Source organism: Procambarus clarkii, chromosome 87, assembly GCF_040958095.1.
Source record: "Procambarus clarkii isolate CNS0578487 chromosome 87, FALCON_Pclarkii_2.0, whole genome shotgun sequence".
Taxonomy (NCBI): Eukaryota; Metazoa; Arthropoda; class Malacostraca; order Decapoda; family Cambaridae; genus Procambarus; species Procambarus clarkii.
Window position 1 is genome coordinate 9,695,974 of NC_091236.1, and position 144,179 is coordinate 9,840,152.

At 39.9% G+C, this 144,179-nt stretch overlaps 7 protein-coding genes and 2 long non-coding RNA genes across 25 annotated transcripts; 4 read left to right on the forward strand and 5 right to left on the reverse strand.

The window, feature by feature from the left end:
- Positions 1 to 6,214: 6,214 nt before the first annotated feature.
- LOC123747039 (TATA-binding protein-associated factor 2N) lies at positions 6,215 to 17,971 on the reverse strand. 8 transcript variants are annotated; one of them, XM_045729001.2, is made up of 7 exons: positions 17,834 to 17,971; positions 13,923 to 14,063; positions 9,648 to 9,698; positions 9,291 to 9,554; positions 8,746 to 8,820; positions 8,126 to 8,232; positions 6,215 to 7,247 (listed from the first exon to the last, which is right to left on the reverse strand). In XM_045729001.2, the coding sequence occupies exons 2-7, from the start codon at positions 14,054 to 14,056 to the stop codon at positions 7,126 to 7,128; spliced, it is 753 nt and encodes a 250-aa protein (XP_045584957.1). In that variant the 5' UTR covers positions 14,057 to 14,063; positions 17,834 to 17,971; the 3' UTR covers positions 6,215 to 7,125. The 8 variants fall into 8 exon arrangements, with proteins under 8 accessions (XP_045584957.1, XP_069173500.1, XP_069173499.1 ...); XM_069317399.1 differs by having other exon boundaries at positions 17,772 to 17,840; XM_069317398.1 differs by lacking the exon at positions 17,834 to 17,971 and adding an exon at positions 17,625 to 17,680.
- A 732-nt stretch (positions 17,972 to 18,703) lies between these two features.
- LOC123747036 (protein MMS22-like) lies at positions 18,704 to 56,726 on the forward strand. 7 transcript variants are annotated; one of them, XM_069317397.1, is made up of 22 exons: positions 18,704 to 18,813; positions 29,756 to 29,953; positions 30,983 to 31,214; positions 33,995 to 34,262; positions 35,819 to 36,085; positions 36,519 to 36,632; positions 36,925 to 37,188; positions 37,329 to 37,579; positions 39,186 to 39,289; positions 40,912 to 41,072; positions 41,946 to 42,148; positions 42,582 to 42,676; positions 43,562 to 43,684; positions 46,490 to 46,709; positions 46,902 to 47,175; positions 48,300 to 48,470; positions 50,221 to 50,343; positions 51,543 to 51,683; positions 52,951 to 53,073; positions 53,491 to 53,678; positions 55,321 to 55,512; positions 56,551 to 56,726. In XM_069317397.1, exons 2-22 carry the CDS (start codon positions 29,803 to 29,805, stop codon positions 56,612 to 56,614), a joined length of 3,729 nt encoding a protein of 1,242 aa, XP_069173498.1. In that variant the 5' UTR covers positions 18,704 to 18,813; positions 29,756 to 29,802; the 3' UTR covers positions 56,615 to 56,726. The 7 variants fall into 7 exon arrangements, with proteins under 7 accessions (XP_069173498.1, XP_069173497.1, XP_069173496.1 ...); XM_069317396.1 differs by lacking the exon at positions 18,704 to 18,813 and adding an exon at positions 27,345 to 27,365; XM_069317395.1 differs by lacking the exon at positions 18,704 to 18,813 and adding an exon at positions 28,124 to 28,146.
- Positions 21,915 to 27,556, reverse strand: LOC123747038 (tetratricopeptide repeat protein 27). The gene is made up of 2 exons (XM_045729000.2): positions 27,396 to 27,556; positions 21,915 to 24,564 (listed from the first exon to the last, which is right to left on the reverse strand). Exons 1-2 carry the CDS (start codon positions 27,472 to 27,474, stop codon positions 22,118 to 22,120), a joined length of 2,526 nt encoding a protein of 841 aa, XP_045584956.1. The 5' UTR covers positions 27,475 to 27,556; the 3' UTR covers positions 21,915 to 22,117.
- Positions 56,727 to 59,026: 2,300 nt separating the features above from the next.
- Positions 59,027 to 62,597, reverse strand: LOC123747037 (uncharacterized). 2 transcript variants are annotated; one of them, XM_045728998.2, is made up of 2 exons: positions 62,327 to 62,597; positions 59,027 to 61,004 (listed from the first exon to the last, which is right to left on the reverse strand). In XM_045728998.2, exon 2 carries the CDS (start codon positions 60,998 to 61,000, stop codon positions 59,600 to 59,602), a length of 1,401 nt encoding a protein of 466 aa, XP_045584954.1. In that variant the 5' UTR covers positions 61,001 to 61,004; positions 62,327 to 62,597; the 3' UTR covers positions 59,027 to 59,599. The 2 variants fall into 2 exon arrangements, with proteins under 2 accessions (XP_045584954.1, XP_045584953.1); XM_045728997.2 differs by having other exon boundaries at positions 61,221 to 62,488.
- A 245-nt stretch (positions 62,598 to 62,842) lies between these two features.
- On the forward strand, positions 62,843 to 74,186 carry LOC123747035 (protein XRP2). The gene is made up of 7 exons (XM_045728994.2): positions 62,843 to 62,973; positions 64,881 to 65,090; positions 65,425 to 65,597; positions 67,953 to 68,109; positions 70,372 to 70,528; positions 72,594 to 72,749; positions 73,924 to 74,186. The coding sequence occupies exons 1-7, from the start codon at positions 62,897 to 62,899 to the stop codon at positions 74,044 to 74,046; spliced, it is 1,053 nt and encodes a 350-aa protein (XP_045584950.1). The 5' UTR covers positions 62,843 to 62,896; the 3' UTR covers positions 74,047 to 74,186.
- Positions 74,187 to 77,864: 3,678 nt separating this feature from the next.
- Positions 77,865 to 96,611, forward strand: LOC123746973 (phospholipid hydroperoxide glutathione peroxidase). The gene is made up of 6 exons (XM_069317403.1): positions 77,865 to 77,983; positions 79,524 to 79,588; positions 90,315 to 90,388; positions 91,131 to 91,275; positions 93,472 to 93,702; positions 96,144 to 96,611. Exons 2-6 carry the CDS (start codon positions 79,586 to 79,588, stop codon positions 96,177 to 96,179), a joined length of 489 nt encoding a protein of 162 aa, XP_069173504.1. The 5' UTR covers positions 77,865 to 77,983; positions 79,524 to 79,585; the 3' UTR covers positions 96,180 to 96,611.
- A 9,456-nt stretch (positions 96,612 to 106,067) lies between these two features.
- On the forward strand, positions 106,068 to 109,446 carry LOC138358936 (uncharacterized). 2 transcript variants are annotated; one of them, XR_011225653.1, is made up of 5 exons: positions 106,068 to 106,184; positions 106,626 to 106,665; positions 107,265 to 107,484; positions 108,779 to 108,853; positions 109,408 to 109,446. It is a non-coding gene; the product is annotated as an uncharacterized lncRNA (long non-coding RNA). The 2 variants fall into 2 exon arrangements; XR_011225654.1 differs by having other exon boundaries at positions 108,779 to 108,849.
- LOC138358934 (uncharacterized) lies at positions 109,383 to 122,847 on the reverse strand. The gene is made up of 4 exons (XR_011225652.1): positions 122,522 to 122,847; positions 118,414 to 118,577; positions 117,069 to 117,165; positions 109,383 to 109,475 (listed from the first exon to the last, which is right to left on the reverse strand). It is a non-coding gene; the product is annotated as an uncharacterized lncRNA (long non-coding RNA).
- A 5,027-nt stretch (positions 122,848 to 127,874) lies between these two features.
- LOC123747034 (NADH-cytochrome b5 reductase 2) lies at positions 127,875 to 141,879 on the reverse strand. 2 transcript variants are annotated; one of them, XM_045728993.2, is made up of 7 exons: positions 141,584 to 141,672; positions 137,588 to 137,657; positions 135,647 to 135,848; positions 134,596 to 134,714; positions 132,925 to 133,129; positions 131,736 to 131,930; positions 127,875 to 131,009 (listed from the first exon to the last, which is right to left on the reverse strand). In XM_045728993.2, the coding sequence occupies exons 2-7, from the start codon at positions 137,600 to 137,602 to the stop codon at positions 130,837 to 130,839; spliced, it is 909 nt and encodes a 302-aa protein (XP_045584949.1). In that variant the 5' UTR covers positions 137,603 to 137,657; positions 141,584 to 141,672; the 3' UTR covers positions 127,875 to 130,836. The 2 variants fall into 2 exon arrangements, with proteins under 2 accessions (XP_045584949.1, XP_045584948.1); XM_045728992.2 differs by lacking the exon at positions 137,588 to 137,657 and having other exon boundaries at positions 141,584 to 141,879.
- Positions 141,880 to 144,179: the final 2,300 nt, after the last annotated feature.

The following is a 144,179-nucleotide window of genomic DNA, read 5'->3' on the forward strand; positions in this document are numbered from 1 at the left end:
TGTTTAATTTTAGTATTTATTGTTCCTCATGTGCTTACTGTATTGTCTAGCTGTGTAGTATGCTGACATCTGACAACTTTAGTTACTAATCCTGGTTAATCCTGTTGTGTTTTCATATAAACATTTATTTCCTTATTAGGATAATTGTAATTAATTCTTGGGATTATTAGAACATTTGCTTTTGTATTATTTAAATAATGTTGTGAAATTTATAGTACAGTATGAATGTAGCAGCCAAGTGTATTATTACATAGCCTATATTTACATCCTTCCAATTTACATCTTTTCGATTAATATCCAATGATATTTTAAAACTACTTTTCAATAAAAACATGCAAATTCTAATATTTGCTTGTCTTTTCCTAACTGGACCATAAAGGATGCCATAGTGTCCTCCCCGAGTAATTATGTATTCATTGTGAATTTACTTGCCTGTGTTAAACACATTAATTCTAAACTAACAGCTGTAAAATTTGACCACCCCCCCCCCCCCAGGATGTAGAGCATTCATTAAGTGACGGTGGTGCCTCAGCTCTAAAGAAAGCCAAGAAAAACGTGAGCTTAGTGGTGAAGATGTAAGTGTTAAATCAGTTAAGATGCTTTAGAAATCTACATATAGTCCCTCTGCTCTCAGCCCGGCACCTGCAGCTGTGGGAACACTTATAAGAGCAAGAACTGAGTCCCCCATTAAAACCTGCAAAAGTTATGAAAGGTGAAGATTCGACTATGGGAAATTTAGAAATTATACAGATTGTATAGCTGTTTCTTGATTACCTAAAAAGTGCTGCCAGTTTTTTGAGAATTTAACCCTTTAGTTGCAATAGGCAACAGCCGAAAACATGCCCTAAAACACTAAAAGTGACCCTAGGCCACTGGGGGTAGAAAAACCTTCAAATTACACTATATAATATTTGACCCTATGAAGTAGTAACAAAAATTGGCAATTATGCTTCTTCAAGTGTTCACATTTAAACTAATTTTTTTGTTAACAAAATTAAGGCATTATCAGCATATAATTTTGAAAGCTATACCATGTTGTGTACAAAACATTAATATATGATCTGGATGAGTTGTGAAAATGTTGTAAGCAATTCTCCATTACCAAGGCAAAATCTGCAAACATTTTGAAGAAAATGGCAAGGTGTGTGCTTTCCCTAAATTCATACATACACTTTGCAAATTTTCAGAAGATAGAGTTTGTACATAGTCTTTGTATTCTTTTTACATGTATATAGAACAATCATGTGGGCATATTATTATAACTATTTTGTTTACTTATGGCAAATAATTGTTTGAGACATAACTGAAAAATGTTTACAGTTTTTGTATATTCAGAAATGCCATTCACAATCTATGATGCATGCACCATTTGTTAGCATCTATACACCAAGAGCATTAACTGCTTAACGACAAAATTTCTCATTATTACCCAAGAAATATTTTGGAAAGCTAGAGTATTAACATTTATATGTCATCGAGCAAGGTCCCGAGAGAGCTAGATTGTTATATGTAAAGGCACACAGCAAGACCCCGAGTGCACCAGTTAAATGACTACAGTACTGTACTTTCAATTGACTAATTTATCATGGAACAGGTGTGTATAAAGTAACAATTATTAAAACAAAAAAAAAAAAACAAAAAAAAAAAAAAACACTGCTAGTACAGCACTGTTATAGAATTGTCAAAAGATATTACTCAGGATGCAATACAAGAGTAGATGTAAACCAAGAAATTAGATAAACAGCACTTAAGACAGTGGAAAAGCAAGACTGCCAATCCTGAAAACCAAAACCTTCTACAGGTGTGTAACTTAGCAGGCCAATGTAGTTTTGACAGTAAGGCATAGGTCTCTTCCATATAGCAGCAATGAGGTAATTGTGCATTACCAGTACCTAACCTAGCAAGAAATGTTTCCCAATTACTGTTTCAGTGGCAGGCCATGGGCATAGGTCACATTTGATACTACATTATTTTGTACTTATAACAGCTAACCATCTACATATCTCTGCAGAAAGCATTATGAACAACAAGGTAGGAATCCAGGACTCTCCACATGAGTACAGCAGATACAATACGAGGAGACGGTGTGAATGCACAAAGCCATCCACAAGTAGGCAAAAAGTACAGTAAAAGGCTGCGAAGGAAAGTGAGCAGGACATTTAATAATTTAAGTGGTGAAGGCGAGGCACAAGCATTAATGGCAGGGTTTATTTTAGAATTTACACAAAATATCGAATGGCAATACTGATCCCTGAGAGCTTGTAACGATGGAACAAAGATTTCTACAAATATAATTTAAATTAGGGAAAAATAAAAGGCACTCAAGTTGAGGCACAAGCCTATATGATACAAAGCATACAAATGACCATGGGTCAAGGACAAAGTCAACATGTAAGTAAGGCACCCACGGCCCAGTTTAGACATTACAGGGAGAAGTGCAAATGGCAGTGTTTACTCTTCAAGCTTGTGGAACTATACCTTGCCAACTTGATCTCTAGAGACGTGCATTTATTTCTATACAGATAATGAAGATTTATACAAGTTATGATAATAAATACAGTAGATGGTGTTGTATAATTCACTCGTATTAGGAAATAAAAAGGGCGACTGTGAAGGTATTTTAAATACTCTCCCTTAACCTACTCACACCCAGAACCATCAACTACCAGGAACTCATGAACCCTTAAGCTGCTAAGGGGTCCTGAGGATTTACACCCGTGTGCAAGAAAAAAAAATTCTAAAAAATTATTTCGTCTTCTACAAATGTTAATTTGTGTTCCCTGAGCACGGGAAAAATAAAAAATAAATCGTAGGCGACATATTTTGGGCACAATAGGCCGAAGAAGTCTGGCAAAATGTGGGCGTTGACAGCAGCAGCCGTCAGAGGCAGTCAACGTCATCCCGAGCTGACAGGCAGGAGTTGCCACAAACACATTATTACCTAATTATTTCAATCTCATTTTTTCATTTTTTTTTGCAGTAATATTATTCAATAATGTGTAGTGTGATATTTACATAATAAAAGAGGCGAATCATCGCTATACTCAAAAGTATGGTGTGCATATTAGTGATTCAATTATTATGTTCATAAAACAATAAACAAATAGTTTTGCTGTTATTACACTATATACACAGGTTGTATGTAAGTATCCATCTGCATGTTTTGTTCACCATAACGAACTACTAAGTTGGTACTGTGAGTCAAAAAGCAACGAAGAGTGGCCGCCACACACCAGTCAGCCACTCGTTGCCACACTCTCAACAACACCTCACTAGCTCACATTTTCCTCCCACCATACTGTTTTTGCTTTTATGCACTATATACAGACGTTATATAGAGAACCACTGAGCTGGTATGGTGAATGCAGGCAATAACAGGTGACCACAGTCTCCCTCCCTCCCCTCAGCATTACTCCTCCCACACAGCGCTAATTATCACAAAAATTCCTGCTATTATCACAATCTTGGTCATTGTTATCACAGACAGGAGTCATCTGTAATACTGTCATCGCTAAATAATAGCAGTTACATATTTATTTTGACATTTTTAGGCAATGCTGTGGTCACAAATTGAACAGCAATGCTGTTAGCTCATACTGCGTACGCCAGCCTTGGTTGCTCCCATAGTACTGTGGCTCTCACACCGGAAAATATTGCCCACGATTTATTTACACATGGCGTCTGTTTACAAGAGCCCTGAGGAAGCTGATGTGAACCCCATGTAGCCGTGGGCCATTTGAATCTTGCCTGGCACCCTATGACGTATATATACATCATGCGCACAGTGGGACATGTTACTCATGGCGTATATACAGTATACGCCATGCACAATTTAAGGGTTAACCTACTGTCCACTCCCTGACCTATCTCATTCTCTCAAATACTTTAAATACAATAGCAAGAGAGGAATTGATTAGAAGTCCAGTAGTATTTAACATTAATTTGATCACTTTATACAAACATTATATATTTTATAAAAATATTAAAGGTACTTACCTGTGATTAACCTTTAAATAAAGCAACACAAAAATTAAATTTCATTCATAAATAAAATTGAAAATTAAAATGGGTGCAATATAATTAACAAATCTTTTCATTCAGAAATTTTATGATATAGCAAAATGCCTGAAATGAAAAAGGTTAGTGAACATTATGACAAAGCACACACAACATGCACATATGGTTGTTTAACACTGATCCCAGTATTTAATTCTAATCTGCAACTCAATATATTAGCACAAATTTCAGTACCTGTTGTACTAAATAAACAAATGTCTTATAATGAAATTATTACTTTAGAGTGCTGTCTGTCGTCTATCCTACACGTCAGTATCTGGCATTGTGTTCCGTAAGAGACACGGGAGTTTTAGTAATGATGGTAGTGCTCCAACATACTTGACGGGAGATTCATAATCATATGACATGTAGTTATACATCATGAATCAATGACCGAAGCCAATGGGTGTTGTGCATCCTACACAGCTTTGACAGTGGAGTCATTCTTCACTGTTCATAAATACTGCTGAGAAGTTCTTTTTATGTTTTTTTTGCAACAATCATCAAGGGTTTTGTTATTCTCAATACTTTGTATTATTTATTCCAGCCATGTATAATGTATTTATTAAAACCTGTATTGAAGTAAATCTGCATTCAGATTTATTGTCGAGATATGAAATTGAAAACTTTATTCCAGCTGTACTAAGTAGATTGGTCACGGCACATGAAAATGACATTTAGATGAAGCAGAACGTCCACAGACTTGTCATGCATAAAGCTACAACTAGATACTACAACTTCCTGGCAGAACTGAATCCCTTCCTTTTATTACTTGAAAAATATATTAGTATTCTACATATTAAGTTCATTCATAACCACTTTGTAATATACTGTACTTCACTTTATCGCACTTCTGAAGTTGCCATATAAACAAGATTAACTTCATGATTCTTATTTGTAATTTTGTACTTATCCTGGCTAGCACAAAGTACCCTTATATGTGCCAACCTTTGTAAAGTAATTGTGATCAATGGCTTCTGTAGCAAGTGATTTCTCTGGTATGAACGCTAATTGTTATAGCAGTGAATAGTTTCAACTCATTACTTGTTAAGTTTCACACCTTTAATATGTTCAGTAATCAGGATGCCCACTTATTATAATTACCTCAGAGTAAAAGTATGATCAAAATCAACTGCAGAACTTAGGGATGATTTATTAGTAGCTCAAGTACTCTTTGATCACTCATTTTGTATTTAACATTTAGTTACTTCATTTGTAAGTTGCTGTGAAGTCCATGCCAAGAAGTATGGGTGAAAATATGCAATGTATCCATTAATGACTCGAGAAAATCAACTAATGTAACAATTCCATTAATACAGTTTAGCATGCTCTGGTTAAGACGCACCTACATGGGGGAAAATTAAAATTAAATATTTAAATAGAATTTTATATATGAACAAACATTCTTCTAATTCAAACATCAAAGACTACAAAAAGTGCAGGGAATTCGACTTATTGTATGTACTATATACGTAAAGCAATAATAAAGCTTTTTTTGTGGCCTTACATATGCAGGCAAGACTGCCAGCAAGATGGAATATATTAAAACTGTCGAGCAGTGTCACTGACATTTAAATAATTTGTCTTGTCATCTGCTTTGTCACCTGCACCAGTATTCTGCCTGTAGGAACAAAATCCGTATGTGTTACTTATTAAACTTAAGGTTTAGAGACAGACGAGAATCTACTTGACTAGAGCTTGATTGTGGTAATCTCCACATATTCCATCCATCCATTTGGCTCCTTAAAAATTTTCCTCCCAATGTACAGTCCTGTAAGGAATAAAATTTGCCCACTTGCAACTGAATGTTAATAGCTTACACTAGTTACAGAAGTTAAAAAACAGACGAGTGCACGAACATTGCTAAATTGTGCATATTGTAGCGTTAAGATTTGTATAGTCAATAGACTCCTTACGCAAAATGCACATCTCTGAACCCTTACCTCAAAATAGTGCACCTAAACCCTTCCATCTTTGGTGATCACGTTATTTTTTAACATATTCTTTTAATCCATTTTTAAACACAATGTAATGTTCATAACTCTTGGTACTACACTACATCATACGTTACCTGCACCTAAAATGGAGTGTTAATTAGGTATGATCCTTTATTTCCTCATTCTTAGACTGGGAGGTTGGATGGATGGATTCAGAAAACTTATATGACTTGTAGGTTTTATTGTACTTGAAGAACTGCAAGCCTATTTGCTAGCAGCATTTGCTTAATACAAAGGACAGACATTACATTATGACCATGGCCTTATCTTTGTCAAACTTTTTCTTTGCTTTTGTGTATCTTATTTTTTATTTATTTTTTACGAAAGACAAAAGGAGCTCACTTGAATTAAATTCAACTACTGATATATACTTCCAGTATAAAAAATAAATGTACCCTCTTGACAAAATACAGCATAATTGAAATTAATTATCTTTAGGGATAAAAAACTGGCCTATGGTCATTTTTATACAATTAGGTTTATACTAACCTAATGCGAATACATTAGTAGCTTATTACCCTAATACCCCAGTTGGTCAATGAACAATTACAAACACAAGATAATTCAAAAATTCATATCAGTCTCCACAGGACATACAGGACTTTTTTTTTTTCTTAAGATATTTAAGAAGCCATTCACCATTCACTACATTCTGCTGAAATATTGTCTTGTCACTGAATATCTAATGACTGCTTCATTTCTATGGATTTTTCACTCCATTTAATAAACCCAGAAAAAATGTCTGTAAATATGGTACTTTCTCTGTATATCATGTTGGGCCTTTGTTAAGTTTCATCTTGTTATAAACATTGGTTACCTGTTCTGCTTTCAGTTTCTCATCTTTTTTTGGGCATCCTTTATTTTCCTTCTCATTTTTCACTTCTATTCTTAACTATTTCTATGACTCCACTGTCGTATTTAGTATTTTGACTTTGTTGTTACACAGCACCAATCAAGTCCCACTTCGAGACAGCATATGATAGAACTCGCTCCCCACTAACGTCCAAACCTTGCTGTACGTACTTAGTTCCTTCCACGTGCAACCTGGCAGTGTTTGGTTTGTGTAAAGGGCTTAGTACGTACCATTGTTGTAGTTTTGGGACGTGCTGTACCCACCCCTGCTGTCGTAACTATCGTAGTTGCTACTGGCCCCATAACTTTGGCCGCCCCCGTAGGTACTGTCATAGCCCGAATCTGGAAAGACAACACAGATGGCCAGCATTACAATTATGGCACTTATATCACCACTAAACTTGTTTATATATACTAAAGGTTTCCTGTCCCAAGAATTAATCCCCAGGTTCTTTAAACCCCTTACTGCGCCGGCCAACAAAAGTCGTTCTAGAGTTGTTTTTTAATTAGGCTACATTTTAATATTTTTTAATGTTTTCATCACTCTTTGTGTTTTGAAATGAAAATAGCTGAGTTTGAAAACAATTTGACACTAACTTTACCTAAACATCTATAAAAACATCAAAAATATGTTCTTAATAACTGCACTATGAAGTTTTTGCCAAAAACAGGTGTGCAGTGCAGGGGTTAATATTTAACAAAGGCTACTCATAATTTTTATTTTGTCCCAATAGTGAATTTTGTAATAACAAGGACTTACTGTATACTAACATGAGAAATATTGGAACATGAACACAAACACTAAAATTTGGTATCAATGCCAAATTATACAAAAAGTTAGTTCTAAATCTAGTCCAATTCTATTATAAACTTGTTACACATGACAAAACCAATGTATAACAAATTAAAAACTCCAAGGCATAATTCAATCAAGTTTAGTGCCTACCTACCAGGCAAATAAAAGCCACTCTCAGACAGCAGTCTATATTATCACCATAAACACTTAGCAACGAAAAACCTTATTAGTGTCCTAGCTTCACCCAACAACTAATTATACCATAACTTGCTGCACACCCAATACTGATTAAGCTTTCAGTTTACTTGGAAGGAACACTATTTATAGGGAAAACCACAAATGAACTATTTCTTGTGAATACTCCGGCTGCATTATGCTCTCACACTACCACAAAGCAAGAATTTGCAAATCAGTCATCACTCACTTGACTTGTAGTTATCATATCCACTGCTGCTGTAGTTTGGAGTACTGTTATAGCTGCTGCCACCATAGTTGTCATAGTTAGAAGAACTGTATCCGCCGCCATAGCCACTGAAAGAAATAAACAAGGATTTTGATCACTAACCTACCCTACATTGTTAGGAACATATCACCAATCTAAAACACAATGATTCACAAAGCCAGTGTTAAATTTACAACATTTAGTCTACACAGCCTTATGCCACAAAATACCGAAACATGCACCACCACCCATTCCAACTAACATCTACTATGGAACTGACACTTTCTAACTTTCTAACAATACTCTTCAATCATTAGTTTTTTGTCCTTGTATTATTTTCAGTGACCTTTAGGTGCTATAGGAGACAGGACAAGTTTTGGGGTGCATTCAAGTATTAAAGAGTATGAATAATTAATAGTCAATAACCAAGACAAGCTGCAAGAAGAGGATGCACATGGAATGCAGTCCCTCTCTGAAAATGATCTTCAGGCTTCCCAAGCCATTTTTTTTTTTTTTTTATCATTTGCAAACGAAAAAAAAATTACATACTTTGAATAAGAGTGACCAAAATGGTAGGTAGTAATTTAGTTGCTTTGGCCTACCTGTTACTGAAGCCACTCTCCCCATCCATCCTGGGCCGCTTCATGGGAGGGCCGCCATATGAACCACGCGACGCCCTACAAAGAGACCGCAACTAAGTAACCTACAGGTTCCTTGATTATACCCCCAAAACTCGTGTACCGATTCCTCTACCCATTTGTCATTTTATTTTATTTATTTACTTTTTTTCTACAATATTTAACAAATCAGGACCTCAAAGAACACTCACAGGTCACTGTTACAATAATCACCATTATGGTTCACAAGTGCATGCAATTCAACATGCAGTTCCCCTTAATACGCATGCCATCCAAAAACACTCAACATGTTTTTAATAATGATATGGCCAGAAACTGTCAGTTACCAAGAAATGAGTAATACAGAAGAAAAAAAACTAATGAAACTAATATTTTACAACAAGGGTAAAGCTCAGCATATACAGCTAATTAGACATTAACATAACTTCAGCATAAAATAACACCACTTTCCCTTTGAAAGCCTATAACAAGCCTACATTTAACATTTGATGGCCAAGTTAGGTACTCACCCTCTCTTCTGATATCCCCCTTCGTATCCGCCGCCGCCACCACCACCACGACCTCTTGGTGCTCCTCGGTAGCTACCACTGTTGTAGCCGCCACCACCCCTGTAGCCACCATCCCCATATCCACCACCACCATAACTACCACGAGGAGCACCTGTTCCACGAGCACGGAAGCCACCACCTCGAGTCTGTCCATAAGTATTGCCTCGGAAACCACCTCTGAAATTGCCTCGAAAGCTGCCCCGGTACCCACTGTCTGGTGCACCACTGCAAGGGGAAAAAAAAAAGCAAAATAAGTAATGAAATTATTATTGTTTACTATAACAGAATTGTATTATACCAGTGATTAGTATTACTCACCGGCTTCCACGAAACCCTCCTCTGCCACGAAACCCACCACGCATTGGGCCTCTAAAAAAAAAAATAAAAAAAAAAAATTACCAAGGACATCATGGCCATGAAGTATTGTATCGATAGCTATTTTGTGATAATTATATAGTGTCTGAGCAAGTAGCGTCACACTTGACAAAACCAAACTACCAGTGAGCACGTGCTGATCAACAGGTTCAACTGCTTCTTTACAGTCAGCCCCCATAATTCTTAATGAATGAATTTTTACAGAACTTCATGCACATTATCAAAATAATGACAAAAATTGTTCCAGAGCTCATTATGTCCACTTTTTTTTTAATTTTTTCTCAATAAAATTTAAATATTTTCAACCACTTCCAGCAACAAATCTAATATGTAATGTGCAAATACTTTGCGTTTCATGATGCAAGCTTATAATGCAAAAATGTTACAAATAAGCTAATCTTAATCAACTTGCATGCAGATAAACCCACCCAGGCGCACTTTGAATTATGATGTTAAAACATTATCATGTCACGTCCAGATTTTGTTAGGCAAATTCGAGCCAAGCAAGGACCTACTGACTGAACTGTAGACAAACGCAATTTTAAAACAAAATATTTGTCATACAGTGCGATGTCTCAATAGTAATGACAGGTTCTGGATACTGTACAAACTTCTAATTCCATGCAGAAACAAAACCATAAGTGGCTGTCACACCATTAAAACCAGCAAGTTACAATTAACTTGTAAACTACATGTTTTGACCACAGTTGATCAAGGGAGGAACTCCAGTCCTTATTCAAGACATCTAGAATTTAAATGCCAATATAAATGGTCTTAAAATTGCCTAAACATGTACATTGAGTAAACTGTATTTATTTATTTATTTGTACTTATCATATACAGTAATATGTACATGTATGTATACGCGTCTCCTTATCTATCAGTGACTACAGGGAAGCGAGATCTAGCTAGCTCCTTATGCGCCACCTCCGACCCTTTTTATTCCAGACTTGCTAATTAATCTCTCATCAGTAACGTTTTCATCATATTTTTTCTTAAAAGTTGTGGATAGAATTTGCTTCAACAAAATCTCCAATGCATATGACTTGCTGACCACCCACACACGGAATGAGAACTTCCTCAAAAAGATACCAGCACATGTAACTAAATACCTCCCAGAACTGAAAAGCAAGAACTAAAGAGAGGTAAAAGGTGTAATATTAACTCATCCTCTCGAATAGTACATTGCATTTGATGTATAAATCCCCTAAGGCCAAAAATTGATGTACTAAAAATCAGTGGCTCGCAAAATTGACCTGATGTCCCATTTTCTTTTCGTGGTTCTCGGTTAGGTTCGGGCAACTCAGAAAATTAATTTAGTGACGGTGGGAATGCTCAAAGGAACAGGCTAATTAAATATACATAAGATAAAAGCTCAAATGTGCTTTGACATTCAAAATATACTCTTCTGACATACAAAATAGTAACAGGAATCAACAAAACAAAAGAATGTGAAAACTCCAACATCAAGAACAAAAGGACAAGATTTTGTATTGTGTAATATTGTAGATCTCTTGAAATCAGTGACATTAAAAAATTAAGTGATAATATACCAAATGTGACAACTCCCACCACACAACTTGGCTGGAGCAGACTGCCTCCAGACCACTACTCTGTTGATGCCTTTATCTTCCCAGACTTCCTCACCCCATCACAGTAAAAGTATGTCACATATAATCCATCCTCTCCCCCATCCATTATCCGGGAATGCATTTTAACAATAATAAAGGAAAAAAATATTTACTTTTTTTCTTGAGCACCAAGAGGTTGTCAGCTATTAACAGGTGCACAGCCCAGGGGTTAATCACTGTATTGCACAGGATGCTCTGAGGGTTGTGCTATTTTTTAACTGGGCTATATTTTAATGTTTTTATCACTGTTTTGAAATGAAAATGGTTGAGTTTGGAAACATTTTGACATTAACTTTACCTGAACATTCATAAAAACAGCAAAAATATGTCCTCGACAATGGCATTATGTATTTTTTGCTGAAACCAGGTGCACGGTGGTTAACACTTTCGTTCGTCGGATTGTTATTGTGTTTCCCCTCGCGTCCAAAACGTGTGCACGTTCCGGCTATTTTCCCCGGGCTTCTTCACCTCCAGTTGAAAATCATCATGTAACTCAGAACACAAGTCAGATTATTCCTTCTGGTGGTGCTGCTGCTAAGAGAAACACTCATATTGTGGATAAATCAGAATGTCTGAACAGGAACTTGAGCCATTCCCTAATTCGCATAGAGAAACATCTGAGACGTCTACAAGTCTGGTAAAAGGAATGACACCAGGTATAAGTGCAAATCGTGTGGTGTGGCACTATGTGCGGCACCGTGCAACAGCACATACCATCACAAGAGGACATACTGGGTTGATAAGCAGTAATGCTTACTCCTAATCCACTCCACCTATAAAACATGGGTTGAGAAACTTCAGGAAACCTTTTTCTGGAGCAGGTGGAGTGGTTCAACCTAATGCTCAACTCATGCTCTATAATCATCATTGGGTGATAAGTACACACTTTTTTTTTCTTTTTCTTTTTTATGATATTGTTGTTTATATTTTATCTTTTGGTACTGGTAATGTTGTTGTTCTTCCATTTGCCCCTATATGCATATATCCCTTAGTGCATTCTAATGCGAACAATTTGATACCAGAATGAACGACATAACACGAAAATTGATGTTATCAAATTGAAAAGAGTATAAACATTTGTGTTTAGGGGTTACGGATTGTGGGTGTGCCAATGGGTGGACGCACACGGGTAACGCTAAGCCGACTTTCGGCTTTGCTGCAGGGAGGGGGGGGCGGGCATTTTGGCCTTTATGTGCTTATACCCCTGTAGGGAATTCTATTGCAAACAAATTGATACCAAAATGAACAACGTACAATGAAAATTGAGGTAAGAAAACTGAATAGAGTACACGTTTCAGTGTGGCAACTTCCTTACGTGAAACACGGCCCACCTTGGGGTAGGCTGGGGCCCACACGCCGAGAGAGAACGCGAAAGTGTTGAGCAACATCCGGGGTTAGGTTCAGGGGCCATTTTAGCACCATGTCTGGTTGATGCCTGGTTGATGGGGTTCTGGGAGTTCTTCTACTCCCCCAAGCCCGGCCCGAGGCCAGGCTCGACTTCTGAGAATCTGGTCCACCAGGCTGTTGCTTGGAGGGGCCCGCAGGCCCACATACCCACCACAGCCCGGCTGATCCGGAACTTCTCTTAGAAAACCGTCCAGTTTCCTCTTGAAGATGTCCACAGTTGTTCTGGCAATATTTCTTATAGTCGCTGGGAGGACATTGAACAGCCGCGGACCTCTGATGTCATTGATATCAATCCCAACCTGGCCATGTTGGGCACATACCCAACGGTAATTATATTTGCAAATTGGGTGAGGATGGCCCCAAGCATCTGGCCTCTAACTTCAGACACACACACAGTTTTTTTCATTTTACTGTACTTATATACAGTATATACTAGATGGGATACTAAGTAGTGCCCTAGTCAACCTGGTATCCAGGTCACTGCTAGACATCCTCCCGTCTGTTCACCACTCTGCCCTGTCTCCTCTCGTCTCCACCCTTCTCCCGTCACCACAGACTCCCCCCCTTCTCCCGTCACCACAGACTCCCCCCCTTCTCCCGTCACCACAGACTCCCCCCCTTCTCCCGTCACCACAGACTCCCCCCCTTCTCCCGTCACCACAGACTCCCCCCCTTCTCCCGTCACCACAGACTCCCCCCCTTCTCCCGTCACCACAGACTCCCCCCTTCTCCCGTCACCACAGACTCCCCCCTTCTCCCGTCACCACAGACTCCCCCCTTCTCCCGTCACCACAGACTCCCCCCTTCTCCCGTCACCACAGACTCCCCCCTTCTCCCGTCACCACAGACTCCCCCCTTCTCCCGTCACCACAGACTCCCCCCTTCTCCCGTCACCACAGACTCCCCCCTTCTCCCGTCACCACAGACTCCCCCCTTCTCCCGTCTCCACAGGCCACCCCCTCCCGTCTCCACAGGCCACCCCCTCCCGTCTCCACAGGCCAACACCTCCCATATGGGAAGTATTAGAACTCCAACAACCTCATCCAGGTACAATCCAGATTTAATTGGTTAATAATAAACTTTACGGAATGGTATGTAGATTCTGACAATTATAGCTTAAAACATTAGTTAGTGATGAATGTTCACTGAAGAACCATAACATTTAGAATATCTAACATACCCTGAATATCCTGGGGCACCTCTTGCACGGAATCCCCCACCTCGTGCCCCTCTAAAGCCACCGCGGCCACGGAAGCCGTTGTGGGGAGTCGAATTTTGTCCTCCGGTTGGGCCATCTGGTGCACTGTCCTCCATGTTTCTTCTGGAAATGTAATTAATTACATTAAATTAGAAATAAATAAAATATAGAATGGTTATAGACCATTTCTAGGAAGACTTGAGCATTTTCAAACCAAATTTCAAAGTGCCCGGGTGAATTTCAATGTGAATTATAGATGACCTGTGGGGGTAATAACAGCCAAGTTGATAAGCAAAACTTCTACAGCTTAAGAGAAATAGAAAAATCTGTCTAAATAGCCCAAATGGCTAACAAAACTGGCTAAGGTGATGACAAACAACAAACCATAGAACTGCAATGACCGAAATAGACAAGAAAAACTGTCAACAGATAAAGCCACAGCAATCATTGCAAGACACAAAATACCTGGAACCATAACAGGTGAAAGAATCACAATATGGTGCATGCGCATTGTCCCAACTTCCACCCTAGAGAATAGAGCAAATGAACAAATCCTCAGTCGATTAAGGCAGTGCCTGGGATCCTCTCGGACGTAGGTTCGAACCCTCGTCACGGCCCTTGCGCATTTGTTCATTTGATGCATCACGCTATTGTAATTTGTGTGTAATAAAGCAAATGCCTCACACCTTTCCAAAAGTCATATCTAAACAAGTAAGGCAAGCCCCTACATGAACATGACAAAAACTGGTGAATGCAGCATGCACTAAAAAAATTAAACCATAAGCAAAATCAGAGAACACTATGTATATATCAGAGGCCCACAGGTGTTTAACCTCCTTGCACTAAGTACAAGAAATATGGCTGGAACTAGAGTACAGTAGATGATTTCAAGAGGCAATTGGACAAATTCCAGCAAGTACCAGATTAGCTTAGTTGGAGTGGATATGTGGGCCTATGGTAAATACCGAGACTGATATCTTGTCAGCCCTACCCAGGGCATGGCAGTTACGAGTGGTGAGGGCTGGGAAATACTATAGTACAGAGGTTCTCAAACAGGGAAGGGAGGGGGAAATGGGTGGAAGATTGCTACCAAGGGAAGGGAAGGGAATTTTAGGGTTACAAAACGGGGGTTGGTGGGGAAGAAAGGAAATTTGGGATCAGACTCAAATTGTTGAAATTTTGATCTTTCTACAAACTAAGTCAACAGATTGTACATAATCTACAGGACTTTACATTTTATTACCTATTAATAAATTTATTAATTTAGATTAGATTAAAAATTAAGCTAAATATTTAACATTTTATCTAGAAAAATATTACATTTAGTTACTATATATTTGACTTTCTTGCTTTTTGTTCACACATTTTTGAAGCTTGTGTCAAAAAAAGGGGGGAGGGGCAATGGTTTGTATATTGAATACATATTCACATCCATTATCATCCATGGAGGAAAAAGGCCTCAGAGTGTTTATTTTTAACAAAGCTTTGTCAAATGATTATATGAAACCAATTAAGTTCAAGCAACATTTGCAGAACGTCCAGCATCAACACATGGATAAAAGCTTCTTTGGAACATGATGAATTCAGTAGGCATTCTAAGAAATGAACCACACAGTTAATGAAGTTTCTTATATCAAAGCACTGGAGATAGCAAAGAAGAAAATGCAACATACAACTGAGGAACTTTTGATGAAACCTTGCACTCTCAAAAAGGGCAAAATTGTATTGGGAAATGTACTGGAGTAAGATTTGCAGCAGTTTCACTATCAAACAGTACTGATCAAAGGAGAATCAACAACATGGCCATTGATATCAAGGATCAAGTTGTACAAATCAAGTCTGCAGCATTTATCTTATTTTTAATTAAATTTAAAGATTCAACTGATGTGGCATCATATTCCCAGTTGCTAGTGTCGGCAAAATATATTAACTCAGGTACACTTAAAGAGGAATTTCTCTTTTGTTTAGTTCAAACAACTACCAAAGCTTCATTTTGGAAAGCAATTCATCTTATAATCAGAAAATCTTTTTGTGGGATAATATGCACGAGTGCTGTAGAGATGGAGCAATGATGGGGCAAAATTCAGATTTCAAATTACAGTAGTGGGAAAAGTTATTTAAAAAAAAATATGAAAGGCATTTATTGTATGATCCATCATCACTCGGGGCTCAAAAACATTTCCAGTCCACCAGGGAAGATTTTATATGTAATCCATGTATTTCCATGTATCCAAGAATTGAAGAAAACTATGATTTTCAATTATATATACATAATACAGTACTGTATTTGGAATGAAACTTTTGATGGAAGGGAAGGGCATTATCAGGAAAAAAAGGTCAGGATAAGGATTTGATTTGGGATCGGACGGGGGGGGGGGGATGGTGCCCAACCACTTGGACGGTCAGGGATATTGAACGCCGACCTGCATGAAGCGAGACCATAGCTCTACCGTCCAGTTCAAGTGGTTGGCCCGTGTGGGTGAAGGGTGACGAATAGGTTATAGGGACAGGATCACGAATATTCAGGAGGCTTGGGTGGAAAAAAACAAAAAGGCCACAGTGCACACGAACAGGCCATTGGGCCAAGCATGGTCAAGTGAAGCAAGGGCCAGGTGATGCAAGGGCCAGGTGATGCAAGGGCCAGGTGATGCAAGGGCCAGGTGATGCAAGGGCCAGGTGATGCAAGGGCCAGGTGATGCAAGGGCCAGGTGATGCAAGGGCCAGGTGATGCAAGGGCCAGGTGAAGCATGGGCTAGGTGAAACAAGAACCAGGTGAAGCAAGGACTAGCAGGGGAGGCCAGGAGCAGACAAGGACTAGCAGGGGGAGGCCAGGAGCGGACAAGGACTAGCAGGGGGAGGCCAGGAGCGGACAAGGACTAGCAGGGGGAGGCCAGGAGCGGACAAGGACTAGCAGGGGAGGCCAGGAGCGGACAAGGACTAGCAGGGGAGGCCAGGAGCGGACAAGGACTAGCAGGGGAGGCCAGGAGCAGACAAGGACTAGCAGGGGAGGCCAGGAGCGGACAAGGACTAGCAGGGGAGGCCAGGAGCGGACAAGGACTAGCAGGGGGAGGCCAGGAGCGGACAAGGACTAGCAGGGGGAGGCCAGGAGCGGACAAGGACTAGCAGGGGGAGGCCAGGAGCGGACAAGGACTAGCAGGGGGAGGCCAGGAGCGGACAAGGACTAGCAGGGGAGGCCAGGAGCGGACAAGGACTAGCAGGGGAGGCCAGGAGCGGACAAGGACTAGCAGGGGAGGCCAGGAGCGGACAAGGACTAGCAGGGGAGGCCAGGAGCGGACAAGGACTAGCAGGGGAGGCCAGGAGCGGACAAGGACTAGCAGGGGAGGCCAGGAGCGGACAAGGACTAGCAGGGGAGGCCAGGAGCGGACAAGGACTAGCAGGGGGAGGCCAGGAGCGGACAAGGACTAGCAGGGGAGGCCAGGAGCGGACAAGGACTAGCAGGGGAGGCCAGGAGCGGGAACAAAGCGCGGGTGAAGGTTGTCGGAGGACGGGTTGAGGGAGAGGGGGGGGGGGGGGGGCAGGACGCCGATCGATCACCAAGTTGGTGTCAAAAGGAATCCGTGGAGCACCCATAGCTGCCCTACACCCACACACCACCCCACACACTCTCCACCACACACTCGCTACCACAACACCACACATTATCAACCCCCACGGTGGTCCCACCAATGTTTTTTGTAACCCTCGTGGATGACCCATTGGCCGCCTCGCAGCTCACGCGGGAAATGTAATAGGTCGCTCATTTACCCTCGTAGTCCTTAACGCCACACAACCAATTCACTTGCACAAGGACGGATACGACTCACTACCCACTGTGGCACACGTCGAAGAGGGCAGGCGAGGCTGTACCATTAATAAAAACGGCCTCAACTCACCAGAGATGGAATGCGTGAGCTCCTCTTGTCTTTCAAAATGGAGTCGGAGTGAGCGGTACGGGGCCGGCGGCCGCCCCGCACGGCGCCGCCATCACTCACTCCCTCACGCTACCGCTCACTCACCTTACTAATTTCCCCTCTCACCTCTCACTCTCTCACTCCTCACTCTCACACGCGCCTCTTAGTTACTAACACAAGTATAATACATCCCCCAGTATGTTTATTTATCCTTTACTTGGTCTGTATCTTTTAATTATGTAACATATATATAGCTTATTGAACGAATATGTTTGACACAACTGACGCCCTTTCGTGAAAATTCGCGTACCTGTCGGCGTACGCGGAAAAAGGGGAAAATAAAAATATATATTATATAGTTTATATATATATACATTGATGTGTATATATACATATATATACACTTATAATGTGTGTATGTAAATCACGAAGACATTACACGTGATGAACATTGTGACTGTGAAGGACAGGAATTAGGACAGGAATTACTTTGGTATTTAATAATTCTGAAGATGTATTATTAAATACGAAAGTACTTAAGGAAATTCCTGTCGCAATCATTCCTTCGTAGTCTGACATTGTCATATATATATATTATTTTTTTATTTATATATACAAGAACTCTTACATTCTTGTACAGCCACTAGTACGACCCCCTGAAAAATCGTTTAACAACCAGATTTTTACTGTTAAGTTAAACAGAGGCTACAGTTAAGAATTTGTCCCCAGTCAATCCTTCCCGGCCAGGATACGAACCCAGGACAAAGTGCTCGCCAAACGCCAAGAGTGTCTCTTAACCACTACACCACGGAAACTGCATTTTATCTCATTTACCTCATTTTATCTGAATTTACCTGAGGGCCCCTAACCCTCTCGTGGCCTCGACGAGGACAGGAAGCCGGTGACTTGTCAAGGGTCCCTCTCTATTTGCCCTGATGATTTTTTTTTGGCATTTACAACGGGTAGGCAGTTTCATGGGTTTATAAGCCTATGGGTGAAAAACCATGTTTTCATTCCTGCATTGTGGCTTGCTGAGTTTTTAACTGTTGCTTCTTGTTTGTGTTACATCTGACCTTTATAACAAGTTGTCTAAATCAATATCATGCAAATTGTTCAGTAATTTAAAAGTTTCGGCAAGATCAGCCTTGTCATGTCTGGTTTGCAGTGTTGCTAGCCCCTTTAGCCTGCAACCTCTTCCTGGTATGAAAGTTGACTTAATTCCTGAAAGATTTTTGTTGCCCGGTGTTGAATGTTCTCCGAGGCCGATACATCTTTCTGAGGATGAGGTCACCATGCTTGGACACAATAATCTAAGTGGGGACGCACCAGAAATTTATACAGCTGAATAAATACTTCTTTTCTTTAAAATCAAAGTATTGACTACAGGTATTCCTAGGATTTGGCTATTTTTTTTTTTTTTTTACTGCTGCTCCCACTTGTTGTGCAACATACTATACAAAGAATTTGTACAGTATGTTGTACAAATATACAACATACTTGTATATGTTGTATATACATGTTGTATATTTGTATATATTAGAAAACACACCAATATGATACATATATAATTGAGAAAATCAATCAGAAAAGTGCAGGAATTCAAACCAGCAACATGGATGCTCCTAGCCGCAAGTCTTCTTGTGGGATAAATAAATGGTGGAATATGACCCTAAGGTCTATTTCATCATCAATCTGCTGCAAGATAATGTTGCTGACTAAGTCATGACATGTATTATTATGCCCACATGAAAGGTTCGTCTTGCATTTTTCATGATTAAAAAGCATCTGCTAGCCTTCTGACCATTCGTGGAGCTCATGTAGACTTTCTTGTAATGCCTGAATATCACTTTCACTTCGTACTTTACCACAAATCTTAAGTGTCATTTGTAAATTTTATTTTGTGGTTTGTAATATTCTCATCTATGTTACTGATATATGACACTAACCATTAATGACATCTGCAATTTGTTCAATAACCATTAATGACATCTGCAATTTGTTCACTAACCATTAATGACATCTGCAATTACACTAATGCATGTTCCTCAATATTTCTACAAATCACTTGCAGGCCAAATGATGATCAACCTGCCAAGTGAACATCAAACCATGTCCAACACAAGGGAAGATGGACACAGACAACTAGGAGAGTACAGATCGAGAATAAAGTATCGTACTAACTCTACCAGCAATTCAGTGAAGACGCTCTGGATATAACATGGATCTTCCCCAACACCACCGATATTCATCAGCATATGACGTAACACTTGACGAGTCTAGTTCCAACTCTCACAAAATTATACAAGCCTCACTACAGAACAGATAGCCAAAACCCAGCCTTATTCGAGCTGCCCACTCTCACCCCCTCATCCAACCTCTGATACTGCCCTCTTTCAAGCTCTTCTGCTCTCTACCACCAAACGTGAGGTTTGTAATTAGATTACCTTGTAGTACCAGAATTGAGAGGCCTCAGCTCTGAAGACAGGTTGAGAGAACTCAGCCTCACAACTTTAAGAGAAGAGAAGATCTTGAGAAGAAGAGATAAAATGGATAAAGGAAGCCAATATATATTAAAAGAAAGGTGGGACAAGGAGGCATAGTTGGAAGCTGGACATTCAAATGGGTCAGAGAGATGTTAGGAAGTTCTCATTTCCAGTATGGGTGGTAGGAAAGTACAGTATAATGCATCTAAGAAAGACACCCTAGAGGAATTGGATGTTATAAAAGTAGTAGGACCTGACCAAATATTATTGTGGCTACTGAAGGACTGCAGGGACTGTTATCCATTAACTAAAGCTTTCAACATAACAGTAAAATCTGAAGAGCTTCCAGAAATCTGGAAAAAGGTAAATGTAGTTTCAACAATCAAGTAAGGAGACAGACATGAAACATTAAATTATAAACAAGTATCATTAACCTGCATCCCATGCAAATTACTGGAAAAAATAATCAGGAAAAGAATTGAAGAACATTTGGAGAGAGTAGTTTTTGTAACTGAGAGACATGGATTCAGATGGAAAATTATGCTCAACAAACTTTATTGAATTAGGGTCCCTAAAATAAGACAATAGAATTAAGGTGCGAGAAAACTATTGATACAGTTCTTCACAAGACTAATGCCAGCATAAATAACAGAATTGACATTACTTGCCATGACAGTACCTGACAAATAGGAAACCAAGGGTCATAGTCGATGAGTTTGTCAGGCTCATGACTGTTGTTCCAATTCATGTAAATGATCTGCCAGTGTGTTTGCAGATGAAGGAATGTTAACAAGGAAAGTGAGAACCAAGACTGTAGAGTGCAGCAAGAAGGCCTTAACAAAATGGAAATGTGTGCTGCTAGAAGAACAGAGGCATTAGGTGAAAAGAAATATTCCCCTAGCCCTTCTCTCTAACCCAAGTGTGCCATAGCAAATGAAGATGGGAAAGGGAGATAAGAGACTTGTAGGTAACTACAACACATTACAAGAGGGCAACTACAAGCATAGACCAAAAATATCTGGGAGTGGAAATAATTTCAACATTAACACCAGTTGTTCACAAACAGAATAACATCAGCAGCATATGTGTAGTTGGCAAACATTGTAACAGCATTTAAGAATCTAAAATAAGGCGGCATTAAAGTCCATATGCAATGCCAATTTAAGAGTAATCCATTCCATCAAAGTTCAACTCTACAGTATTGATAGCCTATCCAGCTGTGTACTGATCAAGCTTTGCAACTATGTTCTGTATTGGTGTTCCTTTGCAATTACTCATAACATCAAATTTTAGTGCCCAGATATGTTTTGGTCAGAAATTTCTTGAATTTTCCATTCTTGATCACTTTTTTTCAGTAGATCCAAATAGATATACAGTACAGTATTGTGACTTATGTAAATATAAAATACGGCACTGTACAACAATTGTGAAATTATCACTTTTTGTTTATTTAAATACAGGTGCCACAATTATTATACTGCATTATTGTACTGTATTATATAAATACTGTACAGTAAATTTACACTATTCTCTATTACAGTAGTATTGCATTTTGAAAAGGAAAACAGACCAAATACATATTTATATTAAATTGTCTTTAATAATGTAAATATCCACAGCAGTGTACAGACTTGGCAAGAGTACAGTACAGCAGTCAAAATCTCTTATCACATTGTTTAGCCCTAATATAAAACAATCACTACTTGAAGTGATTAAGAACAGCTAATATAAAATATTTGGTTCAACAGCAAAATTCTTCACTGTCTACCCAAAGCTGTAGTAATCATGTCTGTAATTTAATTTCTTCCAGCTTTTGCATCAGTATATCTAATGTCTCTTCTACTTTCTTGAGCGGTTCTTGCACTTCTTCCAACACTTGACCTGTGGCTACAATTACTTGACCTCTTCGAGTTCCCAACACTGCTCCACGTACAGACATTTTTACAGAGTTAAGATCAGCCACAGCTACTTTGGCACTCACACCATCTGTGGCTGCTAGAGCTGCATCTATTAAGCATGCAGACCGATGCAACACAGCTACTGCTGTAATTGTGTCTTTCTCCCAGCCTGCTTTTTGTGTAGTTGCTGCCACAGCCTTCTTGAACTGTTGCATAGCTAAGTGACGAGTTTCAGGGCTTGGTTCTGTATTTGCCCGAGTAAGAATGCCATACAGGTACCACAGTTCTGGGTTTGTTGGTACCTCACTAGTCAATCGGCCAAGCAGCTCTGAGCATCTTTTATATAGTCCCCGTACCTCACGTCCTTCAGGATCCACCTGACCCTCTACTATAGCTTTTACTATGCGTCCAATGATCTGTGTGTCGACATGACGTTCCTTCATTGTTAAAATGCGATTGTAAGCATTCAATGCATGTGACATATAGCCCAAAGATGTACTTACAAGCATGAAGTTATCCCACAGTCGCCAAGAGTCGACTTTACACCTCAACGCTTCTTGGAGAGCTTTCCATGCTCGTGGTTTTTGATCCAATTTCAGATATGCTTGACTCATGTTGTTCCAAACTTCAAAACTATCTGGCTCTAACACACTACATCTTCTATATGCCTGAGCACATTTTTCCCAGTCTTCAACCTGCAAGGCACAATAAGCTAGTCTCTGCCACACAGGGAATTGCAACTTGTTGATTTCAATGCTTTTTTCATAATGCAAAATAGCATTGTTGTAGTCCTTCCTTACATAGTAATAATTTCCCAAGCTTCGCTGAGCTCTTCCACTTTTGTGGTTGGACAATTCCCAAGCTTTCTTGTAATTTTCAATATCATCGGTAGCATCACCTAACAGGCACCACAATTTTGGGGTTTCTCCTTTCTTCAACTGATTTCTTACCACTTCAGCAGATCGCTGACGCATTTGCAGCTCATTATAGCATGTAATAGCATCCTCCCAAAGCTGAAGACGCTCAAAAACTTCAAGAGCTGTCTTGATACATCCTAATCTCATCAGCATCTTGGCTAATTCTTGTTGTAATTCCCAATGAGGGATTACTAATGAAGTAGAAAAGAGCTTCAGTCTCTCATATCTAGATGGTTCGGATCGATTTACAGCTGCTAATAGCTCCTCCACTTGATGCAGTGAACGTTCCATTGCTCTTGTCTCAGTAGCCTCCACACGAGATCTTAACAGTAAAGCAGACATTTGGAAACACCAGTTCTTCGGATATTGAAGGAGTGCCACAACGTATGCCTTTGTCTCCTGATCGAGCTGCAGATCAGCTGCTGATGACCGTCTCTTGTGAGTGACTGTGGACAAAATTAATGCTTGTTCAATTGGTCTTAAATCAGGGATAACATCATCATCTTGCTCCTGAAACTTAATTTTATGAAGTCTAATATCATCATTGAGAAGAACATCTTTGGGAAGGTCAGTAGGAAGAAGATTATTGCCTGGGAGCTCATTGTTCATTAATGGTTGTCCTTTATATTCTACTTTAGTGACCAACTGTGGCCGGTCCTCTTGTTGCCACTTTGTTCTTTTCCCAAGGGCCCCTGATAAGTCAATTTCAATCTCCAGGGCCTGTGCAGCTTTTTTAAAATGATCACCAGCTCGTCCAACATCATAAAAATATAAGTGGAGATGCCCAGCTTCTAGATGATAAAGAGCTGTCAAGTCTCTTGACACACTGATATTTACCAACTGTTGATTGTTTTCAACTTGGTTGAGAGCCTGTAAGAGTATCTCATACAGCTGAGGAGATCGCTCTTCAGCTACTCTCTGATGCAGGAGAGCACAGCGGAAACACCACCAATCTATTGTCAAGCATGTTGGCAAGAATGGCCGGAGATCAACAAGAATAAGATTGGCCAACAATAGGTACTCAGGCCCATACAACAAGTTGTAAACTCCTTCAGAGTCTCCTACTAGTGATTCTAATGCTTCCTCTTTGATTTTCTCCTCATTTTGGCCCTCAATTGTCAAACCTGGCAGTAAGGTACTGGGTAATGGACCAATAATTGGTCCAGTGAAGTTGTTTTGAGTAAACAGCATAAGTGACGACAAGCCAATGCACAGTACGACATGTTGCTTATCAGATCCTCCCTTATATAGGTAAGAAGATAAAACTTCTTTGTAGTGATCTTTGATGGAGACTCCTGCTGTCCTCTGTTTCTTGATATCACTTCCAAGTGCAAGTTGACACTCTGGCTCTTGTAAAGCAGCTACGTAACTCCCGACAGCAACAAGTTTTGCAACACTTTCCCAAATTCCGGCATCTGAAATCAAAGAAAAATACATCAATAGATATAATTACTTACAAAAATATGGTAATTGTGCCAAGATCTTTAATATGAATCCAAGCTCCACAAATGCCACAAGTTGTTAATACTCTATGCAGATGGCAAAAAATCTTAAGATTAAAAATTTTAGATTAAAATATTAAGTTTAAGATGGACACTCACACGCCTGGGGTCTATGGTTCTTGTCTCCTTGAGCCCAATTGAATGGAATTAAGATTAAATTAAACAAACACAAACCTTAACCAACACGCTCTTCATACTACACGTGCACTGTATTGTACTTTAATACATTTACTTGCGTATTAATTTTATCTTCAATTGTCTACAGCCTGTTCTTTCACTTGTAACAGGCATTCTATTATTTTAAATACTGTACATATGCAAGAAGAGACTGTAAAGTTGAGATGAAAACACTATTTGCAGAGACACCTCAATCTAACCTCCTACCACTGTTAGTTGAAAAACCTGTTTAACACCAATTATTGCATTTATTACAGTATGTTGATATGTTTGTTTTCTGACTGGCACAAGAGACAGTGAATATACACAGTACAGTAGACCCCCCACACACCATGAGATTTATGATCTGGTTATGTTTATGCAGCATGAGTTGCACTGTGTTCATACTTTGGGGAGGAAAATAGCATCTCTGGAGATGGCTTGCCAGAGTTAGGGTAGGATTCTGTTAGACTAAAAGGCCAGCAGATACATCGAGAGAGCATAAAATAGTGATTGAAAGACGGAAAATATCTTGCAAGCTAAACAACGAAATCTGTAGGCAAAAACAAATAATTTGAAAAAACATTAATTTTTTTTCACAGGGCAAATCTAGATATAACTTCAAGTGAAAAGTTGGAGAATGACATTCACCAGATAGGAAACTTGGACAGATCATAAGGAGGAAGCATGAAAGAGCATGAAGAAATAAATCAGATATTCAAATAAATTTTTGCCTAAGTGGCCAGAGAAAAGAAATCAACTGAAAAACTTGTTGGGGAGGCCAGAAATTACAATGATTAGATGAACATAAGAGATGAAATCAGAAAGAATTGGTTTCAAATATAAAATTGGCACATAACAGTCAACAGAAGCAAATCCATAGCTATAAAGAAAATTAAATACAGTATGGACAAAAAGACCCAAAAAATAATAATAAAACTTCAATGAAATAATATAGCAAGTATAGTAAAAAAAAAAAGGACCTTTATTTACACAGCAATAAACTGCTATCTCTATTCTATAATTACCTGAATTTACCTGAGGGTTATATCTCTAGTGCTCTTGACAGGAACAGGAAGCCAGCAGTTTGGCAAAGATTAAGATGGAGCAGAGAGCAAAGCTTGCTCTCAACCAAGTTTGGACAAATTCTTCTATCTATTGAATCTTCACAGGAAAGACCCTAGATATGAGGTATTAAGTCTCGTTATCTTTCTATGTATTTTTCTCAAAAGTCTGGATGAAGTTTATACAATAATTTGTTGTAAAGTGGACTATTTCAAATGGTGAATGAATTTATGCAGGAGGCATATGTACTGTACTGGATTTGATCTCTACTACTGAGTTGACAAAGAATTCAGTTCAAGCAATCATTGTCAAGTCACATTCAACAAAATTTAATAATAATCTAAGTAGTCAAAAAAGGTTGATTTTAAAAATTGATTTTTTTTTGTCAAAACATTTTAGAGAATTTTCATACCTAGACGGGATGACGGCAAGCTCAATAAGCCAATGTAGGACAGACAACAGATGCTTTTCTCACCCACAAGGTAGTAAAATCATGAAATTGCACACCCTGCAAATTCATAAATACTGTACCACGACAGTGCTTCAGTTTCAAATATAATTATGTTTGTTACATAACATGTTTGTTATGCACAAAACAAACAGTGCTTCAGTTTCTCCACGACAGTGCTTCAGTTTCAAATATATTTATGTTTGTTACATGTTACATTATGTTTGTAAATCAACTATGTATGTACTTTTCCTGAATAAAAATTTATTTATTTATTATTTATAACTGGAAAAAATGATCAGGTTCATAATATAGGAGCGGAGATAATCTTTGACAAGCCTGCAGGGTCCCGTCTCTGTTGATATGGCTGGAGATGGCGGCCCTTGAATAAATTCACAGTTAGGTTAGGTAAGGTCTAGTGAAATGTGAGCAGTTAACATGCTACAGTACCTCCATATTTTCTCCCTCAACCAAAAACAACATTTTCTTCATCTAATTACAGCAGCACAAATGTGTTTGGCCCAAGAATTATCCCCATAGTGGCCATATAATTAACCACATAGTAAGAGTGTAAGGAGTAGCCCACAAGGTGTAACAAGTTAAACCATCTTTTACATAGAAGCGAAATGAATTAACCCGTTATGTACCTATATAGGTTAAGTTAGCTTGGGGACAAGTTAGAAAAGGAGCTTTATGTACTTATGGTTTTATTAAGTATGCACCTCTATGTAACAAATAATCAACTACTCTCATGTTCTGTATATCTTTTAAACAGAAATTACAGTATTATATTATTATACTTATAAAAGCTGTGATTTCTCAAGAGACGGGCTGGCCTTTTATCTGAAGAACCTAAAAGAAAACTTTACACAGAAACATTCATTTAAATGAATTTACATAAATGAAAAATATTAACGTAAAATGTATCTTCAAGTTATGAGCATTAGTAATCATTGCTCCTGCCGCGGTCAATTGCACAGTCGCCACTAATACTGCACCGTAACTAATGTTGTGGAGGCAAGTAGAGCCTTCCCTCACGTGCAGTGTAAGTCACCCACACCTCCCACTTACACACCTTCAGGTGGGGAGTTGAGGCCAGCAGTGACATAGTCGGAGTACAGGTATTTCCTCTCCAGTGAGTGAAGTGTGTCCATGCCAGTGTGTGCACGCTGCCGTGTGTGTGTAGGTAGGGGCCGCCACCCTGGGGTGGGTCGTGGGGGTTCTCACCAGCCCTACTCCTCCACCCCCGTACAACCACTCCCATTCCTCCCTACTATTACAATACCTATGCTACTATTCTTTATTGGATTTTTTATAAACTAATAACAAGGGAGACAATAAAGCCACTCGAATTTGATAATCTTGTCATTGAGGAAATTCGTGTTGTTGGTTGAGGGGCGACGATCATCGAGGGATCGGATGCGCCCTGGAAAAAAGCTCACCTAGTTGTGATTGCGAGGGGTGATGGGTTGAGCTTCGGCTCTTTGGTCCCGTCTCTCATTGTAAATCAACTGGTGTACAGATTCGTGAGCCTACTGGGCTTTATCAAATCTACATTTAAAACTGTGTATGGAGTTAGCCTCCACCACATCACTGCCTAATGCATTCCATTTGTTAACAACTCGGACACTGAAAAAATCCCTAATTAAATTTGTAAGCAAATGTAAAATAAAATATATACTGACAAACATATTTGATCAAAGAATGAGGCATGAAAGTTTATACATTTTTAGATATATTCATTGAATTGATATTAGGATTAGCAGTCCCCGTGGTGTAGTGGTTAAGACGTTAAGGCCTGGCGTTTCACGAGTGCTGTAGCCTGGGTTCGTATCCTGGCCGGGGAGGATTTACTGGATGTCAATCCTTAACTGTAGCCTCTGTTCCCCAACAGTAAAATGGGTAATTTGTTGTTAAACGATTTGGCGGGTCGTATTCCGGGAAACATAGGATTAAGGACTTGCCCAAATCGCTATGCGTATTAGTGACTGTATAAGAATGTAAGAACTTTCGTATATATATATAAAATAATAATAATATAAATTAATAACAAAGATTTATAGAGAGGCGGCCTCTGTCCTTCCTTTTTATCCACCACATGTTCCTCTTCCTTTTCTGCCCAGTACCTGGTCATTACCTACATAATACATCTCAAGTAGAGGCTTTTAAGTTATTAGCTGTTATTCAGAAATAAATGCTTGCATTAAAGGAGCGGTGGTGTTGGAGAGTGAGGAGCTGTGTGGTGGATGAGAACAAGCGGCTCCTCAGCTGTTGACCAACAACACAAATTTAGGCGCGAGACGGCGAGTCCTTGCTAGAACAACTTGCCAAATATTACTTATACCTGTACTTCCTTCACTCTCAAGGTAGTAGAGGAATTAGATGAAGAAAGTAGTAAAAAAGTGAGATTAAGTGGTAAATGCAGATTCTGTAAACGTATTCATGTAAAGATAGAACCCAAAGTGTTCGGGTTTAGAGGCGGGATCTAAGAGCCGAATCGTTAGGCGATACTTGGAGAGTGTTTGACCTTTGGAAGCAGTCACTCCTAATGCCTCTCACAGTGTTTAGGTAAAATTAAGATTAGTAGTGCAATTTGAGAAGTAAGGTAAGTAGGGTGATGGGATCGAAGTAGTAATGTCGGGTTCATTTTCGACTCACAAACCGGAATTCTGGGTTCAAATCTGGAGCGGGCCAGTAATGGTTGGGCGCGTTTCCTATCACTTAATGCAGTGAATAGGAAACCAGGATTTATTCAGCTTGTGGGGTTGTATGCTGGGGAAGAGTCAGTAGTATGACCTTGTAGTAGGGGGCACCTCAATATAATCCTTACGTATGTATATTCATTGGCTGCCTGTCCCCTGACAATGAATTATTATAATTAGTATCTAACTGCTTCTAAATTTGTTATAAATTTTTCCATAGGCAAGTATTGTAGCCTACTTGGAATCTGTCATTGCTGAACATGTTGTTATCTTACTCATTGGAATACATTATTGATGCATACTTGTAGTTTATCTATCTCCCCAATAAATTTTCATACACGTTTTGCGCAATGTTGTTTTCGCTTTGCCTTTTATCACCGAACTTTGTATTATATGTAAATTTGATAAATATAATTTTCTCATCAGTGATTGATGTATATTAAAAAAAAGGGTTGACCCCAAGATGAACCTTGCAGTATTCTACTCCATGTTTTTATATCAGATGGCTTGCAATTGTTTGCTGATCTTCATGTCTGAAGTGTCTTAAGTTTGCTGCACTTGTGCCTGTATGAGAGGTGGGTGGCTAACCCAGGTAGTTGTAATGACTAACTATTAATATTTGTTTTTAATATACTGTACTGTAGTTAGTATCAATATGACAGCATACTGTCATGGATGTAACTGTAAATAACAAAAAAATTGAGTTTGTGTTAAAAGTTTCATTACTTTCCAGATATGGCACCTTTTACAGTTTGTCCAGTTTTCCTTATTTGAGGAACAATGTCTGAAGAAACAGTGTCAATGACTCCTCCTCTGACCCCTCCTCTGGAGAGGAAGGGGGAAGGGGAACTCTTATTGGATAGTGACAGCCTTGACTACATGGATTTCTTCATGAATGAGCTTGAGCCATCTCCAGTTAAAGAAGAAAAGGGTAATTATTGAAGTATAGTATCTGTACAGTCTGTACAGTGTAGAACTTATATATGCAACTCTGTTTAATCCTTTACCTATGGCACTTCTATTTTGGCCCAGTTCTTTCCTTAAATTAAAACAGGACACATTTTTTTTTTAATTCTCTATCTTTTGTATATTAATAATAAGAAAAAGACCTACTCTTTTCCAATGGTATCATTAAAAACATAAAATACTTGTTTTAAGTCTTCATTTTTAATATAAAATATGGTGTAGATAATCCAGTACCAGTGTTAGCTATCTCAGAACTCGATAACATAATGGGGAAGTTAGCAGGCATAAGAATATCATTTAAGATTTTAATAAAAAACACATTAATGTCCATACACACTGCCTACATGAGACCATTAATTAAGTATGCAGCACCAGCAATGGAATCCCTACCTCATAAAACACAAAAAGAAACTTGAGAAAGTTCAGAAGTTTGCAGTTAGATTAGTACCAGAATTGAGAGGGCTCAGCTATGAGGATAGGTTGAGGGAACTCACCTGCACAACTTTAGACAAGAGAATGTATAGAGGGTATATGATCATTACATACAAGATCCCTAGGGATATAGACAATGTGGACAAAGAAAGTCTATTTAAATTAAAAGGAGGTAGGACAAGAGGACATTGGTGGAAGCTAGAGATGTAAAGACATTCTCATGGTATAGGTGGTTGGCAAGTAGAATACTGTACATTGAAGGAAGATGTTGTTGAAGCCGATTTCATCCACAGTTTTAACAAAATATATAAGGAAAACTTAATTCCTACTTGTCTTTTTCAGATATTATTCGTGCTGTAAAAAGTTTTAAAATGTTTTAGTATACAGCAGAGAGAAATAATTTATTATATTTAATTAGAAATAATCTATTCCGAGTAACTGAGCCAGTGCTTGAAATTAAGTCATGTAACATTACGTGAATTAACTCTAACCTGATACTGTATTTTTATTATGTGAATTTGACATCATAAAATAATATGGAACTAACCATTATGTGTTCTAGCATCTTTAACAGTTTCAAATGATGGCCCGATGTTATTCTCCTGCTTGGGTGAAGTTCGCTGGACAGATAATTTCAGTGAAATGTCCTGCATTGGTCGACAAGCATTGACGTCACTCCTGCAGTATAGAAACCCTTGTCCTACTGCTCTACTCCCTCCACCAGTTATATATAACCTACCCTGCACAGCAGATAACCTTCACTTCAATCTTGGTCATTTTTTTAGGGCTTTTAGGTATGTAAGACAGCTACTGTACAGTAATGTATTATCTGTGCTAACCCCCTCTAGCTCCCTGGAGCTTAGGCCACTGGTATGTTCTCTAGGCATGTAAGGCCTAGAGAACAGGAATGAGGTTTCTTGAAGAAAAAAGCAAGGAGAGCATGCAGGGTCAAAGATTGATCCACAACTAAGTAGAGCTGCCCAGGAAGTCACAGGCAAAGTAAAGCAAATCACTGCTCCTAGGAAAAGAATGAACTTAAGAAACAAGGCAAATGATAGTTGGCAAAAAGTAATTAACCCTTGCTCTGACTCCCATGGCTGCCACCAGGTGGCAACCCAGGTCACCCAGGGGTACCAGTCTGCTACCATCCTCATGTAGAAGTTAAATAATCACTTAACATGAATTGGCCTCATTTACGCCATGGGCATATGGCACCAACACACACACACACACGTCAGTGTCGGGCACAAAACACACACACTAGCATGTATAAAACTACTAAATTTTACTATACTACTAAATGTATAAAAACACTAAATTTTGATCCCTTTCAACTGGCATTGCATTAGCAAACAAAGTCCCAAGCACTACCCAGAAACTGGGCTGCTCAAAAGGAGCCAACCAATAGAGGAGGAACCTCAACCCTTCAGAGAGGTTAGGTCTTATGGGAAATGAAAAATGCAAGCTGGCACCAGGGAAGATTGCCCTGAAACTAAAACCGGAGTGAATTAGCAGGCCATGCATGAGGTTGATATAAACTGAATAATAAAGTGTTTAAATTCAAAGCATTGCCCACTTGCAGGCTTAATGTCCCAAAACTCCAGAACACATGCCTTTAGAAGCAATATTGTATGTTCCCAGAAGATATGTGTGAAAAGGGTGATATTATGCTTGCAAGTGAGGGTGGTTGTTGACATGGACCCTGGGTGACCCAGGCCTATCAGTTAAAATATTGCCTTGTATTCTCAAGTTGATTTTTATCTTCATATTGGCGATTTATTTTGCTTTGCTTGTGACTTTCTAGGAAGCAGTTCTCAGTTTTGGGTAAATCTTTGATCCCCACATGCTCCCTTCACCTCTTTGAGGAAAGCCGAATCTGGTCCTGGTTTCCGAGTAGGATGCATAAGATTGCAGAAGCCAGATATGAATTGAGGGCTCTGTAATATCAGTGCCGTTCTTTTCTATCATAGTAACCTCTGGTCCCTTGCTGGTAGTTTGAGTTACTCCACTGTCTTCCCTATTATTCCTGACAAGACAAAGATCCTTGCTGCACTGTGGGACAAAGACAACAATATTCCGGTGGATGATGTGAGTCTACAGCTAGGAGTATCCAAAGGACCAGCTCAGAAAGGAGTGTTTCACTTTGTTCAACACCCTTTATTTTTTTCTTAACAGCAAAAAGTATGGCAATAGATCTTAAAGAATCGTAGTGGTCCATTGGTTAGGATGATTTGAAAATTATGTTATGGAGTAGGTATGTATTGATCATATGTGAAATGCAAAGGGAATAAATGAATGAATGACAAAAGAGGTTGAAAGTACAGTATTTCAAGGTTTTAAGGAGGAAATGTTTGATGTGATAGGTTTGTGTGAGAGGAAGCTAAGAACAAGTAAAAGTAAAGTTTGGAATATATTATGATATGTAAGAGCATGAGTAAGAGAGAGAATGAGAGTAGTAAAGAATGAGTATGCTTGATAATGAATAAAGATTTTTATGTGGCAATGAATGGTTTTTCATGATGTGTTTTAAGGACAGGATCGTGACAGTCATGTAAGGGTGACATTCTGTGCCGTCTTAATAGGGATCTTTTCAAACAGCTTTGTCAGGTTTTCCTTGTAACATGGCCTACTTTAATAGCTCTTGCATAGGTTGAGTAAGTTGAGTCAACCTCAGGTGTATCCAAGAGCATACTAGTATTTGATTTAGAGAGATTAATCATTTGCAAGGTATTCTTCATTACCATGTCTTTCTTGCAAATTAAAGTTCTGAGTTTCTAGCATTTAATAACAATTTTGCAGGACATTACCTTTCTATAATTACCTGCCTGGGCTGTTAATGGTTGGCATTGGGCAGATTAACGGGATGCTGAGCTCCTTCCCTGGTGGCTGATATGCTGGTGCCCTTGTACTTGCAGCATCACTTGGGCACTGCTCTGCAGCATGTGAATTTTCCTGCATCATTTAGTTTCTTGGTTCCATTTCGTATTCTTAAGGGAGCATCCAAATATAATAGCTTAGGTTTCGAGTGACTTCAAAAGCACTCCTGAGCAGATCAATTAGTTGCTTCTGATCCTTCCCTTCTAGCTCCATGCTCCCTGTACACAGATATAGTTAATAGCATCAAGTAGTGTGTAAGGGTGGCTTTGGGGTCAGGGAACCAAGAGGTATGCATGGTGCTTTCACCTGGTGCTGGTTTATGTGGGGATCCAGGCAGGGTTCAGAAGGGTGTTTTTATAAATTGATGTGTCAGTCATTCTGAACTTGATCAGATTGTTCGCCAGAGCATGTCTAACATCTATTATAACTGTAGTAGATATTTGAAGAGTCACTGCGGTGATGGCGGCAATACAGTATGTCGTCCAGTCTGACTGCACTTGATCCTGTCTAAGGACAGAGTAGGATCTAATGTCATGGACCAGTTGAATCATCTAGTGAGAAAGATGTTTTTCATATTTACTCAAAGCATTTTATGTTTTCACTCTTATACATTAATGTATAAAGTTATTATCATTTCTATTTCTTGAATAGTAATTACAATACTTGTGTAATTTCTAAACATTATTACTTGTTTCAGGCAAGGTGTAATAGAACTGGAGAAAGGAGCCCAGTCAGCTTTATGCATAAGTCAGAGTTGCCATGATGTACAGTATCCAAAGATCCGACAGGATAATGTGGCCTTCTTAAACTGTCTCGTGTCATATGTACATAGCCTAACATGCGAGGGAAATGAAGAGTTTCTGAAATCTGTAGTTGCAGAAGTAATGGAAACTTTACTTTACTTGGGTCCATTACATGAATTACAAGAGCATGTGACATCTGCTGGTTCACCACAGGGAAATAAGGTTCGTTTACCTATATTTTAATATTAGATATATATTTTTAAATACTGTACTGTATAGTGATATGTGACGTGACTCAGTAGTGCGGCTATACTGAGCAGATGGAATGTGACACGCACTTCTCATTAAGTAAAATAAATGTCACATTATTCTTGGCAGTGTGAAAATTACACAGGAGTGAAGGAATACTCAGTCGAAAAATTATGACAATTTACTCTTATATCAGAATGAACAAATAACATATGAAAAATACCAAAAGCTCCTGATTGGACATACTTGGCTAACACACAAAAGCAATAATAATAACACAAATACATATACACATTTACATTAACACAAAACTAAAGGTGACACTGAAAGTATTTACATTTATTACAACCTGCACATGAAGCCACTGTAGGCAAGCGTCTTGTGGAGGCCATAATGTTGATTTCCTGAGCACCTGAGAGACACTGCTAAGGTGACCAAGGTCATGGGTATTTATACCCCTGATGGTGACGTCACATCCTTTGGTACCGAGGCTTGTAATGAGTAGCCGGCGGCATAACTAGTGGTTATTTAGACGTAACAAGGAACTGGTAAGATGGAAAAGGCAGTTTTCTCTGCTATGCTGGGGGAATTATGTGACAGATATCTTACTTGGATGGAACTTGGTTTCATGGAAGTACTGTACTGAACAGATGCAATACAAGACTTATGATTCAGTTGTACCTAGACTGTTTGGTTAAATGACTAAAATACAGGAAAGCAAGATTTGCTATGACAGTAAATACAAAGAATTCAACAGCTTTATTTCTATATAAAAAGTGTACTTTTCTGTGATTTCGGAACATGTACAAACGACCACAGGCTTTCCAGACACAACTTACCTGGAAAACGATCCTAGAGCAACCAGTGTGATTTTATTTTGAGATAAGGTTGTGAGAGTGAGCAGCAGGGAGGCATCACCAGGAGAAAGAGGCATCATAGTTTGCATGGTGATCACTTCAGGTCATAAATGATGGGTTCATTTGGCCAGGACAGGCCCAAGACCCTGATTCATTTTAGTTTGTAATGTGGCCTTTGAGTGTTTATTCCTGTAGTGTCTCTGGATATAGTGTTAAGGGAGGACCAAAAATATTATTCTGAAAATGGTTGAGACCATATTGCCTTAAATATTTATTAGATCAGGTTACCATTATATTTCATAGCAACCCGTAAATTAATTTGAAAATATTTTATGGCTTGTTTAATTCTGAGTGAAGTGGTTTGCTTAGAACTAAATGTTTTCCCAGATTTCCTTAAATACAAGTTTTAACGAGTTGTTAACAAATGTTAGTGTAAGGAAGTGGGGAATAAGTGTGAACACTGTATGAGGAGTGGCAGAAGTTTGCAAAGAGGGAGAGAAAGTTTTGACATTTTTAAATAATTTTTTATTTGATTTCCCAGTATCAGGGACTAGAACCATGTATGTAAATACAGTATTAATTATTGTGTATAAACTTTATTCTTGTCGTTGTAGATGGTATGCTTTAATTTTTGTTAGTTGTAGATAAGTTATGCTTTAATTTATATTGCAGTGCCCTTCTGCTGCTTACCACTTGCTCCACCTTCATCTAGATGTACGGTGGTGGAGTCTTGCTCTGCTGCACCTCGTCGAGTCAACCCTAGGAACTCTTCCACACTGGGACTCCCACTCCACAGACTCCCCCTTCCTTTTGGTATCTGAGCCTCAAGGGATCCAAGGAGGAGGTGCTTCAGAAGTTAATGAGCAGTCGCCCCTGGAACAGTGTATATCGTTGGTAGTGTGGGACCTTGTCACCATCATGTTTCGGGAAGGGTGCAAGGTTGGTGTGATAGATATAGCTACAAGGCCATAGATTTGATTTTATTGTAATGAATTGGCATTCATGATTAATATAGGATAATTTCTTGCCATGAACTACTATCTAGGCTCACCTCCAGATGCATGATAATGGTCAATTTACGTAGCAGCTTTTATCATAGAAAACAAGTTGCACTGCTCAGGGAACTACTTTTGACACTCGCTCAAAGCTTTATTTTTATACCTTCGTAGATTTTTCTTAAAATATTTATATACTGTACTTTTTTTTATAAAGGAAACACGTGAAAGAAACTTAGCTTTGTATTGGTTGATAATATTTTATACCCTGCTTCTCATATTTAACTGAGGAGTCAAAGAAGATTGATCAGTAGATTGTGAATTAAATTCATTGATTCATTAAATTTGTTCCTCATGAATGAGTGATGTACTTTCAGAAGAGTGTGAGCGAGCTGCATCAAGTGGCAGGGTTCTCGTGTACGTGTTCACATGAACTCGGACTCATGATGCTCCACCTCCTGGACTGTAGGCACACGCAGCTGGGCAGACAGGTAATGCACTGTATCTAAGGTTGGTGTATTTATTTTATTCTAGTGCATTACTGTTTAGAAATCCTCAAAATGAGAAGATAATTATTTGCATAAAAACCTAGTTCAATGTTATTGGAATCCTTTGTTTCAGAAGCCAAACTTATTCATATGCTTCGTGTATAAAAAATGAGAAATATTTTTATTCTAGTGATCCTAGGAATAAATGAGTGGCTGTAGATCTAAAGATTTATGCGGTGAAAGAGAATACTGTATTTCATATTTAGCACTGACTCATTACTTTTGTTAATTTCAGAGTTTCTGGGAGAAAATAAAGTATAAACTGCTTGGCCTACTTAAAATCTACAGTGATTCTTTCTCTCAAGATGCACGATCATCCTCCAGTAACTCATCACCTTCAGCTTCCTCAATGTTATCCTTAGATCAAAGCTACCAAGTCATTCAGTATCCTGCCACCATCGTTAAGAGGGTGCAGCTTCCTCATATATGGTGGATCTTCTGTAACTTTTCTAAACTTTATGGATTTGATGTGACCGGGAAGAAAATAATGACAAAATCAGTAAGTTGACATCATATTTTCCCTTTTTGATATAGTTTCTTATATATTAAACTACTCAAGTACTGTACTTAAAATTCCTAATACAGCATTCCTGTTAATTGGAAAATTCTATTTATAGGTATCACTATTTTCCTTTACAGATCGAAATCAAAAGTGAAACCAAATTATTACGAACTCTTGTAAAGATTTCCCTAAGTGAGCCCAGAAGTGGATACCAACCAACAGAAGCAGAGCTGCGATTTTTTGTGCGATGTTGTTTGAGCCTAAGACAGCTGTGGGGTGGGGAAAGGAGTAGCGAGTGGGCTGTAGCTTTGTGGGATTACTTCTCCAAACATCTTGATTCTTCATTTCTCCTTCCTGGTGCAGGCTTGGATGGTCTTGCATGTGTCAGGTTAGTTAGTATTCTTTGTTAACAAACTCCAAAGTAATAGGTTAAATTTTTACCACAGGCACTGAGAGTAGGGAAGAATGCACGTTAAAGGAGATTAAAACGAATGAAGGCACATGTACAAGGATAGGTAAAGATAAGCAAAACCTTGGTTTTGCTTATCTTTACCAAAACTGATTACAATTCAGTTTTGAACTGAATTGTGTATACATCATTTTTTATAATAAAGTATGTGATTAAACGTTAGAAGTACTCTAGATTCATATCTAATTCTTGTGAATCTTTAACTTATAGACAATATATTTAAGTAAATAGACTCCAAAACAAACTACTATGTAATATGTGTGAGTTATTACTTTCTCCTGATTACAATTGTAAGCAATGTCACTGCGCTGCATATCTCAAATGGTTCACTCAAGCTGTCGAGATCCAGTAACTACCAAGAGCAATTATACAAAATCTGGGTACATTAGCTGGATAGGACCTTCTAGTGGAGGAGGTCCTAGATCAAGTAGTCCATTTTAGAAAGGTGTTCAGTGCATTGAATCATTTTTGTTATGAAAGTCCTTAATTACAATTTACTACAAGGCGTTTCTAGGGTTCGCATTACATTTTATTTCATTTGCATGATAATGGCTTGTATGGTGCTGGACACAAGGAAGCAAGTGGCAATCTCTTAGAAGTTTGGTTCCCAGAAACACATAAGAGTAACAACTAAGATAGTTTATTCATAAACTTACTTGCTAATACATAGGGGGGTTAGTTACATTAGATTGGTGTCACACAAAGCTTATATCACATCAGAGAGACATGAAACATCTAACTGATCAATCTTGATTCAATTCCTAACTTAACACTGTCAAGACAACCCATCGTTAAATTTGGCTTCTTGAATCACTGGCTAGTTGAAGGCATAGCTTTGTGGCGATAAGAGGAAGTGTGTACCTACTAGGATTGGTCATTAGGTGGTTCAGAGTTTGTCATTAGCAAGTGCTCATATGACATCACAGGGACTGTAGCTTGGGTTAAGAGTTTGAGTTTATTATTTCTTGGCTGGATGGAAGCTGTCTTCAGTGACTCCCTAACACCTTTATATGATCTCACTGGGAGGTGAGTAATATGAGGTCAATATGGTGCTGGTGCGTCTCTTCCTGCCTAACTGAAAGCAATCTTTTTTATAATATGAATGAGATCACAAGCTTGAAGTTCATCCTTTCTACCTTTCTAATTTCTGGTTTGGAAATAGCATTGTTGCTTTATGGAACAAATTACCATTTAACATGATAGATGTGGGATTACTACATCGTTAAAAGCGTAGGTTAGACATATTGTATATGCAAGAAACACCACAAAAAATTAAATGAGCTGAATACTTTTTCCCCTTTTGGCAGTGTCATCAGAGTTTGAGTGAATATAAATAGGAGCTGCCTCATATGGGTCAATAGGCCTTCTGCAGTTTTCTTTATCTTATGTTATTTCATGTTCTTTTCCATTTCTAAACTATTGTCCTCGGTTATATAATGTAAGAGCTATATCTATTATAATTTCTGTATTTTGATAGGGGAGTGTACAGAATCTCAAAGTAATTGAATGTGGAACCATTTTACAGTAAAACTGCCAGTGGTTGGCTGGAACAAGTCAAATCTCGATCATGTGATTTAGCAGTAATAGGGAAGTCCGAAACCTCATGGCAAATATTTCTTAGGATTGTAGGTAAGTGACATCTGGATACTAGTAATCTGTCATGATATTTTTACTGAAACATTCTTGAACGTTTTTAAAACTTTATTTCTCTATTCTTTTTATACAAGGTTTGCACTAACCATTTCAATGGAATAGTTCAGGCTCTGAGTAAAATACTGTATAAAGCTCTTATGCTGCAACACTTTCCACTCCATAATCTCCCTCAAAGTATTCTTCAGTATTAAGCACATATTAGGGGAGGAGACCTCCCACTTTGCACAAAACGAAAAGTAGTCAAAATACTAGCTGAATACCTGCAATCAACCAGAAAGCTAGGCTATTTCTAAATCAACTTGGGGCTGAAATTTCATATTCAATCAATCATAGAAAATACACATTCACAACAGTAGTAGTGATTAACAAAAGGCATCAATGCAGTATCCATCTCTTATTGCCAAGTTTTCTGATTAGGCCTAACACCAAGAAACCCTTGCAACGACTTGAAAAGACCCACAGCTTAGAACGTCAGATGCACTTGGGAGTGTCAATGGAATCTGCTTACAAATAATATATTATGAAAATTATACCTTTTTTCATGTGGGCATTTGCTCCCTGATTAATCAATACCACATTAAAATGCTCTCTAGGTTGAGAATTGGTTGTATGGCTGTGACCCAGAGCTACATGCTTTCACGTTCTCCAGCTCCATAGTGTTAAACATGTCACTCACTCTTCCACTCACATCCTTTTCTCTTCATGGAGCATCCCATGGAACACTGCTGAAGGGTTGCATATGTAAGGATGGTGTGCAGCTTTCAGGATACTGTACATCTATTGAAGTTCTAAATGATGAAGTAAACTTAGCTCAATTATTTACTTTTCTAAAGAACACCAATATTATACCATCTATAAAATCACTACCAATTTCCATTTGTACCCTACTAAAGTACAGTACTAGTACTTAGCACTGAATGGTCTGATTGTTCCAGCTCTAGGCCCAGAACATCAGTCTAACCAGCAACTTATTATTCAACCCAACCTTAAGTCCTACATAACCATCAACAAGGACATGCTTCCCCACAGTACTGCTAAGGCAGTCATTGGGAGAAGAACTTTCACACAAACACCATGCAACATAAAACACAAAAGTGGCCCTCAGAAAAAGCTTTTACTCTTACTCAATGTCTGCTTTTTACTATTTTGTGGTAAATTCTGTTCTTTTTCTCAGATATGACAAATCAAGAATACACAGTTCATATTCCACACACGGCAGTTTAATATTACAGTACTTTATTTAAATATATATACAAGAAGGTACATCAGGTTTATGAGAGCACATAGCATTGATGTTTTTACATTCTTGTAACGCCACTAACACGCATAGCGTTTCAGGCAACATAAGCACTTTGTGAATATTGTGCTAATTGTTGGACTTAATGGTCCAGAGACTGTGAAAAGGGTACCTGGAAGTGAACGTAGACGGGCACTGGGAAGAATAATGTGTTGCAGAGATGGGATTTTTGTTTAACAATAATAGATATTTTATGTTTACATATTTTAAAGTTATGTAGATTAGAAATTACCTAATAGGTTATGTATCATTTAGACACAAATGTTTTGAGATACTGTATGTTATTGTTTTAACATTTTAGTTGGAGTGGTAGAAACCAGTTCAGCAGAATGGCGGCAGATGAGGGGTCGCATCTACTCTAAGTTCCATGGGCGCAGAATGACAGAGCTCTCACCGATGGGGCTCTATAACTCCACAACTCTTTTCCTGACCCTTGCCAATACAACGGATCTTGTTGATGTGGTAATTACATCATGCCTTACCCTGCTTTCAGTTTTGTTACTTATATTTATTTAAAAAATAAGGCAACAGTATTAAATACTTTATGTGAATTTTTGGTTAAAAGATAAATACAGTAATGTTGAATGGATATGTTTTGTAAATATCCATAGCCAGAGTTTTTGACCACTAATTATTCAGGTTATATAAAAAATAGAATTGAGGGCTGGTAATTCATATTATGTAAAAAGAGAGAAGGATTGAAAGATGGTAGAGAGTGGAATGATGATCCAGTCATATGAAAAGCTTAGTATTTACTATCTATCTGAAATTAATATTATCTGGGTACTGTACATCATTTATGTGGGCAGATTATATGTTTTCCAAGTAAGTGGGAATCTGTCTAAGTGGGTCCAAATAAATGAGGCCCCAATGTAGACAGCTGAGCAAACCAAAGCCTAGTCTAATACTCAACTAGGATTCTAAGCCTAAATATACATCCCAAAATAGTAGGTACTCCATCTGCAATTTTTTTTTTTTTATATATATAACTAATAGAGTACTCAGAAATGCTCTCTAAAAGAAATAACAACACGTTTGTGAAAAACAGAAGTACACTGGCATTTATGGGCTAATTAGGGCTGGTGAGAAACCTGTAGCTTTATACTGTACTGAAAAGGTTGAAATATTGATCCTTACAAATGTTTTATAAGTAATTTTCTCGTTTTTATTTATATTTATAAGATTTGGCTCTGAATATACTGTAGTAAATAATGTTTCTTAATATTATTGATATGTAATAAGTTAATGTTGGTAAATGTGTTTATGTTTATCATAATTTTATGATGTGTTATGCTATTGTTAATAACTTTATTATTGACTAATTCTCTGTTTCAGAGCAACAAACTGGCTGAACTGTTATCTATGGTTTCAACATGTAGTGTGAGTAAGGCACGAGTTGTGTGGCGAGGGTTCATGGCCACCATCATGCTGCTGATGGGCTCTGGATGTGACATATCTCCAGTGGTTCACAAGTTCAGCCCTATTATAGCCGCTGCCTGCCATGAGTACATAACATCAAGGGATGCCATCCACAGAAGGTTGGAATCCTGCTTCACTTTAACATTACGTGTAATCTGTTTCATTCAAAACTGCAGTAATCTGTTACTAAGGCACTGACTATTCAACATTTTCAATGAGGCATTCAAACAGGCTTTACCACATATGTCTAACTTAAAAGATTAATTGAAAACCTAATGCTAACATAAAATGTCATCACTTTCCCCTCTTATTTTTCATGTTTGGGTTGGGATGTTTAGTTTCATTCATGTTATTGTGGTTTATACTCTTCCTAACGTTTAAGGTTGAATCTTTCTTGTCCAATATGCTAATTTACTCTTGAAGTCTTGTGTTTGAAATGTTTGAATATAACATTTCTTGCATGGAGGAATAATTAACTTATGTTTGAAATGTTTGAATATAACATTTCTTGCATGGAGGAATAATTAACTTATTATTATATTTTTATTTTAGAGACTTGGGACAGTTGATCACTATATATGCAGAAGGAGTGCAGGAGGTGTTTGACCAGAGCCATGATCTAACATTGGCACAACATTCCCTTATATGTAAGTTATAGTTTGCAATTCAGACACTATTCAGCTGTTATCATTACTAAGCTTATCAATGGGACAGTTTTGTTTAAACTTCAACATACTGAAATCAAGATGATCCAAGAGTTGTAGCACTGTTCAGAAAGGCAATATACAGAACAGTACAGTACCTGCTTGTTTTTCAAACTGTTGTAATTGGGACAGGACCCAATTTGGAGTACAGAGGTTAAATACATTCAGAAGTTATTTTGCAGTTATTGCTATTCATCAGTCTTTGACATTAAAAATGTATTTTTAGTAACAAAAGATAATAAACATGCAATAATGGATACTGTATATTGATATAAATAAAGTAAATACAAAAAATGTAATATAAATTCTGTAAAGTAATTATTGTACAGTACTTATACCTTTTCCTGAGAATCTGTTGCCTTGTCAGTGCTAAACAATACAGTACTGTATATTTTGATATAGTTGTTATATTACAGTAGGTGTGTTTGCAATACAACAGATTGCTCTGATAAATTATTTACGAGTGAGCTGATCAGTAAGAAAAGTGAACATTTTAATAGTAACTAACATGAGGTAAACAACTACATGCTTTAGTCAGGGTAGTGAGGTTTTACCCAGTAGGCCACATTTGTTCAGGCACCTTATGAGGAGCCAGTGACAATATGCATGATTTGTGACATGCTACCGTCCTTGCTCATTTGTTGGCACATTCCCTATGCTCGACAGCTGTGTTATTGCCCTTCTTCCTTAATCCGAAAATGGTGTATCTCATCTTATCTCATTCCACTTACTTAATACCTATTTTTAAATAATTCTTGTATTGAACTGGGTTCGTAAGTCTTCTACTGTAAAGCACTCCAAATTGTCATTATTCTTGTGCATTTGCAGGTGGTGGGTTGAGTACTGTCCTCCAGCATGTCGGCATTGTTGAAACAAAAGCTATTCTTAGTGCGATAAATGCAGCCCTCAGTAAAGTTCTTGATATTTCTTCCCAGACTCCATACATGGCAGGTAAATATAAAAATTACCTTTTAAACTGACCTTATTAAAATGATTTTGTCTTTGTTGTCTGCTACTAGTAAAATTGTGGGCTTATTGAACTGTAGCTTTAGTGTATACTATAAACTTTGAGAATGATCAAGTGTTAGCACCCTGATATAAGTCAATCTGTGTACCCCATCAGTATTAGTCCTTAACAGAAAGGATCATTTTTTGTTTATTGAAGCAGAAAAGCAAATATTGATGATTTGTGTGGTGCCTTCACCTATAATAAAACTGGGAAAAGGGAGAAGTTAGACTGGGAACACATGTTATCAAGCTTCTTCCCACAAAGGGTATAATCAGCCTGAGCCTGTTCAGGTCCTATGAAATAAAAGTAGGTTCAATATGGCAGTGTAGAATGTGAGGATAATAAAAGAAGACCAAAAGATACTGGAAAGTATCACAGTTTTCAGGTAGAGAAAGTGTGATGTGTTGAATGTTTGTGAAACAAAACCAAGAAGTAATATGAAGAGCAGAAGGAAGTGTAGATTACTAAGAGTCTTAGTGAGATAAAATGAGGAATGGAAAGGAGGTATGTGTCTGTCAAAGAGTTAGGAATGGTATGGGCATGATGAATTACTTCATGTTAAAATTAAGGTATTTGTGTATGAAATTCAAGTTTGAAAGTGGCTGCTGTAATTGCAATTTATTCCACTACATCTATACCACCTGAAAAGAAACTTGAAGAAGTACACAGGTTTGTAACTAGTACCAGAATTGTGAGGGGCCCCATGTATGACAACAGGTTAAGGGAATTCAGTGTCACAATATTAGTGAGAGAAGAAAGAGTGATGTAAATTATTCATAACATAAAACATAAAGGAAGTACAATACACAAGGTGGACTCCTTGGACTACCTATTTCAATTGAGAAGAGGCAGGACTAAACAAAGTTGGTGGAAGCTGGATATGCAATAGTTATAGGCACCGGTTATGTGCTCCGGCTCCAGTGGTTTTTTCAGCACTGTACCTAGAGTGTGGTGTCTGTTTTCTAGGTGGTGCGTGAGCCGGGAGTGATTCTCCAGTACTCAGGCTGAATGCGCCTAGGGTTCCCTTCCCTAGGTACAGGCGCGGAAAGGGCCCGGGCCTGTACCCGGGCCCCTTCTCGGCCTGTACCCGGGCCCTTTCTGGGCCTGTACCCGGGCCCTTTCTGGGCCTGTACCCGGGCCCTTTCTGGGCCTGTACCCGGGCCCCTTCTGGGCCTGTACCCGGGCCCCTTCTGGGCCTGTACCCGGGCCCCTTCTGGGCCTGTACCCGGGCCCCTTCTGGGCCTGTACCCGGGCCCCTTCTGGGCCTGTACCCGGGCCCCTTCTGGGCCTGTACCCGGGCCCCTTCTGGGCCTGTACCCGGGCCCCTTCTGGGCCTGTACCCGGGCCCCTTCTGGGCCTGTACCCGGGCCCCTTCTGGGGCTGTACCCGGGCCCTTTCTGGGCCTGTACCCGGGGCCCTTCTGGGCCTGTACCCGGGCCCCTTCTGGGCCTGTACCCGGGCCCCTTCTGGGCCTGTACCCGGGCCCCTTCTGGGCCTGTACCCGGGCCCTTTCTGGTCCTGTACCCGGGCCCTTTCTGGGCCTGTACCCGGGCCCTTTCTGGGCCTGTACCCGGGCCCTTTCTGGGCCTGTACCCGGGCCATTTCCGGGCCTGTACCAGGGCCCTTTCCGGGCCTGTACCAGGGCCCTTTCCGGGCCTGTACCCGGGCCCTTTCTGGGCCTGTACTCGGGCCCTTTCTGGGCCTGTACCCGGGCCCCTTCTGGGCCTGTACCCGGGCCCTTTCTGGGCCTGTACCCGGGCCCTTTCTGGGCCTGTACCCGGGCCCTTTCTGGGCCTGTACCCGGGCTCTTTCTGGGCCTGTACCCGGGCCCCTTCTGGGCCTGTACCCGGGCCCCTTCTGGGCCTGTACCCGGGCCCCTTCTGGGCCTGTACCCGGGCCCCTTCTGGGCCTGTACCCGGGCCCCTTCTGGGCCTGTACCCGGGCCCCTTCTGGGCCTGTACCCGGGCCCCTTCTGGGCCTGTACCCGGGCCCCTTCTGGGCCTGTACCCGGGCCCCTTCTGGGCCTGTACCCGGGCCCCTTCTGGGCCTGTACCCGGGCCCCTTCTGGGCCTGTACCCGGGCCCCTTCTGGGCCTGTACCCGGGCCCCTTCTGGGCCTGTACCCGGGCCCCTTCTGGGCCTGTACCCGGGCCCCTTCTGGGCCTGTACCCGGGCCCCTTCTGGGCCTGTACCCGGGCCCCTTCTGGGCCTGTACCCGGGCCCTTTCTGGGCCTGTACCCGGGCCCTTCTTCAAGGGAAGAAGCACAACTTCAAGGGAAAATAAGACAACTTGAACATCAAGAGATGTAATAAATGTAGCGGGTGTAAAAGGCTATGCAATAGTGCATACTGAGTTTGATTACTCTCCCCAGTACAGGGGGGTAGAAATAGCTTAAGCTACTCTATCCCTTTGAGATGTTTTTGTTTCTTATCTCGATAAACATACTTGAACTTGAACTCCCCAGTAGTCAGTGGTAAGTAAGCATACCTCTTGCCACCAAAATCTGATGACAGGATACTGGCTGATTACCCAGCCAATAGTTAGCAAAATGATAACTCAAATTTGTTGCCTGTCCATTCTTTTGTGACCAGTTAATTTGAAAAGTTATTGATGTTGTATGAACAAGTTATTAGAGCCTGTGAACCAATGCAGACTGCTGGTTTAAAGGAACAACTGAATACTGTAGTACTGTATTTATATTAGTACTGTACTAGGTTCTGTAATTATTATTATTATTACTACTTCAGAAGGAATTGGTTCTGAAGTTATTGAAGCAATTTGGAAAGAATTTGGAGCATTCATCAAAGCTCATGCTGGCACTCTGACGCCACCAGCAGCTCTTGCTTCAGTTGCCGCTTCACTTACCTTCTGCATGGGTCAGGAACGTAACAGACCTTCCTCTGGATTGAGAGAAGCAGCTTTAGGACTCTTTACATATTTTATAACAAATGAGTCTGTGAACCCAATGTAAGTTAATTTGAAGCATTTTAGCTTCTTCCATTTTGTAAATTTGCACCATAAACAATGATAAGTACAGTATTGCTTTTGTCGTGTATAATTTACATTATTTCTTTTCTGTGTCGTTTTAAATGACCAGCTTGTAATTGTTTGATCAGTGTCAATTTATTATAATTACAATCTATATTTTTCTTAAAACAGATGCACATTGCAGTACATAGCATCCCTCTTCGAAAGGCCAGGCAGTGTGTCTATGATGGGCAGCGTATGTTCAGCATATGAGGGCCTTTTAATCTCAGGATGGTTGTCATCTCTCATCATGCTAGGAGACTGTGAAGAAGTAATAGCAGTTACTCCCATGATCATGAGCTTGCCAAGCATAGCAGCAGTTCTTTCTCACCAGCCGCCTACTTGTCCTTTTGCAGCTGCCAAGTCTCTGATACAAGGAGTTTCGAAGAAACATTCAGAAGCACAAGTAATTAAAAATTTTCATATTATTAACACAAGGATTAGGTACCAAAAGTGATGTAAATACTGTATGGAGTATATGATCATATGATTGATAAAGTGTAGTATTAATAAGATAACTCACACGTAATAGGCATAGGGAGAAATTTATATATTCTGCAAAGGCTTATATGTCTGATAACATGTAGGTGGTGTGAAAGATAAGATTAAGTGGTGCAAGGGTGATTGTACCTCACAAGTATCCAAGAGGCAAATAAATAAAAGTTGAGAACTTGAATAAGAGAGAACTGGTATTAGAGTACAAAGGAATAGCTGGTAGTGATCTTGAAGAAAGTATATGAAGCTTTAGTGTCTCATGGGGAAACGTACTGGAAATGATTGGTTTAGAATGCCAGGTTGGCTTGCACAAACTGGTAGAAGATTTAGAGGAACTGCTTGGTGGAATGAGGTGGCAAGAGATATGAGTGATAAGAAAAAGTAGATTTTGTGGACACAGTGAATGAGTGTGGGGGGGGATATGTCAAATTGAAAAACGATGAGAGTAAAGGGAATATTAAGATTAGTTAAACCAAATAAAATAAGGTTAATGGGGGGTATAATGAAAAATGTTATTCAGGAAGCATGAAGCTCTTCTGGAAAGATGTGCCAAAGGATTGGAAAAGAACAGTGATTGATCACTTTATAACGATAAAGGAGAATGTAGCAACTGTAATATTAGTTATTATAGTCACTTTGTATACAAAGTGTATGGCAAGATAGCTATAATTTAGAGCATTGAAAATTACAGAGAAATTTGTCAGTGATGAACAAGACGAGTTCCATAATGGGAGAGGGTGTGTAGCTAAGTTATTTGCATAAAGTTAGCTTGTAGAAAAAGCCTTGAAAGATTGAAAGATGAACATTACATTTCTGGAAGAGCTCCCTCAGTAGCTTCCCAAGCTGTAGAACTGACCAATTCTGTGTTAGTGTTTAGAGAGAGAGAAAGATGTACAAAAATGTGGCACAGTATTCAAATACAGTTCTTTGTTCAACCTTTGCAATATCTCGAGAGGTTATAGGAGGTTGATTGGTTATGTTGTAGGCATATTTAAACTGCATTGTGTAAACTCTCACACTACATATCTTCAACAGAATTTCACAACACGCTTAGCATACAGAGATGTGGCACTACAGTATTTTTGTGGTCTTGACAAAGCCTTAGGAATCCTGCTGAAGAAAGTTCCACTACCGAGTCACCTTGCACAGGTCTTAGAAATTGTTGCTGCTCTTTTCCTTAATGCACATTCTATTATTTATATCAAGGTAAGTACTGTACTGTATGAAATAACAAATTTTTTACATGCATTGCAATCATTGTTGCCATACCATGGCAGTGCTTGTGCATACCATGGCAGTGCCATGGCAATGACCATCAGTCTGGTCATTCATATGTTAACTCATTATTCTCTATAATTTGTATGCATATTTTAGTCAAGCTCAATGGCCATACTAATAACCATAAGCCCACTTAAGAATGTGTTCAAACTGATGCTTATATGTAACTATCAGAAAGTGGAAATTTGGAGTCTTACATGGGGGTTTGGTAATGTCGCCACCTGATTCTTTCCATTCTTAGTTCTACAGGTATGCATTTCTATTCTTGTGTACCAAGACTTTTTTTCTTCCATATCTATTATATGTTTGTCTTCTGTCTCTGCTGTAGTTTTGGTGGTTTTTCCCCTCTGGTCAGAGCCACCCTTGCTCGGAGCCAGCTTGTGCCATGTGTGGATTTGCCGAGTGATCCATTGTGTTTGACTGATGGGTACCATGTGGTTTTTTTCACTCGAGTGTGCAAAGTGTTATATTACTGGTCTTTGATTTTGGCTGAGCTTATATCTTGGGTGACAGCATTTGTAGAGCTTAGACCTTTCGCTGCAGGCGACTTTGTCTCAAGCAGTTGTTTTCATGTGGTGTAGTGTGTTCACCTGCTTTTGTGTCAGTTGTTGAATTCCTACTTTTTTTTTTTTTGCAGTTCTGCCTCTCTTCTATTTGGTATGGATTGAATTCAGTTGTTTAGGGTGCCGGAAGCCTCTGTGGGTGGTCCTATTCCTCCTATTAGGCTCTGGTTTGATGGATGGCTCAGTGTCCCTGGGCTTTCTTTTTCTGGTGTCTGGAGAGGGGGTCAGGATTTCAGAGATGTCTTAGTGAGGATCTTGGTTCATTTTATCCACCCTTAGGGTTAATCCCTTTGTTGGTTGGCTTTTGCCTTAAGGTTGGGAAAATTGTTTTTTCCCACTCTTATTACTTAAGCTATCTTGCTTGGAGTTCTGCTTCGTACTTTTCAGTGAAAGTGAGATACGCAAAATATAGGGGTTATTAAGATCCTATAATGCACACATACTGTAGATGCAGTAAAATGCACAAACTGCTGGGACAGATTCAAAGTTCCCTATCAAGAAATGCAAGAAATACTGCAGAAAAAGTTTGTTTCCAAAAGTTAATTAGACGAGTGCCTATTGGGAATACAGTACCTAATCAGCCAGACTGTGATACCAGCAACAGTCATACTAATCAAACTTATCATTAGTGATGCCTGATCCTGTCTCCCTATATACTGTACTCCTTTAACCACCATTTATATTACAAAATATGTCCGGGATGCCATTTTCCATTGCCCTCATGTGATTGAACCACATGTTCTTTCATGTAGCTTCCTTTATACATTCTAAGTTATTAATGTTACACAGTTCTCGCTACACTCATTTGTAATTACTTCTTTTGTAACAGTGCAGTATTTTGCATTCTTTCATGCATAATTGTGAGTTGTAATTGTGGGTGGGTGTGTGTGTATGCGTGTGTGCGTGAGGAGGGAGATGGTACGAGGGAGGTGTTGACTAGCTTTAATCCGCTGACATGGCAGTACTTAACAAGGAACCCGTTGTATTGGCTTGGGAGAGTACCCCACCCCTGGCTCGGCCAGCGAGGTGTTTTGGGGAGTTAGCGACCGCCCTTTCTCATCGTTTTCTCATACGTTATCATACTTATCATATCTGTAATTTCCTTTCTGTTGCAGTCCAAGCCCACTTGTCCCATGCCAAGTCTCATCAGTACAGTTCTTCTGCCAACTGCTGTGTACTCTTCAGAGAAGCCTCTTAACTCACATCTGACTGGGGCCCTGGCAAATACTTTACCAAAGGTATTTTGGTTCACCTTTTTTCATGCTACAGTACAGTACTTTGATATTTATGTAGAAATTACAGTTCAGAAAACTCAGAAATTATACAGATTAACAAAGTTTTTGTACTGTCATGATCTCCCTGATATATTTAAATTTTAGATTTGAATAAATATTTTAGGAGTTTGATTTACAATATTTAGTTTTACAAGACAGTAGTGGGTGAAAATAAAACCAGTGTATTTATATTAGTGTCATTTAGTTAAATACAGTACCTGTTTGAAAATGTAAACAAAAAATGCATATTCTATATTATTTAAGTATATAAATTTCTGCATTAGGTTATTCAATAGTAGGAAAAGGGGGGGGGGGGATTTCTTGTTTTATGCCCTAGCAGTCGGTATATTTTGTGCTCCTTAAATCACATTTTTTACTTCTGTACTATACTAGTTATAAAGTGATAAATGTGGTGCAAAAAACTTTGCTTCTCCTGCATTACAGGAGTCGGGGTATTGGGCTGAGGACCCAGCTCCCCAAAATTCACTAATAGTATAGAGAAGGATGAAAAAATTAATCCCAGGAATTAGAAACTTCTCATGTGATAAGAGATTAAGAAACTTAATTTACATTCAATAGAAAAGTAAATAGTAAGGGATGACATGACTGAAGTACAGTATATAAATGGATGAAAAGGTATAACAAAATTGACAGCAATAAGGTGTTGAATATACCAACACAAAATATACCCCAGAGCAATGTATAAAAATTGGACAAGTTTAATATCTGAAATGACCTGGGTAAATATTAGTTTGGAAAAAGGGTTGTTGATCTTTGGAACAAATTACCAGGTAACATAATAGAGATGGGATTGCTTGAATGCTTAAAGCAAAAATTAGACAAATATATGAATGAGTTTGGGTGGGTAAGAGGTGTCTTGCATGGGCCAATAGGTCTTGTACAGTTTCCTTTTGTTCTTATGTTTTGAAGCGAGCTGTAGATAGTTCAAATCATATCTGTGCAAAATGGTTAAAAATTTAAGAGTTAAACTGCGGTGGAAAGAGGTAGATACATGTAAGTACAGAAATTGAACTGTTGTGCTTTTAATGTTTTCACATATGCAAGTATGTACAAGTACCATCCTCAAATGGTAAAATGTGTAACAATATAAATAAAGTACTGTATGTTCGAGAAGTTCCTGAAAGATATATTGTATCTTTTAGATGGTGTGTGGGATGGGATGCTTGGGCTTGACCCAAGACCCATACCTTGTGCGTTGTGTGAAGGATGTTTTCACGCACTACATTTATCGCTTCCCAGTTAAGACCAACATGAACTACACCACCACAACACATCCTTTTATTGTAAGTATTGTACCAGTATACTGTACCAGTATATGATGAATTTGTAAACATACCCAAATGGTAATTAATCTTCATGTACAGATAGTGAAGTAAACAGTTTAGTTTGTAACACATTATCACATCCTATGAATGTTAAGAGATTTATTGCTTAACAAGCATTGTGTAGCAAATTTATATCTGTCTTGGTGTTATGTGAAGTGCCTTCTTGCCTTGATAAACTAAAATCCTAGGGTATTTCTGATTTCTTTTTTATTCATTATTTTATTTGGCGTGATTTTAGTATGATGTCTTTAGAATACTTTTTCATGTTGACTTTTATCTCTTATTGACTTAAGCCATATTGACTTTCATCATTAAAAGTGGGTAGTGCAGCTCCCTGATGTCTAATTTATATATTTATTATTATTTTTTTAACCCTACCAAGACACAACTGTTGTCTAGTTCTGTAGTCTTGGGTATGAAGAGCGTAGTGACGAACATATCTCAAGTACCCACCAAGAGAAACTGCTCATTATGACACAAAAAAAAACCTTTTAAACTGCACAACTCCTGAACACCCTCTCTGTATGATCCTTAGGACCTCTTTAAAAAAAATCCGAGCATCATTTTTGGAACTACATATGTACCTACCAATGATCCAATACATCGACCATCTTCAGGTAACAGCACCAAATAGTTCACTGAATTGTAGGAGGCGGCTATCTTTCCTTTATACCCAGCCTACAAAAATAAACTCTTGAAAGATTAGGCTGCAAATGCAGCACACGGCCTTCCCCAAGGGACAGTCTCAGGAAAACCAGGGGTAGACGTTGAAGGAATCTGGGGTACAAGAAGAAGGGCTCGAGAAACCGGTGAAGGTCTAGTGTGATCTGGCAAGAGATGCTTGTAAAGATCCCTTCCCTCTGATGTGCCAGGTGTAAATGTCAACCTGCCCACACTATGTCTGGGAAGAGCACAACATTGCCTAAGGGAGCGAGTGAGTGGTGCAGCTCAGAAACTTGACACTGTTGGTACTTGTGACTTATTATAAAGAGTAGAACTGAGGATTACTGACTTCATATTTTGCACAGAAAAGGGCATAAAACCACTTCACGAAAGAAACAGAAGTCTTCCATACAATATATAAATTTGTTAAATTCGTACACGAGTCTGATAGTTGCCAGACTTTCAGTAATCAGTTTTATTTCCAGTGCACTGGAGTAGGTTCTTGTATGTAGCAATGAAGTACTATCACGCCATATGTTATTGTATTAATTTTATGTTTCAGATTTGTCTTCATGATGGTGAAGTGAGAGAGGAAGTTCTACAAGAACTGCGGTCAATATTTTTGGAGGTTTTACGTGACGGTTATCTGGGCAAGCGAGGTGTCGACAGTGTCCATCTTAACATAGTAAGCTTTATATTTCTATTTTTTTTATATATACAGTACTGTATTTGAAAATTAATTAATGTATGCTGATATGTGCTGGTATGGTATTGTACATTTGTGGGAATCTACAAAATTCCATCATATGCTAATTAATTTTTCTCAAAGGCTAAGGGTCCTCAACAATTCAAGTACAGGTGGTATCCCCTTATATGAACTCCTGGTGTAGCACAGTGGATGACAGGAGTATCATTCAGTTAGGGCTACCTTGATAAACCAAATTCACTTCCCGTTTGTGACAATGGCAGCTTATAGTATCAACTCACTTGAACGAACTACATGGGGTGAAGCTGATCGTTGCACGGTGGATTTTGTTCAAACCCTCAGCCCCCTGTATAAATTTATTAACAACTTTAATTACCAATACATTTACCCTTTCAGGTAATTTCTTTGCTACTGGAGCTATTGAAAAGAAGTGCATGTGAATGGCTTGAGGGAGTATGTTCCTTGCTGTTTCTGCCCCTCCTGGAGTTGCTGCTGACACTGGAGGAACAAACAACAAAAAGAGTGGCAACTGACCTCCTCCAGAAGCTGCTGCAGGAAGTCCAGATTCAGAATACACCACCTAGGTACAGTCAACTGCAAGTTTAATTGTTTTGCTTTGATCTCTTATTATTAGGTATGCATGATAGCACTACCTTATGGTTTTATAGTATAGTACTTTGGGGAAAAACTATGGCTACTTTTAACTTTGAGCAATATTGTTTTGGTTTTCATTCCCATGCTATATCGCAAGGTCTTGGCAAAGGATGCTTTGTGCCTTGATTCAAACAAGTAGAACTTTGTCTGTTCCTTTAGTTCAAGTTTTCTCCATCATTCTCTTGGCTTGAGTCTTGCTTTCTTGGCATCCTCTCTTGTTACCCACATTCTGTTTCTTTACTGAGTCTCCGAGTGCCAAATCAATTAAGATGGTTCTCGGCTCTCTGCAGATCTTTGTATGTGGAGTATTGTCATTGTACTGCTGTCTGTATACAAGGTAGGGTTGCAGACATTTTTGTGTCACTATTGCAGCACATGCCAAGGCTATAGTATGAGGTGGCACTGACAGCTTTTCATCAGTATTTGGCCCTTCATTATGGTTCTTGTGTGTCATCGGAGGTGACATTCTTAATGCATATCTTTGCAGATTGCTGACTTGTTAGGAATACTGTCATCTATCATTTGGCATTCCATTTCTATTTTTCTTAGGTAAATTCATTTAATAAAATATCATTCTTTCATTTTAGACTGCCTCGTGCTCCTCCTGAGCCATCTCGGTCCTTGGATAGTGTCCTAAATGTGTTGTATTTGTTGAGGTTTCAATTACCTCCACCTTTGGAAGTTATGGTAGGGGCCGTCTTATTGCCAACTCTTGCTTAGGGCAGCAGGGTTCATAAGCTTCATGTACTTTGTTGAGATCATATTTTATTGTTCTTTTGGACCAGGGAATCATTTTTCTAAAGTTGCAAATGCCTCCTTTTCTTGGAGAAGAATAAGTTGGCTTCATTTTCTCAGTCCTCGGGTAACCAAGGCACAGTTTTTGTGACCAAAGATCCACCACTTACAGTTCTTCCCATTCAATACTACTGTTTTTTAAATCCCCTTCTCATGCCATGTACTTAAATGAGGTCATCTCAGCTTATATGATGGCAAAGTTTAATAAACCTCATGTTTATCCCAGGGTCCACAATTTCCATAAATATGATGCTTTGATGGCCTTTGCAAACCTACAGCCATTATCCAGGAGTTCTGGAGGTCTTAACATGTGTTAGCATCCTGTTATCGTTTGTTCTCGAAGAAGTTGCTTTACAGTGGTGAGTGATGTGTCCTTGAGAGCTGTACAAATTCTTCCTGGGGTCCTGCCACCATGGTTTTGATTGCATGAATAAGTCCATTTTTTTTGTCTTTACAAGTTTACTTTCCCTCTTGGCCTTGTGATGGGGGGATGGTTTTTCAGAATAGTTCTGGGAGTTACTGAAGGGACCGACCCAGAAGTAGAGGACGAGTGTAATGAAGTGCCATGCAGATAATGGCATTTCATTACTCAGGGCTTTATAATTTCTCTTGAATTTCATTATGTAGTACTGTATTTCTTTATCAAGATCATTAAATTTTATTAGATGCGACTTTATATCCTTTTTCAGATATTGTAAAGAAAGATCAGTATTTAGACCAAAACTAAAGTAAAATGTTAGTGACAATTAAACAATAATACATTTATCATTGACATAGGAGTGAACTTGTGAGATCCTTGAGACAACTAGTAGCGCAGCATGTGTCCTGGTCATCAGCAAGATTGTTTCGAGTGTTAGGTGTTGTGGGTGTATTACACAGGACACTCTTGGTCGATTGTCTCCCACATATTGCTCAAGCTGTTACAGCTACAGAGGAAAAGAGAGGCACGGGACTGGATCACACATTACGGTGAGTACAGAAGCAGTGAGTGCAACCTGTTACCTCATTATCCTCAAAATTAAAGGCTTTATCAAGTTACCCTTATGAAAAAAACAAGCAGAAACATTCTTGGTGCTGGTAATAATTCTTGTAAATAGTGTACACATTTGCTATTGGTGGCAGCACTGCTGCTGCCACCGCCACAGTTGGTGACTATAATGAAAACTTATTCTATATACAGTAGTGGTTCAAAACATTATTAAAATATGGAATGTGTATTTAAAGAAAATAAAGTTTAACCCTCAATGTGGTCATTGTCATATGAAGATGCAGTTGGACTTCAGCTCCTGGTCCCTGATCAGCATAAGACTCCCCACAACCAAAGCAACAGCAGTGCTCCAACTTCTGCCACCACTTGCTGTGAAGGCGAAAGTGCTGATCTGGGAAGTTTATCTGACTTCAACTTCATTTGACAATTGCACTGAGGGTTAAACTTTTGAATATTTAAGCCATAGCTGAAAATGAAGAAGTGGTGGAGTTTCGGTCCATCCTGAACCAAAGTCGTGCAATGACACGACTTGATAAAGGATGTCAACTAAGCAGACAGTGAGGCACAATGGGGCTGAAAACTTTTTATAGCATTGTAATTTTTTTTTTAAACACTCCATGGTACAGCAATTAGCAAGAGAAAGCACAGAGGCAGTTTGAATTTGTAAAGTGTCCTATATATTCAAACAAAATTCTGTATAAAGTTTTCATTATTATGATCCTGACAGTTTTAAATTTGTATCTTTCATATTTGTAGTAAGAAACATTTATGCTAGCCATTGATAAGTACTCCCAACTCCCAGAGTATCTTTAATTATATTTATACTGTACAGACAGCTAGTGAAGCATGGTAGTCCTGTTCACACGTGCACTTCTGTCGTCTGATACCATGTCCCTCGCCACCCCAGTTCATATTCTGACACGTGCGAGGTATGGGCACCAGTCACCTTCCTTTTTTGGCTCCACTCTAAATGTACATTACTAACTATATTCTAAGAGTTATATTTTGTTTCTTTCCAGACAAGGGTACCAGACACTCCTGGCCAGCTTAGGTGTGAATGAAGGAGATATACAATCTTCCTAATACTGTACTTTAGTAACTCATAATCTACATCCCCCATCCTTCCATGAATCAACATTTACAGGACTGTGATAAAACACTAATGTATATTTTTTAAATAAAAACTATCTTTGAACTGCTTTTGTAACCAACCTAGGCTCTAAAACATATAGCATATCCTAGTCATTACAATAAATATCAAAGCTAGTAGGATATCCATATTTTAATGGCCTTCATTGAATAATAGACAAAGATTACAATATGAATTCAGAATGTACATGAAAACTGCTGTTGACTATGTAACTTGTACACTGATCAAGCAAATATGAGAGAAAAGATGGAATATTGCAATGAGTTGTTTGCCAAGTCGACTAAACAAATGTATTTATTTTTAGTGGATGATATTTACTTAAATTTAGTTAAGTGCAGGCAGCCAACATTTGCCCATTCTATTCTAATGCGCTGAGCAACTAATGATTTGATTACAAAATGACAATTCATTTGGCTGATTATATAGCAACTGAGCAAAGATTTTATCCAGTGTGAGTTAAGATTATGTTTGAGCTTAGATTGATCAACAGAGTACATAGCCACCCATCTGTGACAGTTATTTATCCTTTACTATTAAACAACAAAATGCAAGCATATGATCCACTGCTTCAAAATAACTTGAGAACTGTGGGATGTGGATAGAAGTTTAAACCCCTTTACATCACACATTCTATCCAAGCATGGTGGTGAATCACAATGGCTAAACTAAAGGAGCTACATGGAAACAATAGGTCCTGGTTATGTGGTAATAGAATGTTACTAAATCTTTTTGGTCAATCATGTTGGAATGTGACCAGAGCTGCCAGGATGTAGAGGGAAAATGATACTTGTGCATATGGCATTTATGCTTTGAAACAAAATATTCATGGAACTAAACAGAGAACTTTGCACAAGAAAAAACTCTTAACACTTGAGAATGGTATGAGACATACAAATAGTTATTTCTTCACATTTCTCAGAACTGAAGAACATTTTGAGGTACTATATTAGAATGAGAAGAGTAAGAACCAAACTTAAAACCTAGATGGCCATATTAACTATTTTGAGAAATGAAACATCAACTGAAACCTATACAAAACTTGTGTATTTGCAGATGGTATATATGACTAACAGACCTTGTTCCATAGAAAAATTAAGTTTTTAATAAAACTTACAAAATCAAGTTACATACATAGCATAGTAAAAACTGACTTTGTAATCATAATACATGTACAGCACATCCAATCCTTCCTACAAAGATAGTTGAGACTCTTGTCCCCCTCTATGGGGTGTAGGAGTACATGAGAATCACAGATCAACTCACTACCGAGGTGAAATGCACAAAAATATGAATTCACAAAAAAACACTGGTACCCCCACCAGTTAGCCACCCGAGGCCTTGGCAAGGCAATCCTTCCACTCATGATACTAAGCGAAAAAACTGAAAAAACTCAAGTGAACAGGGGCATTTCATCAAAATGCTAAAATTCTGCTACAATCTCAGAAACGTAGCTTTCCAGGGACTTCCTCATAATAACACCTCTTCAAGGAGCCATACAATTTTATAAAAAAAGAGGGACTATCTCAAGAGAAAATATAGATAAGGGGAAAGAAAAAAAAAAAAAAGACGAGACTAACCCATGGAAAACACAGCTCTGATGACAAGACCTGAGGCCAGATTCACAAAGCAGTTACGCAAGCACTTACGAACCTGTACGTCTTTTCTCAATCTTTGGTGGCTTTTGTTTACAATTATTAAACAGTTAATGAGCTGCAAAGCACCAGGAGGCTGTATATAACAATAACAACAGTTGACTGGCAAGCTTTCATGCTTGTAAACTGTTTAATAAATGTAACCAAAGCCGTCAAAGATTGAGGAAAGATGTACACGTTCGTAAGTACTTGCGTAACTGCTTAGTGAACCTGGCCCCTGGACAGCAGGACCATCGCAGGTCTGGAAAGGTGGAGTCGCCCAGTGTGACAGCTCTTATGAGGATGTGGGATGGCAGGACACTGTTAGATCTTCAGAAGCTTCTATATATTGGTGTAATGGTGGTACACACTCCTCGTGCCTTGTGAGGGATTTCTTCTGGGTTCAAGTCCTGTTCACCCAACAGTAATTAGAGACCTGACTATTAACCACCTGACTAGTTATTTTCCTGGGAAAACTTGTACAGCAGGACCTAATTTAAGTTATGTGAAGGTATAGCTAAAAGCCTGCTATCAGGAGTTAACTACTGTACTCATGAAAAAAAAAATGAAGTGCAACAAGGAATGAATTATAATACAAGTTTTGTACTGTCTGACCAATGCATTATAAAATCTGATTTGATATGTACCAACGTCTCAGATTCTTGCTTGTGCATAAAACAATTTTTTTTCTTCTGGTGTCATTAAACAAATGCAGAAAGCATTCTTAACTTTATTTACAAAAAGTTCCTCAAAAAAGTTGTGATTACGATGAGCTTTATATAAAAAGCAAGCATTTTGCTCGTCTCGTAATACAGACACAAGCTATATTAATTTATACTCTTCCAGCTTACCAAGCATACAGAGAACCATTTACATACAGCATATAAAATATGTGTTCCAGTATAAATGAAAGTTATGTCTGGCAGCCATACAATAAAGCTATAGTCATAAAATTTAAATATGGGGAAAACCATATTCATTATAAGTAAAGCAATTCTGAAAGGCAATTCAATACTTAAGTATTATCTGTAAAACTACTGTAAATAAACAATGAGATACAAAATCCACCAGCCAATATTATACATTACATTAACTTAGGCTTACACATACAGGGTACTGGAAAAACAGTTTGAGTACTGTACAGTATTCCTGTACATTAAAATTGTCCAAACTGTTGACAAGAATATATATTTTTGAAATCACTAGCTATGTTTGGCTTAACAATAAATTAACTCACATTAAAACCTTTGTTTCTGATTTATCACAGAATGCAATGCAGTATAGTAATTAGTGGTTAATTATCCACTTCCTGTACAAGAGGGATTTTTCTAATTTATCCACAAATTTTTTGTATGTAGGAAGATGGAGTCTGTCATCATGATTATCCGTAGAGGAGCAAACAGAGTAATTATGAACTACTACTGTAGCAGCAGAAATATGTTGACTGACTGGAGGACCACCACCCGCACCACCAACTGATGATGCTGTTAAAAAGTGAGGCCGTAAGATTGCTACTCCCATTTCCTTCATGCGTCCCACTGTTCGTACTTGCTGTGATAAAAGTAAGGTACCTTTCTTCATGTGCTGCTTATCTAAACACACCTTCTGGGTGGTCAGGTGAAATTCTGCCACATCCCGATGATGATGGTTGCCACCCCTTAGGGCCAGAAGGGTTTCTTGCAGAGTGGCTTTGAGCTCAAGCATAACATAATGGTTTAAATCAAGTATCAAAACATTTTCCTGAGTGTCCCTATGGCGGTAAATACAGTCAAGTTCAATAATTCTCTTTACCACAGGCTGAGTAAGCTTAAAATTTTGTGAGGAACTAAAGAGCTTTTCTTCATATTCAATACCTACCTCATCACTGTACTTATCCAGTAGCTTTCTAGCCAAGGGTGTAAGGACAGGCCCATATATTGAAAATTTATCTACCCCAATAATGTTATAAAATGAGATAAATTCAATAACTTTTAGAGTAGCAACAGGGCTCTCAGCAGGCAGAATACAAATTGCAGACTTGTTGATGATGCTCTTCAAGCTCTCACTCTCATGTATAAAGACAGGTTGTGATGGTTCTGCAGAGCCTACCTTAAATTGTATCATGTATGGTGTTTTGCTAAGCATTAGCTTTTTATCATCAGCAGTGCATAAAATATAGAGAACACCTATATCTTCTTCAAGTGTGTTCTGTCCATGGACTCTCTCTGATGCAAATTCAACACTGCAAGTTCCAGGGACAGGTGTTCCTTCTGACTCAAACCAAATCAAGCTGCCGAGGTCTGAGGGAGCTTCAATACTTTTGCGTACAGCTGCTATAGTTCTAATCTGAGGTTCACCAATACCATTTTGGTCATCCCAAAATGAAGAGTAGACTTCAAGATCAGATGTCACCTGCACCCAGTCTGTGGGTGGTGTAGATATCTTGTGATGAGTATTGTATCCACATTGTGGTCTAACAACTTCCCCTTTAGATGGGGCTTCCCCAAACGTGTCAAGATATTCAAGTGTGTACCTTAATCTTTCATATTCATGTTTATAAAACAAAAAGGCAACAAGACTGACAATGGCTACAATGGTAAGAGCAAGCTGCTGATATTTACGCATTGTCCCATCAACCTGGCGATGACTAATGGTATCATGTATAGAGTTGTTGTGCACACACTTGGGTTTTTCACCGAGATTCTGCATCCATCTGTGAAAGGAAATATACTTTAGAGGTACTTATTTATACTGTATATAAAAATAATAGAGCAAGGTTACAATTACTATATAGTAAACTAATTAATATTTACCTACTTATAGTATGCAAAAATAAACAAAATAAATTACTGTAAATAAAACCATTACTGTAGTTTCAATTGTAGTGATCAAGAAAGGCATTTCTAAGTGGTGTAAATGGTATAATGACCTGGCTGCTGTAATGAGTTGAGGGAGTGTGATGTGCACAGGCTGGAGAAGTGAGTAAAGGCTCATGTAACAAGAAGAGTGAATGTTGTCATGGTTGTGTTTGTAGTTGTTCTCTGTAGTGAATATGGAGACAGTAGTGGTGGTGGTATGCTTACCACCACCACTACTGTCTTTGTACATCTTTTATATTTGACTCAATAATTTAAACATAGTGATTATATTCCCCCTCTGGTCCTTCTCGTCTCTAGACTCGATAGATTAAGAGCACTAAACCGACCACGAGACTGATATTCTCTTTGTGCTTCCAACAACACAGGTCACCACGATTTTACATCACATCTTTTGCAATACCTGGTTGATGGGGTTCTGGGAGTTCTTCTACTCCCCAAGCCCGGCCCGAGGCCAGGCTTGACTTGTGAGAATTTGATCCACCAGGTTGTTGCTTGGAGCGGCCCGCAGACCCACATACCCACCACAGCCCGGTTGGTCTGGCACTCCTTGGAGGAAACAATCTAGTTTCCTCTTGAAGATGTCCATGGTTATTCCGGCAATATTTCTTATGCTCGCTGGGAGGACGTTGAACAACCGCGGACCTCTGATGTTTATACAGTGCTCTCTGATTGTGCCTATGGCACCTCTGCTCTTCACTGGTTCTATTCTAATAGGCCAACCCCTATGTCAAAATTATAGAAGCATTAGAAGTTTTAGTTTAGTTTAGTTCATTTATTATGCACCCCATACCCATCTTGTGGGCGATAGTGGAAAGGGTTACAGAGGCACAGAGGCTCAGGGACTGAACTACACATTAACAATACGGAAAATGCCACTTGATATTTTCATCGTCAACTAGTTGTGTCCATTATTCTTACAGGTTTTATTTAGCATATTTAGCTGATTAACCTGAAGGCCACTAACCCTAGTGGCCTCGACGAGGACAGGAACAACATATTATACTGTAATAGTTAACGAATCTACAGATTCGTGCTTGTACTGTTCTATACGACTGACATTTGTCTGAAAATTCATTGAATAATGTTTTAAACTGTGTTCGAGGAGAGGCAGAGAAGGTGATTGGCAATACTGAAGGAGAGTGAAGGCGGCTCTCACCTCCTAGTTCAGCAGTCTTTCTGATCCTCTGGTACACTCGTGGGCTGCCTAAGATATTGCGAGGTGTGAAGGCACTCGAATGTGTGTAGTGTGTGAGGAGTGTGTCGTTGTTGTGGCCGAGGGCTGAGGAGTGTGTCCAGCTGGCGGTGGTGCAGGTGTAAACACCGTGTCTCAACCCTCCTCCTCCTCACACTACACTCATCTTACCCCATACACCTCCACTACGCTCATCTACCGGTCTTCACTCATAACTCATACTAGTTATTAGGTTTCACATAACCATATCAATAATACCATTATGTTAACTAATATGATATATTAGACATATTGGTTACAGCTATGCCACGTGCACAAACGAACAAGAAATAATAAAACAAAAACTCAACTTTTTAATGCAATTATAATAAATATTTATTACGTGATAAATATAATACAAAATAAAAGCCAATGAGTAAGCGTTGGGTGAGTAAGGAGGAGTAGGGTGATGTAGACATAATAGCAGGGGAGGGATGCGAGGGAAGAATTCTTCGCGGGAAAAAGGTTGTGAGGAGTGAGGGAGGCAGCGAGGAGATGGGGTGTCTGCAGAGCACTGGCGGCGGCGCTGACGGCGAGGCTAGCCACCAACCCCACCCCAAGGCCTACTCCTGGTGAGTCCTGGGGTCTGAAGCACCCCTGGGACACGCCCACCAGCAGTAGTTCTCTTAATAAAACGTGTCACCCCTGCTGCTTGTACTCGCACTTATCACACTCGCTCTCCCACCTGTCACTCAACTTCATACGTGTCTGTCTTGCCTAATCACACATATGCCTGTCTCAGTCTACCTCACACCTGTCACTGGTCTCACCCTCTCGCCTCAACCCACGTCACTCACATGTTTCAGACTCCTCATATCTTCCTCCACTCACCATCACATCTGTCACTCATCTCGTCACCCTCAAACATGAAACTCGACCTCGTACCTGTCTCACTCACCCCTCACATTTCACTCAAATATACATGCCACTCTCATACCTGTATCTCCCCCCCCCTTACACCTGTTACTGTCCTTCAGACCTGTCACCATCCCTCACACCTGTTATCACCTTACACCTGTTACCACCACTTACACCTGTTATTATCTCTCCCACCTGTCACTATCCCTCTCACCTGTCACTGTCCATCCCATCTGTCACTGTCCATCCCACCTGTCACTGTCCCTCACACCTGTCACTGTCCCTCACACCTGTCACTGTCCCTCACACCTGTCACTGTCCCTCACACCTGTCACTGTCCCTCCCACCTGTCACTGTCCCTCCCACCTGTCACTGTCCCTCCCACCTGTCACTGTCCATCCCACCAGTCACTGTCCCTCCCACCTGTCACTGTTCATCCCACCTGTCACTGTCCCTCCCACCTGTCACTGTCCCTCCTACCTGTCACTCTCACACCTGTCACTCCCTCACACCTGTCACTCCCTCACACCTGTCACTCTCACACCTGCCACTCCCTCCCACCTGTCACTCCCTCATACTTTTCACTGTCCCTCCCACCTGTCACTGTCCCTCCCACCTGTCACTGTCCCTCCCACCTGTCACTGTCCCTCCCACCTGTCACTGTCCCTCCCACCTGTCACTCCCACTTGCCACTGTCCCTCCCACCTGTCACTGTCCCTCCCACCTGTCACTGTCACTCCCTCACACCGGTCACTCCCTCACACCTGTCACTCACTTCATCATCTACACCTACATGATTGATAATTTTGTCTACAGCCTATTGCAGTGAAACACGTGAGATGTAGTAGCTTATACAATACATTTGATTCAGTAAAAAAGATAGAGTATATCTTGCAAATTTATTTCAGTACTGCAGTGTACATATAAAAATGAACTCAATAAGGCCTATAGGCTTATTACTCACTACATGTGGGTAGATAATTAGATAATTAATGATTTAATAGTTGGGTAGATAATTACAACATTTAACTTGTCAAATGGCAAAATATTGTCTATTGCATGGATAAAATATTATTATTATTTACCTGAATTTACCTAAGGTCATTATCTAGTGGCCTCTGTTAGAACAGGAAGCCAGTGGCCTATCAAAGATCTTCCCAATATGTCCTGAAGATCTTATTAAGCTAGATTTTAAATTACAGCAATGTTTTGGCATTTATTGCTTTGGCGGGTAGGTGGTTCCATGGGTTAATAACCCTGTGGGTGAAGAAGCATCGCCTGTTCTCAGTCCTTCATTGTGGCTTGTTGAGCCTGAAACTGTTGCTCCTTATTTGTTACATCTGACCTTCTGAAGTAGTAGTCTGGATCAATATCCTCCAAATTAACAACTCCCTCTTGTTATTGTTATTATTACAGTATTATTATTATTATTATTATTATTATTATTATTATTATTATTATATTGCATTCATAAAGCAACTTTTCAAGACCTCAGTTTTTTAATGCTCTTAGCATTCTATAAATCTGTTGACAAAATAAATTCTATTACTAATGCTATGCTTGGACTGTTATTCTTTCTTCTATATATTGTGTTTTTTCAGCTCAATCTCTCTGTTGACAGGGATAAAAAAGAAAAAATAAACCCTGCAGACTTTACAATTGAAAATGTTAGCGATAAAGAAGTTGGGCGACTCCCTGGCTCAATCAAAGGACAACAGTTTATTATCCAGAATTGCCAGGCTTCACAGATATACCTTTTGGACCACATCAACACCATAACTATTGATGACTGCTCTGATTGTACCATATTTGTTGGTCCTACAACTGGAAGGTATGTTCAGTGTATCACTATAATGCTCATGGGTACAATCAATGTATTGTTGCCTATTTACAGTACAGTTGGTCCACAATTTACTTGAGTAATACATTCCCGGTAAACACTGTAGAATTTGAAGCTATGGTTATCTGGGAAAATTAGGTCTGCATTTCCACAAAGGTAATTGTGTGATTATTGCATTTATGTAGGCCAGCATAAAGATCTACAATTCCACATTGCATAAGATTATTTTGGTATTCTAATTACCTGTACGGTTATATACAGATTCCTCATGTTTAAATATATTTAATTTTAAATCTAAATAAAAATCACACCTACTTTACCCCAGCCTGTTCCTGCGTGACTGTCAAGACTGTGTTGTGATGGCTGCCTGTGGACAGTTCCGAACACGGGACTGTTGCAAGATGGAAATATTCCTGCTGTGTCAGACACAACCTATTATTGAAGCCTCTACAAAGATGAAGTTTGGATGTTTCCAGGCATTCTACCCACAGCTTAAAGGTAACCAGATATTCCCCAGTAAGAAAACGGTTCCTGAGGGTATTTTGTACCTTAATAAAAATATTAATAATATATTCATACACTATACTGTACAATGCATTAGACAAGTTCAAATGTTCCATAGTGGGTGCAGTAATTGTTTATTAAGTATAGCCACTAGTTTTCTATTGTTTATGTTGTTTTGGCAATATTTACAGCTATTCAAACAAAGGTCTTCCAGTTGGTAATTACAGTACCTCAGTGTAGTTAGAGGATGCAAGCTACACTCATGATGTCCTGCCTTCCCAGTACTCTGTCATATAATGCTTTGAAACAACTCATGGTTTTGGCCTCCACTACTTTCTCACTTAACCTGTTTCAACTGTCTACCACTGTTTGTGAAGTGAATTTTCTGTGGGGAGCCCCTCTGGAGCTCTATTCTGTGGGCTAATGTGTAATACATTAGACCGGGGCATTAATCTATGGAGTTCAGCGTACCGGGGACCACAAGCCAGTGCCTGGCCCCTTCAGAGAGGTGCAGGGAGCAATGGTCCTGGAAAAATCAACCTGTAGTTGTGGGTTTTCTTTATCTGCCATCGACTGGGGTTAGGCTCCCAGAAAGGTAGGCATAACAAAACAAACCCCACATGGTAAGAAAATTACAGCTAAAAACCAAAAAGAGAGGTCGAATTCCCTCCAATACCAAGAAAAGCAAATGTCATACTCCACCGCTTCGTCGCTCGTCCGCACAACCCTCCCTTCCCTGAGATGGGAGCCCCGGACCTCCCTGCACTGGCTACCTAGCACTACAGTTCATTCACTAATATGGTCCGGGGCAGACATCTTCTTTGGCTTCGATTTCCAAGGCGATGTTTTGCCTTCGTGGCGACTTCTGCAGTGTTGTTGTGTATGATGGCCAGGTTTCCTCCAGAGTACCTGGGCTGCATGCGCTTAGGGACATCCTTCCATAGACGCCCTGTGAGTACCGCCCTTGCGTGTTAGTGTTCTCTTCCCTGGTGCATTCAGGAACCATTTCTGTAGGGGTTTTTGCTGTTCTGCATTTACCCTGCCCTTGGGGCTTTGAGTCGTGTTCTCTGCTTGTACTGCAGTACTATTCTGATGACATTACTGTTAGGGTACAGGCAACATCCATGTTGCATGCTAGGTTTAGGTTGCTGCAACGAGCTAGATTGGTTTCCCCACTTGGATGCCCAACAGCTGTCCCACTTTGGTTATAGGGACCTGGACCTGGGGACATTGGTTGCTTTGACTTTTGGTTCAGTCCATGCTCCCTGGTCCTTCCCCTGTTGTTCACCCTGCTCCATTACCTTCATCCCCTCCTCTTCAGGCTCACGAACATCTGAGAGTTTTGGAGTCGGGGCAGGGTTTGGTTGGTAATGAAACTGGCAGCTTCAAGGGGCTGCCCCATTCGGGTTGGAGGACGTTAGCATTCAAGGCGGTTTCTCCTACCGAGGCTTCTGGGTCCCACCAGCAGGCCCCCTTATTTTCAGTCTTTCCCCCTGGACTCCCTACCTGTGCCCTTTTCCAGTTTATTGATTTGCTTCTTAAGATATGGGCACCATACAACTGCTGCATATTCCAGCTTTGGTCTAACAAAGGTCGTGAACAATTTCTTTAGTAGGCATTTCACCATCCATGTTTTTAAAAGCAGTTCTAAAATTGGAAAGTGAAGCATAGGCCTTTTCCATGATGTTCTTTATATGGTCCTTAGGTGATAGTTTTCTATGTAAAACTACCTCAAGAACTCTTTCTTTATCAGAATTTTTGTTTTAAATTTTCACATAATTTGTAGGTTGTGGGTGGTCCATTTTCTCATATTCCACATTCCATAATATGGCATTTATTCACATTAAATTTAATTAGCCAAGTGGTGCTCTATATACTTAGTGGGTCCAGGTCTTGTTAATGAGCATGACAATCATCTTAGTTTTATAATTCCTTATCCCTAGTATCTTAGCATCATCGGCAAACATGTTCATATAATTCTGTATTCCATCAGGTAGGTCATTTATGTAGACAATGAACATTACTGGTGCAAGAATTGAACCCTGTGGTACTCCATTCGTGACATTTCTCCAGTCCGATACATTGCCTCTGATTACTGCCCTCATTTTATTGTCAGTTATAAAATTATGTTTAGCACATAAATCAGGGATGCTCCTGATTAACCATACTGTACATCTTTACACATTCAGAAAGTATCACTATTGATTGACACAATGTGCAGAAATAGTGCCTTTGTCTTGGGATTGATGATAATACCTGTACATAAAGCACAATTTACTTTCAAGCTGCATACATCCAACCTCTAAAGCTTTCTCTATTCTTGAGTGTTGTAGTGGACTGCTTTTACAGATCAGTTCACTGGTGCTGGCATCAGTGTCTTCAACAATAATTGGTCCAATATTCATGACTTTACACCAGTGGATGGAGAGACAAACTGGTCTTGTTTTCATCAGGCAGCAGCTCTGTCAGCATCATTCAAGTTGCCGGAGGGAGAGCAGTTTAAGAGGTTGGTATATAAGTAAGCTGTTGTTGAAAAATGTTGAAACATTTTTATCTTTATGGCTTTATCAGATGCACATTGTTAGTGTTTACAGAAGGGGGTAAAACGGGGGGATGGGTGAGGTCAGTGAAGTGAAGATGAGAGATATGAGGGATTATGTTTTAGATTACAATATTGTATATATATATTATATACTGTACATATATTTCTTCTATGTTAAGACTTGCTTTGTATAGACACCTTGCATTGATGTTAAACTGGGGGTCCCACAGTACAGTACTGTGTTTAAATTATGTCTAATGATAGGACATATGACTGATGACCTTTATCAGTGGGTCTAGTTTTTAGAAGGACCAAGATGCCATAAGTTTGACCATTGTTGTAATGATACAGTTGATTTTCTCAATGCTAGAACCCCAAGTACATATTATTTACTTCTGAAATTGTGAACATTACACAAACACAGTACCTTTTGACTCCAACAGGTAGGTGCATAATGTCTGAGATACAGTACAGTACTTTCTTTGATTCATTATGATTGAAAAATGTTTACAGTAGTTATATTTTAGTATCTTGTTACTATTCTTAATAGAAAGCATCAACTTTAATTGCATTTTATCTCTTTCTTAAATTGTAAATTTGTTAAATACCAGTAATGTTGGATATTTTATGCTAATAACGTATGTACAGGGTGTCCCAGAATTATTCTATTTATGAAATCAGATGTATTTGTTAAAAACCCGTGTTTATTTACCTGAGGGCCACTAACCATAGTGGCCTTGAAGAAGACAGGAAGCTGGCTGCTTGTCGAAGGTTCCCCCCCCCATTTGCCTTGATGATCTTTTCCAGATGTGTTTTAAAATTTAACACAGTTTTGGCATTTACAGCTTTGGTGGGTAGGCAGTTCCATGGGTTTATAACTCTGTGGGTGAAAAAGCATCTCCTGTTTTTAGTCCTACATTGTGGCTTATTGAACTTGAAACTGTTGCTCCTTGTTTGTGTTACATCTGACCTTTTGAAGAAATTGTCTGGATCAACATCCTCTAAATTGTTCAGTACAGTATTTTAAATGTTTCAATAAGATTTTTTATCATCATTATTATTATTATTTATTTATATATACAAGAGTTCTTGTACAGCCTTTGTATTTATATATACAAGAGTTCTTGTATAGCATTTCGGGTAAGTCCTTAATCCAAATTTTCCCTGGACTACAACCCGCCAAATCATTTAACAACCAGGTACCCATTCACTACTGGGTGAATAGAGGCTGCAGTTAAGAACTGGCACCCAATTAATCCTCCCTGGCCAAGATACGAACCTATCTTCTTGAGGTTATCTTGAGATGATTTCGGGGCTTTAGTGTCCCCGCGGCCTGGTCCTCGACCAGGCCTCCACCCCAAGGAAGCAGCCCGTGACAGCTGACTAACACCCAGGTACCTATTTTACTGCTAGGTAACAGGGGCACAGGGTGAAAGAAACTCTGCCCATTGTTTCTCGCCGGCGCCCGGGATCGAACCCGGGACCACAGGATCACAAGTCCAGCATGCTGCCCGCTCGGCCGACCTATGCCAAAGCGCTCACAAAACGCCAGGCGAGTGTGCTACCATTTTGCCACGGGGACTGCAATGATCAGGCATGACAGATCTGCCCTGTTATGCCTGGTTTGCAGTGCTGTTAGCCCTGTGATCCTCAACCGTTCCTGATATGAGATGTTATTGCTCTGGAATGACTTTCATTACTCAGTGTTGCACTTTCTCCAGAGCAGCCAATTTATTGATGTTTATCATATTTAATGTTTGTTATAAATTAAAAAAATCCTAAATTATTTCTTCTCTTCCGAACTCTAACCCCAATAATGAATACACTAGAATGCACCTCTGTTGTGACATCCCATATCAAAAGATTGTGATATAATTAAATCAGAGAAAGATTTCAAGGAAATTTCAGATTCAGTCTTAGACTTTAAGTATGCATTCACTGGCAGTTCAGGACATAACTCTTGACATGCTTCAAAATGTTTCATAGTACTAAGGTTAGATTTGAAACATGGAGGGATACAGACAGAGCACATGTTGAAAGTTTTCAATAAAGATTTGACTTATGATTTATAAATCTGTTTTTGTATCATATTTAGGTAAAAATATGAAATTATGTAGGCTTTAATAGATTCATTTGATTTCATAGAAATAGATAGTTAATTCTGGGACACCCTTTAGCTTTTTAATATAACATACTGCTGCACCTGTTATTATCTTCCCTGCATAGTGTTGGTTTGAACCTGGACACTGAACTCAGTGTTGTTCCATATACTTTGGGATCTCCTGAGTATTCAGCTCGAGAGGCTGCTCTTGTAATCATCTTCTTTGACGAATCTCAACATCAGAGAGCAATGGAGTTCATCACTTCTTTAAAAACCCGATCTGTAAGTTAAAAGTTGCATACTTATTTATTGACTCAAGCACTTGTTCATGTAGCATATGTATACCTTAATGTATATAATTAACTGATGTCATTCTGTTATGAGTTTATTACCAAACGTGCAAGATTGCCCAAGCTCGGCTGGTTGGAGGTGTATCCCAGGTTCCACGACATGCAAAAGTTTTCACCATCCTCAAAGTATTCTTCTCAACCATGACAGACATGGTCATTCAAGCACAAGGTTTTGGAGAATGAACCACACTTTTGCCACTCTTAGTAATCATCTTGTTAGCAAGGGGGTTCAAGCCCTAGTTTTCTGCTTCTCTGAATCTATTATTTTCATCACCTCCCTCACCCTAAGTGCCTTCTGACCACCCTCCTGTCCTATAGATAAGGTCCTTCTATTGTTCTTTTAATTTCCTTTCTTTTTGTGTGGATGTTGAGAATCTTGCCCAAGTGAGCAAATGAGTGGCCTATGCTTAGAATTTTGTTATGTTGTCTTCCCTGTGGCCTGTCTTCTCAAGGTGAATGGGATGAAAATGAGGCAAGTTAGCTTGTAGAATATTTACATTATCAGTGCTGGCACCTGGTGATGAGTGGCAATAGCAGCAAGGCAGGCAGCTAGTAATTGGTTAGGAATAACATGACAATACTTGGGGGTCCATTTTATTTAAAATATTGCTAGGTTTCTGAATGTAGAGGGGGAGGTTTCTGAATGTAGAGAAATATTTCCCTATTCCTCCTATTATGACCTTGTGAGAACATCTAGAAAAGATCTTTTATGCTGCTTTAGAAGATGAACAGTAGGACTGGTGCATTCTGGGGTTTGTAGTATCCTGAGGGTAGAAGGATGTTGCAAAAGGGAGCAGTCAAATGACAATCTCAGACATGAGTAATTATCTACACTCGTCATATTTTATTTATTTACCGTGTCATTTAAGATGTTTGAGTTTATAGCTGAAAAGATGAAAGTTGTGTCATCAGCAAATGGTATTGGCTTGAAGTGTAGGGACATTTAGCAGGTCATTGATATCTACCTAAATTTACCTGAGGATCATTAACACTAGTGGTCTCGACGAGAACAGGAAGCCGGCGGCTTATCGAAGGTTCCTCCCATCCCCCTTGTTTACCCTGATGATTTTATTTCAAGCTAGAGTTTTAAGTTTAATAGAGAATATTAGGTTCCATGGGTTTCATAATCCTGTGGGTGAAAAAGCATCTCCTGTTTTGTATCCTACATTGTGGCTTGTTGAGCTTGAACCCATTGCTCCTTGTATGTAATACACCTGACCATTTTAAATAGTAGTCTGGATCAAAATACGTTCCAAATTGTCCACAATTGTATTTTAAATGTTTTGATGCCTTGTCATGTGTTGTTAGCCCTGTGGCCCTTGACCATTCCTGGTATGAAATTTCACTTAATTCTTGGATTATTTTTGCCACCTGTTGTTGCACATCCAGTGATACCACACCCAACTCAATGTTTATAATATAAAACTATTATACATATTACAATCATTTTCATGTATGTTAATGAGTATCATTGTTAGTTGAGAAAAACAAATTAACACCATATAGAAGTCACTCATTACAATCCAGCAGGTCATTGTTGACATCTCTCTGAGCTTCCACTTGAGTTTCAACATCTACAGCTTCATGTTGGACAAGAAAAACGTCTGGAAGTGTTGTGTGTGCTGGGTTGGGATGTTTGACAGGAGGCCATAGAACGTTTTTGAGTTTGTCCTATTTAATGCACGTTCATTAATCTATATGGGAGGGAGAGATACTTGGGACAATTAAATATTTGATCCAAGAAGTATTTGCATTCTTGATCAAGTATTATGCCCCAACAAAATAGAGGGCTGCAGGAATACATTGGTACACTTAACTCAATTTTGGCCACAGTGGCACTTATCCAGGTATGTTAGTAAATACCTCATATATAGTACTGAACATTAAAGATGGATCTTTGTGAGGCCTCTTCCCCCCCCCCCCCCCCCTTGATGAATACAAGAGTTTTTCCTTTACAATTTCTCACAAATTTGCACAAATCTTTTTAACAATTTTAGGCTGATTGTAAGATCCAGCACAGTCGAGAAGTGAAGATGGAAGTGGCAGATGCTCAACGAGTGTTTTTAACTTCAGAATACAACAGTGCTATTAATCGTGGAGCTGTAATTGCTTTTCTGTGCCTTGGTGATGACATAACAGAAATGTGTTCAAAAGTAAGTTCCATTCTTTATATGCACTTTAGTCTATAGTAAAATTGTTTCTTGGATACCACAAAATACTGTGTATTGTTATTTTACTTCTCAGGTTGTATTTTATAACAAGTTTTAGTTCAAATGTATTTCTTGGAAGGGTCCCTTAGTAGCTCCCCGAGCTAAGCATTGGTTCAGTCATGCCTCGAGAAGATGCAAAAGGCCACTGAGACTTGCCAGTATCTGGCTCTTATCTATAAGATGAGGGGAGCTCGAGTATCAGAGATCCACCCAGAACACAAAACCCAACCAGAAAGCTTAAGTACAACAAAATAAGTAACTGCGTGAGGGAAGTCATGCACCCAGAGGTAACGAGGCAAATGATCATTGCTGTGGGTGAACACAATTAACTGTGATGTGCTCGACCATCACCAGGTAGCAGCCCAGGTCACCTGGGCCTACAGCCAGCCTTACACCCTTTACTCACTCTTCTGGCCACAGAATAAGAAGCACAGACTCTGACAGGAGCCCAGCCTCTGCTTTACACTTTCATCTAAGTGGTATTGGTTGTCATGAGGACAATTTCTACCAGGAGCAAGTGCCTTGTTATCATTTCCTTTCTCCCTCCCACAATAGTTTTTATGCCACCCACATTACATGTGGCCTAGATTTGTATTTTGCTCTTGACTGTAGGCCAGGGATTCCTTCTGTTGTAGTTGACCTGCATTTTGCTTGCCCTACCAGAGATACCTGATCTGAAGGAGTTTTGTTTCCTCCTCTACAAGTTGATTCTTCTTGAGTTGCCTTACTTCTGGGTAGTTCACAGGATTTATTCTCTAATGTAAGACCTGTTGATACAGAGTCTAGTAGTTAACTGTGTGTTTATGTAGTGATTGAACCTGGCCCTGTTCCTTATGTGTGTGTGTGTGTGATGGGGGGGACCTTGGAGACCTGGGGCATAAGTGAACTGATACTTAGTTAGGGAGCTACTGGAAGCCCAGCAGAAAAAAGGCATATCATTACAGTACAGTCAGTGCTTGATTCATAAATTTATGTATTTTTTAAAACTCTGCATTAAGCTCTTCTTTTTTGTCTGTCCAGCAAAAATTTATCTGATTTAAAAATAACTTGGTTATCATTGCCCTCTAAACTATTTGTAAAGCACAAAATGTGTGTTTATAATCTTTGAACTTTACAGATTGGAGTAGAAATGAATGCCGCTTCGAGTAACAAGGCTGTTTACATAACTCCTGACTCAAGTACCAGCAGGCAACAGATTGATGCCTTCTTTTCATATGCCTTTATGACCATGTCAATGTAAATATTTAATTCAATTGGCATGTTTGCCCAATCTGGTGCAGTGGATGATATGTTCTTCACTCAGTCAGTCAGGTTAAGCACTGTTGGGTCCGTCTTGTAATTAGACAGTCTTGCCTTGGGTAAGGGGACCTTGAGAAGCCTAATAGGCTTCCTGTCCCTGATTATGGGATACTATACTAATATGTGTTTAACTCATAATAAGTAAATGAGATACCATAGTTGAGAGCACTGTAAGGTTTATACCAATTAAGAGCACTGTAAGGGTTATACCAATTAAGAGCACTAATGTTTACACCAGTTGAAAGTACCGTGCGTACTGTAATACTCACACTAGCTGAGGGCACTAATACTTCCACCAACTGAAATCACCATAATTCCTATGCCAGTTGAGTGTACTGTAATGCTTGCACCACTTTTGCCAGGGAACAGTTCATTCTCAGAGGTCAATGCTGCACCTTCATTGGCGCAGACTCCCTGTTAGTAGGAGCAATAGGACTGACCCCAAGCTGTGTATGTTGATCACACTTGCCCCCTTCTTCTCACCCTGCAAAGTTGGGTGAGGCTCGACTTCAAGAATCTGGCCTTTAACTTTGAACAGAAATTTCCTTTTAAAGATAAAGGTTTTATACAAGTGAATTACATATGAGATATGAAGATGTAGCAACTATCTTACAAGGTTGTTGCAATTTATTTTGGACTAAATTTTTATTAGGTGATTTAGGTGGATTTTTCTAACTTGTATCATTATGTTAAGCTCTGGAATCTAGTCATATCTTTAATTTATTTCTTTGTTTATTTATATGATGTATGTTTGCATGTATGTTATTTAATATGACAAAAGAGATTAGATTGATGATTCTAGCATGAATCTTCTCTATTTCTTATTTTCTTTTTGAGAAGGAAGTTGAAAAATTAACTCTCCAAAGTTCATTTTACAGTTTTATATGGCCTGACACAGACGTGTTTCATTGACCCTGTCAATATTTTAAATGACAGAGGTGAAAAGCATACAAGTTAGCTTGAGCAACCGAATACATAACCACGGAGGATAAGGTGAAATAGGCTAAATAGATAGGCCAATAGGCCTTCTAATTTTTCAATACTGTATATTTAATAACCCTGAAACTACCTTAACAACCTGACCTAACCTACATGTGCACATTATTCCAAAACTGTTCATAATTTTGTTAAAACTAGGTTGGGAACAATAAGGATATTAGATATCAGATTTTTGCCAGGGTTCAAGAACTATTGTTGCACTGCCTGCACTTCTGCACTTCTTAACTTAGATGTTCGAAGTGATGACTGCATGAAAACACTGTGACTGCTAGAGGAGGGATTTTAACCAATTTGTCTGGTAAAATCATATGCCATCAAGGGAGATGAGTTGCCTTACTTGCCTGGCATGTGTACTATAAATTTGTCTAGTCCTTCATTACTTCACTAAAATGCATATTGTTACAATACAGTATTGTATTTATATTTAATATTTACACATGAAATGTTTTAGGCTAATCCTCTCACATCTAAAACCAGTAGACAATGGTAGGTTTTAAATAACACTAATACATGTGCAGATGATGGGTCACAATATGGCTGAAGAGTTGACACCCAACCCACAATTCTGAAAATGAAGAATAGACGACATTTTGTTCCATCCTGGACTATTATCAAGTCCTGTAATTACACAACTTGCCAGTGATCCGGGAAAGACTGAAATGTCGCCAGTTCTTCATACTCGGATTTGTGGGTTGGGTGTCAACACTGATAGATAATTTGGTACTGTAATAGCTTGACATTTCTGCATATAGGGTATTGGTCACATCCTAGCACTGTAAACAGTGTTGACTGTCTTTGAAGCAAATAGTTAAAGGTATTTATTCGGTAGTATATGAAGGGGTAGATTAGTAATATTGATAGTTCTTGAGTTGGTGCTTGTTAAAGTTCACCTGTTATTGTGAGTGTAGAGTAGTTCACACCGATACGTATATTTACAGCAGTTAGAAAAGGTTCCAAGGAAAAGAGATAATACACATGTGGGTGTATTATCACAATACACAATTATTATTGTGTAATCAGTTATAATTATAATTGATAATACACAATTATTTTAAACAAAATAATTTGTAATTCTTAAGCTCATTTGCAAGAATACTCTCATTATGTTTAGCAGCATATAAGCTTTCATTCCTTAGTCCAAAAATCACTAAAGTATCTACCTCCTGAATATTTATTTGGCTATTGGAATGCAGGATTTTAATCTTAATAATTGTACAGTATTATATTTTAATTTGTTGTCAAACCAGATGTTTATGCTCTACAATGCTGGATTATGGTAATGAAAATGAGTACATTACTGTATATTACTTTGGATATTATACAGTATATTGATTTGAATTGTAAAATAGTTTTTTGAGAAAATAGCAAGGTTCAGAACTGATGTATTGTTTACTGTATCATGTAGTCTTGAGTTCACATGTAATGTATTTTACAAAATTAATTTTAAGATAGGTTTTGTACTATTTCTTCAGTTTTCTGATTACTTTAGCAAAGTGTATGATGATGTGACATTATATACACTAGATGCTTCAAAGTAGGAATTTATTATAATGGTATTTATCAGTGTAGCCAATTTGTTGACTGAGGAATTAAATTACTGTAATAGTGAATGTTATGAAACAGTTCTGAGATAGAGTAGTAAGTAAATATATAATTATCAAAAGAAGACACCAAGCCAGGAAGACTTGTGTAGCAAGATATAGTAGTAGTAATTCTTCTGCTTAATTATTGGTATGTCAAGTGAATTTCTTACAACTCGTACAGTAGTATAGGGTCTTAATTTTATCCGTCCATTTTTGGTGACCTGCATAAATAAGTGTATGTTGTCACTTTTTAACAGTTAATGTTTTCCGTCCATTGTCGGGGAATCACATTTTGTACCTGGCATGTGTGCTATAAAGCAATTTCTAGTAATACACAGTTATGTTTATATTCTCAGTGAATTATTTTTATATAAAGGAAATTGTCACACACACTATGATTAAAGATATTTGTAGTATTTATGGTGTTAATCACTTCTTCCTAATGCAGAATAGGCAGCCAGGCCTTAGTTTGTGTTGTGATGATGTTTGGTGTAAAATCCACATAAAGCAAGACTCCATAAATCAGCTGTAAAAGTATACAGTACTCCAAGTTAAATATAGTTACATTTCAGAGACCTCGAAAAGTCCCACTTTTTTCTACACTATAGTAAAACATCTACTTGAATGCTAATGCTTAAAAATTCCTTTACAAATATAATAAATAAATGAAGTCTAGAATGAGTGGGAGGTGCAATGATGCAAGAATATAATCCAAAAGTTTGTAAAACATCAATGTGGCATAGAAGAAACTTAAACTTGATGGCATGGTAGACCTTGATCCACACTATCCCTACATAACAAAAATTCACCCACCCACTTTGACATTTAGTTCAAAAGTCATTACCAAGCCACATTCTCAACACTAAACAAATTGGGGGCTGGCTGTATAAAAGTAAAGGTACTGTAATCCAATCTTCATATGCAACTGTACTACAGTATATTAACCACAATACAGTATATAATCCATGCAGAATCCATTTATAACTGAAATTTGTAAGCCTCGCATTTTTTTACATAATTTTATATTATGTGCATAATCTTTTGCCTAGCCCCAAATTTAGTTATGTAATATGAAGCCATATAAGTACATTATTAGCACATTCTAGCACATACACTTTTATAAGAATAATAAGTTTATTGCATTACCTACCTTGTGGCTACCTTGTGTAACTTCCAGGGATCAACGACCTCGCGGCCCGGTCTCTGACCAAGCCTCCCGTTTGGTCATCTGGTCAACCAAGCTGTTGGACGTGGCTACTCGCAGCCTGACGTATGAATCACAGCCTGGGTGATCAGGTATCCTTTGGAGGGGTTTGTCGCGTTCTCTGAACACCGTGAGAGGTTGGCCAGTTATGCTCCTTACGTGTAGCAAGTGTTGAAAAGTACAGTACTGTATGGTGAATTTGGCATTTGGTGAATATTAAAACAGAAAAGCATTTGGGGAATATTAAACAGTACCTTAAGACCACATAAATTTATCTTATCTGCTGTCATTAGGACAATCTCTAGTTTAACAATTATGAAATGCTTAGAATATATTTAAACATTTTGGAAATTTGCTAAAACTACAGTAATACAAAAATTAGGTTACCATCTCGTAATGTTCTTAACAAAATTAATGCTGACATTAATTCACTAATAAACTTCTACACTGTACAGAAATTTGGGTAAAACATCTTGTGCTGGACATTTAGGCTCATTTACATATAAAATGACAAGACGGTAATTAGGCTTCTTGCTATGACAATGCTCTGCGCATGTGTAGAACTGCCTATTGTACTGTGGGGATTTCTAATGTAAGAGTTCCAGACTGTTTTTTTCAACTTTAAACACTGCTGTTTGTCTCTTGCAGTACTGCATTATACACTTCACAAGGGTCTCTCTCTCTCCCAGGGCAGCCCCACTGCTCCTCCATGAAGCCTGTGAATGGGAAATGTTCTCCTCAGAATCCATGGACTTAAGTATTTGTTATAAAAAAAAAAAGAGATATTGACTGAATTGATTGGAGGGAAGAAGAAGACAGGGGGGGGGGGGGGAGGAAGGGAGACAGAGAGCCAGGCACTGCTGTGTGCTCCATCTAATGCTGTACAGTATATTGAAAAACACGGTTAGAATATACCAACATTTAATGTAAAAATTAATTTTAACGCTCAAAATGCATTGGAAATTTTTGGCATAGATTCTGCACGTGTGACTGTCATCTCCACTAGGCTAGGAAGTTCCCATAGGTAGTGGGGTATGGTGACGAGAAAATCATTAGGAGCTATGAGGAGGATTCAGACCTGGGCAATTGGTGCTCCCAAGCACAAGTGTTGGAGGGAGAACTCCTGGGCCACAGCCAGAGTGCATGTTGGGGGGGGGGGGGAATATGGGTAAAACCCTCGCTGGGCTACAGTGGAAACCTCAGGACCTCAAGAAGATTCAATTGAGTCCCAGGTTGCACTGCTTTCTACCTACCATGTCATGGTGTAGTTGCCTAGGGTGTATGCTTGGGAGTACCAAGTGTGTAAGTTAGTCCTCCTCATGGCTCCTTCTGATTTTCTCATTGAGGCATCACATTAATGTGATTTCATTATGTATCAGTGATATTCTGTTTACAATTATCTGGAACATGCTAGCACTATACACTAAGTAGCAGGGTTTTATAAGCTTAAAAATATATCGTTTATGTGCAAATTCCTGTAATAGATGGCGTATGATTTGGTGCATAGTATAGAAGTGTGCCTCCTGCACTGCTTGAAGAGTTTGTGTAGTCAGTCACCAACAAAATACTTTCATTGTTCATGATTGACAGTTATAGATTATTAAATATTAACATATTTATATGTCTTTGCAGCTCAGAGTTTCCTGGCAGTTAGTGGAAGTGCTTTTGTGGCAGCTTATACAAGACCATTAGTCATGGTGAGTAAGAATCTCCTTTAGTACTATTTCTATTAAAAGTTTGTCTTTTGGACTACGTGTTCTTACGCTAAGTATATAACCAGCGTTGAATGTAATGAAACGCCATTTTCTGGGTGAGTCCCGGAGGCTCCCCGGAGCTATCCCAGGCTGATATGCTAATGTCAGACTTTGGCATCAGTCATGTGTATGGAGTTCTTAGGCCTACCGGGGACCACGGCCAGAACCGGGCCCCCTCAGAGAGGCAAGGGGAGCAATGGCCTATAGAAGCCCCCGTGTAGTTGGAAGCATTCTATGTCTGCCATCGACCGGAACAGGCACCCAGAAAGGTAAGCGCCCCAAAACAAACCCCTATTCTGGTTAAAATTGCTACCTAATACCGAACTAGTGAATAGAACTCCCCAACCGAAAACAAGCAAATTAGTGTGACGTCACACACTGCCGCGCCGCTGTCTGCGCAGCTCCCCCCTCCCCGGGAGGGGGAAGGGGGAGCCCCAGACCCCCCGCGCCGGCTACCCACACCTCAGTTCTTGAGGCTGGATGTCAAAAACGCGAAAAACCGCCGACCGGAGGGAGGGAGGGATGCCGGGGAGCCTCCGGGACTCACCCAGAAAATGGCGTTTCATTACATTCAACGCTGGTTTTCTGGGGGGAGCCCCATCGGCTCCCCGGAGCTAACTACCCACAGACAGAAAAAGAGGGACTTACCCGGGAGGCGGTCGTCGCTCACCCCTCAACTCGAAGCCGAGACAACTGGCTGCAACCGCCGACCCAAAGCAACACAGGCCCGACGAGGGCCAGGGACATTCACAAGGTAACGAGCAGCCAGGACCCTGTTCGACCGCCAAAATCCCCGCGCCCGAATATCAGACCAAGACATATTCCCAAAGACGGCAGCAAGAGCCGCGAACTTACGAACGTCATGGGCACGGGGATAGACCGCAGGCTGGCTAGACCTAATAACCCTGCGGACGACCTGAGAGACCCGAACCCGCGAACAGGGAAGAAGGGAAACCGGATCAACCCACAGCGCGTCCCCGGACACAGAAGCTGTGGCGCGCAAATAACGGCGAAGCGCCGCAACCGGACACAAAACATGATGCACCCCCGGCCTGACCAACCAAGCATCAACCACCCATGGACCCCTCCGGAACGCAGCAGTCTCATTCTTCGCCAGAAAAGAAGGAGACGGCTGGAAACGAACAAAACTATCACCACGACCAAAAGAGCAGAAACCCCTGCGCCGGAGGAGAGCATGAAGCTCCCCTACCCGACCCCCAGAGGCCAAAGCCAACAAGAAAAGTGCCTTGGAAAAACAATCCTGGACCGAAGGGGCCACAACGAAACGAGGAGATGAAAGGAAAGAGAGCACTCTGTCCAAAGACCAGGACGGCTCAGGCGACGCATGAGCAGGCCGGAGGTGAAACAATGCACGAGACAGCTTGCGAAACGGCGCAGACGTAACATCGATACCGAAAGCAAGCTGAAGCGGCTCCGCCAGCGCCGCACGATACGAAGCGACAGTGTTAGGCATAAGATGACGGTCCTGAAACAACCACGAGAGGAAGGACAAGACCACCCGAACAGACAAGGAGCTAACACGACGAAGACGCAAAAAGAAACGGAAGGACCGCCAGGAAACTTCATACTGCCGCCGAGAAGAAGCCCTCAGGTGGGACACCAACAAGGAGGCCACCTGAGCACCATAGAGATGATGATAGACTCGAGTCAAAAAAACCATACGCGAAGACTCGAGGAGAAGATCGAACCAGCTACGTGACGTACCGGCCCGATCTGCTGAAAGAGGCGGAGCCGCGGGAAAACCCTCGGGTTCGGACACCGAGCAACCAGCGCCTGAAACCAAGGCTGGGCCGGCCACCAAGGGGCCAGAAGGACAACTCTCCCCCGGTAAGTCTCTAAGCGAGTCAGGACCTGGAGCAACAGCCGAACTGGGGGAAAGAGGTACAGGAACCCCCACCTCGACCAGTCGAGCCGAAAGGCATCGACCCCGACGGCCTCGCAATCGGGGAAGGGCGCCGCATAAACGGGAAGACGCCGCGACCACGCCGACGCGAAGAGGTCCACCTCGGGGCGCCCGAACGTCTGGCAAAGCCAACGGAAGGACTCGTCGTCGACCGTCCACTCCGTGGAGAGGGGAACGAAGCGAGACAGGGCGTCGGCCAAGACGTTGGACACGCCCCGTACGTGAACCGCCAGGAGAGCCAAACCCCGAGAACTCAGCAGACGAGTCACCCGAAGCGACCAACCCCAAAGAGACAAGGACCGCATCGAACCCCCGCGGTTCAGGCAATGAACCACCGGAGAGCAGTCCGAATGGAGCCGAATCGTCGATCCGCGGGCCACCCGAATCCTCCCCAGAGCAAACCACACTGCCGCGAACTCCCGCACCGTACTGTGAGCTCGACGGAAGGACGGATCCCAACGCCCCTGGCCGGCCTGGTGAGCACTGGTCACAAAACCCCAGCCGAGAGACGACGCATCCGTGTACACATCGAGCGAGGGCTCGGGTAGGCGCCAAGGCACTGAACCCCGAAAAACCCGAAGAGGAAGCCGGTGACGCAGCAACCGACGCAAGTCCCCCGGGGGTCGAACTCTGCGATCGCGAGAGAGGCGGAAGAGGGAACCCCGAAGGAACCAGAACAGCCGTCGAAGCCAAACCCGACCCGGCGGGTAGACCACCATCGCGAAGTTCAGGCTCCCGCACAGCCCCTCGAGCAACCGCCGGGTGACCCGAGGGCCCTCCAGAAACAGACGAAGGCGGGACCGCAGCCGCAGGAGAGACTCCGGAGGGAGAGACAAGGAGGCGGTCCGAGAGTCCCACACGAGACCCAGCCAAGTCCGAACCTGAGAGGGAACCAGATGGGACTTCCTCCAGTTCACCAAGAACCCGAACCCGGCGAGCTGGGAAAGAACCAAATCCCTGGCTAGCAAGCAAGCTGACTGGCTGGGAGCCCAAACCAGCCAGTCGTCGAGGTAGGCCAACACCCGAACACCTAGGAGACGCAAACGAGCCACCACAACCCGTGTAAGGCGTGTGAACACGCGAGGTGCCAGGTTCAACCCGAACGGGAGACAACGAAAGCGGTAACTCAGACGCCCCACTACAAAACCGAGCCAGTCCCTGAACCGCGGATGAATCGGGACATGCCAATAAGCGTCCCGGAGGTCCAGGGACACCATCCAAGCACCCGGCTCCAAGAGGAGCCGAACCTGAGACAGCGTAGTCATCCGAAAGGAGGGGCAATGAACCCAGGGGTTCAGACGGGACAAGTCCAGAATGAACCGCAGGTCCGCGCAGTCCCGTTTCGGAACCGGAAACAGACGGGAAACCCATCTGAGGGACGACGTCGTTTCGACGACGCCCAAGCGTACCCACTCCAAGACGACTCGACAGAGCGCAGGGGAAGAAGCCTGCCCCGCCAGCCCCGACCCCCCAAAGGGGGGAGGGGCCACCCAACGCCACCGCAGGCCGCGAGACACGACCCGAAAGGCCCACGAATCGTGGGACCAGGCGCGGGCGAACAGCGCAAGCCGCCCCCCCATCGCCCCGTCAAAGGGGCAAACCGCGAAAGGGCCGGCGACCCTTACGAGACCCAGAACCCCGCACAGCGCGAACACCGCGCCGACCAGACGAGGGAGGGTCCGCAGGAGGAGCCAACCCCAAACCTGACACCAGAGGCCTACCACGACGAGAGGAACCCCGAGCCCTGGCACGACCTTTCCGGGAAGACCCACCCCGGGACCCCCGGAAAACCAACAAGTCCGACATCGGACGACAAGCCGCCGACGCAGCCTGAATAAACTGCGCCACGGCCGACTCCCCAAACAGGAGAGGACAAAAAGGTGAAGAACGCCTAAGAGCCAGAGCCCAAGCAGATTCCACGGAGGAACCCAGCACCGCCTGCCGACACGCGAGACGGGAAGCATAGAACAGGGAAACCGCATCCCGCAAAATCGGCGTGAACAGCTTCAACAAGGCAGCCGACGAACGCGCAGCCGAGGACAAGGTGCCGGACCCCGGGACGGACCCAAGCGTCCCCACATCCTCCACGAGCCAATCCGAAGACAGCTCCAGGAGGGAAAAGAACCGCAAGGCCGAACACAAAAGGCCCCGAGCGCGCAAGTCCTCCGCCACGAGCGCCGCCGAAAGGGAGGGAACCTGCACATGGAGCTGAATAACGCCCACATCGCGGGGAAGGGCAGGGGCAAACAAGCACTCATTCAGGTACTCAAGGTCACCCCCCAGGAAAACCTGAAGCACCGTGGAAGCTTCCCGCCACTCCAGCGTGCGGGAACGACAGAAGGAATGCCAGGAATCCAGACCAAACAAGGGGCAGTCTGCTAGCCAGGATGACTCCGGAACCTCGTAACGGAGCCAGAAAGGGAACGAAGTCCCAAACCTGAACGTGGACGGATCCATTTCTGAGGCATAATCCGGGTCACGCAGGAGGTAAGCTGCAAAGGCCGCTCGCACCACACCAGGTTGGATGCGATAAGCCGAAAACCTCCGGAAGGACGGAACCGACGTACCCGGGGGAACACGGAACCGTACCCGGGGAGGGGCCGACACCAAATCCAACTCGTACGCAGAGGGGGGGAAAGAAAACCCCACTCCTTGTAACAATAAGCCCCGCTCAGTGGGAAGAAAAACCCAGGCGGGGTCCAGCGGGGCCCAAGGCCCCCAAGTCAGCCCCTCCCCAGCCTCGAGGTCCGTCACCACAGGACCCGAGGCCGAGTCCTCTCCCCAAGCCCCGACCCCACAAGACAAGGACGGAGCAGCCGGAAAAGCTGGAGGAAGGGGGGCCCACTGGTCAGACCCTGAAGCTTCGGCCGGGAGACAAGACTCGAATGCCTCTGCCGCCCCCCCGGAAGGGGCAACCCCCGAAGCTGCCCGAGTCTCGAGATCAAGTAACCCCTGCTCCGACCCCGAAACCCTCAGACGCTTCGGGGCCGGAAGCAGGGGCGGGGGACCAGAACGAACAGAAGGGGAAGGACGAGGAGGTGCGGACTGAACCAGGATCGAAGCGACCCCCACCCCCAAGTCCGGGTCTCGAAAAGCAAAGCGGGGCAGCCCCGGGGCATCCGGGGAAGCAACCAACCGAGCGCGTTGCAACAGACGAAACCTAGACTGCAACGCACGTGCCGCCTGTACCCGAATAGAATCATCAGAGGATTGGGTAAATTGAGTCACAAGCAAGCAGCAACACTCACAGGACTCAGGGTCGAAAGTATCACCGACCCAACAGGCAGCGTGGCAGAGGCAAAAACAATGAGGGTCACCCTGAGACAAGGGGACCGAGCAACCCTCAAACTCGCACACAGCGAGTGGGGACTCCGGGGTCACATCCATCGGACCCACGCGCCCCCTAGGGGATTCCCAGGGTCCTGAGCGTTTACTTTAAGAGGACTCGCGCTCAGGTAGTCCCAGGCAGGGTTATCTTGAGGTTATCTTGAGATGATTTCGGGGCTTTAGTGTCCCCGCGGCCCGGTCCTCGACCAGGCCTCCACCCCCAGGAAGCAGCCCGTGACAGCTGACTAACACCCAGGTACCTATTTTACTGCTAGGTAACAGGGGCATTGGGTGAAAGAAACTCTGCCCATTGTTTCTCGCCGGCGCCTGGGATCGAACCCAGGACCACAGGATCACAAGTCCCGCGTGCTGTCCGCTCGGCCGACCGGCTCCTGCAGGGTGCTGCAAACCGGCGCCCAAAACTACCAAGCAAACTTCTAAAGCTGAACCCCAGGGACGTGTACACTCACGGGGACCTAGCAGGGGGCGCCACCGAGGAGAACAGTGGAAGGGCAAAAACAAACTGAATAAAATGACAGAACCCCCCACCAGGCAAAAACAAAAAGAAAAACAAAACCCCGCAAGAGGACAGCGAACCCCAAGGAACAGAGCCGGCCGCGATGTCGGGAATTACAAGCAGAGCAGCACCCTGCGCCCCTACCAGTGCAAACTGCCTCTTACCTGCCGGTAACAAGGGAGAACAGAACACCCAAGAGCCCAACAGGCGGCCGAAAAACCGAAAGGTAAAACGGACCAGCAGAGGCAGACCCCGAGGAGCCTGTGGAAGGTGGCCCCAAGCCCCAAGGGCAGTACTTACAGGGCACCTAGGGAAGGCAGCCCTAGGCGCATGCAGCCCGAGTACTGAAGATAACTCCTGGCTCTCGCACCCACAAAACTAACACCACACTCAAAGCACAGTGCAGTAGCGACACCGGAGCCAGAGCACACGACCATCGCCTATAGCATCAGCCTCAAGAACTGAGGTGTGGGTAGCCGGCGCGGGGGGTCTGGGGCTCCCCCTTCCCCCTCCCGGGGAGGGGGGAGCTGCGCAGACAGCGGCGCGGCAGTGTGTGACGTCACACTAATTTGCTTGTTTTCGGTTGGGGAGTTCTATTCACTAGTTCGGTATTAGGTAGCAATTTTAACCAGAATAGGGGTTTGTTTTGGGGCGCTTACCTTTCTGGGTGCCTGTTCCGGTCGATGGCAGACATAGAATGCTTCCAACTACACGGGGGCTTCTATAGGCCATTGCTCCCCTTGCCTCTCTGAGGGGGCCCGGTTCTGGCCGTGGTCCCCGGTAGGCCTAAGAACTCCATACACATGACTGATGCCAAAGTCTGACATTAGCATATCAGCCTGGGATAGCTCCGGGGAGCCGATGGGGCTCCCCCCAGAAATTGGTATGTATTCATCTTTATCCTGTTACCGTTCAGGAATTATTGGAGGGTCATGTGCAGTATCTGAAGTTAAATTTTTGTGTAATTTAAATCTTGAATAATAGTGTAATTTGGATATTTATTGTAATGTTTATGGATTATATTAAACTATTTTAGCACTATCACGTGCCTGGCGCACAGCTTCCCCCTCTCCCTCACAACTCAAGGTAGGCAGAGCGTTGAGCGTGAACTCGCCACCACATAAATATGATTATACCGTTCTCTCTTTCAGCTTTGTGACCTTAATTTTCATGCTACGTCGTTCAATTTGGTATCAAATTGTTCGCAATAGAATGTTTTAGGGGAATATTTGCATATAAGAACATGTTTTATTTTTATTTATTTATTTATTTATATACAAGGGTTATATACATTGGGTTAGAGAGAATACATAGCATAGTATTTACAATCTTGTAAAGCCTCTAGTACGCGCAGCGTTTCGGGCAGAATGTCTCACTTTTCTATACCTTAGACCCGTCATGCACCTCCAGGTAGTCCGTGCATTGCCCGTGATCTCACCAAAATCATCAGTAGTTACAAAGCAATGCGTGACTAGAGTATTTGGAAGACTGAATCCCTTGAGCATAGCTCTAATCCTGTATTGTAATTACACTTTAGTAATTATACACATATGCATCCTCTTCTTTCTCACCCTTCACATACTCACTCATCAGTATGGTTTCAACACTTGTTTTCTAATATTTAATTATCCTATTTCATTGTAGGACTTCATATAATTTTTCAATTGTATACTATGCACATTTACATTGGTTTAAAGTACTGTATTAAATGTCTATTGTAAAGCTTGTTCGCATTTTCCGAGTTTTTTATTGCTTCTAAAGACTTGCTAATTTTCAGGCATCCCAGAAGCGTCCTGACGCATGCACATCTGGGTTCTTTGCACATAGGTGCCAGATTTAAAGACTGTACTGTACAGTACTTTAAAGTGTCCCTAGACATAATAATGCCATTCCAAGATTCAATAAGAACAATTAAAAATAGTTAAACATGAGATTAAAAAAAACTTATTAGAAAGAAAGCTAGATAGAAATGAATTAAGAATGTAAAAATCTATGTAAAACTACTTTATTAATCCTCGGAATGTGCATAGGATAAATTGGGCATTATCTCTATACATATAAATTTCTTTTCTTGTATTGTTAAAACCTTGCCCTGAGCCCAAGAAAATTTCCCAAAAATCAGAAGTAATTTACTTTGGGGTGTAATGAAGAGACATGTTATTGATGGGATCATCACATCTTGCTGATGATGCACGCTGCCTGGCTGGGTTATGTCTGGCATGTGAGGAATAATATACAGTACTTATTTCATCTTGCAATCAATATATTATTTTGTTTTTCATATACTTAAGGTTTTCCATTTTTTCTTAGTGCAGTGGTACATTGAATTGTCAACATTGGTAATTTTTCTACCAATGTGTGTGGTAGAAAAATTATCATAGAATGTGTGGAACATAGATACACTGTGATATGCATCACTTATATGTTATAACCTTAGAACAGTAAAAAAATTATTTGCCACTATCACATTACACATACACAATACAGTACAGTATTTCACTAATTACATTGTTTATGCTGTGCTATGAAACTCGGAGGTTTTGAAGGGGGTGATAATCTCGCAAGCAGTTGTCCCCACACACCTCAACCTCCCGCTTCCTTCCGTCCCTCACACTGCACCAAGTTGTAACTTAACTTCCGTTGCTTTTCCATCCTGTTGTGTTCTTGCTGACAAATCACTCGCGTTGGGCCTTGGCACGACCTCCAACAGGTGGTAGAGACTTAAAGCAGTGTTGCATCATGAAGTCTTTGAGACACAGTTTGTTCAGTACAGTATGTATCATTGTGGGTCTGAGGATGGTCTGCCTGCTACCTGTGACATTTCACCGACCTTTACAAGCATTTGCCACACAGTGGCAAGACTAAAGATACACATAGATGTTTTCTTCCTGTTTTTACAATAAACTTGATGTAAATGTTCAGCATGGTTGTCAACAAGATGGAACAATTTCCTTGCACCCTAAACACTCTAGTGCAAACACTCCACTGCATCAGTCATCTGGTCACATTTGTAAACCAAACGAATATCAGTTGTAATCCATTACACAATTTGGTTTAAAGATTGATTAATTGGTTACACAGATTACCTTGCCACTGTCTTACCATTTCACAAGTGTTAATGATTTTAACCATATGCACCTTGCACCTATGTTTCTGCTGCAATGCCAGCATTTTGTCATCCCATTTTTTAGTATGGCATTCCCTAAGTGAAATTGTATGGTCTAACACTGGCATTTAGTGCCTATGCACTTTCACTATGTACATTGTACAGTATATAAAATGTGGCCTTTGTTTAACAGTGGAGCTATCAGTAGTTTCACCACACTGTAAAAATCACGAGGATCGTTCTTGAGAATGTCTTAAGACCATTCCTGTCAAAGTATGAATAATTTCAGTCCAAAGCTGTGGCCTTTGGAGGTGGGGATATAATGCTTAAAAACAACATTCATCTTGGACAGCAAGATGTTTGTTGGTGAGGATGACTATGACTTCAATATATGGGTTGAAGTCATGACTTGCGCTTGATTAAAGTGAAGGAGAGTTATGGAAATCATCAGCCTCACTCATCGCGGCGTATTTGGGTCCAGCAGCAAGACAAGTCGAGATGGCAGGAGATAGGTTAGGATGCAGTGGATGGCCAGCAGTGTTCTGTTTCACTGCATCCTAGCTGTGCTCCACATTGCTTTGCTGGGTCCGCCTTTTTGCCCATTGAACCATTCTGGTAGTTTCCTCTGCATAGACTTGGGTCCAGTCTTTGAATGCGTAGGTAGACAACCCATAATTCACCGAAGAATCTCAAACCTTCGGCTACCCTCACCTGGTTTTGCCTGCCAGTCGAAGCGGTTTACTGGGGTATGGCCACTGTTGCATACAAACCACTACTAGGAGCCACAGGTGAGAGTTGAGTGCAGGTGGGGACCAAAACAGGTGAAGCCACCCAAAAGCGAGACTGTTTCCTGTCAGAGGTACTACCCTCACTGACACCCTATACACCCCAGAAAGGGTATAACAAAAGGGATATTAGCAAGCCATGTGTTGCCAGTTAGCTTATAACTTGGGGCCAGAACTCACCACTGACACCACCTTCCTCCCCTGACCCAACTATCACACTCTGCCATCCCTGACCACTTCCACCACTGATATCACCTGACCTCTTGACAATAAACCCTAGCTACTGACACCACTTGCCCTCTGACAACAACTCTCACCAATGACCCCTGACACCATTTTATCATCCGTTTACCACTTCTTCCTAGAAACAATGGGATAGCATAATAAAACACTGTTTACACTTTGTTGAATCATAGTTGATGACAGCCACCTCCCACACTCGATCTCAGTGACCGCTTGGACGAAAAATCCCCACTTAATCGTACATTTGTATGCTTCATGGAATATTTAATACCGAATACCATTTGTTCAAATCTTCCGGAATTCGATAGAGCAAGGATGCACTGTACTGTGTATGACCACAAAATAGAACAATGGATAAATTCAGATTCAGAAAAGACTTGGTAAAATATTGGTTTCCAAATAGGGTAGTTCATTTATGGAACAAATTACCAGGTACTGTACTGTAATGTAATTGGTTTAGAATTGGTGGATAGTTTCAAGCAAAGGTTAGAGATGTGTGTGTGAGTTTGGTTGGGTGTAAATAGAAGCTGCCTCTCACGGATCATCAGGTCTTCTGCAATTTCCTTTATTTTTAGGTTCTCGTGTTTCGTTTCCTTTCTTATTTGCTGCAACTCTTTGAAAAGCGTGCTTGCCCACGTGTTTCCGTAAAGAAAAATTGCGGATCAGAATCCAAACCACTTAAAAATTGTAACATTTTATATATAATAAATCTAGTAGTCACAGATGTAGGCAAAGTTTTAATGCTTTTTTCTTTTTTCTTTTTTTAGGCAGCTGGTGCATCTTTTTATGACTTTAATGCACTAGACATTGATGGCAAAGATGTGTCCATGGAAAAATACAGGTAAGTTTTCTCCGTGTAAAGATACTTTGTTCATAATCAATATCTTTTGCCAATATTATAATTAACAAGACAAATGTCAGCAGGATCTGATGGTATGAACATGATGTATGTGATGTGTGTGTTGAATTACATACATCTTGTGATAACATGAAGACCTATGGTTTCATCTGTTCTAGAGAAAGCATGTAGCCCATGCTACATGCTTCCTGCCTCCTGCCTGGCTGGGGCAGGAAGGAGGAAGAGAGTGGTATGCAGGCAAAATGTGAGAAAGAGTGTACCCCAGAGAAGTCATCACTGCCTGATGTTATAATGGAAGGGGACTCCCCTTCCAAACACTAACACCTCTCCTCACCTTTAAATGAATGTTAAAAGTTCGTGAACATATATTTATCGCTGTCGTGCATAATCTATTATAAATGCACTTTAATTTGTACACCTGTTGTCTAAAGAATTTATTTGCAAACATTTTGACACCAAACTCAAAATGATTGTAAACATTGTATGTATCACTGATGAATGGGGCCCCAGGGAGCTAGAAACATTTACTGACAGAAATGTGTGGAGAGACTGATTAGTGTTAATTAGCTTACCCATCCATCTTACTTGGGTATGTTACTTTACAACATACTGATCCCATAATTGTGTTTTGAAGGTTGTATTAATGTTTAAGAGTGGCATGTAGGGAAACTGAGAGCCTAGTGGTGATACAGTACAAGGTCAGTACTCTTGTGTCTCCTTCCAGGGGCCATGTTTGCATTGTGGTGAACGTGGCCAGTAAATGAGGTAAAACAGCCGTGAACTACACCGAGCTGGTGCAGCTTCACGAGAAATATGAGTCTAGTGGTCTGTGTATCCTTGCCTTTCCCTGCAATCAGTTTGGAGGCCAGGTGAGACTTGTTACATTTTTGTCAGGTTTATTTTGTCTTGATTATAAAACTGTTTTGGTCCATTTTGTGTATTTTTCTATGCAACATGTATACAGAAGTTTAAATTTAATTTCTAAATATTTATTATTTATGGCAGTGTTAAATATAGTATAATTCATATAGCCAAGTAGCCATAGACAGCATTCCCCTACCCAGATTCCTGGAATTCTATATTCAAGAATTGCAGAAAAAAAACTTATCACAGGCCCTAAACATCTTTGGAGGCAGAGCCCAGATACTGGCATTACAACCTGTCCTCTTACAAATTATGTCTGAATTTGGCAGTTTGCCTGTATGGCCAAAAATGGACATAATTTGAAAATGAAAAATAATTTAAAATAAATTTTGGATTTTTTTTCCAAAACAGCAAATTACGGGTCTTCTGGTAGGTTAGGAGGGCAAGAAGATTTCCTAAGGTTTCAAAGTGTCATGAAAACTGTTAACTGAAAGTTTCCTCTCCTAACCTAACCGAGTAAGCCGGAGGACTCAAACAGAACACGGGACAGTACATCACTTTCATGAGCTGATTTCATTTCATATTACTGCACTGTACAGTACATCCATTTTTGGCCATAGCGCGCACACGAGCGAAATGTGACGTTATTTTAAGAGGATGGGTTGGGTATTATCCCTAATTTACTTAAAACAGCAGAGAATGTGCCACCCCACAGTGGAGGTAATAAAACAGATGCAAAACATTATAGACAAATAGCTCTAGCATTACAACTCACAACAACTTTTTGAAAGAGGACTAAGATGTAAGATTATAAAACACACAGAATCAGTGTTATATAACCCTGGGCAACATGGGTTCAGAACAGGGTGCTCCTGCCTCTCACAATTACTAGACCACACAGTGTTAGATTCCACGGAAGATGAGCAAATGTCTATGTAATATAAATAAATTTTGCCTAAGTTTTTGACAAAGGTAACAATGGTGTAATTGCACAAAATGTGCACAAAAGAAATTACTGGCAAAGTAAGGAGACGGACGTTTAATTTCCTAACGAACAAAAACAGAGGGTAATAGTCAACAATGTAAAATTGGATCACCCACTGTGAAAAGCTCGGTTCCCCAAGGTACTGTGTTTGCTCTGATACTTTCTCATCCTCATATCAGACAAAGACAAGTTGAAGTTGTAGTAGATTCTGCTGTCAAAATGAGGCTTTCACTTCTACTGGTCTATAGGCTTTTTTTCCATGTTCTGTTTAAGTCAAGTTGTGGTTGAGATTACTCTGTAGTGGGAGAAAAAGGGGAAGTTGTAGAATTAATAAATGTAAAATATTTTTTTTAGAGGGGCCTCCCTCATTGACTTCATAGCTTAATGCACTTGGTCTGCCAAGCCTTGGAATTGCGCTAGGCATTGGTAACCCCACTCCAACCTATTGGGAGCCAGGATCAGAATCTGGCTCCGAGGCAAGAGAAACTTGAGGATTAGAGATCAACTCAAAAACAAGATAAAACACCAGGAAGTATAAGTGCATCAAAACAAGCAACTGCTTGAAGGAAAATAGTATTCCTGTGTAAAACAAGGCAAGCAATCATTGCTGTAAAGTAAACACCTGTGATGCACTGAATTGTTCCTAGATGGCAGCCCAGACCACCTAAGAAAAGTGTGTATGGAAGTGGTCAACCCAGGTAACTTGGGCAGGCATATAGTGAAGATTGGGGTTTTGCCCCACAGCAGCAGTTGTCTTGTTTTCTTCACTGTTGTTAGTTGCTTACAAACAGTGCATGTTTAGCATGTTCATTCATTCTGGTAACTCATTTGCCATTGATCTTCAATCTCCAAGCTTGCCCTTGTCCCAGAGCCAGATTCTTCTTCAGGCTTGCAATAGGTTGGAGTGGGTCTCGGAGGGTCCCACAAGGTCTGAGAGGCCTGGTGCATTTCACAAAGACTTGGCAGTCCCAGTGCTATAGCTATGGGAAGCTACTGAATGGCAACCACCAGAAATTGGCCTTTCATAGTATTCAACACTATTTTTTCATGTGTAATAGACATTTTGAGAAAGGTGTTAAGAAATGTTTGCTGACATTAGTTTACTGTTGCTAGGATCTAACCATAAAATGGTTGTCATACCCTTACTTTAAAAAGTATATTTTAACTAATACACTAGGTGGTTAATTTATTTTATTTTATTTTTTTCCAAATTTAGGAACCAGGTACAGAAGAGGAAATTAAAAAGTTTGCTCAAGGTTACGGAGTAAAGTTTGACATGTTTTCCAAAGTTAAAGTGAATGGGAATGATGCTCACCCTCTCTGGAATTTCCTAAAGTCAAAGCAAGGAGGAACTCTTGGCAATTTTATCAAATGGAACTTCACTAAATTTTTGATTGACAAAGAAGGAAATCCAGTGTCACGCTATTCTCCACAGACCAACCCAATTGTAAGTTATTATTAAACTGTTTTCATGTGCTCTCTCTCTCTGTCCCTTTTTTTTTTAACTGCATGTTTCACAGCTTATTTAACTTTTGGGCTGCACCTCTGTTTATACAAGTGTTTATCACAGGGGGGAAAATAATTAGTTTTCTGTGGGGAGCCCTCCCACCCCCTTCCCCAAAAGGGAGGGGGGTGGGTGAGCCCACTCAGGCGAGCTGGCGGCCCACCACCCCAGTTTTTTATTGATGTGCCTGGTGTCCATAGGTCACCTCTGGCCTCACTTTCCTGTCTGGATTTTGCCTTTGTGGCTGTGCCAGCTGTGTTAGCCAGGTGTTCCCAGTACACTGGGCTGCATGTGCCTAGGGCTGGCTTCGCTAAGTATTATCTAGGGTTGTGTTCTAGGGTTATCTTCCATGAGACTTTCGGGTCTCACTCCCATTTGAGGGCTTCGTCACTTGCCGTTGTTTTCGCCCTTTGGGTATGTCAGGGGTCTTGGGCTTACCGTCTTTCCCTGGGTAGGGAATGGATTTTTGCCAGGTGGGGCACACTGCATACACGCGGTGGCCGACAATTCTCTCTGTTGGCCAATTTGTTTGTGCATTGCTTCGGGGGCTTTTTTGTTTTGTTTTTTAGCATGTTCGCATGTGTTTGGCAGAGGTGATTTGCCTAGCTTCCCATTAGGTCTCCTTAGGTTGTGTTGGTGGTCATCCTCTGTTGCCCCAAGGTTTCACAGTGACTGCTGGTTGTCAGTTTGCCGGCTTACAGACAGGGTTTACCAGATTAGCTAGCCCCAGTGCCTAAGCTTTCTGTAGGGCTAACGTATCCTACGGGCCCTGGAAAACCTCATTGGGCTCGGGGGTACCTTGGATGCGTTTGTTGAGCCCCCTCTCTCCTTATGCGATGCTGAAGGTTATTCATTGTCCCTGCCTCGTGGTGATGATCACCCGTCCTGCCTCTGTCATGCTGTCTGTTGGGTCAGTGACACCTACAACCCTGAGTTTTGCAGGACTTGTTTCCCGCTTGTCATTCAGTTTACCAATTCCCTGTCTTGAGGATGTTAGGGGTCAGGCAGTGGCTGTGTTGCATGCTTGATTCTCTGTTGCAACGAGCCAGGTTGGTTGCCCGGTTGAAAGCCCCGGAGCTGCCCCACTTGGGTTTTAAGGGACCAGGATTTAGGGGCATTGATTACTTATTCCATGGTTCTGTCCTTGCCATTGCTTCCTTCATTTTTTTGCAGTAATATTATTCAGTAGTGTGTAGTGTGAATTATTTATATAATGAAATGTGTGAATCATCCCTATACAGTACTCAAAAGTATGATGTGCATATTAGTGATTCAATTTTTTTCATAAAACAATAAACAAATAGTTTTACTGTTATTACACTATATTCACAGGTTATATATAAGTATCTGCACGTTTTGTTCACCATAACGAACCACTAAGTTGGTATGGTAAGTCAAAACAGCAACCAGTGGCCGCCATGCACCAGCCAGCCAATGCCACCTCCTTCCCTCACTCGCCAACATTTCCCCTTCCCACTATACTGTTTTTGCTTTTATTCCCTATATACAGACATTATGTATAAGTATCTACATGTTTTGTTCATAACTGTACTACTTAGCTGGTACGAGGAGTTCAGACAATAACAGAGGTCGCCACAGTGTCAGCTGATCCTCCCCTCCCTCCCCTCACTCGTTCAAGACCAGACACACTTAACATCCCTTCCCCAACTATACTGTTTGTTGTGTTATTACACTATATACACACATTATATATACATTACAGTGTGTAATATATATATATATATATATATATATATATATATATATATATATATATATATATATATATATATATATATATATATATATATATATATTTATATATATATATACATATATATATATATATATATATATATATATATATATTTATATATTTATATACTTATTTATGTTTGTATGTTGTCCCTAGTTGCTAGAAGATACATTGGGATTGTGAGGATACATAGCATAGTAATTACATTCTTGTAAAGCCACTAGTACGCGCAGCGTTTCGGGCAGGTCCTTAATCTAAAAAACTTATAAGTAGGTAAATACTTGCAAAATTTATAAAATGATAAGTTACATAGCATGAAAAAAATAAAAGATGAGAGAAAAATTGTAGGTATATTAAAGCACATAGTTAGCTCAGAATGATTGCAATGACAGCTTGAATGGTAGTTTAACAAAACTTAACAGGCACAATATAGCATATTGTTTGGAAAGCACACAGTACATGTAGTCTATAATGGTTGCCTATATGAATGTGTGTGTGTAATCTGGAGACCTCCAGTATGTATAATATACATTTATCATTCATTCATTTATAATAATTTGCAAATGGTAATATTAACAAATGAGCCCAATATTATCTTAATGTTGTCTATTGTCTTTTACTTACACAGCCGGCAATTGAAAAGTATCTTCAGAATTATCTGTAAGCCTCCAGTATGGTTCATGGTGTGCAGAAGTACAAGAGTTCGTGCAGGGATACTGTTAGTCTTCTAGATTCTTTTGGTTTATAAGATAAGGCAAAGATAAGAAGAGATCTTATGAAGGTTTACAGGTAAACTTGCATAATAGGCTTGTAGACTGGATGTTATTACTCTTAAAATCTTTATCTTATTTTGCAGCTGATGACACTAAACATATTGTATGCTTGCGAACAACAATGTCTTTTTTTTTTGTTTAAGTGGAATTGTAATGGAGATCCTAACCTTTTGCAGTGTGAGTATTGATTTTTGTAAATTATCTAGTCGTTTGACATCAGGTATTTGTTTGATAGGATGCATTTATTTTGTTTATATTATACATTGAAGTCCTGGAACACAACTTCAGTTAACATTATAAATCTTCAATAAATTATCCAAGAACTGGTTTTAATTTACCATTACTTAATGGATTTTCTTTTAGGAATACAGTACTCTATGGATTCATTATTAACAAATGGTTACAAAATCAGTGACTTACGAGGGCTTTCTGGTATCCAACAGGTTGATTTATATAATAACTGGACAGTCCAGTTGTGCTCGGTTACCCCTGTCAGTGCAGCTTGGAACATATTGTGGTCATCCAAGCCAAATTGATTGGACATTTACTTATTCTTATGACCACGAAAAATTATAATTTTATGTAGAAAACACATCACAATACTATACAGGTTCACTTAATACAGTACAGGTACTGTAAACTAAATGCAATCAGAATGTTGTATTAGTAATACAGTACTGGTATTAAATACATATGGCTACTCTCTTAGGCTCCAGGTGCTTCTCCATATAGGAATTTGAAATAATGTGCTTACTTATCGGTGCCTATCAATGTTTTGAAAACTATGGTAACATTGAGAGAGATGGTTTTAGGGTCAAGGGTTACAAGAGGGCAGAAAACTAAAAAGGCTTCAAATCCAGCTCTCTTGACAGCCCTTTAGAAAGAATGGTACAGTATTGTAATTGCTTCAAACCATTTCTCTTCATTTTTAAAACTAAAATTTGTAAAAAAGCCAGTGTTTGGAGTACTGACGTTCGCTCTTATCTGCTTGAACTTTATAAATCTTTTGGAGTTCAGTGATCAGTCTATTTACAAGTAAAAAGTCCCAGGTTTGATTTCTGTAGCAGGACACACATTTGATTACATTTCCTTTTACAATGTACAAACTTTCAATTTCAGTGTTATTTGAATGAACGTTCAAAATACTGTACAATTTGGAGGATGCTGATCCTGACAACTTCTTCAAAAGGTTAAATGTAATGCAAACAAGGAACAACTGTTGCAATCTCAACAAGCCACACTGTAGAACTGAAAACAGGAGATGCCTTTTCATCCACAGGGTTATAACCCCATAGAACTGCCTACCTGCCAAAACTCTGAACTTTAAAATCCAGCTTGAATCATGACAAATGGGGAACTCCTTAGACAAGCCACCAGCTTCCTGTTCTCGTCGGGGCCACTAGAGAGAGTGACCCTCGGGTAAATTCGAGTAAAAACCCATGGAATCGCCTAGCAGCCAAAACCCTAAATGCCAAAATGTTGATAAATTTTAAAATTCGGTATAAAATCATGATGATAAAGGGGAGAGCCATCGACAAACTGCGGGCTTTGTCCTCATTGAGGCCACTAGAAAAATAGTGGCCCTCGGGTAAAAAAATATATACTAAAATGTGTGTGTCCAAAGTTGGAGGCTACAGGATTAGGGCTAGCTGCCCCACATTGGCAGAGGGAATGGTCTAGGGTACAGGATGAACACAGGCAAATAAATTAAATATTGATGGACAGATGGGGAGGAGAGAGCCAGACCAGGGCAATGCTGGGCGACCCCACTAGTATGCAATAAAATAATGGATGAATTGACATAACAAAGGGGATATTAATAGGGTATTAAAAGTATCAACACGAAACAATGGGTATAAATTGGATGTGTTTAAATTTAGGAAAGACTTGGGTAAATTACTGGTTCGGTAACTGTTGTTTTGTGGAACCAATTACCGCGTAACGTGGTGGAGGTGGGGTCCCTCGATTGTTTCAAACGTAGGTTGGACATGCATATGAGTGGGATTGGGTGGTTATAAATTGGAGCTGCCTCGTATGGGCCAATAGGCCTTCTGCAGTTACCTTTGTTCTTATGTTTAACACGGGTGGTACGCGAACAAAGGGACACAAGTGCCAAAATGAGCCACAGCGACGTTAGAAAGAACTTTTTCAGTGTCAGAGTAGTTAACAGGTTGAATGCATTAGGAAGTGATGTGGTTGAGGCTGACTCCATACACAGTTTTAAATATAGATATGATAGATTTCTAGTGTGTGGTCTGGTCAACATACTTCAGCCACGTTATTGTGACTCATCGCCTCCTTATGTACATTCTTGTATATGCATAAATAAATAAATAAATAAATAAATAAATAGAGCCCAGTAGGCTCGAATCTGTACACCAGTTGATTGACAGTTGGGAGGCGGGACCAGAGCCAAAGCTCAACCCCCGCAAGCACAACTAGGTGAATACATGAAATGAACCGTTACCATAATTAATAATTTTGTTGTAATTTGTGTCTAGCTTCAGACACGAGCATGTTACAGTTATGTCTTAAAGAGTTGAGAGCAATTAAGGATGATAAAGAATCACTTACAATTAATGTATTAAGTTTGGAGACTTGTACACATTTCAGTGCAAAATGCAAGGCAAATAGTTCTGTCTGAAGGATAAAGTTAAAGTAAGTTATGTGGGGGAAGGGAACTATCAGGAGAAAGCACCAAGCTATCTAACATGCAGGCGATGAGTCACAATAACGAGGCTAAAGTATGTTGACCAGACCACACACTAGAAGGTGAAGGGACGACGACGTTTCGGTCCGTCCTGGACCATTCTCAAGTCGACCAGTCACAATCGACTTGAGAATGGTCCAGGACGGACCGAAACGTCGTCGTCCCTTCACCTTCTAGTGTGTGGATTGATCAACAAGCTATCTAACATATTCAAAGATTTAAGTAAGGGTGCCGAGTGCTGTCTGGGGCCAGAGGTTGATATTGTTCTAATAGCAGCTTTGTGTTGAGGAATTAGAGGACGTAGACCATTTTTGGGTAACTAGCGCGCGTAGCGTTTTGGGAAAGTCCTTAATCCTATGTTCCCTGGAATACGACCTGCCAAATCGTTTAACAACTAGGTACCTATTTTACTGATGGGTAAACAGAGGCTACAGTTAAAATTGGCACCCAGCAAATCTTCCCCGGCTAGGATACGAACCCAGGATAAAGTACTTGAGGAACGCCGGGTGAGTGTCTTACCAACTACACCACGGGGAAGATGGCATAAGGCGTTTAGCTCTGCCTCAAGACTAAGCTTAGGCTGATTTCTAATTTGCTTCTTGGGTGGAAATGGAGGGATTAAAATAGGAAGGGGTGTAATCTGCCACGGTACATGAGAGTGGACGGATCCTTTCATGGATGTTGTCAGTTTTTTTTGTTTAGTTTTGTTCATTTATTATGCACCCCATACCCATCTTGTGGGCGTTGTCAACATGTGGTGCTGCAAATTGTTCATAAGGACACTGACAGTAAACCAAGTTCATGCGACGTGTCATACAATAAAGCTAAATCCAATAAAACTGTAACTACACATTAATTATTAATTAATTACATATGAAACACTATGCGTATTTGTGGCTTTAGGAATTGTATGTACTAGCTCTATCTATAAATCCAACAGTATGTTTAACTCTGCATCGATGTATGTACTTTTCCTGAATAAAATACTACTACAGTATTATTATTATATAGTTAACGAGTGTTGTTGATGATGTCTTTATATAGTAACTCATGTAATATAGGACCCATTATCACCACACCAGAAATAAATATCTCTTTGATATCCCAGAGTTAAACTTAATCTGTGTAAACACTCTATGCAAATAAAGAGGGATACAAGACACTCCGTACATTGACAACATCGCACACTAATATTTTTACCACTTCGGACACCAGCTTTCGATGTTTCGCATATGTGTACGTGTTCCACATTAAAACGACAATATAATGCTATTAACAATTAAAATCTTTTATTTAACAGGCATATAGTTATTAAATGAAGTTTAGTGATGTAATAGACATAATCCGGAGTTGGTAAGGACGCCGCCCGCCAGCGTAAACACAACACACCCGAATACCCACAAACACGATACAACGCACAAAACACAACACTTCTGTCAGTTTTTAGATAAACTCCTTTTATATTTATTATGTGAGAGTTATACTTGTATAAAATGATAACTATTATAGGTAAGCGCCTATTATTTAATATTAATCAATAAAAAGAAGTCAGAAGCCACACGCCTGTCTGTACATGTCTTTTGTGTAAAAGTATTTTGGGCGCTCATGTACTTGTGCGCTAGCTGGCGTTCACAACTGTTCTCGCCTACAAGCATTAGAATTAAACAAACGAATTTATTTTTTCATTTATATACAAGAAGAGAAGGCTACCCTTGAGTCTGTAATATTCATCTGATCACTGGTCTCCCATTTGGTCCTCATTGCTTTATCTTACTATTATTGAATGTCAATAACCGTATTATGCAATTTCAATTTCTTCTATTTCTTTCTTTATTATGCACCCCATACCCATCCCGTGGGCCGTGGTGTAAAGGATTACAGAGGCACATAATCGGTTCAGGAACTGAACCCTCTAGTTCGTTTAGCTAAGCAAATAACAATGTTTGACGCTAGTTACAAAATTATTAATGTTGTATACACATGTACACACACACTCATACATATATATATATATATATATATATATATATATATATATATATATATATATATATATATATATATGTATATATATATATGTATATATATACATATATATATATACACATATATATATATATATATATATATATATATATATATATATATATATATATATATATATATATATATATATATATATATATACTGTATATAATTATACCAGTATAATCTAATAATATATACTGGTCTAATAAAATAATTAGACCAGTTAATACTCTCACTCGTTGTGTTAGGATATGTTAGCTTGATAAAACTGACTTCATTGTTGAGAAATGTGTTAATAAACAATATATCTGACTTATCAAGACTGTAGCTTGCTTAGCAAAAGGAACTTTTTTAAAATTTGGGTTCAGTTTAACTACCGCTCAAGGGATGAGTAATTGGGCCATAATAAAGGAACTAAGCTGATAAAATGAAAGATGGGAAAACAACATTAGAAAGATAAACTCGAGAGACGTTTTCATGTTAACCCGAAAATTATTTGAGGAGCGAGACGGACTGCGGGTCAGGCAATTGGTCTTTATGCTATCGTGATGGGGGATCCGCCATTACACGTGTTAATGACTCTTAAAATAAATAAAATAAATAAATATGTTTATTCAGGTAAGGTACATACATACAAGTGATGTTACATTAATGGATTGATATATAGATAGAGCTAGTACATACAATGCCTAAAGCCACTATTACGCAATGCGTTTCGGGCAAGAAAAACATTAATATCTAGAACTTAATACTAATTGAGCATAAAGAATAAAAAGTGTTGAAAACAAATACAAATAAAGATAAAAAAAAGGGGGAGCATGACTGAAAAAGCAGCACAAATACAATAGGTTGACAAACAGTGTTGATTAAAAAAAAAATAATAATAATAAAATAAAATAAGACATGGGTTGACAATAGAGGAGTGAGGTGGGTTACAGGGAATTTATTAGGTAGTGTTTAGTTTTTATCTTAAACTGGTTGAGAGAGGTACAGTCTTTAACATGGTTGGGAAGGTCATTCCACATTCTGGGTCCCTTGATTTGTAGAGCATTTCTAGTTTGATTAAGTCGTACTCTAGGAATATCAAAACTGTATTTATTCCTGGTGTGGTGCTCATGGGTTCTGTTACAACCTTCAATGAAGCTTTTGAGGTCAGGATTGGCATTACAGTTCAGCGTTTTATATATGTATAATACACAAGAGAGAATGTGCAGTGACTTAATATCTAACATATTCAGAGATTTGAGTAAGGGTACCGAGTGATGTCTGGGGCCAGAGTTGGATATTGTCCTAATAGCAGCTTTGTGTTGGGTAATGAGAGGACGTAAATGATTTTGGGTAGTAGAACCCCAAGCACAAATACCATAGTTGAGGTATGGATAGATGAGGGAGTAATAGAGAGTAACCAGGGCAGGGCGGGGTACATAATATCTGATCTTAGAAAGATCTTGTATAGTTGTGTAGTTAAGGACATCAGGGTAAAGGGGTAATGGGCATTGTGGTTGATTGTTCTACCTGGGAATCCTCCACTGTTTTATATCTTATGTATGTATGTATGTACTAACCTAGTTGTGGTTGCAAGGGTTGAACTTTGGCTATTTGGTCCCGCCTCTCAACCGTCAATCAACTGATGTACAGATTCCTGAGCCTACTGGGCTCTGTCATATCTACACTTGAAACTGTGTATGGAGTCAGCCTCCACCACATTACTGCCTAATAAATTCCATTTATTAACTACTCTGACACTGAAAAGTTCTTTCTATAATCTCTCTGTGGCTCATTTGGGTACTCAGCTTCCACCTGTGTCCTCTTGTGCGTGTACCACATGTGTTAAATAAATGTATGTATGTATGTATGTAAGGAGAGAGAGAGAGAGAGAGAGAAGGAGAGAGAGAAGGAGAGAGAGAGAGAGAGAGAGAAAGAGATGAAGATCGAGACAGAGAAATAGATACAATACAATACAATACAATACAATTTTATTTAGGTAAGGTACATACATACAATAAATTTTTACAAGGATTGTTTGACTTATAGGTAGAGCTAGTACATACAATGCCTAAAGCCACTATTACGCAAAGCGTTTCGGGCATGATAAACTTAAATGACAAGCTTAATACTAATTGAGCATAATGAGTAGAATGAAAACATAGATGAAAAAGCAGCACAAATACAATTATGTCGACAAACAGCGCTCTTTAAAGAAAAAAACAGACATTGGTTGACAATAGAAGGGTAAGGTAGGTTACAGGGAATTTATTAGGTATAGCTTCACTTTTAACTTAAACTGGTTGAGAGAGGTACAGTCTTTAACATGGTTGGGAAGGTCATTCCACATTCTGGGCCCCTTGATTTGTAGAGCATTTCTAGTTTGATTAAGTCGTACTCTAGGAATATCAAAACTGTATTTATTTCTGGTGTGATGCTCATGGGTTCTGATACAACCTTCTATGAAGCTTTTGAGATCAGGATTGGCATTATAGTTTAGCGTTTTATATATGTATAATACACATGAGAGAATGTGCAGTGACTTAATGTCTAACATATTCAGAGATTTAAGTAGGGGTACCGAGTGATGTCTGGGGCCAGAATTGGATATTGTCCTAATAGCAGCTTTGTGTTGAGTAATTAGAGGACGTAAGTGATTTTGGGTAGTAGAGCCCCAAGCACAAATACCATAGTTGAGATATGGATAGATAAGGGAGTAATAGAGAGTCACCAGGGCAGGGCGTGGTACATAATATCTGATCTTAGAAAGAATGCCCACAGTTTTTGAAACTTTTTTTGATGTTTAGAATGTGTCCCTGGAAATTCAGCTTGTGGTCAATGAGAATGCCAAGGAATTTGCCATCTAATTTGTTACAAATTTGGGTATTGTTTATTTTGAGATTTATTTGATTAGAGGATTTATTGCCAAACAGAATATAGAAGGTTTTGTCAATGTTAAGGGTGAGTTTGTTGGCAGTTAGCCACAGATGGACTTTATTTAGCTCAGTATTTACTGTGGCATTTAGAGCAAGGGGATCAGGACTGGAGTAAATGAAGGTTGTGTCGTCAGCAAATAGAATTGGTTTGAGGTGTTGGGAGGCATTTGGAAGGTCATTAATGTAGATGAGAAAGAGGAGAGGGCCAGGTATGCTGTCCTGGGGAACACCAATGTTGATGGGTAGGGTGGGAGAAATTGTATTATTCACAGAAACATATTGGAGCCTGTCAGTAAGGTAGGATTTGAGGTATTGTAGGGAGTGTCCTCTGACTCCATAATGATGTAATTTACGAAGAAGGTTTTGGTGGTTGACAGTATCAAAAGCTTTACGCAGGTCCACAAACAACCCAACAGGGAACTCATTTTTATCAAGAGCTGTATGAATCGAGTTAAGCATACTAATAAGTGCATCGTTAGTGCTGTTTTTGGGTCTGAAGCCATATTGGCAAGGGCTAAGTATATTGAGTTTGGCTAGATATGAGTAAAGCTGCTTATTGATTAGTTTTTCAAAATTTTTTGACAAGTTTGGCAGGATAGATATAGGTCTGTAGTTGTTAACATCTGTGAGATTACCACATTTGTGGACAGGCGTTACTCTCGCTTTTTTTAGAATATCTGGGAAGGTTTGGAGTTCAAGTGACTTGTTGAAGAGCAAAGCAATAGCAGGGGCTAAAGATCTGGAGGCTTTTTTGTAAATTAAAGTTGGTATCTCCTCAAGGGCACCAGACTTGGTTTTAAGGGAAAGGATTATCTCATTGACGTCAGTGGAATTAATAGGCTTTAGGTACAGAGACTGTGGATAGTTACCTGAAAGATAGTCATTAATGTCTGTACTGGAAGATGGAATATCATTTGCAAGGGATGAACCAATGGAAGAGAAGAACCTATTGAACTCAATAGCAGAATCAGAGTCAGATATAGACAGATATAGTCAGATATAGACAGAGTCAGGGAGAGAATGTTAGACACAGAGACGTATAGATAAGGATATGCAAAGTCAGTGAGAGAATGACAGAGATAGAGCGAGGAAAGAGACAGAGATAGGCTGACAGAGAATGTCAGAAACGAGGAGAGGCAGAGACAGAGGGACAGGGACAGACACAGACACGCACATGGAACACCGAACCTTATACACTCTCTGATATATTGTTTAATTAATAGAGATTCACTAATAAAGCTTATAATTGTATATGTTATCAAAAAGGCATAGATAAAGTCGTTCTTACGTTTTAGTCACAGAGATTAGATATTAGTAAAGTTCATTTTATTCAGGAAAGTACATAAATAGTCGATTTACAAACATAATATTGGATTTATAGATAGAGCTAGTACATACAATACCTAAAGCCACTAGTATGCATAGCGTTTCGGGCATATTATTGAGAGAGGAAAGATATTTATATTTAAACAATTTTTTTTTTTACCGACGCTCTCCTTATTGATGAGAACTACAACCTAATGAAGATAAATGTTAATTTTATGTAGATACTGTAATAAACGAAAGTTTTTAATGTCATCAGAGAAGCAGAAATATAGGCAAATTTTAAATCCCTTGTCATAAATATAACTGAAGTGAAAGCAAAGATATATGCATTTTGATAGTTACAAAGACAGCTCTTTAACACGGGTAGAACACGAACAAGGGGAACTTAGTACCCAAATGAGCCACAGAGATATTAGAAAGAATTTTTTCAGTGTCAGAGTAGTTAACAAATGGAATGTATTAAGCAGTGATGTGGTGGAGGCTGACTCCATACACAATTTCAAATGTAGATGTGATAGAGCCCAATAGGCTCAGAAACCTGTACACCTGTTGATTGACGGTTGAGAGTCGGGACCAAAGAACCAAAGCTCAACCCCTGCAAGCACAAATTAGGTGAATACAGCTGAGGGGCGGGGCCAAACAGCTGAAGCTCAATTCCCTACGCATAACTAGGCGAGTCCATAGGAATTACCGTTTGTTCTGGCGCCATCTATGTTTTGACAGCAGTACTACTAATGTTCCCACGTTATGTGACGATCACTATACGGGTGTTACGGTCAGTTGCTCTTCTATATATGTTTATGGACAACGTAGGTGATTTGAGGCAATTTGCGGCCACAGTAGAGTAGTATCCACGCGGTGAGTGGTGGGAGAGGATATATACTGCTTTGTGCTCGACCAGCGGGTGAGAGGTAAGTTATATCGAATAATTATGGGAAAGATAGGTAATTTTTAAGCGTAAAAGAGGTCAGGTAACTGATAACTACAGAGATGGGTAGTGTTTTTTTGTTTTTATTTACTAAAGTGGAACATTACATTATGCCTTTAGCTGAACAAGTCTACTGGTGGGGGAAGTAGACGGGTTTTATGAAAGTATTTTACCTAAATATTTATTTGGTTAACTAGTTCAGACGTTACCAGAGGGTGTTCCTTTTAATCTAATCTTAAAAATCTAGCCGGACGAAGTGATAAAATAAATTGAATAGAACGAAGTGGTTTGCCAGGGTGCTTAACGTTTAGTTTAATTCATTTACTATGCAGCCCATGCTTAAAGAATGCAAGTTAACCATATTTAATTTCTTGTGTTTTACTAGACTCGATACTAAATACCGTTTTTACTCTATTTAATACAGCATGTCGGGTAAATGCCAGTCGCGGAAAGTTCCTAATATGGTAAGTTTTAAAGGAAAATTTTGTAAGTTAATTTTATCGCTTAAGTTAGCGGCCAATTAGCTTAGTCTATTCTGAGGAAAGTTACTAGAATCTAACATTGCAAGTACCATCACTTCTTTTTGAGAAACGTGACTAGATACATGAATCGCATAATTTGACCACTGGCTGTTCATGGTTTAGGTTACATAGTTGAATAAATAGTGATAAGGTTTGTGATTTTGTGTACTTTGACTTTAGCAGAGATTTTGATAGTGGCACAAAATTGATAAGAGGCTAGCATCATTGGGAGTGCTGACTGAAGTTGATTAGGGCGTAGTTATACCAAAGGAAATGATAGTATAAATGGGGTTAAGTTGGGGGCAGAAATGTTGAAAGTAGTGCCTAAAGGCTGTCCTTGGACCTCGGTTATTCACAACACCAGATTTTGGTTTAGACTGCAATAGTTGCAGAATTGGCATATAAAAAAACTGATGCCCTAGATAGTTTTGAAATAGTTAAGACTACCAAATGCAGTTTAATGCTGACACATGTAAGGTTTGGAGGCTAGGTAAAGATGAGCTAAATCGTGTAGATTGTTAAGGGTATTAAATTTTTTGCAGGTGGTAAATTGTCCCTCGGCTGGCACTGCTCTCCAGCCCGGATGTTGATTGGTTAGTCTTCAACTGCCTCCCAACATGGTAGCGAGGTCCTGAGCTGGCATGCAGTGAGGAACGTGGAAAGCTTCCCGAGTTGGCACATGGTATGCCTCCCTTTCAAACCAGCAGCTGACACAAATGTTCCAGCCAACATCAGAATAGTGGATGAAGCCCACACTAAAATGTAAGTGGTACAGTAAATGGACCCCCCCCCCTTTGACACTGAACAGTTGGGAGGAAAGGGGGGGTGGGGAGTGTGGCTTATAGTTGTATTGCTACAGAATCTTTTGCCATAAACCAGTGGCACAGCCTATTGGCACTTGCTATTCAGAATCTTCCCCCTTACATAGTTAATTAAAAAGGAAATGCTGTAGACAAGCTTAACTTTTTGAAGGGGGGCAACATTTTCGTTGCCATCAAAGATGCTCTAACTTCCCCTAGTCATTAGTGAATGGTGGCTAGTAACTCTAATAGGAACTTTACTGCCATTAGAATCTATGCAGAAAAAGTGTGGACTTCTGCTGTATCTGCCAGTTTGCTAGAAATAGAAATTGGCATACTTGCTCAGCAACTACTTGCCCTCTTGTACCATGTTACTCAACCATAACCATCACACCACCCATTCTTCTAAAATAACACCTCATATGATAAAAACTTCTGCTTGTAATAAATATTTCAAACTTTAATATTAGTTGGCTTGCAAGGTGTTAATCATTCCCTTGGCAGAACTGTAGCAGGTTCATAAAGAAATTTATAATAAAGACCAAGTGTGGTCATAAGTGCTGCAGATGGGGGAGATAGAGCCTTACACCTGCAGAAGTTTGGTGATAACTGGAAAGAATAGTCTTGTATAGTTGCTAGTGTAAATATTACTAAATTTAGTAAAATCACATTGTCTTGGTAGTATAGTTGGGTTAATTATGAATTTTCAGACTAAAAAGCTTGGTACATAACTTTCAACAGAATAAATTTGTCCATCTAGTAGTAAGCAGTGGTTGTAAAAGAATAAAGATTTGTATATCAATTTTGTATCGCTTTTATTCAAATGTTATACATAGTTTAAGTTTGTTTGCAATGTTCCAGAAAAGTAACTTTCATAACTAAAGTTGTTAGAAAATAAAAATTTTATACAGAATCAGGTGAGTTGTAGTAAAGGTTAATTTGAATAGATTTGCATAAAAGTAAAAAAAATGGTTAACTTAAACAATATAGCATTGGCTAAAGATAAATGTCAATTGCCATTGAAGTGCAGTTGGAGATAGTTTCTCAAATGACATTTACTGAAACTTGGCAAATTTTTGTGATGCCATATATATTTATGGCTAAATTAGATCTTTACTACTAGAATGTAGGTAATGTTAATTCCTTAAAGAAATTAAACATTTTCCATTTGATTTTTTAAAGTACTGAATGCTAATTTTAAAAGTAAAGGTAGGTCAGTTTTAAATCTAAAGTTAATTTGTTTACATATTTTTCAGATGATGGTGATTATGATGCATGGACTGGCTTGGAGTGAGGCTCCTTTACTCTGCAAAAGGAAATCTACAAAGTGGGTGAGTTTGAATTTTATGTTTTAGCTATATCAATGACCTAATCTTAATTCTCTTGTCTAGTCCATTTATAGGTGTAACCATGTCCTACTGTTACAACCCACAGGGAATGATGCAGTTTGTACTGATCCTACCCCATTTCATAGAAGGGGACCAGGCAGTCCTGCAGATTTCCCTGTCCTGGCTTTTTCAGAGCTTTGCTCTACTACCCAACTAATAGATGGACTAGAATTGCATAGGTTTAGGGACCCTTAACAATGGTGACATTGTTAATTCTCACAGGGCTTGTTTGCTGAATGGGTGCATGCATCTAAAACTCTAGTGCCTGGAATACATTGTACAGTGCTTACATGAAAGCATATGTACAATGTGTTGATGGCACTAGAGTGGTGGATGTGATGCACCCATTCAGGGAACAAGCTCTGCACTAAAATCTGAGGAAGGGATAGGCCTTGCTGAGCCTATCTTCAAAAGATAGGCTGTTAGGATTTTTTGGAGTTATTATTAGGTGTTGGTGATAATAAAAGTAGTGTCCCTGTTTAATGTTTATTTGACAGGTGATTGTCTCTGGAGTTGTCTTGGCCTTTTGGATCTTCTGTTCATCTAGGAGCATCTGTCTCACAACCTGAAATGGTAATAAATATTAGATGCATTATAAATACTATGTAAAACTTATTAAATAAAAATTTTAATGAAACTACTTTATATACCTTATCCTGAAATTATGCTGGAAACTGTTTACTACTATTGATGCAATGTTTAAACATCTGAAATTTTTACTTTGAAAATAAATACTTTAAAATTTACACCTATTTGTAACTTGTTACATAGGTGCATGCAAAATGCATTGAAAAGATGTAAAAGTGGACTACCTACTCAATTTACAAACTAAAATATTGCAAATTAGTCTGAAATATTAAAGTGAAAGAAACTTTAGTCAATATTAATTTTCATATTTGAAAGTAAATTTAAAGCTATGCAACACCTAAGCTTTGTACAAATAATGATTAAATTAACCAAAGATCATTGTTAAATCTACAAAACATAGAAAAGTGACACTGAAGCATCTATACAACATTGTGAAAACCAAGTCTCTGGTAACAAATTTAATCAAAGCTCTTAAATGATATGTCTGCCAAACTTCAGATATAGGAAATACTTTACCTAGATTAAAACCATCATTGTTTGAAAGGGTAAAACAGATTACTGTCAATTAGTTTGACCTAACATCTGCAAGGTCCTGAAGGAATGGAATTTTTTTTTGTAAAACTGTTTGCTAAAAACAAACCCTGCCTAATGAACCTGCTCTTTTTTTAGAAATGGTAATTGCAACATTACCAAAGGCCATTGTTTTAATAGCCAAAGTACCAAATGAAAGACCAAGAAGCAACAAACAGGTACATGGTAGAAAGGACAAAAGAATGGTTACGAGGACCCTTTCATTTGTTAAAGAAATGACTGGGAAAAATGCTGTCATACCACAAGGGGTCTTAACCCTTGTCATATACATCACTGACATTAATCTAAATATTACCAACCACAAAAATTGCTGATAACATGTTATAAAAAAAAAGAATATAACATTGAGGCCTTAATGCAGATCTCTAACTCTACAAATAGTAACAAGACTAGCAATTTCTTAATATAAAACAGAAAATAATCCAAGACCTTGCACGTGAGCCAGAACAATCCATACCACAACTACCACATTAAAATGAAACGACAATGAAGGTAAGGTAATTACCAAACCGGGAAGGCCATGTAGCACCATCAAAGTGCGAAATAATCAGAGGGAGCTAAATATCACCAAGAATGCCAATACGAGAACGAAAACGCATAAGGCGAACGATAACAAAAGTATCCGATTCACCTAGAATTCTATCGAGGGACAAGTGACTGCGAGGGACGGTCGGAAAGCAAGACACACGCTCGTCCTGGAAGTCAGGACATTCAACAAGGATATGCACAACTGTAAGAGGGACAACGCAATTCGGACAATAAGGAGCAGGGCGGCGCTCCATTAAGTGACCGTGGGTTAAGCGGGTATGACCAACCCACAGCCGTGCCAAAGCAGTGTCCCACCGCCGGTTACGGTGGTAGGAGGAAGGCCACGGGGACACACTAAGTTTGAGAGTACGCAGCTTGTTACCAACCACAGAGGGCCAACAGGGAAGAATGAATAACAGGATCAAAGTCGGAATAAGGAATACCTTTATGGGAGATGGGACAAGAACGGATAGCTTCCTTAGCGGCAGCATCCGCACGCTCATTGAAACACCAATATGGCTCGGAACCCAGCAAAACTCTACTGATTTAAATTTACTAACAATAAGAAACAGCCAATGTTGAATCTCAATGACCACCGGATGGACAGGATTAAAGGACCCTAGAGCCATGAGGGCACTACGAGAATCAACTACAACCACAAAGGAGGAACGAGAAAGCAAGAGACGAAGAGCATAGAGAATAGCATAAAGTTCTGCCGTAAAGACGCTAGCCTCCGAAGGGAGGCGACACATGTAAGTACGGTCAGGAAAAACAACAGAGTAGCCCACACCATCCGCAGACTTAGACCCATCAGGGAAGATGGAAATAGAGTGGGAGTGCGAAGAAAAGTGCTCAAGGAAGAGGCTTTTCAGAATTGTAGGAGGGGTAAAGGCTTTAGTAATACAAGTCAAGGACGTAGAAAACTTGGGAAGGGGGACTCTCCACGGAGGTAATGAAGGAACAATACGAGGAGAAACATTAGAAATATGAACAGAAAGAGAATCCTGTAAGCGAGATAACTGGACAGAAAGTGGGAGACAATGAAGAGGAACAGGAACCACAGGAGGAGGAAAAGTCAATGCACGACAGAGGCGAGAGGAAGGATGTTGGAAGGACCGCGCAAGATAGCGAAGACAGTAGCGATCACGGCAGTCCTGAAGAGAGAGAAAGCCAGTGTCAACATACAAACTAAGGGCGGGAGTCGAATGAAAGCCACCAGAGCCGAGACGCAACCCAGTATGGTGCAAAGCATCAAGATGGCGAAGAGTAGAAGGAGAAGCAGAAGAGTATGCAGGGCAACCATAATTGAGTTTAGACAGGACGAGAGAGGAGTGCAAATAGAGGAGCGTGCGCCTATCCGCTCCTCAAGAAGTATGGGACAAAACCTTAAGGAGGTTAAGGGCCTTAGAGCATTCAACTCGGAGGCAAGAGATATGGGCTGACCAAGACAAACGAGTGTCAAAGACTAACCCCAAAAGCTTCGCGGAATCCCTGTACACAATGAGATGACCATAAAGCAACAACAATGAAGTAAAGGTCCTTTCAGTAAGAATCTATCATTCACTGAAAGTTGCTGCAGTTAAAAATAAAAGAAAATACAAGTCCCTAGAAATAAACAAGCAATCTTTTTGACTAAGGAAAAGAAGGTAGTTATTCTACTGTATAAATCTAAGTATGTATTCACTTAGATAACTGTATCCAAGCATAGAGGTTCCCCCCCCCCTTCCCTTTCAGAAAAACATCTACTTTCGAAAAAGTTTAACATTGGCCAACAAAAATGATTCCAGAACTAAATTGCCTAATACCAGAAACAACTGAGAGCCATGACAAACACTGCAACCCTCTCCTACCCCCAAGTCTTATGCTATTTATGATCCAAGGTAATTTGAGATACTATACTGTACTTCCTACAGACGAGTCTAGTGAGAGGGTGATCTCCTGCCGATTAAATTGAAGCCCGATACAGGTGTCAACGAACATCAGTCAGCCCACTTGTAAGCACAGTGGATAACTAATGACATCATAATCTGCAGTGTTGTATGCCTCCCTGTGGCCATTTAAATCAATAAAACACAGGGTTGCTTATGTTTACAGCATAAGGCAAGGTATAGAGGAATCCTGGAATGCCATGTAATGTGTAGTCCTTGAATGTGCTTTAGGCAACCAAATTGAATAACAACATTTCTGGTGTTCGGCTATATAATCCGAGTTTCTCATTCGGTATAATGTTTTAAACCTAAATAGGAATTCACTTTAAAGGTCAATTTATTTGGAAAGTGCTAACCAGATTCCAAATTACTGAGCTCTGAAAGTACTACAAGGCAAGTTTAACCGAATGAGTGTTTGCCTATCCATACCCCCATGAGGTATGTGACAACACTGAATAAAGAAAGGGTCTTTGAGCATTCACCGTGCAGGTATTTGACATGACCAATATAGCCAAGTGTTAAAGATCATTCTAAGCAGTTCTGCACAATCCATATACTATCAATTAATATAATTGTACAATGGTGCTTGGTGGATGATATTTCCTATTAAAACTCATTGGACAACTGTTTGTATTAGACATTTTAAACCTACAAATGGTAGCCCTAGATATCGTACTACAGTATTAATTACAAGATGAACAATGTAAAATCAATACCACAACAGCAAAGGATGACGGCTTTTCAACAACTGACAAACACACAGGTCTAACACCAGCCATCCCGAGAGAGGACGTCCCAAGCATGTACACCCCACAACTTTACATCACCTTTGCTACCTCACGCGAGCACGCAACAGCATGAGGATGCCATACTCCCAAACCAACTCCATGCACTTTGAGGCTTTAACAACTCAACATTTAAAAAGTTGATTTAAAAAATCAAACACCTGAATTTTTCCCTAATTAAATTTACTAGGGAAATGCACACCAAGTCATGAAACTTACAATGAAGATGAACAAACTACACACAACTGTCACCAAACTTCCACATACCACCCCCCTCTCACTCCTGCCCTCCCTCCTTAGGTGCTCTGATTGGCTGAGCACCTGAGCCACCACCACTCACCTCTTGTTGTGAGAGCCTAAAGCATGTTTGGTTGCACTTTAAAAGTTCCCGAGTGTACTCGCCTAATTGTGAGTACCGCCTACCCGGTTCACCATTTTGTTTTTCAATCTACCTCAATTTACCCCTTTACAGTCAAATATTATGCAAAAGTCTGTTTAAGACTTGTCCCTTCTTAACTTAAATAACTGCTTTGGCCATCTGCAATCTTTCTAGGTGGGTAAAAATGACTCTTGAGGCCAGAAAGGACTTATCAGACGGCGATCATAACAATACGGTACACACTCAAAATCACAACCTGATATACACCAAGCAGAAAATCCACTGGAGCTGTGAGGCGACGTAAACCCTTGCCCAAGGCACTGGCAGCTGCATACTCTACCACAGTATATTACTGACTTTGTAAAAGTCTTACAACCGGATTTCCCCATAAATCACAGCAAGTTTTGAGGCCCCTCCTTGAGTCAACGTCTTACGTAAGACCTACAAGCACTCAGGTGAAGGCTGAAGCAGTTCAACACCATACGCCCCAACTTCAAATACACAGTTGAGAGGCGGGACCAAAACGTGATTTTCTGTGTGTGCCTGAAGTTGGGGCATACGGTCTTGCTTCACCCTTCACTTTACCCTTCACCGGCGTACTTCAGGGGTTTTATTTAATACTTGGACTGGCTTCAGTAGGGCCTCCAGACTTTCTGTGCCTTCACAAGTGTCACGTGAATCCCCTGCATAGCAGTGGAACTGCCTTTTCCCTTCACCTTCACTGCCTCTGCACTGGAAGTATACATCTACACCAGCCCAGAAGAGTCATCAGTCCTGCCACCTCTCCATACCCCCCAGGGCCTGGCACGGCCTGGTACAACTCAGAGGCAAGCCGGGCGCCACTGCTAACTGGCAGTTTGTCCCCACAAACAAGCAGTTAGCCGCCTTCAACTGACAGTGGTACAGCTCAACACAAAGGCACCGCCAGCCACAACGAGCAGTTTGCTAGTTGACCAGATGTCCACCTCGTGTTGACACTGGATGAGTCATCACCGCTGGACTATATAAAGAGCGCTGCCTCCCTGGAGAGGCAATCTCTCCCTTAGTGCTCTAGGATCACCTTGGTGTCTCTAACCCGTCGTCCACTTCCAGCCAACATCATGTGACTGATGCCATGGTGGTATGGTAGCTGTCTTCAGAACACCAGTATATCTTCATACTTTTATTCATTGCTTATAGTTCAATTTTTGCATTTAAGATCATTCTAACTTGTTCACCTTTGCATTACATGATAGTCAAGTATTGTCAAGTGTTATTTTTGTTCATTACTATTTCAGTAAATTGTTTAATTATTTATTTGATAATTTTCATTTGTTTCCACCTGCAACTTACACACTGCAAGGCCAATAGCAGCATTTCTTTCATTTATGTGAGGGAGAGCCATACCATCTTGGTTCAGTATAGCTGTGATACCATAACCCGTCACACAAAATATCCAGTTGTAAGACTTTTACCATCAGTGGTGGTAGAGTATGCAACTGGCAATGCCTTTGTTACAGGTTCGCTTCATCTCACAGCCCCAGTGGATTTTCTCACACATTTGAATACATGAAACAACTTTATTTGATACATTCCAAACCAAAGTACTGTACAGTACAGTAATTATCAAACCATCAAATGTGTGGGATAATCATAGTGCGCTAAATATCACTAACGTCGCCAATACAAGAACAAAAACGCATACGGCGAACAATATCAAAGGTATTGAATTTACCAAGAATTTTATCGAGGGACAATTGACAGTGAGGGATGGTCGGGAAGCAAGACACGTAAGTCCTTGAAGTCAGGACATGTAGAGACAACGGTTTGGACAATAAGAAGCAGGGCAGCGCTCCATTAAGTGCCCGTGAGTTAAACGTGTATGACCAATATAGAACCTCGCCAGAGCCATTTCCCACCACCGGTTACGGTGGTAGGAGGAAGGCCACGGGAACACACTACTCTTAAGAGCACGCAATTTGTTACCAGTAACAGAAGACCAACAACCCTGACAACGGGCAAGAATGGGGAAATGAATAACTGGGTAAAAGTCATAATAAGGAATACCTTTACGGGAGATGGGACAGGTGCGGATAGCTTCCTTAGCGGCAGTGTCCGCACGCTCATTTAAGAACACACCAATATGGGTGGGAATCCAGCGAAATTCCACCGTCTTAAATCTACTGGAGATAAGAAACAGCCAATGTTGAATTTCAACTACCAAAGGATGGACTGGATTAAAGGATTCTAGAGCCATGAGGGCACTGCAAGTGTCAACTACAAACACAGAGGAGGATTGACAGTGAGAAAAGAGTTGATGAAGAGCATAGAGAATAGCATAAAGTTCTGCCATGAAGATGCTAGTCTCCGGAGGCAGGAGACACAAAGGTGCAGTCAGGAAAAACAACAGAGTAGCCTACACCGTCTGCAGACTTAAGACCCATTGGTGAAGACGGAAATAGAGTGGAAGTGTGAAGAAAAGTGTTCAAGGAAAAGGTGATTTAGAACTGTGGGAGGGGTAAAGGTTTTAGTCATGTGGGTCAAGGCTTACAGAATTTAGGAACGGGGACCCCTCCATAGGGGCAAAGACGGAATGACACGAGGGAAATATTGGTAACACAAACTGAAAGAGCATTTTGTAAGAGACAACCGTACAGAAAGAGATAGGTGGTGAAGGGGAACAGGAACCACAGGATGGGTAAAGGTCAAGGCATGACATAAGCAAGAGTGAGGGTGCTGTAAGGACCGTGCAAGGTGGAGAAGACAGTAGTGATCATGGCGATCCTGTAGAAACAGGACGCCAGTTTCAACATACAGGCTTAGGGTAGGTGTCGAAGGAAAGGTACCAGAGCTGAGCCGTAACCCAGTATGATGCAGTGTGTCCAGATGGTGAAGGGTAGAAAGAGAAGCAGACGAGTAAACAGGGCCATAATCGAGTTTAGACAGAACGAGAGAGGAATGTAAAGAGAGGAGCAGTGTCGATTAGCTCCCCAAGAAGTATGGGACATGACCTAAAGTTAGCTAAGGGCCTTAGAGCATTCAACTCGGACGTAAAAAATATGGGGCGACAAAGACAAACGAGTGTCAAAGATTAGCCCTAAAAGCTTTAGCAGATTCTTTGTACAAAAGGGGATGACCCCTGTTACCTAACAGTAAATAGGTATCTGGGAGTTAGCTGTTACAGGCTGCTTCCTAGGGGAGGTGCGTGTGTGGGAGAAAAAAAAATTTAGTAGTTAACCACTGAACTGCTCTGTCTCCAAATAACACCCTGGTGCACAAGAAATAAATTCTTTCCAAAAAATTTTTTTCTCTTCTTATATTGTTAAAATGCAGAGTCTGATCACGGGGAAACTAAACAAAAAATATTGTATGTGACTTACTTTAGCTGCGATGGAGCTGGGAAGTTGAGCAAATTATGGGCGCTGAGCGTTGGAGCGTTGGAGCGGTCGGCCCCGCCACCCCGTGCGACGGCAGTTGCTGCGAATAAAATGTTGCGCAATTATTTTGAAGTTTCTCATTCATTTCTTTTTTTTTTTGCTGTAATATTATTTAAAAGTGTGTAATTTGTGGAATTTATATAATTCAAAGTATAGAACATCGCTATGCTCAAAATTATGGGCCTCATATATGCGACATCTTCTACAATCAAACAGTGTTTTTGCTGTTATTACACTATATACACACATTGTATATACCCATCTACGTATGTATTCACCATAACGATCCACTATGTTGGTATGGTGAGCCCAAAAATCATGAGTGAGCTGCCACACCCTGCCAGTCCTCCCTCCCTCCTCCAACACATTACTCGCCAACATTCCTCCTCCCAAAATACTGTTATTGTGTTTATTACACTATTTACACACTTTATGTATAAGTATGTACATGTTTTATTCATGTACATACGTACATACTTGCCATCTCCTCACCTCTCTCTCTTGCCTACTTAATGCTCTCTTGCTTCCCTCATCTCATCACAATCGACTTTATAATGGTCCAGGACGGATCGAAATGTCGTCGTCTATTCAATTTCCAGTGTGTGGTTTGGTCAACAATGAAATCTTCATGCAAGATCTTATAAAGAAAACCCCTAGAACGAGTTTTGCAGATACGAAAGAGTTTAAGGTGAGTAGGGGATGGTTTGAGAAATTTTGAAAAAAGACGTGGTATTCATAGTGTTGTGAGGCATGGTGAGGGTGCCAGCTCAGACAAAGTAGGGGCTGAAAGATTTGTTCGTGATTTTAAAGATTTTGTAGATACTGTATTGATGGATATATTCCACAACAAGTGTTTAATTGTGAGGAGACATGGCTATTCTGGAAAAAATTGCCGAAGAGGACATACATTACCCAAGAAGAGACGTCACTGCCCGGACACAAGCTAACTTGGGCTAACTTGTGTCAGGATAGGCTAACTCTTGTGCTGTGTGGCGATTTGAAAATTAAACCCTTGCTCGTGTATCATTCCGAAAATCCAAGAGTTTTAAAAAATATATAACGTGCAGAAAAACTGTGATGTGGAGTGGTTTGCCCTGCCATCAAAAAATATCTGCAAGAGAAAAGTTTGACACTCAAGGTCCTGCTTCTCGACAATGCTCCTGCTCATCCTCCAGACTTGGAGGATGCATTGTTGGGGCCACTTTTTTTTTTTTTAGGGATATTCCTACATGAGCTCTGAGTTTCTGGCTAATGTACCAATGACATGAAGGAGGAGTTTTCAACCTACCTTGTGTTAGGTGTGCAGAGGTCAATGGTTGAACATAATGTCAGGAGCAAAGGGGGGGCGTTTACCTCTTCGAACACAATTGCGACCATCTTCATCTCTTCGAACTATCCTAAATGCTCTCTTCACCTGTCTGACCAAATTGGGTGTCCAGACCACCTTTGAATCTGAAATTGTAAAATTAATAGCAATTTCAGAATATTCAGTCCATTTATACTAACAAAATTATTGTATACATACAGTACTGTAATTGAAATTTTACAGAATGATAAAGGCAATTTAGCAACTTTGTTAAAATGCACATGGGGGAAATACATGAAAATAGGTTAATATTGTTTGTAAGGTTGATGGGAAATGTTTATTACTTTTATGATTTAAAAGATGTATAGCCCTGATACTCCATCCTGGGTGCATTCCACCAGGTAATGACCACAGCAAAAGTTTTCCACGAGGCTCTATTGTCACACAAACTTTTCACATTTTCAAACTTGATTCATCTTTCCTCCCCCCCCTCGTTCCAGGGGTTTTCTTTAAAAGGTCTTCATGCAAATGCCTTAGTTTCTCACAAATGATGGCCTCTGAAATGCTATCACCTGCTAACTCCTTGTTGTGTATCCAAATTAATAAAAACTTTTTAACATCCTCAAGTGTTTGTGTTCTTTGTTTCGGGATTGTTGATATGCCTTTTGCCACTTTAATGCTCATAATGTCCTTTTTCTTAGCAAGTACAGTGCATATTGTTGACATAGATTTGTTGTACTGCCTAGCTAGTTCAACAACTTGTGCAACATTTTGATGTTTATGAATGCTCTCTTGTTTTTCCTCTATGGTCATTCTCACATGTGTTTTCTTGGCTTGAACCTTACCACTGGCTTTCTTGGGACTCATGGCAAGATATATCATAACAAATTTTATGTTCAAATAGCCAAAAATCCCAAAACAAATGTAATGCTTTACAAAGAATTCAGGCGCGATACTTACTAGGCAGGAGACACTGGTAAACTGAGGCGCGATCACCATGCCACCACGCGCTAGGTCAGCCCATACGTATATCAACAAACTCCTTTCCCGAGGCAAAGTTTGTAACCCGATTCAAATTTTTCGAAGAAATTAGGCTCGTAACCCGAAAAGTTCATAAATATTCATTCGTAAGCCGAGGTGTCACTATATATAACTAAAAAATTAAACTCAGGATTACTTTCAACCCCCACCCCTTTTGCTCTACTCCATCGCCACCTACCTTCACCCCCCTCTATGATGTACTCTTCCATAGACACCTACCTTTGCCCCCCTCCTCCCCTCTACTTCTCCATCATCACCTACCTTCACACCCCCTCCCTTCTCCTCCTCCATCGTCACCTTCCTTTCACCCTCCTTTATGATGTACTCTTCCATAGACACCTACGTTCACTGCATATAATGCTCCCCTCTACTCCTCCATCGTCACCTACTTTCACCCCCCCCTCCGCTCTACTCCTCCAGGGTCGCAGACAATTTCACGAGCGTGAGAACTACGAGTTCTCTAACCACTCTCACACTCCTACTCTCTCACCAGTGAGGGGGAGGGAAGGAGGGAGGAAATGAAGGAAGAAAGGTGGGGGAGAGAGAATAGGCAGGGGGGAGGAGGGCCTAGATACATTTCTTCCATATAGATAGGTAGACTGAGGGAGAGCTGCTTGCCAAGAGCCCTATCAGACAGGCTTCCTATTCCTCAACCCTCCCTAATATGCCACATCCTGGTCAGGACAACTTGCTCGATTGTTATTCTTGGTGTGACTCGAGAACTGACCTCGAGGCGGGGCATGGGCATGGATTATCTCCCTGGGGCACGCACCTCGCTGCCCCAGCTCTCTCTCTCTCTCACATAATCTATCAAGGGTCTAACATGAGGTCATTGTGCCTACCAGAAGTGTATATGTCCAAGGCTGGCCACCTGTCTGGACCATTCAAATGTATAAACACGTAATTAGTCTATTAAAATTATATATAATGCTACAATTATAAATTAATTTGTTCATGGTCATTCGTTTATCAGTATTTTAATATGAGGTATATATACGCATGTATGTATACGTTGACGTACACATATATGATTATGTGTATGGAATGATTATGATTATGTGTAATCATATATGATTATATCTAATGGAATGCATTAGTAAGTGATGTGGTGGAGGCTGACTCCATACACAGATTCAAGTGTAGATATGATAGAGCCCAATAGGCTCAGAAACCTGTACACCTGTTGATTGACGGTTGAGAGGTGGAACTAAAGAGCCAGAGCTCAACCCCAGCAAGCACAATTAGGCGAGTATATGAACGAATGCACATGTATACTTTCAAATGAATTAAGATACCTTGAGATACACAATGACTTAGTTTAAATAGTTTAAACACATTATGGTACTGATTTTGACATGCTGATGTCTGGAAGGGAGAGGGGGTGTGGGGGGTTATTGTCTGAGGTGGAGGACCAGAGGAGGGGGTCAGTGGAAGGATGGTGGCTGGAGGGATGCCATTGTTCTAATGGTTATGAAAACAATTTTTGATGGCAGGAATTCAGTGGGTGTGTACTTCACCCGCACCATTACCATACTGTGCCCTGCTACAAACCCCCCCCCCCACTCCACCCATGCTGTGCGGGGCGTATTACACATAAATCCTCTAATCAAATAAATCTCAAAATAAACAATACCCAAATTTGTAACAAATTAGATGGCAAATTCCTTGGCATTCTCATTGACCACAAGCTTAATTTCCAGGGACACATTCTAAACATATCAAAAAAAGTTTCAAAAACTGTGGGCATTCTTTCTAAGATCAGATATTATGTACCACGCCCTGCCCTGGTGACTCTCTATTACTCCCTTATCTATCCATATCTCAACTATGGTATTTGTGCTTGGGGCTCTACTACCCAAAATCACTTACGTCCTCTAATTACTCAACACAAAGCTGCTATTAGGACAATATCCAATTCTGGCCCCAGACATCACTCGGTACCCCTACTTAAATCTCTGAATATGTTAGACATTAAGTCACTGCGCATTCTTTCATGTGTATTATACATATATAAAACGCTAAACTATAATGCCAATCCTGATCTCAAAAGCTTCATAGAAGGTTGTATCAGAACCCATGAGCATCACACCAGAAATAAATACAGTTTTGATATTCCTAGAGTACGACTTAATCAAACTATAAATGCTCTACAAATCAAGGGGCCCAGAATGTGGAATGACCTTCCCAACCATGTTAAAGACTGTACCTCTCTCAACCAGTTTAAGTTAAAAGCGAAGCTATACCTAATAAATTCCCTGTAACCTACCTTACCCTTCTATTGTCAACCAATGTCTGTTTTTTTCTTTAAAGAGCGCTGTTTGTCGACATAATTGTATTTGTGCTGCTTTTTCATCTATGTTTTCATTTCTTGTTTTCATTCTACTCATTATGCTCAATTAGTATTAAGCTTGTCATTTAAGTTTATCATGCCCGAAACGCTTTGCGTAATAGTGGCTTTAGGCATTGTATGTACTAGCTATACCTATAAGTTAAACAATCCTTGTAAATATTTATTGTATGTATGTACCTTACCTAAATAAAATTGTATTGTTGTATTGTATTGTATTATGGGATAACCGACTGTCTGTCCATTCCTGTCTGCTCGTTATGCTGCCCTTCCTTTTGAAAATTGTCTGCTTTATCGACTTCCTTCAAGACCACACGTTAGCCTCTTATCACGCCCTCTTACCACTCTCAGGGAGCCGGCTCTTCTATACAATAGTTACCACTCAGTCCCCAAGGTGAAAGAGTGTCCGGGCATATGACCTGTTACGTGTACTTATTTGCGATTCGTTTGGGCTGTCACGTGTGGTGATTAGTGTTGGGTAAGGCTAGGCCAGGTCAGGTCAGACTAGGCCAGGTCAGACTAGGTTAGGTAAGGCTAGGCCAGGTCAGGTCAGGTCAGACTAGGCCAGGTCAGACTAGGCTAGGTAAGGCTAGGCCAGGTCAGGTCTGGTCAGGTCTAGTCAGGTCTGGTCAGGTCTGGCTAGGCCAGGTCAGGCCAGGCCAGGCTAGGCAGGGTGAGAGAAGTAAAGCGGCAGGTACTTACGTTTCCGAGAAAGTAGCGGCGGTAGTATATTGTTGATTTAGATTCGACGACATCCTGAAGCTAGTAGGTGGCGGCCTCATCGCTCTCTAACTTCTTGTTGTTGTAGGGGATACGAGGCATACCCAATATCCCCCTTACATTGATCACATCGCACACTAATATTTTTACTATTTCGGACACCAGATTTGTCTGTTTCGTATATGTATAATTGTTCAATATTAAAACCACAATAGAATGCTCTAAGTACTTTCGTATATTAATACATCTTCAGAAGGAATGGTTCGCTCTGAAGATGTATTAATATAAGAAAGTACTAAAGGAAATTCCTGTTTCAATTCTTCATCCGTGGTCTGACACTCTTATTATATATTGTATATACTGAATTATATATACTATGCTTATATAATATATACTGAAATATTGTTACATTTAACGTATGAAACAAAGTATATATCTGTATTTTTAATAAAATATAAAACATTAATATTTATCAACGTATCTCTGTGAATTACATAATTTATCAGTATTGTACAGCCTGTGATCTCCACCTGGCTGGCCACTGATACCTAAGTAGCTTTCATGTGTCCGGACACCGGCGATAGGATTGTATTATTTAACTTTAAAGAGAGAGATATTTCTTGAAATGTTGTCACATTAACGTCTACATCTTCCTTCCTTCTGACATATAGATTTTAAGGTTAATTAGCATATATGGAAATAAATTACACAATTTATAGGCTGGTGTGAAGGGCTTCACACTCTTAGAGCAAGCCATCAAGAAACTGTACAGTATCAAATGCATATATCTTCGCTTTCACTTCAGTTATATTTATGACAAGTATTTAAAGTGTAGCTTATATTTCTGCCTTTCTGTTGACATAGAAAACTTTCGTTTATTACATTATCTAGATAAAATTAGCATTGATCTTCAAAATGGCCTCTGCTTTGAAATAAAAAGCGGAGATGTTTCTGAAGAGGGGGACAAAGACAGTTGGCAGTGCGCCCCGCGCAGATGCGCGGGAAGTCTGGGGCCATATAAATTCTGAGGCAGAGAGGGGCTCTCCCTCACTTCCTCCCGACCGCCGCAGTACTCGAAACGCCCACCCGCCTCCCCTTCATGCAAGTGGCAGTTCCCAATCATGCTTTGTGCCGTGTCCCTGTCTTCCCCACCGCAAGTGGGGAGGGGGGGTGCAGCGCCGGTCCCCAAGTGTCCCGCTGTCCGCAGCTAATCCTTTGCCCAGTCTAGGTGCTAGTAAGTCAGGACACATTTCTTATTCCTTTGCGGCCGGCCTCACGCCCTGGGAAAAACTTCTCCCATTTGTCATATCAGTTTTCCCCAGTCACTAGGTATTTTCTGCCCGCCTGTTAATTCTAGGATTTCCCATTATGTCTTGGTAGGGTCCGTTAAGTGTTGTGTCTATACACTTTATTCCCCCTTTGTGTCCTGACTGTTATACCTAGTTCTAATTATATTTCATCTGCCATTAGGTTAATTTCTGCAGAACGTGTTTGCCATGTCTAGGCTATGCTTACTACTACGGGGGTACATTTTAAGTTAATTAGTCCTCAGACATGGACATGTTACATTTGTTATTTCCTACTTATATTATTTACATGTTCTGCATTATTTAATTTACTAATAAAAAATTTAAGCCCATTCGGCCTGTGTCTTTTTCCCCCTGCATCCATTATAAACAACATTATTATTGCAAACAGTAGGAGTTTCAAAGTCTCATTTGTATGGATACCTTCTCATATAGGTGTTGTCCAGCATGATGACACAAACAAGGCAGCTAAAACTGAATGTGATAAGCCTGAAGTTGAGTGGGATATGGGCATTCCAATCTCTTCTGTCAAAGCCGCAATATTTTAGGAAATTAGGGAAGACAGAAGAGCAGTCACTGACACACAAAAGCCAGAAAGCAAGAGTATAAAGAGCTATGACATGTTTATGTGCCTCTGTAACCTTTTCCACTACCGCCCACAAGATGATATATGGGGTGCATAATTAATGAACTAAACTAAGTAAACATGTTTAGAATCGAGAATTATATGAACGGACAGCATAAAACTTCCACTAGTGTCACAATGACAGTGTGACATTGTAATTGCCAGAATTAGGCTAGGATATCGATATGTATGGCAGGTGGCTGCAGGTAATGAATAGCCCCCAATGGTGAATATTCCAATTGTAAACTATGTGAACAAGAGCTGGGACATACTCACCAACACTGTAGCGAGTAGATTATCCCAATAATATACTCGCTCCAAATGCATTGTTAATATTCCTGTCAACCTTTGGAGATGAATGAGGTGAGGCGTTGCCCGGGCAACACGGTGAGGCGTTGCCCGGGCAACACGGTGAGGTGTTGCCCGAGCATATAAGCAGCAGAATAGCAAACATTAACCAAAGTCTACTTTCAAGTGTGGTCTAGAGCAGACACTTGCGAGATACTGTACCGACACTCAGTGCGCTCAACTCACACCAAAGTATCACCTGTGTACTTCTGTATATTAGACCAAATATATATATAGTATCTTAGTGTCTGTGTTTATTGTCACCATACTTTACGTAACAATTGAACCGTTACATTGGTGACCCCGGAGAGTTTCGACGATACCCAGTCACGATGGACTACAACATGGACTCTCACTGGACTTCTACTGCTGCTGTTTGCTGTGATGGAACACTGCCAACACCCTCGCCACAGCTATGATTTTCATCGCGACCATCTCTGCATTTTCATCTACTACGGCTTGCTGCTCCACGATCGTTACTCACTCATCTGACAGCCTCATCAATGATTACATCATGTTGGATCTACAGCTTGTCCTGCCGACTCTCCGTCGCTGCCAGGGCACTGCTTGTCCTACACCCACGACAGCTGCTCTGTCATCAGATTCATCTTCACGTTCACTGCATTTTGATACTCGGCCGACTCAAGCCCCTTGCGCAGTACAGGACTTACAGCTTGCGTTTCCAACACTTCGTCGCCTTCAGGACAATTCAGCTCTAGCAGTGATTCCCTAGTTGTCCTAACTACGTGCCTACATTACCTCCTAATGTCCTGGTGCCCGAGCCCATCCGCCCCGGATCTAAATGCTCCACCAGCGACCCAAGGACGCAACAATTATGCACATTCTTCTCTCCTGCTACACCGAGCTTGTCCACACACTGCCTACATCTTTTGGTACCAGACTACAATTTCCACAGTCAACAATGTAGTACTCGGCGTGTACAGTCCTAATCAACCCAAGACGCTACAGCTTCGACACAGAGCAGACAGCAGACTACGACCGCATCGAGCCGCTACGCTCTCGCTCCCCGAGTTCAGACACTCACAATTCTCAATCGAGCCGCCACGCTCTCCCACATAGAGCTCCACGACTCCGGCCTCACTCAGCTCTCTGCTCTGCTCCAGTCTTCGTCTCAAACGTCTGCGACACTGCTAATTCCAGAGACACATCCGCCGACTACGCAGTTCACTTTTCGACCACAGTTACCAGCAGCACCGCCACCTACGACAACGGACGATCCTGTATGACCTCCCACCCTACAACCCCAGTTACCAGCCGCACCACAACCTGATCCTACGACGACGGACGATCCTGTGCGACCTCCCACCCTACGACCCCAGTTAGATGACATCAGCGAAGAGGAGGAAGTTAACTTTGATGGTTATGTAACGCGAGCAGGGCGTACAATTCACCGACCAGCTAAGTTCCTTGATCAAGTATTTTTCCTTTCATCCCCTGGGAGGGGGAGTTCTGTAGCGAGTAGATTATCCCAATAATATACTCGCTCCAAATGCTTTGTTAATATTCCTGTCAACCTTTGGAGATGAATGAGGTGAGGCGTTGCCCGGGCAACACGGTGAGGTGTTGCCTGAGCATATAAGCAGCAGAATAGCAAACATTAACCAGAGTCTACTTTCAAGTGTGGTCTAGAGCAGACACTTGCGAGATACTGTACCGACGCTCAGTGCGCTCAACTCACACCAAAGTATCACCTGTGTACTTCTGTATATTCGACCAAATATATATATAGTATCTTAGTGTCTGTGTTTATTTGTCACCATACTTTACGTAACAATAGAACCGTTACATCTTCTTCAAATGAGTAAATTGGGCCTGAATCTCATTCATCATTTACGAATGAAAATGGCTTTTACTGTACTTCTATGTGCTTTTTTTGAGGGGGGAAGGAAAGACCATCTTTTAAATTGAAAAAGCAAAATTTGTAATGCAGGAATAAAAATCTGGCTTTTAAGTGTATATGAAAAGTTCTCTTGAGTAGGAAAACTGGTCACTCCCAAAGGCAACATCATACTAGTGTCTCATACACTTGACAGCAGCAGGGAATTTTGTCAACCTGTCTGCTGAAGAATACTTAGTCCAGTATGTTCCCCATGGCATTTATGGATAACATAAATAAATATTGTAGTACGTCCATCTTTCACTATTCTCAGTGAAATATCTTGGCAGACTTAACTGGTTAGATAAGGATATTTTTTAAATTGCATTGCCTGCCCCCACAAACGAACCAGTTAATCGGGAAGCAATTGTCGAGTATATTTGTTTACTAGCTTAAAACTGGTAAAATGATTTGAACTGGATTTTGTCTTACTGGTTAAATAAACAGAAAATGGGGAACCAATAACATATTCACAATATAATTGCATTCTAGCTAAAGTGTTATAATTTACATAAATACCCTGGAATAACAATAATTTTCTCCTGAATGTGGGAGAAATATTTCAGTACCGTAATTATCAATACTGACAAGGGTAATGAAAATGTTGTGTTTAGCATGATAAACAGCTGTCCATAGAGGATAATACAAAATAAGAATCTTACATTATATGCATATCCTGTCTCTTGGGTTGTCCTCATTTTTCCTGTCAAGTGCTATATAGAAACACAACATTCTGAAAATTAAATTGTTTAAAATTTTTTGGCCACTTTGGTTAGTAAAGGTCCTGTTCTTCCCAAAATAAACAGGTGTCTTTAAATAGAGACCCACTGTGTCAAAGCTAAATGTTGACTTGCCTAGCAATTTGGTCCCATTTTATGGAAGCAACCAAATGATATAACTAAGAAAGCCTGATATAATTATGTATATTCCAGTTCCTACAATTCAGTACTGTGCTTTAAGATAATAGAAATGCCAGTTACTAAAGATTTATAAAATATTAGCCCTGGATAACTGAGCTGGTACAAGACCCTATTCTTACCTGAAGGCGATGAAAAACTTCAAAAAACCTTATATTTACATTTACTGGGTAAAATATTTATTTGCAATGTTCATAGCTAATACATTGAAATAACAAGGACCTTTAAAAGAAAATCACTATCTGAAGAAATAACTTTATTTTCCAAAAACTAACTTGCATAATACCTCTGTAGTACTTGATTGCATTATGTACACTAAGGGTTCAAGTAATGCAAAAGTTTAATCTGAAAATTGTGCAAATCATTGTGAACATGTATATAAATGTAAAGTCACTGTCTCTGGACACTTACAAGTGTCCAGATTGCAAAACTTTGATATGGTTTGAAGATGTTGTTCTTGATAATTACACTTGAATGGATGCTGTACATGCAACACACACACACATGTAGATATTGACAAAAACAGCATCTGGAATTTCATCACAAAACCAAGTGTCCAGACACTTTATTGCCAGTCTCCAGGAAGAGGGACATACTGTACCACCCACTTTTAAAGGAATTTTGCAAGTATGGCCATGTATATTATGGTCCATAATATATCTCTTTCTTTCCAAACTACTGTATTTGGTATAAGTAGAATTATATGCTCGATTTTGAACGTCGGCTCGGTTGGTATCCGGAGACTAGCATTTGAGGGTGTCACAGATGGGCACCAATTTCTGAATATATGGCATCACATAGGGAACCATTAACTTGAGCTCTGATATTAATAAACAACATAGTCCAAAATGTTTAGCTTGCATCAGTAGCATTTACACTTTATTTACAAATGTGTTGTGTGTTGCCTGGTGACCAAAAGCAGGGTCCCACTTTCCTGAGTTTTGGGACACCCTTCATAAACCCACTCAATATGTTGTTATTGTCTACCTCAGTGTTATTCTCCAGTTCTAGCACTGAACATATAGAATGAATAATTTCAATTAAATATAAGCCCTTTAAATTTGAACTAAATATTATGATTTTTATAAGAATGCACTGAATCAGAATTTTTATTTATTCTAACAGGTTTCTATTGGAAACTTATGTTTAAATATGTTTTAGGACAACATTTCAAAAGTTCCTGACATTTTTTGTGATATGTTTCCATGCACTGGCTTTGAATCTTTTCCCTAAGCATACACCTATATATGAATATATTAATCTGTAAAAATGCTTGCAAAATTCCTTATGAATATACAGTATTGTCCTATGTGAGCTATGGTTAAACCCCTGAAGTGATTAAGAGGTTCATGTTGATGTTCATTTAATAATAATAATAAAAAACAATAGGAGCATTAATGCATTCACTCAAATCAATATATCATGTAGTAACATGGGGCCAGATTCACGAAGCAGTTACGCAAGCACTTACAAACCTGTACATCTTTTCTCAATCTTTGGCAGCTTTGTTGACAATTATTAAACAGTTAATGAGCTCTGAAGCACCAGGAGGCTGTTTATAACAATAACAACAGTTGACTGGAAAGTTTTCATGCTTGTAAACTGTTTAATATATGTAAACAAAGCCGTCAAAGATTGAGGAAAGAGGTACACGTTTGTAAGTACTTGCGTAACTGCTTCGTGAATCTGGCCCATGGTTTCCCCAGAAGCACTACTCGACCCATGTATAAACAAAAATACAAGTCAATTTTTATTTAATATAAAGTTTTATTAGTCAATACACAGCTAAACATTATTTTTTTGCATAATATAAAGAATCTATACTATGGTTTAAGCTGTCGTGTGTCTGAAATTAGTAGCTAATGTTTAGTGAAAATACAGTACTTGTATCCCTCACCCTATATTATAACTGGAGCTCTAGCACCAGTCACTGTAGACAAAAATAGCCTTTAATTCACCACATATTCCATACAAAGAACGTACACATTATAACAATCCCTCTACTAAAACGAAACTAAAGATATGTCCACACCACACTGACCTTGTAGCTCTTACGTGAAGATATTTTATACTATGGTGTACACAAGAAAACAAGAGTGTACCTGGATTATACCAAATAATTTTAGACAATATAACATACTGTACTGAAATTATGAAACAAAAGTAATAATAATCATGTCTATAAACATTTTCCAAAATAATTCAGACTATAATTTTTAAGACAATTGTATTTAAAATTATGTTTATGAAACACAACCTTTTGTGTCCCTATTGTTATGAGTACAGTATATAGAATTTTCAAGTGAGAACAATCTTGCTTGAAAGATTATGCTAAACCAAATATTTCAGTATTCAAAATATTTCTTCTGTTGCGCTAAGTTATCTATATTTACGATACTCTTAGTTCACGACTATCTACAAAAAAACAAAAACAATCCACAGTATACAAGAACATTTAATATACTATAATTTAAAAACATCCCTCAGAAGTACATACTGTACTTACAATTTACATCTCAAGAATTTACTTACAAATCATCTCGAGAAGATACATTCTCAAAATTATTAATATCACATTAATTAAATATCAGAAGACAGTAGATCAGGTGACCTACTATTACACAAATTGTTCTTTTCCTTGTTGACATTCACACTACAGCACCAATGGTGGCGACATTGTTTCTGTAATCCCTACTTTATCCTTCATTACAGCTCCATTACAACTCAATAATATATATACTGTTATTTTCACAACAAAAATCACCGAGTATTACCTTGCATAGCAGCTAAAGCAAATAGAAATCTTCAACACATGTTTTAACTACTCATGTATTCTTTGTCACATGGAAGTATGGAGGAAAAGTTGCCAAAATATTTCTGAAAGTTTCTACATGTGGGTACTAACTCAAGGGAGTACCACTCCCGGAGCAAGAAGGCATATAATATGCAGATACTGAATATTAAATGTTATCCACAAACTTGTGTATTGTACCTGTAAAATGACAATTTAGGAATATCTGCATAAACCTTTTAAGTTTTAACTAAAAGGCTTTGTTTAATGCAGATTGCAATATAACTGCCACAGTTAGGTTTCATAAATTTTAATACTGTACTATCTTAATATTTATCAGAACAAGTATTATATGTCATACTAATTCTTATTAGTATTAATTCTTACCACTGGTAATTCTTGTCCAAGCAGATTAGTAGGCAAACCTCAAGTTTGGAGAATACCCCAATTTGTCCAGATTGGGGATACATGCAAAGTTAATCATAGGGGGTGGGCCACACATCAACACCAATGTATCATCAGCGGGAGGGTAAAGGTGGTCCGAGATCATTTCTGCACTTACAAATCCACTGCTGTATTTCCATCCTGGAAAGAAAAAGGTTCAATTAGTAAAAACATAATTTATGTTCAGGAATAACTGATGGCCGCAATATAACAAATTTGATGTTTCTACCACAAAAGGGTAATGGAATCCAGTCTGATATATTCAGACTGGTTGTCTCCAGATATAAACTGGGTGGTGTCATGCATACAAGCGGTGCAATAATCACAGTATGCCAAAGCGTGACATTCTTTGTGCAAAGCAAAGATTCTTTGCTTATTTTCATACTACATAGTAGACTTTGTCTGCTTTGAAAGGGACAGTAAGCACAGAACAGTATTCCATGAGAGAGAATCAATGCTTTGGGTGAAGTTTTCAGCAGTTTGCAAAGAACATCAATCAGCAGTCCTTGGATTCACAATTGGTGTTTGAAGAAGGGATTTCTGACAGCCATATTAGGCAAGAGTGAATATTCTAGTCTTCCTAGCATCAACATAATCCAACAAGGACAATTTAAAAAGTTGCCTTCTTGATAATGCAAATTGATGACCTACCCTAAGCAGAAGATTTGTCCTAGGCCCAGAAAGTTCTTACTTTAGGAAGCAACTGAGCAGCATAGCTCAGAAAACAAGGGGCTATTTTAGTGCTCAAGAAGACAATTTACATTTTTTTTAAATTTAGCCAAAATTCCTAAAATAATATTTACTCCATTGCTAGCTAAGGAAAGTGCAAGAACATTACGGTATATGGAAAAAGTTCATTGAACCCACCTTCTTCTGGACGATCTACAGTGTACCACAGTTTGAATTGGTCTGGGTGTTGAGCTAGCACATCCTCCAGTTCATTCCTGAGTAATATGTCAGCCTCAGTTTGGTTGGCAAAGACGAGAGCCAGCTGTGTCTTGTCTTCCTCATCACGAGCCACCTGACGCACCAGCTGAAGCATGGGGGTGATTCCAGTGCCACCTGTAAGGTTAAAAACAAAATCATCATCCCCATAAAATGATAAACTCACTCACATCCAGCACTTCTGTTCCTAGTGATGCAAATGCCTACATTACAAAACATATCCTTGACTGTACATATACACATTGATAATCTAAGAATTGCTTCAATCTCTGAAATCAGGAAGGGATACTTATGAGGATACGGGAAAGAAGGCAGAGTAACAGAATATGCAAATAGCTTGCGTACTAAAATATTACAAGGATATGAACAAATGAAAGAGACCGCACAAAAATGTTTCTGGGTAGTAGGGGAAACATTAGATATACAGTAGTAGTGACCATACGCTGAGGCTAGGTTGATGAAAGTACAACTACGAAAAACTTACTACAATGCTATAGTGCTTGAATGAACGTGAAGGAAAGACCCCAATATATGTTTAAGTGTAATAAAAATCTAATTTTTGGATGTAACCTACATCCTTTCTCCAGGTACTGTATACAATATTGTATGCAGTACTTTCTCAAGGAATATTGTATTCAGTAGCTTGAAAAATGATTTAGGTTACATCCAAAAATTTGTTTTTTTTAGTACACTTAAACTTATATTGGGTCTTCCCTTCACCTTCAGTACATGTATTGTCAGGAAAATTCACAACATTTTTCACTAGATTTAAAATATTTATTCATCTTCCCAACTTTACAAGATCGGTAGGCAAAAGTGAAATGAGTGATGGACTAAGTTTGTGAATATAAATTCTGGAGGGTACGGAGTTAGGCATGTCTTTGAAATGAAGAATCCATGGTCGATTCCAGAATGACTGTCACATTTCCCACCCTCTATTATGACGTACATACATTATACTGTACGAGACAGCAAATTTAATACCGTAGCATAATAGTATGGCAAGAACATGGAATTGTTGAAGAAATGCAAGTGATAGCTGAAACAGTATGGTGAAGATCTACTACCATGTTAATACATGAAGAATTAAAGAGGCAATGTGTGATCTTACCAGCAATCATGTTGACTTTTTTGCCTGTGACTAAATTTGGTGGCGACTTCTTGTCTGGTTTAATGGCAAATACTCCACGTCCTCGGTACTCTAGTAAACCCGATGGTCCTCGCACATCAATAGTCTCCCCCAACTTCATAGCCTCCAAGTGTTGACTCATTTTACCTCCATCAGGAAACTTTGGATGAACGTTCTTGAAGTAAACCTGATGATATATAAATAGTTTTATACAAAGTTTTATATAATAAACAATATATTAGGTTATGATGATACAATCACTTATCTACAAGTCAATACTGGATAAAAAAAAAATTTAAAAACGAGGCTGAATTGCTAAACAAGCCAACAGCAAGAGTCAACTAAAGACTTTTGTAAGACACCAAGCTCTCAATGATCTACACCCTATCATAACAAGGACCTATGCAAGTAGTCTTGCCATGCAACTGGGGAGGGAAGACAGAGTTTGTTACGACAACAAAGAGCGGAACGATATAGTCCAACATCTCTGGACTATATTGAACATTACTCTGAACTAATGAACAGAGAAAACAACACATCCCTCAGCTGCCATTGGGTTGCAGTCAGGTCACCAATACAATAATATAGGATCAGGGAAGCCAGCAACCTTTACTTAATCAAATCAAATCCCACTTGGAAAAGCCATGACAAAGGAGGGGGGGGGGAGGATTAGGAGGAAACAATGGGGCTGCTAAAATTGGAGTTTCAATAATTCCAACACCTTATTTGTGAGCAAGGATCCCCTCAGTTACTCCCGAACTTAATCCGCACAGAGACCTCTACCCAAAGGATCACATCCTGCAGGAAACACACAGGGACACAGACTATATCACATACAACTGATTTTATAGAGATCAGTTGATTAATTGCCAAACCAACATGCATGACAACATGCATGTTGTGGCTAGCATCCTTGAGAAGGTCATTAGCTCAACCTTGGAATATCTCAATACAAGGTTTCCTGTGCCCAACAACGGGAATCATCATCATCATATTCTTCCTACTCAGACAGTAGTGTATTTACTACTACTATTATTGTTAATTTAGGAAGTAGCAGAGTGAGAGAACTTGGAACATTCAAGAGCTATGATACACAAGACAAGTTTAATATTTATGTAATACAATACTGGAGAGAATACCCAGCTGCACCCAGGTCTCTCATTCTGCCCCCTTTCCCCAATTCCTCTCTCATCTGTTTCCCATTCCTCCCCCCTCCTCTTTCCATCTCCCTCCCTCCCTCTCCTAAGATCCCCGTCCCTCTCTTTTCTTCTCTCACCCCCTCCCTCTCTCCCAGAAAAATTACACAACAAAGCACTAAAACTGGTGAATAGGTAACAACACAACTTATATTTAAAATTTGATCATGAAAATTGCACAGGGAGGGGGAGGAGGGAGAGGGTTAGCTGCCAATATTTCTAAAGTGGCATTGAAGCCAACCCCAACTGGCCTATGACACTCCTATACCCCACATGCTGCATGTGTGAAAGTTGGGCAAGGTTAGCCCTAAGCATCTGGCCTCCAATCTTGGACAGGGACAGACACATACTCCTATAGATATAAAGTTGTAAAATATTTTACAAATTTGGAATATTTATCAATCCTAATATAAAACAAGTTTATTATGATCAATTAACTTGAAATGAGTTGATTTACCTTGACCACAAGATCCAAGTGTCCCCTGTCCTCATCACTGGAGACGGGGGTGTAGGGGCGCACCACCACCTGTCCATCAACTCGGGCCGAGAGGTAGATGTGTTGACCAATGGGCAAGCCTACATGGTAGAAAAGTAAGAAATATTTGTTTTATACGTTATACACAACAGTTTACACCAATTATTCCAAAGATAAGTTATCATTAAATATGATAACACTTACCCAAATTTTTTAATCAACTATTCCCAACAACTACAAATTTGGAACAGAAATAATGCATCCAGCTTTACACTAAGCTTAGAACAATTTATCCTGATACCATGTCAAACAGTGAACTAGTTGACTTCAACTCCCCCCACTCCCCCTCACAGATTTTATTCAAAAAGTTACTTTTTACATTTAGGAAGGGTCATCTCTTTCCTGTAAAACCTCTATGGCCCCTTTCATTAAATGAGATTGTTAAGCATGATCTTCCATTTAATAAACCATAATACTGGTCTGTTGTTATGCCTATTTTTAACATTCTCCTTATTAGTGAGGTTCACACATTTATTTCCTGTCTCAGTAAATTTATTATTCATTCATAATCCATGGAATTTATCCTTCCCATGCTGTTTACTTTTATTGAAGTTATGGATAGGCTGGATTCAGTTTTGCATTTGTCCATTATTGCTTATCAAATTTTTTTCCTTCTCCTTTGTCAGTAATATGTAGTGGTTTTGAACTTTTTTATTTCTGATATATTTGTGGGATCCCATATTGGGATCTCATTTCTCATATTGGGGTCTCTTCCCATATTGATTTAAATTGTATCCAAAAAAATTTCACCTGGGACCTACAATGTCCAATTACACTAGGAACCTTCCTTTTACCACTAAAATATACTGTATACATGTGCTGTATAATTTTGCAATTTTCTAGTCCACATCCAAAAATATTTTCATCACACAAAATCTAAAATAGTATGAAAAATAACTGACTGAGCCATATAAGGTAAACCCTTTACTACAGATTAAAGGCTAATAAGTATTAGTTAAAAAAAATTAATTACCTAAAACGTGATCAGCAGATGGCAGCTTGAACCGAAAACGTCTTGTATCATGAGATAACTCTTCTCGTTCGATCAGTTCTAATGGATACTTTACAGTAGGATCCTGGAGTGTGCGAGGAGGCCCACGCTTTTTGGAGAGGTACAGCTTGGTGAGAATAGCTGTACCAACCACAATCACCAGTCCCACCACCAAGGGGATGGCCTACCATGAAGGATAAAGCTCATTATTATTTCACTAGAATGATACATTATGTAAATGAAGCACCAGTCAAAAATGATTTTTCTAAAACCTTAGGACAATTATGTTTTATTCATACTTAAGTGTTTGTCAATACATGGATAAATGTACACACATGTGGGTAAGACGTTTAAGTCAGCCCTCATTATGTATGAACTGAACACTGCAGGAGGTCAACCAGTTATGCCCCTTATGTGTAGGGAAAGTCTTGAATAGTCTTGGGCCTTTGATGTTGATTGAGCTCCTCAATCTTAATCTCGTCCTCAATGGTTGATTGAGCCATGCCTTCTGGTCTCATGTGGTGTTATTTCCATGTGTAGATTTAGAATGAGTCCTTCTAATATTTTCCAAGTGTAAATTATTATGTATCTCTCCCATCTTCACTCTAGGAAATACTGCTTTAAAATTTATTGGCGGTCCCAATAATTTATATGTTTTACCGAGTGGATTCTAAAGGTAAAAAGAGCTTTGGATGCTCTCCAGGTCAGTAATTTCTCCAACTTTGAATGGGGCTGATAGTGTGCAACAATATTCCACTCTAGAGAGCACTAATGTCTTAAAAATTTTATATCAAACATTTCCACAACACAGGTTGAGATCTGGCCACATTGCCCCCTGGGTTCAGTAAGGGAGATGTAACTTGCAAAACCACCATTGGTTGACTGAATTAACAATGGCATATACCTTCACAATCATAATACTCCAACTCTTACATAAACATAATTAATATAAATTATTAATCACTATGAAAATTAGTCTTCAGAACTTTTATGCCAATTAAAATAGTACATGCTGGAAATTAGCTGAATTTACGTGAGGGCCCACTAACTAGTGGCCTCGACAAGGACAGGAAGCCGGTGGCTTGTCAAAGGTCCCCCATTTGCCCTGATGATCTTTTGAGTTGGATTTCAGGCTATTTCAAATCAATCTGAACAACCTAACATGGAACCATTTTATAAACAGTAATATTGGATTAATGTTACAATATTAATAGTCTCCCATTACTGTATATCAACACAAGGGACAAGATAAACATTACAGTATTTACGGAATCATTTTCGATTAAAACAAAATTAAATTTAGTTCCTAACTCTTCCTGTAAGTCAATGATTAGTTTCCAAACCCTATTTGTGGACGCAATAGCAGATTACCTGCATACTCGAACACACATGCAAAACATGACTGCTAACTTCTAACTCAACCATGCTCTAAAAATCACTGTAGAGAATCAATGTTATCCCTCAATGACAGTCAGTCATGGTTCCCTATGTCATCCCTTTAAACTTTAAACAAATTAGTCATGCATTAAATAAAACCAACAAAATGATCTTTTGCATCAACCATTACCAATGAAAATGGGCATATTATTGTAGCAAATTCCATTGCCTTTGTTAATTAAATTGCTGGATTAACTATCATGGGTGCAAGATTAAGATTACATTGCAAGATGTTAATAGTCACAGCATGCTAGTAGGTAAAGAACTGAAAATGTTAATTTTTAAGTGCTCTACCTAGGCCAGGAACAAAAAAAAAAGGGGGGAAAACCATCAATTGTCATACAGTATTTAATTTTAATTGAAATCTTTCAGATTATGGTTAAGGTTATCTTATTTTTATTTAAACCAGAGAAATAACAAGGCTGTACAGTAATGAAGACATAATTACTGTAATTTAGATGACTAATCAAGTCACACCAATCATACCTTGACATGATCCATTTTGTAGGTCTTAAGTAATACCTGTAGCAGTTTTCCAACTCAATTACGCCACAACCTAAAATATTTAAGACAGACTGTATTAATAACACAATCTGAGCCCACACTGACGAGACTCTTATTAATCGTATTCGTTAAGCTCTCTTAGCATTCAAAACCCCTCCATTAATATTTTACATCAATCCAAGGGTGAAAAATAATCGGCAAGTATTAGATGTAACCGACACTTCCCTTGCTTCCGAGGAGGGTATTTGCAGTGCCTTCTGTCTTACTTCATAGTTTACATTATGGTTATAATATTTTTCAGATTCAGTCATTATAAGTAGACTAGGCTTGTGATTATGTAACTTCTAGTAAGATGTAAAATAGTTAAATTTTCTGTATTATACTACAGGGTATCCCAAAAGCCTGGCTCTATAGGTAAAGTTTAAACAAAAATCACTAAGATTTTTTAATATAATTTATTAAATTCAGTTAGTTTATCAGTTACATGTTCAAAATTCTTTCTTTCCCCCTTCACCTTTTAGTCTTCACATGTTCAAAATGACATCCGTTCACTTCAATCCATTTTTTAATGCATTATATGCATAACCTTTGAACATTTCTGAGTATGAAAGCATTTAGTTCTTTAGCTTCAAATTCTCATATTATCTTCTAGAGCATGTATTGTTCTAGAACTTATTATAAATTACTGATTTAAGGTGCCCCAGAGGAGGTAATCCAAAGGTGTTAGGGACTGGATATCTTGGTGACCATGTAATTGGTCCATGTCGCCCAATTCATTTCCCTCTTAAATGTTTTTTATACAAATTCGCAAACAAAATAAAATGTGGTGGATCATCATCATACTGAAACCACGCATCTCTTCGATGGCATAATGGTATGTCATCCAATTTAGGCAAAAGGAAGTTTTGCAACTATGCAGATATGACTCGGCTGTCACAGTTCAGTATCGTGAAAAATATATGGACCCATTTGCATACCTTCACCTAATGGTTTTCTTTTATACTTTGCCTATAGGGTCAGACTCCTGGGACACCCTGTGTATGTGCATTATTTTAATTTGCATATGTGGTTCTTGGAGGTTTGGTAACTGATTTTTCTTGTGGTGGGCAGATAATGGTGTGTAGTAATACAGTACATTTCATGTTTACGTTTATAGCAAGTTGGTGGTGAAGGGGAAAGACGACGCTGTGTTGACACACCTTTGGTGTGGTTTCAAATGGCAATTACATTAGCAAAACATAAGTCAAATTTAGTATTAAACTCAAGATTAACAATTTACATCTCTTGGTGCTAGCATCCAATTCATGCCAAGGTTCTGGATTCTTAAATTTCTCCGTTTTTTAAGGAGCAAACACCCAACAGCAACAGCACAGTCCTGCTTTGGTTTACTATATACAGTACTGTAAATAATATTTTATTTCACCATTCACCTAAAACATTTAATTATTTGGCAGCAGAAGAAATGGTAACAATTAAAAATGCAGGCATAAAATGCAAGATAGTGTCATAGCAAACCAAAATATATATGCAAAGAAAGCAGCCTTAAAATAAATTTGACATAAATATCTCAAATGGTTTTAGACTAACAAAATAAGCATGCAAATATTTTACAGTACATTTTTAATATTCCCCATAACACTTTGGATTAAATTACAAGTGTATATTGCACATATTAATTGTTCCTCAGATAGTGGCAGTTTCACCTTTAAAGTGCATCTATCATATAAGATGCCATCTGGCTGGAGGTTTTATACACATGGAGAGAAAGCTGGGTGCAAGTCATTATTCACCAAGGTCTTAATCAGAACTCAATGAATGTTTTACATTAGCTTTTGCAATAAATCTGCATACTTTATAATTTATTACAATGGCAGCTAGTACATAACGAAGTACTTGAACTGCAACTTCTATGAATTACAACCTAATACATTTACACTGAAAATAAAACTTTTATTAATATATTAATATTTAAAATAATCTTCAGTATTGAATATTAAAGGATAACAGAAGAGTTTGTTTATGATATTAATCTACACAGCTTATACATTAATAATAATTATTTTACCTGCCAAATGAACCCGTTGCATATCTACATTCCTGGCAAACACACTGCACAATGTTTAGAGTTTTAAATTTCACCATAAAACATTGCTGACCAAATAGTAAAATTCTAAACATACTTCAGGAGTAAATTTTACTTTCATTGGTTATAGAGATGTTTAATACACTTATTAGAGCATAGAAGGATCAACATGGGTTACCAGACAAGGATTATACAACACAGGTTTAACAATAGTAGCTGGATTGACCTTGGTGCTGCCAGCACAGTACTTAATAATTCTGCACTGATGCTCACCTTACTTATAGTCACCTATGGATGCTGAATTATAGTATAGTTGAATATTTTAAAAGATTTAATTGTACGTTATTACATTCAAATTGGCACTCAAGACTTTTATTATACAATAAACATACTACACATGCTTATACAGGTGAAACTCCTAGTCATGGATGATATAACTGCCAATAGATAGTTTACACATGGAAATGTTAAGTGGGATGGTTCCAAATCTACAAGCATTAATTAAATTACAGTGCTGTACAGTAATTAAATACAAGGCCGGGAGACATGGTTGAATGTATGGAACAGCCACACTTACATGTAGAAGTGCAATAGGTACTTCTTTATGGTACGTGCAGCCTCATGCAATACATATTCTTAAGGGACAATTGTATAAACTTCAAAAACAAAATGTTGTAACACTTTACCTCTAAGTATAAGGGGCTAAACTACCCCTCTTAAATTTTTTAAGATAACTTTAATGCCAACAGTTGGTCTGAGTCTGACAACAGGCTGCAGGAACATCAGTCATCAGAGCCATCTCAAGGTAACATGAAGGTAACATGAACTTGATCCTCCAGCCAAGGATCAGTTCAGAAGACAGGGCTAGACATGATTTACCATCCAAGGATCAGTTCATCTAGCGAGGATGAATTAAGATTTGTACCACTCAAGGATCAACTCCTCCTGGGATGGCTGTACTTGACTCGTCATGATAATCACAGCCGTCAAGGCCAAGGGTTCATACAGGTTGTAACCTAGACAAAACACTTTCTTGCTCTTTGACAACTCCTTACCCCTTGCAAGAGTTGTCAAGGTGTCTCCTTCCCTGGTAACACAACAGATGCAGCTTCACCTGGTAACACGACACTCGGCTTCACACCCACCTGGTGAGACGACACACACAGCTTCACACCCACCTGGTGAGACAACACACAGCTTCACACACACACCTCGTGAGAGACATACAGCTTCACACACTCCTGGTGACACGACATACACAGCTTCACACACCTGGTGAGACGACACAGAGCTTCACACCCACCTAGTGAGACGACACACACAGCTTCACACACCTAGTGAGACGACACACACAGCTTCACACCAACCTGGTGAGACGACACACAGCTTCACACACACCTGGTGAGACGACAAACAGCTTCACACCCACCTGGTGAGACGACACACACAGCTTCACACACACCTGGCGAGACGACACACACAGCTTCACACACCTCGTGAGACAACACACAGCTTCACACACCTGGTGAGACGACACACACAGCTTCACACACACCTGGTGAGACGACACACACAGCTTCACACACACCTGGTGAGACGACACACACAGCTTCACACACCTAGTGAGACGACACACACAGCTTCACACACCTGGTGAGACGACACACACACAGCTTCACACACCTCGTGAGACACACACACACAGTTTCACACACCATCTTTCCTCTCCCAACAACAACAACAACCCAACACTAACGAGGCTACAGCAAGTCACACCGCCCCTGACACGAGCCTGGAGGACCAGCAGGCCAAGACCCAGTCATGTACTAGACACTGACAGGGTGTCAGTCCATCAGGAGGGAGGAAATGAGCCATAATTACTCGAGAGAACTGACCTGCACGTCAAGGAGCTCGGCCATGTCGTAGGAGCGTCTGCGGCGCCTCTCTCCTCAGGGTCAGCTGAGGCGGCCATCTTTACTGCCACTTACCACCTTAACTCCCTTAATATTATCCCATAACTCTTTTATTTAACATCCTACTCTGCGATATGTAATCAGTATTTAAATATAATAAAAAGGGGTGTATTTAGTATTAATTTGAGCCTGATATGTGGTCAGGCAAGCTTGTAATGTTGGATTTAAGGTGGTCGGCGACGTTGCCGTCTAGTGCTTTATATGGCGCCAGTATTGCTAATTCGTGTATTAATATGTGTGTGATTCATGTCAGTCAACATGACTAGCACTTTATCTACGCCCTGCTCATCCTCGCCCTACTCATCCTCGCCCTATTCATCCTCGCCTTACTCATCTACGCCCTACTGATCCACGCCCTGCTCATCTACGCCCTACTGATCCTCGCCCTACTTATCTACGCCCTACTGATCCTCGCCTTACTCATCTACGCCCTACTCATCCTCGCCCTACTCATCTACGCCTTGCTCATCCTCATCTTTAATAGTCACAGTTATGAAATGAATAACTTTTGAGTTGGGTCATTATTATTTTTAGTGATTGCCTCGTTATTACAAGAATGACGTTCTTACAAAAATGTGAAAACGCTTGTATAAATATAAATACAAAATAAATAACAAAACAGTGATTTCAGACCAAATGTTATATGAGGTACTGTACATTGAGCTATGTAATTGCTTCATACACTCATGAATAATGGAAGATATTCTTGTGCTGTACCTAGAGTTTGCCATTTCATGTTCTCGCCTGATTCTATGTATGATTGACTATCCTGTAAGATGGGGATATTGGATGAACTTTTAGTTAGTGTAGCTCTCTCATTAGATTATGTGCAGATAATGAGATGGGCTTATCTGCCCGAAACGCTGCGCGTACTAGTGGCTTTACAAGATTGTAATTACTATATTATGTATCCTCACAATCCCAATGTACCTTCTTGTATATATATAAATAAATAAATAAATTCTACTTACTCCATTAATGCCAAATTCATACTTCTTCCCTAATTACTGCTAACACTACTGTACTTCCTAACCAAATAGAGGATGATCAGGTGGTGTGGGGACCGATTATATAAGCAATCGATAGCAAATAATCTGAGGGAGACATCTCCCGTCACGCAGGGTGCGGTCGCACTTCCACAGATCTCCAGTATCATCTATTAATACTGGTTGGTAATGGCTGATGATTGATTGATAAAGATTAAGCCACCCAAAAGGTGGCACGGGCATGAATAGCCCGTAAGTGGTGGCCCTTTTGAGCCATTACCACTATCAATAGATGATACTGGAGATTTGTGGAGGTGCGACTGCACCCTGCGTGACGGGAGGTGTCTCCCGTGGTAATGGCTCAAAAGGGCCACCACTTACGGGCTATTCGTGCCGTGCCACCTCTTGAGCGGCTTAATCTTCATCAATCATCAATCAATAATCTGGCACGGGAGACATCTCCCGTCACGCAGGGTGCGGTCGCACTTCCACAGATTGAACTTGAACACAGATCTCCAGTATCAGCTCTTGATACTGGTAATGGCTCAAAAGGGCCACCACTTACGGGCTATTCATGCCCGTGCCACCTTTTGGGTGGCTTAACCATCAATCAATCAATCATCTGGTACTATTCATCATGCCATTTTGTTGTAAAGTAATTTATAACCGAGCAGTCACTGGACTAACCTAGTTAGCTATCTGGTCAAACATTGATATTACACTGAATCAATGTAGATAACATTGATTTAATGCTATTCTAGTACTGTATATTAGGTGCGTTAGTGTGCGTTAATATAATTTCATAGTGCAGAGGCTGCACCGGGAATGTTATGATTGTGTTATCAGTTTCCTTTGAAGTTTCTCTCTTTAAAACTCCAGGACTTTTATATTTTATATTTTTATCACAAGACCCTCAATTAAATCTAATTGGTCTTTTGCATTCTCAACTTTGAGCATATATATAGTTAATTGGTTATTGAATTACATTTTAGACTCGAATACTAAAATATTTGATTAAAAGCACTAGGACCAAATCCATTACCATGAGACCAAACCCTCTTCAAACCACCTGGATAGTTACCAAGATATTTGTGATGGTCTGAATGCATATTATGGTTCCAGTAATAGTCTACATGTAAACTGGCAAATGAACCTTTGTCATAAACAGATTATTCTCATGTTATAATTTAATTGTATTATAAATAATTGGTTTATAATACATTATTATGTTATGATCATAACATAGCAAATAAGAACGGCAAACCTTTAGCTAAAAAATAGATTTAGTGCTATACTGTTTTAATAAATATTAAAAACTTACAGGAAAACATTATATCTAATTAGTCATATTGAATTGTCTCAATGGACATAAAATATTTACTTTGTATGTTGTAATTTTTCAAATAATAAACGTTCTTGGTAACAGATCACACTATTTTTACCAAAGACCCTTAACAAATTACTTAGCAATTCAGCTTAACACACAATTTCTGGGAACACATCCTTGTGCGTAACTGGGAGTGTAAGTGTAC

Bases quoted from the DNA above. Each gene is read 5' to 3' on its own strand.
- LOC123747039 (XM_045729001.2), bottom strand. From the start codon at position 14,056: ATGGAGGACAGTGCACCAGATGGCCCAACCGGAGGACAAAATTCGACT. The intron at 8,821-9,290 runs GTGAGTACCTAA...GTCTCTTTGTAG, and splicing joins GGGGGATATCAGAAGAGAGG to GGCGTCGCGTGGTTCATATG. The intron at 8,233-8,745 runs GTAGGCCAAAGC...TATTTCTTTCAG, and splicing joins GAGAGTGGCTTCAGTAACAG to TGGCTATGGCGGCGGATACA.
- LOC123747038 (XM_045729000.2), bottom strand. From the start codon at position 27,474: ATGGACACACTTCACTCACTGGAGAGGAAATACCTGTACTCCGACTAT. The intron at 24,565-27,395 runs GTGTGTAAGTGG...CTTTGATTTCAG, and splicing joins CCTCAACTCCCCACCTGAAG to ATGCCGGAATTTGGGAAAGT.
- LOC123747036 (XM_069317397.1), top strand. From the start codon at position 29,803: ATGTCTGAAGAAACAGTGTCAATGACTCCTCCTCTGACCCCTCCTCTG. The intron at 46,710-46,901 runs GTAAGTTAATTT...TTCTTAAAACAG, and splicing joins AATGAGTCTGTGAACCCAAT to ATGCACATTGCAGTACATAG. The intron at 55,513-56,550 runs GTGAGTACAGAA...GTTTCTTTCCAG, and splicing joins GGACTGGATCACACATTACG to ACAAGGGTACCAGACACTCC.
- LOC123747037 (XM_045728997.2), bottom strand. From the start codon at position 61,399: ATGTACAAAGACAGTAGTGGTGGTGGTAAGCATACCACCACCACTACT. The intron at 61,005-61,220 runs GTCATTATACCA...TTCCTTTCACAG, and splicing joins CAACTCATTACAGCAGCCAG to ATGGATGCAGAATCTCGGTG.
- LOC123747035 (XM_045728994.2), top strand. From the start codon at position 62,897: ATGGGGTGTCTGCAGAGCACTGGCGGCGGCGCTGACGGCGAGGCTAGC. The intron at 62,974-64,880 runs GTGAGTCCTGGG...CTCTGTTGACAG, and splicing joins CACCCCAAGGCCTACTCCTG to GGATAAAAAAGAAAAAATAA. The intron at 65,598-67,952 runs GTAACCAGATAT...CTGCTTTTACAG, and splicing joins ATTCTACCCACAGCTTAAAG to ATCAGTTCACTGGTGCTGGC.
- LOC123747034 (XM_045728992.2), bottom strand. From the start codon at position 141,607: ATGGCCGAGCTCCTTGACGTGCAG. The intron at 135,849-141,583 runs GTCAGTTCTCTC...CCTTCATGGTAG, and splicing joins CCGAGCTCCTTGACGTGCAG to GCCATCCCCTTGGTGGTGGG. The intron at 134,715-135,646 runs GTAATTAATTTT...TCTACCATGTAG, and splicing joins ATCTGCTGATCACGTTTTAG to GCTTGCCCATTGGTCAACAC.